Source organism: Diadema antillarum, unplaced genomic scaffold (assembly GCF_040938485.1).
Source record: "Diadema antillarum isolate AM-2024a unplaced genomic scaffold, OU_Dant_1.0 seq00000574_RagTag, whole genome shotgun sequence".
NCBI classification, from domain to species: Eukaryota; Metazoa; Echinodermata; class Echinoidea; order Diadematoida; family Diadematidae; genus Diadema; species Diadema antillarum.
The window spans coordinates 363,477-507,655 of NW_027271510.1; the positions used below are offsets into that span (position 1 = coordinate 363,477).

At 38.3% G+C, this 144,179-nt stretch overlaps 3 protein-coding genes across 3 annotated transcripts; all 3 read left to right on the forward strand.

The window, feature by feature from the left end:
• Positions 1 to 229: 229 nt before the first annotated feature.
• LOC139735389 (G-protein coupled receptor GRL101-like) lies at positions 230 to 8,351 on the forward strand. Its single transcript, XM_071646138.1, has 9 exons — positions 230 to 240; positions 882 to 953; positions 2,209 to 2,280; positions 2,822 to 2,893; positions 3,433 to 3,504; positions 4,164 to 4,235; positions 4,845 to 4,916; positions 5,341 to 5,412; positions 7,120 to 8,351. Exons 1-9 carry the CDS (start codon positions 230 to 232, stop codon positions 8,285 to 8,287), a joined length of 1,683 nt encoding a protein of 560 aa, XP_071502239.1. The 3' UTR covers positions 8,288 to 8,351.
• Positions 8,352 to 20,663: 12,312 nt separating this feature from the next.
• LOC139735385 (alanine--glyoxylate aminotransferase-like) lies at positions 20,664 to 37,117 on the forward strand. Its single transcript, XM_071646134.1, has 12 exons — positions 20,664 to 20,949; positions 21,991 to 22,183; positions 23,168 to 23,232; positions 24,447 to 24,547; positions 26,499 to 26,569; positions 28,183 to 28,267; positions 29,524 to 29,619; positions 31,363 to 31,432; positions 31,946 to 32,041; positions 33,580 to 33,662; positions 36,123 to 36,168; positions 36,586 to 37,117. The coding sequence occupies exons 1-12, from the start codon at positions 20,779 to 20,781 to the stop codon at positions 36,694 to 36,696; spliced, it is 1,188 nt and encodes a 395-aa protein (XP_071502235.1). The 5' UTR covers positions 20,664 to 20,778; the 3' UTR covers positions 36,697 to 37,117.
• A 10,927-nt stretch (positions 37,118 to 48,044) lies between these two features.
• On the forward strand, positions 48,045 to 115,607 carry LOC139735388 (uncharacterized). The gene is made up of 11 exons (XM_071646137.1): positions 48,045 to 48,329; positions 75,641 to 75,889; positions 76,381 to 76,533; positions 81,254 to 81,439; positions 87,756 to 87,847; positions 97,558 to 97,684; positions 98,201 to 98,347; positions 99,515 to 99,615; positions 101,758 to 101,952; positions 109,306 to 109,403; positions 112,974 to 115,607. Exons 1-11 carry the CDS (start codon positions 48,102 to 48,104, stop codon positions 115,406 to 115,408), a joined length of 4,011 nt encoding a protein of 1,336 aa, XP_071502238.1. The 5' UTR covers positions 48,045 to 48,101; the 3' UTR covers positions 115,409 to 115,607.
• The last annotated feature ends 28,572 nt before the right edge of the window (positions 115,608 to 144,179 follow it).

A 144,179-nucleotide genomic window follows, 5' to 3' on the forward strand; every position in this document is an offset into this window, starting at 1 on the left:
AATGTTTATATCATCATGAAATACAAAGGGTCAGGCATAAAATGAATATTGATCCATATGTAATTTAAATGAATTTTATCATTTTAGTTATGATAAACCATTTTCCTGCTTGTCGTTGTTCTTTTCCATCTCTCTCTCTCTCTCTCTCTCTCTCTCTTACTCTCTCAGGGATTTCACAGGAAATAATATACAACATTTACAAGCCGGTATTTTCCAAGGGCTTCGCAGTATGGAGTATATGTGAGTAGATTCAAAACATGTTTTATCAAAAAACTCAAAGAAGTTGTTGGTTAACATGATATCGGTATGTGTGTTTTATGTGTGTAAAAAATAAAGCAGAAGTTTTTTCAGTCTGATCATGTTCATCAAGGTGAAAGTTTGTAGTCATTTCATTGTGGAAGCAATTTTTAAATCAAACGGAATTCGATTACAAACATTAAAAAAAGGTGTGTGGTTGCGCCCTAATTTGCAAGCATATAGCTCTAACACCAATATTCAAGATAACACAAAAATTGTGCATTCCCAACTATGTGACATCATGAACAATACAACACATTTTTAATTCTTTTTTTAGAGTAACCTGTAACAACGAAATATGAACCTATGTGCCCATTGGTGTACATCCTTGCTTATTTGACAAATTTTCTGCATTAAGTATGCCAACATAATTGGTTTCAAATGAAATATGAATTTCAATGTCTTACAAAAGCAAAAAAAAAATGTCATGCATTTAAAGGTATATATAATTGCTTAAATATAGGCCCTGATTATGACATGAAATCGATTTTTTTCAATGTAATTTGTATGCATTTAAAATAATGATGTGTAAGATATGCATACGAGACTGATATCGTTTATTAATACGTTCATTCAATTTTAAGGTTCCTATACAAAAACAATATCGAAGTCATCGAACCTGGTGCTTTCCACGGTCTGGATGCCATCTATATGCTGTAAGTGCTCTCCCTCACTCTCTCTCTCTCTCTCTCTCTCTCTCTGTTTATATGATATGCTTTTAAAGCATTAATTATATATATATATATATATATATATATATATATATATATATATAAACTGAAAGAAATTGGACTGAGGCGGACGCTGCTCTCGATCTTGAGTCTCCTTTTTAATCAGTCGAGCTTCCGGCCTGTCTAGGCCTTCATCAGGATGCTACCCACAATGAGGCACCGCGTGCGCTTGGGAAGGGAATTATTTCTCGCAAATAAGTTTTAATTGTATACCATTTTTGGTCTATATATTTTGTACCCGTATATTTCAAGTTGAGAAAGTCTTGAAACTGTAATGATTGTTGTTTTTAATGTGGAGATAAATGAAATGAAAATTATATATATTACATATATCAGGGCTCCACACTAACTTTTTTGTTTGGTGTCCTGATGGGGCCAACGAATTCCTCAATTTCAAATTTTTGGTGGCCCGAGAGAAAAATTTGGTGGCCCGAAAAATAAAACAATAAAAAACATTAAAAGTCCTGTTTTTTAATGAGTCAAATATTTAAGTTTTATTATAGTAAGAATTGGAAGCTGGACATATCTACTAACAAATAAACCTCGACAAACTCGCAACACTCACTCTCAGGCACTCGTTCAGTCCTTTTCATCCATCCTTTAATCAAATTTACCTGCTAATTATCGGCGCAAAAAGCTGCGAATTGTTAATTGACATACTTTTCGAAAAATTTTGGTGGCCCGAGGCGGGCCACCAAATTTGCCCTTTTTTTAAATTTGGTGGCCTCGGGCCACCGGTCCACCGTTAGTGTCGAGCCCTGTACATACATAATACATATACATTGCATAAAATAAATGCATATATTCATCTCATACATATATACATAAAAAGTAACATATTATACAAGTTTTCTTTAGGAGCAGAAAGATTGTCTTAGCCTTTTTTGTTCTTAGAGTGCAGCCGTTTGGCGCAAAAATTATTCAGCTAGAGAACATAATGATAGATCAGTGCAATTTAAACTCGTTGGGCGCAAAGGTTCCAGGAAAAAGTCTAACAGCATCCTTTTGCAACTTAAGGGTTTTGAAAGTGTTTTTCCGAAATTATGCCAGTTCGTTACTATCACCATGTCTGAAGGAGAAAGCCCAAACTCACCCTACTATTGTGTAAGTCCTTTAATCCATTTTGTAGTTATCAGGTGTGTTTAGTTTTCTACGTGTGTTTTCTTCTTCACTGTTTTAGGCTTATGCAACATAATGCTCTTACCAGTCTGAGGAGAGGAGTGTTCGCTGGACTTCAAAGCCTAAAAACGATGTCAGTATCTTGGCTGCTGCAGTTATCTATATTACTTTTTTCACTCTTATTACTATCATTATTCCGATCCTACATTGCTTCCCTAACAATGTACGCGTATGATTATTAGCATACTAATTGCTTGATATTGAGTTAATTGCACAAAAGATGCCACTAAATGTCAGATATCCATTATCATCCTAATGAATACATTGCAATTCCGTGGTCATTTTCATAGCTTTTACTGTCTACAGTTTATTCTTTTTTGATATTTGCAACTTTACTGCCGTGGCGCAAGTCCACTTTCATTTTTTTTTTCCAAAGGGAGAGCGTTTATTGCAGCAGCAAATCAAGGATCTTAAAATGTTTGGTCACAGGTATGTATCAATATTTCCCCGTTTGTTATACGTTTTGTCAGTGTTTTTTTTTTCTGCTGAAATCTTAAGTAGAAAGAGTTAAATTAACATTATAGTCGGGCGCAGTGGCACAAAGATTTTTGTCATTTTCGCATTAATTTAGAAATGTGTTTCATTTGTTCTATCTTTTCAATTTTACTCACCAGAGGATTAGAGTCCAATCGGATCGATTCGATTGAAGTCGGAGCTTTCGAACACTTGGACAATTTGACATACTTGTAAGTAGTACGTTTTAAAAATGCGTATAAAAGTTCGGAACTCAAAGACAAGGCTCAAAACCGAGGTTTAGATATGAAATAGCTGTATGTACTTTTTATGAACAGAATTTTATTGATTTGCAGTTTGATTTTTAGTGGGGTTTTTTTATGTCATAGCAAGTGGTCCAATTGAATTATAGTAGGCCTAGCTCCCAGAGCATAGTCTAATAGGCAGATGAAAAGTTCCCATGCATGCATGGTTGTTTAAGGAGTAATTGTCGACTATGATTGACGACCCTTCAATCATCCCAAAATTGCAAATCTCCTCTTGTCAGAAACTTAAAAGAAATGAAACATATTCGACTTCTATCGATGAGCGATATTAATAATTGAACATTTCATCGAATGGATTATTGCTTTGACATCTCCGTAAAGATATGATATTATCTTGAGAAAACAAAACAAGAAGCTGAAAAGATTTCAAGCAAAGAGGGTCCAGTAGGCCTACTTTGTAAAAGTTTGTCATCATGACGATGTAATCAATGTTTCATTCTGGACAGGAACCTGGAATCGAACCTGATTTCTTCAGTGAGTCCCGGGATGTTTACAGCATTGCAGCGACTGGAATCTTTGTAAGTGTTTGGGTCAGAGTGCTTTATACAGTGGACTCCCGTTAAAACGAAGGCCTCGTGACCGGCACTTTTCTTTCGTTATATCGAAATTTCGTTATAACCGAACAAATAAACAACAAAAATTATAGGATGGATAATGTTGGGCTCTGAATTTTTACTTCGTTGTAACCGGAATTTCGTTATAACCATGTGTCGTTAAACCGGAGTGCACAATATTTGTTAATTTCATGGGGGGTGGGTGGGGGGAGGGTGTGTACCAACATACAAAATTGCCGTGTGTGTATAATTTATGCTATGTGCACTGTCTAACAACTTGCAAAATTATTGCAAAATATCCCCGGGTACATGCACACCCACTCACCATAAATAGTTGACAGTACAATGATTTAGTAAGCACTCATCCAGTATAAGTGAAAATTGTTCTGTGTCTTACCCTGCACTAAATACCTACGGGAGGATAATCACACCTGCCTTTGATAAGTTTTTTTTTTTTTGCACTTTTCTTTTTTAACATAAATTCGTCTCGCTATACATTAAAAAAAAAATCTGATTGTTATTATGGTATAAATTAGTGTGTTGTTTTAGTAAGTAATTATTATCACTCACTCTTTCATATTCATTTCTTTATTTTATACCTGTTGTATGTCTGTACTTTGCAGACATCTGGGATTGAATAAAATTGCATCTATTCGAAATTCAACATTCATACATCTGGAGAGCCTAAACTACCTGTGAGTAAACAAGTTTTCCTCTCTCTGTCGTCCTCTCTCTCTCTCTTTCACTATCACTTTCTCTCCGTTTCTCGTTCGATTCTCTTCTCTCTCCCTCTCTCTCGCTTTTTTTTCTCTCTCTCCCTTTCAATCCATTACACACACACATACACACACACACGCGCTCTCTCTCTCTCTTCCTCTTTCTCTCAGTCACGGTCTTCATGTTCTTCTCTGAACACTGCATCAATAGTTACGTTCAGAAGGTGATCCTTGACTTCGAGGATAAGCTAACTTTGAGAAGAAACTCTATGGGGCGCCGGGTGTTGCAAGGTCCATTTCATGACGAAATGACTGGTTTCGTCAGGAAATCGACTCGTGCGACACTTGGCGCCCAATATCTAGTGCTTATCCTCGAAGTTAGCTTTTCCTCGAGGTTAAGGATCACAGTCTGAACGTAGCTTTTATGAACTTGTCCTTATGTATAAGTTATAAACTGCGACCTGCAAAAATAAATGATTTCGACCAATTCAACCAATCGTCATAACCTAATAATATGAATTTGTCTTTCCTTGTAAACTGCAGAATCTAAACTATGTTGTTTTGCCACATATTTGGTTTTGTTTGAAGCGATCTCTACGGAAACCCATTGGTTCTCATAACTGACTACGCCTTTCTGGGACTGATGAATCTGGAAACCTTGTGAGTATACGCACATATTTGGAACGGAATATGTGTGTGTGTGTGTGTGTGTAAATACCACTCCATGTCCTGCATTGTCTTTAAAAACAGAGTGGGTAAGCAAAATGGTAAAGAGAATGGTAAAAAAATACCATACACACTGTAATAACATGATAGAATCACTACTTGTTTTCACATAACTGTATTATGACATGATGGAGAAATTTTGCACAACGGTATAATTCTCTTGTTCTACATTCGTAAAGGAATAATCTTGTCGAGACCAAAAGATTAAAAAAAAATCTACTGCACATCCAGCCCTGAATCTCTCTGGGCGGACAAAATGGTGTCAAGAAATGTATTGTGTAGTTGTGTTTTCATTTAAGTTTATGTTTGCCCCTTTTTGTCTGCTTCTTTTCCCTCCTTTCATCATTATTTTCTCAAGAATTATTTCTGAAGTGAAGCTGATGACAGTTGAAGAGAAGATGGCTGATGGTGTCCCAAACCTTCTTCAGTTGTAAGTGAAATATCAGTGCTTTGAAAAAACAATCTTTGTATCTTCCTCTATTCGGCATGATTATGGTGATCACTTTGGTCTGAATAAGAGGGTTTCATCATGATTTTATTATCCCCACCCTCTTTAAATCGGATTTGGATGGTGTAGCTCTTTGCTTTTCATCCCCCCCCCCCCCCCCCCCACACCCGCCGGCCTTGGAAGCGGCAAGTATATAGTTATCTCCGTGAGATGTGAAAACACATGATAATATGCACAACATATGTGACCCTGCTTCACAAAACAAACAGAAAGTCGCCAGACATGAAATTTTAGTTAAGGGCAGATTCTGAAAGAGCAGACTTTAAGCTTTAAACTGATGTATAACTCAAATCAAATGGACTCTCCTAACCTATCGTAATAGTGGAAAGACTGCACACACTCAGGAAAAGTGTGAACTGATAAAAGAGGCTCTGAAATACAGAGTCTATTCAAGGGCTTAATCTTTACCAAGCCGTGCTGGCTGTGCGATGAATGGGACAAAAAACAGGATGTAAACCACAGGAGTAACAACAATGAAGGGATTATCTGTTTAAACTGAAATTAAGCATGCCTTATTAACATATCTGGTCCATAATTCATGTCAACTTTCAAAGCAGTAGCGTCATGCTTTCAAAAGTTATTAGAGTTGAAAGTGAATAGTGTGTACAAGGTTTTTAAGAAATGAAAAGGGGACTCTAAAGACACACCTAATCACACTATTCTACCCAAAAATGTTAGAGATAAACTGCTAAAAAACACACATTCCTACCCGTTTTATGATCCCAAATTTTTGCTTAATGTAGAAAAAGACTTGCTCTTTCAGAAAATATGAAGAAGTCAAGATCAGCCAGGTTGACCCATTTCACCTATTTTCAGTCCTCACACAAAATCAGTGTGTGCGACTTTTTGTTCGTTTTGTGATGCACGGTCACATATAACTATACAAAGAACAATTCAATTGTTCAAACATTTTCATCCGTTTAGTGGGAACATTTTCTATTAGGATGAGAACATAATAGTATCCTCTTTGAAACTTAACCCAAATGGCATATTAAGTGAAGGAGCTATACGTTGACAGTTTGCTATATTACAACATTGTAGCATATAGTCAAAAAAATAATAGCATCATTTTGCAAACAATGTCTTCTGTCAACATCTTTCCCCCTTATTTTTTTTTCAAAAACCAACGAGGATTGTAAGCCTATTAGAACCTGTTGATTCATTTTGTAAATGGGGACCCTATAACTTCAACTGTTTCAGAGTGTTCAGAGTGTATTTCGTCATCTCATGCCATCCCCATCCCTTCCCGCGCGCGTGTTTTTTTTAGACGGCACAGATTGGGGAAACTAAAAATTTATCGGGGACCCTATCCCTAAACCTAACCCTAATCCTAATCCTAACCATAACCATCAAACCCTAACCCTAACCCTAACCCTAACCCCAACCCTAACCCTAACCCTAACCATAACCATAACCAAAAACCCTAACCCAACGTTTTTCCCATAGGTTTAAAACGCGCCATGCCCCAATCTGTGCCGTCTTTAAAAAAAACGCTTCCCGCGCCTACCAAAAACGCCAACATTCGATTGTTTAATGAAATGTAGGTTTTGACACAGTTTGGTGGTAAGGTTTTAATATAATGATGAAGCAGGTTCATGAAGACTGATGTTATGTTTTCTTCATTTACAGAACGGCCGACGAGCCATCACTCTGCTGTCTATTCAAACCGGCAGATACGTGCAACACGCCACCTAATCCCTTCGCGACTTGTGAAGGGATGCTTCGAAACACTCTCCTGCGCGTGTGCCTCTGGATTCTCGGTCTCGGCGCTTTGGTGGGAAATCTCTTGGTGCTGGCTTGGCGCATCTCCGAGAGAAATACCGACCGGAAACACAAGGCCCAAGTGATCTTAATCTCTCAGCTAGCTATCTCTGACCTGCTAATGGGTGTGTATATGATTTTCATCGGTGGTGCCGACTCGTACTACGGGAAAGATTATTTCTTGCATTCGTCTGAATGGCGTGAGAGTTTCGCCTGCAAACTCGCCGGCTTCGTTGCCATGACTTCAAGCGAGGCGTCCGTCTTTCTGCTCGTCCTGATCAGCCTGGATCGCTTTATCTGCATTGTGTTCCCGTTCGGCGCGTTCCATTTCCGCACTAAGTCGACGCGGGTCGCCGTCGCCGTTGCTTGGATAACAGCCGTGGCCCTCAGCATCGTTCCCATAATAGTCAGCCGCAGAGTTAGCGGTTTCTATGGCTACTCTGATGTCTGCATTGGGTTGCCACTGGTTACCCCGGCAACTGGTTACCAAGGAGTTTGGACCGTATCGGACGATGGGCTGACCGAGGTCCTGTCATTTGTTCCGACGGGGCGTTCTGGATGGGCGTACTCCACCGCCATATTCATCGTACTCAACATGATTTGTTTCCTGATCATCCTAGTCTGCTACGTGGCAATATTTGTGTCGGCGCGCAAGGCGTCGTCATCGTCCGGTCGCAAAACGGAGCGGCGAGACGAAATCAAAATGGCGGCAAAGATGGCCATCATTGTCGGCACCGACTTCTGCTGCTGGATGCCCATCATCATCATGGGCATCGTCTCCCAGACTGGCGCGGCCGTCGTCCCGGTCAAGATGTACGTCTGGACCATCATTTTCATCCTCCCCATCAACTCTTTCTTGAACCCCTACCTCTACACCATTTCCACCATCGTACAGCAGAGGTTAAAAGAGAGCACCAGCAGTCAAATCACTGGCACCCATCGCTTATCCAACACATCACGCGACGGCACCGCCTCTTCCGGTAGCGGCTATACGTCACTCACAAGGAAGTCACCAAAGTCATCCACTGATGCTTGAATGAGAACAGGCTTACTTTCAAAACTTGAGACAAAGGGTACAGTACCCTCCCGTTATAACGAACACGGTTATAACAAAATTCCGGTTACAACGAAATGAAAATTCAGGCTGCAACAATATCCGCTCTCTGTATTTTATTGTTTATTTGTTCGGTTACAAGGAAATTTCGATATAACGAAAGAAAACGGCCGGTTCCGAGAACTTCGTTATAACGGCAGTCCACTGTATGCATTTAAGTTACGCCAAATATTTGAGATACAGTGTTTTGCTTTAATCTTGAACTGGACATAGTTTCCTCCTCTAGGCTCCTTGACCTAGTCTTGTTGAGCATAATCAAACATTACGAGTATGTTACTTGTATTGAGTACTTTAGAGACTAACGATTCCGATAGTTACACCGCTGAACGTGAGCACTCGCTACGTTTATTATAAGGTTTTCAAAAGATCCATCAGTTGCCATTATTAGTAAAGTGATCCTCTGAACTTTGCCACACATGGTGCTATTTACACAGCTAAAATATAATGCCTTGTCATTAGTACATCGTACTCCAAGAATCTGAGATTACCCACATGCATTGACCTATAGACTACAATGAAATATCTGAAAAATCAACCGCAATTAGTTTAAACTTAAGTTACTTCAAAATAAGAGTTATTGACGTATTAGAACTGCTCTGTCTTCCTTGGAATCCAAGTTTTGAGCAGAAACTCTTTCCTCATTGAGAGTTATAATGTAAATCCAGATGTAATGACGTTGAACTGATGACTGAGTTAATTACGGATAGTTTTACACTTTCAAAGAACAAGTTACGCTCTAGTTTGCACTTTTTCCTCTTGTCAAGATAGTGAGAGTTTAGCAATGTTGTGTGGATTACATTTTTATTTTGTTCAAATGTACTGAGTGATGAGTTGTGTGTACCAAAGTGGTTTATGTACAGTGCAAGATTGGCACTGAATCTGAGGGTATTTACTTATATTTATGTATTTCTAGTTCCGTATTGACAGGCCTTCCACATGCAAATAATAATGATGCGATGATTTACAGAACACCATATCAAAAAGTCCATAAAAGACATTTAACGTTTTACATACAGATACTAACACGTCTTTTTGATGACTTCTTGGCTGATTGTGTAAACCTACCTCTCCGTACACTTTTTTGTTTTGTTTTAATATTGCGGAGAGTCATTAGCAGGTATTGTGTTAGCGTAAATCTGTCTTGTAAAAGCTGCTTTTCCAAACGTTTTGAATCTGCACTTATTGTTCAACCATGAACAAAGAGTAGGATAGCAGCTGTGAGTACATGTATTAATGTTTGACGTTATCTATGCCGTGACTTATAAACTACAAAAACATTTCATGTGTAATGAAACCGATACGTGATGCAGTACTGCTTGGTAATTTTACATTACATAGACTCTAATACTATTTAGCGAGCGAAACTGGAAAAAGATTTCTGATATCAGTAGCCTACCGGTATTTAAGTTTCGGGTCGTGTTTCTCCTACACTTCATGCATGGCCAGTGCACTGATTAGAAGTTGAAGGGACTTTAAGGATGACGACACAATATCAATCTCATCATTCAAAAATGATATCGTGAGGGGCGTATTTTTTTATGTGTATTCATTCATCTATTCTGTTTTCTTCAAAAGTAGGGTAGTTCCATTTAGAGCCAAAATGGTCTGCTTTACAAGGGCACCCTGCTAAAAAAAAAAATATTGCGATGTGCACTTCAAAGTACGCACAGCCAAACACAAAACGAGGCTGCATAAGATTAATTTAAACAGCCGATTTGAGGAAGCATAAAAGCAAACGAAAAAGAAACAAAAATAATTGTACTTAACTACTATAGTGCAGTGGGTGTAATGTTATACCATTTAATTTTTCTTGAATGTCTGCAATGAACAGCCTGATTGAATGAATGATATGGTTTACGCGTTTAATAATTCACTTTGCAGCATAGTGAGAATGAACATTATATTCAGTTCTTTATAGGTTGAGGTATGTATAATTAGTGAGAACAATAGAGAATAAAGGGGCCTTTTTTTCCGTCACGTGGGTGACTATGTATGGTGTAGCTAAATTGTGTAACAATTTGTACTCCCTGACACAGTCATGACAATGATAGTATTGTATTCTTTGTTCAGTTGACAGTCATTTGAAAACATGAGTAAGAGCTTGTGCTGACAGATCATAATTTCACACCATGCGAGTAAACTTGTTCGGGCATCTTTGCAATGTGGTTAAATTTGTCTTTGGTAAAGACCCCATACATGCTAACTCAATAAGACATAACTCCTTACTGCTCTCCTTCTCTTTTCTCTTCCAAACATTTACGATATCCAACCACGTCGTATTATTTGAAATGCACCGGTAGCCATTGGTATAGCAGAAGAAATTAAATAGTTGTACATGTATTTCAAAATCGTATAACAAGGATGGAATGCGCTGTTCCCTAAAAGTTTTACAAGCAAAATAATTTTCGAGCCATCTCTCTTCGCATTACTTCCTTGAATAGGTCCAATATCGTGAAGTGCAAAATAAAGTCATGGATGGAATGGACTAGGAAAGTAATTTTGTAAAAAGGTGTATTCAAACCCAGAGTGAGTACTTAAGTGCATAAATGTAAACAGACATTGAAATACAGTCGATATACAGATATAATATTGTATTGCATCCGTACCGTTCTACTTTATTGAACTTTCCCTAGCGATGCTTATTCATAATTGATTTGGTCAAACAGTAAAGTATTGTACTAATTTACCGTATTTATATAAAATCAAGGTACCATATGGATGAAACGGTTCACAAAATATGGTTTAGCAAACATTATTGTCTTAACTCAAATCTCTGAGCAACTTTAGTATACAGAAACTACAACAGAAATCTAAATGTAACATTTATATTGTATTGCGTAAAATGTATTGCAGTATTGATAAAGCACTGTAGATGTACATTGTATAGAAGCAGGGTATGAATAGCACTGTTGCACTTTAATTGTGATGTTGTGATCTTTCTAGGTTTTGTCATCGGCTGACGTAAACTTTGGTTTCTTCTGCTGATAACACTGTGGTGTAGGCCTATTTGTTATACTTATTCGTTTATAAATCAGTTGATATATGTCACGTATTCAGGAAAAAAAGTGTGTCAGTGTTAAACTGTTTGTTTCATCTTTATACACAATGATGATTAATCATTTCCTTGTGTGCAGCGCAGTATAACTGTGAAAATTTCTCGGCGGATTTTGATTCAATTCAATTCAATTCAATTCATGGTTTATTCAATCATCTTCGCAGCTGAGTAGCTGAATTGCGATAATTGTGTATACATAGTAAAATGACATAAAAATAACATAATTTCCTCAATTAAAACACATCATATAAAACATGCATTATAATTTTCAAATACTTTGTTTTGAATACAAAATCTAATGAATTCATAAAATTATTGCAAAATGTCATCATGCCTGTAATCTTAAATGATATGAGTGCGTCACGAAATTAAAACTGAATATGAGATCCTGACATGAAAACATAATAATGAACCAAACTTAAAACATGCTATTTGATAATGCAACATTAAGCATCATAAAATATTCCTCATACAGTGTATCCAATCACCTATCTAAAATGTTCAAAATATAATCTGCAGGGAATTACTGAAATAATTTGTCCACGTTTTGTACAGAGGGGCATCATCATCAGGAATTGACGGGAGTATCTATCATACAGTTTGGTTTACAGAATGATGTATATGCTTCGCCCGATGGTTATTTTATTATTTATTTATTTTTTTTTTGGGGGGGGGGGCAAAGACCACCACGATTGTGTGCTATGCCAACCCATATTTCTTGATGGATAAAAAGAAAGTAATGATAATCATCACAAAAAATAACTATCATGGGTCTGCATCACCGTGAAATTAAGACCTGTGTTGTTTTTTTGTAATATACTGCCCCCAGTGTTCTGCTTTTTATAGGTAATTTTGTTGAAATTTTGTACTTGGGAGGGTCATGGTGATCGAGTCTAGGTTAGCTCTTTTCATTTTTGTAATGTAAGCATGCATGAGTCAACCTGAACCTGAATTTATACATAAATAGCTCCAGCACACTTTGAAATATACGGCTACCAAGGAGTCGCAGACATTGTATGGATAACCCCGAGCGGCCGTGTGATAGTGTGTTGACTTCATTTCCGTTTCCCCTCAGGAACAGGCAGTTGTTTGTGTTAAAGCCCCGATGTCAGTGAATGTACAGGAAAGATATTCTGACACCAACTGTGTGGGCATATCTTGCTCTTGATTAACCCACTACCCAAGTGAAGATGTATTGATCAAAACCGATAACTTGGATGTGCAATGTCAAAAAAAAGATGTGTCTATTTTAATCATTATCTTTAAAAATAGCAATACAAGAACTTTAATATGTGTAAATTGTCCTTGTTCTAATTGGTTTGATCTTCGATTTAAAAGCAACGACATCATAGTTATTCGTTTTCACGTTATTTTACCATCTGTAAATTGATATCGGCTAATGACAATTATATATGATTTTGATTAGGGAGGAGTTTGAAACTGAAAAAAAAAATATTTGAACGTACTCTTTATTCGGAACGGTACTCGACTTGATATAGACTAAGTAAGACTTATGTATAGTTTTATTAAGTATATTATTCATTTATTCTTTATATCAGAGGCTTGCGTTAGGAAAATGCGAGAAATTGTAAACACACCCAAACATACACACACGCACACACTCATCCCATTTAATATCAGAGAGAGAGAGAGAGAGAGGGGGGGGGGGATCGCACGTTCCTGAAGGAGGAGAGGTGGGAGGGGGGGGGGGGGGGTGCGAGAACGGAAAGTTACATGGGTGGAGAGACACAGATTGACATAAATAGAGAGATTCCTTACCAAAGGCATGTAGGCCTCCCTGGGACAATCACAGGTAAACAATCAGGGATTTCGACCTCATGTGGGTGACGTAATTGATTGGTCTATAATTGACTACCGATATATCCATGCGTATTGTTGAATTGATCATTACGTAACAAACTGTATACTCCGCACGTTTTCCTTCACCCGTACGCATGCACACTAAAACGTAGTTCCACGCACCCTTTAATAATCCGGTAGCTCGATCTCTAACACTTCACGCAGGTAAGGCAGCTATACATGTGTAAAAAGAACACAATATCGTGACTCAAACGTACGGTGCAGCTCACATACAGCACGACCGTTAACTGCAGTATGTAAAGTTAACACGCTGCTTTACTTCCACAACACTCTGAACATAAAGTTTTGCAGAGACTATTATAAACCGCTTTATCGAGGACACCCCCGAAAAGCTCTTAGAACCTGCGATGTCTCGTGCAAGGTTCCTACTCCAGTCACTCACATACACACGGAAGGGTCCTGGAAGAAATCTTCTCGAGTGTAGACCAACGAACAAAGTCGTCGGATCAACATCCAGATTCATTCCATCCAAGTTCATTTCAACAGCAGTATCAAGAAGTAAGTGTGAATGATATTAATATAGCCATAATTATATTAATCCATGTACACTCCTCTTTACGACAACATTGCCTATTGTTGGCATTTACAGCATGGGTAATCCATTTTCAATGCTATGTTAAAGTAGGGATCACTTAAATTGTCAGGTCACTAAAAATGCAATAATGTGTAAATCGTTGGGAATGTCTTGTACAGCAGATTGTGATCTCTCACTAATGTTGTAGAAACCTTGGGGGCGTATAGCTGTTTATCCTTAAAGTTCAAAGAGGAGGCAATAAATCTTGACCTAACATTATATCTATATCGTTTGCGTGATCACCATCGACCGTTCATTGCATGCACCGTTTATTATCTTCGACCTACAAATGCATATATACGTGTCGTATATAGCAATATATCAGCAGGTATAAGATACAGACTTGCGTGCCACGAGAACATGATCATCGTGTTTCAATATACAAAAGGCGATATGATAATTTCGAGAGAACAATAATGTTACGGGTAATCATTGTTTAGTTTTAACACACACACAAACATATGTATATATATATATATATATATATATATGATACATATATATATATATATATATATATATATATATATATATATCATCATCATCATCATCAAGTTTATACATTTATACCAAAAGCAATTGAATAGGCATATTAATATATATGCTAGTAGGCCCTGCACATGTTATGATATAAGGCTAATTTCTTTATGATTTCTATGCATCATTGATTTTTACATCATTCTGAAAACATATAGTTATTATGATATGTCACGGGGCGCTGTTGCTGAACCACCCTACAGATCAATGGCTTCTTTGCTCATAGAATTTACAAAATAGGCTTTTTCAGTTCAATAATCACTTGACTTATTGCCCTGAATTTTGAAAAATATTTACAACACGTTAATAAAAATGGTTTATAACAATATTGACAGAGTCGTTGCAAATACAGTAGATACACTGATTAATGTAATCGCAACAGCTAGTTAATTGCTTGGACAATAAAACAATGGACTGTCAAAATCTCCGTCCCTGGGTCCTGGCTTCTTATACGTTAACCGCATGTACCCCGTTGGGCGAAGTCCACTCGATCTCTTTCTATAGACTCTGTATAATAGTCCGATTTGGTTGAGGTTAGTTACTATGAGGGGCATACACTCGTAACTCTATCTATACAATAAAATTGGTCACTGAAGTAAGCTGGTCTCCGGAATTTCATTAATTTCATTAAAAGAGAGAACAGAGCAAAAATGATCAAAATCGGATGAGAAATAAGAAAGTCATGACATTCTAAAATTTCAAATCTTATCATTTTTTTAGGAAAACACTTCTTGACCAGTCCGAAAATATTCAAATTAGCAGGTTGATGATGTCTTGCTTTCACAATAAGGCCCTATATAAGTGACAACAATCTTGTATTTCAGCTGTATGATATTGTATAACTTGCATTACACCAAAAAGAAAAAAGAATAAAATTAACTCTAATATCATCATGTTAGGGAATATGTTTTCACCTGCATTAGCTATAGAAATGATATTTCTAACGAAATTCATAATTATAGCATATAATTATGAAAAATTGTGAGGGCATGACATCATCAACTCGCTTATTTGAATATTCATAAGGACTGATCAAGATATACGCTAGGAAAAAAAATGTACAATTTCGAAATGTCATAAAATTCCTTATTTCTTACCCAATTTTGTCACTTTTTGAACGTTCTGTATAGAGAAATTAGTTTCTCGAGCTCTTTCTTTTAGAGTTTATTTCATTTTGGGGTAGCCCTCTCTAAGACTGACACGCCTATATCACATTTTGTGTGTGTTTGTGCGTTTTTTTAATGCAAAGATCAACATCTGCTTTTATTGTATACAGGAATAACAATAATGATGATAATAACAGTAATAATAACAATAATAACAACAATAACAATAATGTTAATGATAATGATGATAACCATAAGACTAATAATATGATGATAATGATAATAAAAATAATAATAATGATAGTAACAATGATGATGATAACAATAATAGTAATAATGATAACAGTAATAGTAATAATGATAATAAAATTAATGATAATAATAATAATAATAATCATAATCATCGTCATCATCATCATAATAATCATAATATTAATATCAATGATAATAATGATAATGATGACAATGATAACGGCAGCGACCATTCACCAATCCCCCTGGGTAATTACCCCTTGGATGACTACCCCCCCCCCCCCCCCGATAACTACCCCCAGATAACTACCACCCGGATAACTACCCCCTGGATAACTACCCCCCGGAGAACTACCCCCTGGGTAACTACCCCCAGGATAACTACCCCCAGGATAACTACCACCCGGATAACTACCCCCGGATAACTACCCCCCCCCCCCCCCCCCCCCCGATAACTACCCCCAGGATAACTACCACCCGGATTACCACCCCGAGATACCCCCCCCCCCCCGACAACCATACCCCGAACCGCCCCCTCCTGATACTTACCCACTGGACAACCCTCCCCCCCCCCCCGAAAGTTACCATACACCCGTTGTAATTTTTCCATAAGTTCATAACACAATATCAGAAGACTAAGCTCATGTAGGCCCTACATTAATTCACCTTTCTCTTACACTGTCATCATTTACTCTTTTGGCTTGTCATTTTCTACCATTGTAACACATTAGACGATAAACATAGGAAAAGGAGAGTTGATTTCACTGCAATTCATATTCCCTTAACATTAGCGAGGGACCCTTCGATATAAAGCCATAGTTTCTGATAGGATCCGGGCACGGTTTTATGAAAGTTATCAGTCCTGACAAGCTGTCAGTTCCACACAATTACCAATTGTTGTAGGTCGATCAAAGCAGGTCCATGGTAACAAGTCAGTGACTCGAGCTTATCAATCAAGCAGAACCCATGGTTTTATTGAAATTATTAGAGACTAACAAGATGTCAAAACTGGCAACTTTTATCAAACGGTGCCCTAATCTGTCATTTGAGTAAAATTACAGCTTATTTTACATACAAGTAGAATTGTGCTAGTTTTCAAATTAAATGTTGTCGACACTTTTAGGGGAAATCCAGTTCAAATATAAGCTAGTCTGATTAGAAAGAGTAAGATGTTACGAGTTTAACAGTATTTCTTTTTTTTTCTCTTTTTTTTATTTTTTATTTTTACAAAACACCCCTAGTTGTTAACGAAGTCTTTTGTCCTGCACCCTCTTTTTGAATAGATCTAGAGACTTGTAGTTGACAGAATCCTTTTTACATTAGGGCTGCTCTGTTTTATCCCGGCCATTTTAAGACTATTTTTTTCACAAAAACTTGAATCCTTCTTGGAATAACATGCTCTTTAATATTTCGTAAGGGGTTTCTAATTATCTCACCCAAAATATGTTCAAAACCTGAAGTTAGGTCTCGACCAAAACCAGACGATATGAAAAAATGGTGTTGTTTTTTCAATTCAAATAGCAAACGTTGTTCGAAAATGACAATGAGAGACGTAATTTTCTGGGGGGGGGGGGGAGTTATTGCAAGAGGGGTGATTGTTTGGAGCCTAATCTTAATAAGGAGTAATTATCAAGGGAGGTAATGCTCTGCGGTGATCATACCAAGGATGTGACAATCTCTTCCCGCATCCTTGATATACTAGTTGTTAATGCCCAATGATGCAGTAGGGCAATTCTGAAATGAGCGTTAACGGTATAATAGTAAAACAGTTACAAAATTGATGAAACAATGCAAAGAAAGCAAATTAAGACAGAGACGAAGTACACAAATAAAGATACAGTGTACTCCCGTTACAACGAACACGGTTATAACGAAATTTCGTTATAACGAAGCAAAACTTCTGGTCCCAAAATCATAATTAAAGTCTATGGTACAAAATTCGCTTATAACGAAGACGGTTATAACAAAATTTTCGTTACCACGAAGTCTTTTCTGAGCGCCACTGACAAAGAAAACCAAAAGAAATGTGCTCCGTTACAACGAAATGCGGATCGCATTCGAAAATGCGTAGCGGAACAAGCATTTTTATAGCGTCTCTGGATGCATGAGGGAACGCTTCACATCATTGTATGTTCACTCCGTGTATCACGCATGTGAAGTTTCCGAGGGGAACTTGCGTTATTGTAATACAATAATCTGAATTCAGATAAGGTTTGTTTCATTGTTCCGAAGTCCTTCAATACAAAACACACAGATTCTGATACAAGTAAATGGCCGTAATAGTTCAGAAATGAAATATTAAGCACATTTTGGCGTTATTCCAAAGGTTCGTTAATCCGATGATAAAATATGGTTCTTATTCTTAATCTTATACGGTTCGTTAGTCTGAAAATGATAGGAATTCAAAACGTTCGTTTATCGGAACATTACAAAAAGAATCGTTAATCCATGGTGGAAAAAGGTGAGTACACTAACAAAACTTAAGAATTGCAATCCTTATAATCGTCTTAAGATAAATAAATCTTCGAAATAACTAACCTTTCTCATTTTTTTTCATTAACGAACTTTCTTCGGAATAATGAACCTTACTTCATTTTCGGATGAAAGAAACAACGAACTTTCTGAATAGTGAACCTTTCTCATTTTTTTGATTTATAATTAACCTTCAGAATGACGAACCTCATTTCATTTTCAGATCAACGAACCTTCGGAAAATGAACAATATATTATTTTAATTTAAATTATGAACTTTCGGAATAATGATTCTTCGGAAATGTGAACCTTCAGATAAACAAACCATCGGAATCCCGGGAATGGCGAAACTTCGGAATAAGGAGCCTTCGGAGTAACGTAGTTAAGTAAGAAAAATTTTTGGAATAGCGAATTGTAACCAAATCCTACACCGTCATTTTCTACACATGTATGTATGACAACACAAACAACTTTATGCTCTTTTTAAAATGTAATATTTAAACGAAATTGAAAAGGTACTCTCCCATTTGACGTAGCTTTCCAGCGTATGATGAGGATTCAACAAACAGAAATTTATTTTTATGCGTGGTTTCCTTCTTTTCATTATACATTGCATATTATATTTGTTCGGTTATAACGAAATTTCGTTAAAACGAAAAAAACAAAACAAAAACTGCCGGTCCTGGGCATTTCGTCCTAACGGGAGTGCACTGCACATGAACACACACGAGATAAATCCCTTGTAATGAGAGAAAGAGGAAAGGTGAGTAATGAATGACAGGAATAGACTACCTTCACGGTACATGGACAGAGAAAAGCGAGAGGGAAGAGGAAGATGATGGGTCAAAACCAGGGCACGTGAGGCATGAGATATAAGCTCGATCCTCAAAATAAAGAAGTGTTACATGGAGTTGTGGTAAACGATAGACGATTGTGGTTAAAAAGAATATTGCAAAAAGTGAAGTGTAACATTTCTTCAAAATGTCTTTAGTTCAATGGTAAAGGCATTCAAACTTAAAACCTCTTTTATACTATTATCAAGAGAAATTCGAAATTTCGGAACAGTAAAAGAAAATACAGATTTAGCGAAAATAGTTTTGGTTAAAGGCATTAACATTTACTGGATTACCGAGTAGGATATGCAGGGACAGTTTCGTTTTTGATGAACATAGAGTCAAAATACAGAAGGGAGAAATTAAGCTTGTACATAAATCGTCCTAAATGCAAACGATACAAATCGTAAATCCTTAAAGATGTTGTTTCCATAGGATGAAGTATCAGTATGGCATCTCCGTGATTCCTGGCAAATGATACAAAGAACTTCGTTTCCTGTAGTAATAATATTCTTTTTATTAAAAGTAAGAGTTGGGGGGGGGGGGGGGCAATGACCCGGGAGGTAGTTATCCAGGGGGTAATTGACGTGGTGCACTGTCCTGGGGGTAATTTTCCTTTTGATAGTTATATAGGGGAGGGGGAGTTGTAGGCCTACCTATCCGGGGTAATCATCCATGGGAAGTTATCGGAGGGGGTAGCTATCGGGTGGAAGTTATCTGGGGTCTAGTTATCGGAGGAGGGGGTAGTTAACCTGGGGATAATTATACTGGTGGTAATTATCTGGGGAGTAGGTATCCGGAGGGTAATTATCCGGGGGGTAATTATCCGGGGGGTAGTTATCCGGGGGTAGTTACCCAGGGGGTAGTTCTCCGGGGGGTAGTTACCCAGGGGGTAGTACTCCGGGGGGTAGTTATCCAGAGGGTAGTTCTCCGGGGGGTAGTTACCCAGGGGGTAGTTCTCCGGGGGGTAGTTATCCAGGGGGTAGTTATCCTAGGGGGTAGTTATCCAGGGGTAGTTATCCGAAAGGTAGTTATCCAGGGGGTAGTTTTCCTAAGGGGGAATTGCCCTGGGGGTGATTGCCCTAGGAGGGTAGTTGTGGGGGTAGTTGTCCTAGGGGGTAATTACCCTGGAGGGTAATTGTCCTTGGAGGGTAGTTATCCGGGGGGTAGTTGCCCTAGGGGGTAATTTTCCTGGGGGGTAATTATCCGGGTGGTAGTTATCCGGAGGGTGGTTTTCCAGGGGGTAGTGTTCCTAGACCCCTAATCCCTCTATAGGCCTAGTTTTGGTATCTGAAGTAAAAGACGCCATCATGCACGATTTGTAGCTGTGCTCACCGATTGTCAACAGGTAGGGGAGGGCAGGGGCGAGTTGGCCTAGTAGCGGGGTGTGGCCGAGAAAGGCCGAACGCATCACGTACATTTGGATCAACGGAGGATGGATTGGATGAACGTGCATGGGCCGAATCGGATTGGTAGCTTCAGCTTGTTTACATGTGGGTGCAGTGGCGCAGCAAAACCAGCGTACGCAATAGAGATCTACAGACATGCCATCATCAGATCCCGATCGATATCTAACGATACGCACTGATGTCACGTCGTGAAACCGTGGCAGTTGTAATTTAATCGTTGATAACCGAGCATTAACAACTCTTTGTTAATATTTTGTAGGTTCTGTAGCTACTCCTCGATTCTTAGCCGTAAAAATGAACACCTTCAAGAGGAATTTAACCGTCAGTGCTCCAGATGAGCTCATTCTACCAATGAACGTCCCGGCGAAACTGTTGATGGGACCAGGGCCAGCCAACGTATCACCACGGGTTCTCGCCGCCGGAGCTCTCCCGGTACTGGGACACATGCATCCGGAGATGCTCAAGGTATGAACTGATTTACGGGGTGTCTACAGAGCTAGGAATGGAATTCCTAGAATAGAAATACGAATTATTTTTCATGTTATGGATGTAGACTATGTACATGTGTCTGTTAATGTAAATTACAACTGTTTGAATTTATATTGGACCCAACCAACATTAAACAAATCAATTTAAATTGATATGAATAGTACCAATAGTGAGGTGCCCGCACCTCGTCAGGGGCCCGAATACCGTCACCCCGCTTAAAATTGTTTTAAGCGCACTAAACAAAAATTTATGCCCGGGACTGTGTTCAGTACGCTTGAAACTTGGCAGGGCTACCACAACCAAGCAAATTTTGGTGAAAATCGAACAGTTTTTCGCGAAAATCTGAAATTTTAATCGGAATAGGACCCTACGTGCAAAGTATCACCACTGTCCCCGCACGCATCTTTTACGTGTATGTCTATGGGAGCATCACAGTCACCGCACACGTATTTTACGTGCTTTGTCTATGGAAGTGCGGGTGACGAGTTGCGGGCCCCTTCCTAAACGCGCAACTTTTTCGCATCGTTCGCGTTTGACGATAGCTGCAAATTTTCGATATCGATCAGTGAGCTTGTGATTCCATTGGAATTTTCAGCATTTTTCCTGTATGTGGGTTGGATTTCGAAGAATTTCAGTGGCGAAATGTGATTCAAATATGCGCAAACATTAACTATGACGAGGTGCGGGTCACCCAAGTATACTACATCTTGTCATTAAAGAGACATGGTTAACGTTTAATAGTTTCTATGCCAAATACGAAGATAAATACTAAATACTAACAGAGTGAAAACAAGAATTGTTGCCCCCCCCCCCCCCATGCAGACTTTGCATGCAATTTTGTAGGCCCCAATGTGCAATTCCCTTGAAATTTAACTTCTTTGTCCCCTTTTCCATTGTTCTATCTCTTCTACTTAACTCCATGTACAGTGTAATTCTTCATCTTCTTCCTCCTGGAGGAAAAGTGTATGTGAAGTTATTGAATGCATCTGAATTTGACAACATTCTTTCGTCCATCAGATCATGGATGACATCAAAGTGGGCCTCCAGTACGCCTTCCAGACCAAGAACAGCCTGACATTCGCCGTGAGCGGCACGGGGCACTGCGGGATGGAAGTAGCCATGATGAATGTCATTGACCCGGGGGATGTCATCCTGGTGGCATGCAATGGGATCTGGGGAGAGAGGCAGGCTGACCTGGGCAAGAGGATCGGTGAGGGGGCATTACTGTTTTGTCTTTCATTGTTTTCCATGTCTGCTAGTTTGGATTGTTGTTGTTGTTGTTCTCAACTAGATGACAGGGGTCAACTCAGCTGGTAAGAAACTGGAATTTGTAGTTCAAGATTTTCAAATTTGAACTAACCACCATTTGAAGGATTGAATGCGTTGAAGTAAAATGTGATTTGAATTTGTTTTTGTTTTTTTCATAATGTGATCTTCTGATTGTGCTTGATCTGCCATCGTGTATCAAGTCTGTGTTTGTGCTTTACTCTTCACTCTAGGTTAAATCATCCACACTCAACATTTTCTCACTGATTTGTGCTAGAGTTTTCACCATACAGAGATTCAAATCATTCTAGAATCATGAATCAGATTAAAGCTGTCACAAAGTGACCAACAGCGTACAGGAACTGGATGTGCTATTACATTGCAACAGTGGAAAATTGCAAAAATTACATGAAAAATAGCATCAATTACAATGGAAAATTGTGATGTCTTACATTCAAAGGGTTATACAATATGTACATTCATAGATCATGTCCATTTAAGACTCATCATCCATCATCATTCATCTTGTGATCCAGAAGTCGTAGAGGAGGTGTGAGAAGCTGTGGGGATCAGTCCGGGACTGATCTCCCGGACTGATCCAGTTGGTGGGGACCCCACCAACTGGATCTGTCCTCTGCAGTGTGGGGCTGTCCAGTTATGTCCATTCTTTACTAAAGTTTTAATATCCATCCAGCATTTCAGCTGTCTACCTCTGGCCTCTGCATCTGCCACCTTCCAAATGTTCCTTGCATGATTGTCTCAGACAGAGTGTTGTGACCAGGATAGTTTCCTTCTCTTAACAATTTTAGACTCCTCTTCAGCAAATATTGAGGATTACAATGATCAGTCAGTTAACATGAAAGCTCACCAGAAAAGATGTTACCTGGTAGATTAATCAAGTATCCAATCTTTTCAAATTCTTTCACAGGAGCTGAAGTCAGGATACTACAGAACCCAACAGGAGTTTCATTCTCCCTCAGCCAGATAGAAGAGGTAAGTAATCAAGTTGTCCCTCTGCAGCAGTCTTAAATATATTCTACCTTTATACACCAGTATACATTGTATTCTATTAAAGTCCAAGAACTCCCTTATGTCACTCTTTTGTTGATGAAAAGGCCCAAATCAGGTGCACGAGTACCCTCACTTTCCATAACTCCCGCTCTTGTTCTAAAGTGGGACTAGGCACACTTGATGCTGTTTTGCTGTTGTAACAACAAATGAAACAGCCCCTTGCTGCCACAAATACATTTGTAGGCACCCTGTTGCAAAGAGCCTACAGAAGAGGGATGATCACCAATTTTACTGTACTCTATATATGAGATAAAGGAAAAAAGCAGTAAAGAATGCAGTCATACGAGACACACTAGATTATAATATCTTATTGATGATATTTGTTGAAAGAACTGTTTCAGAATGATTCCTACAGTGCAGCTGCGATATAGATACATTTCTTCAAATCTAATTAAATGCTGGTGGAGTGGTATCCCAGAGACTCCAACTCTCCTGTTTTCGACGGGAGATCTCCCGCCGAAAGCCCATTTTTGCAAAATCTCCCGTTCTCCCGTTTGAGATTTGATTTCTCCCGCCCTGGCTCTGTGTCTCCCGGTGGATAGGATTTCTTACTTATTGCTATCGTATGTTGAAAAAATAAGCCTTAGATAGCACCAGAGAACATCTAGAACCCTAGGAACTTCGCGCTTCTCACACATCAACTTGGAGTCTCCCTATTGCTAGGGGTTTCGGGCGGGAGAATCTCCAGATCAGAAGGTGCTTGGGGTTGGAGTCTCTGGTATCCTATAAAGTAAATTTTATGAGAAACACAAATTTGTAATAAAAAGTAATAATATATCCTGCAGTACTGTGTACTGAACATTATACAAGTTTCAAAAGTGATGCTACGCAACAAAATCATGCAAAGTATGTAAAAGACAAAAACAAGCAGGCAAACAATGATTTTCAGCATTCAGCAGCATCCAACACCAATGCATATTTGTTTAAGACAGTAAGACCCTTTTTCTCTTTTTGCAATCATCCTGACTTTAGCACAGATAGTTACTTAGATGTATCAAAGTCCATGTTTAGCTAATGATTTTAAACATGGCACATGATTCCTTTGAGCATAGAGTGGATGTTCAATATTCAAACATTGAGCATTTTGACATGTGGTTTATGGTCTGTTTGTTTTGTTTCCTAATTCTTCCCACCAGAGTTTGAAGTCCCATCGCCCAAACGTGTTTATCATGACACAAGGCGAGTCGTCGTCCGGGGTTTTACAGCCAATGGAGGGCATAGGGCAACTATGCCGCAGGTATATCTCCTGCAGTTACTACTTGTCTGTAATTACTTGTTACTCTCAACCTGACCCCCATTCAATATTGATAAAGGTGATTATGGAAATAATAATGATACCTGTAATGAGTGGTCCATATTGGAGCGATTAGACACATACAGTGTAACTATACAACTCGTATGGTTCCAACATATGACATTTTCATTGGGTGGTGAGGTTGCTCAGTAGGTAGCATGTCTACCTTGTGCAAGCAGGCCTCCGAGGACCCCCCAAGGACCCCCCCCCTCGACGTTCCGTGCGATGTATCGCCATCGCGAAGAGATATCGCCGCGACGTTCCATGACTTTTTTCTTTCAAGTCTCCCGCATCTTTTGACACCAAATTTGTAATGCTTGGGCGCGGTTCCTATATATGCATAAATATGTAGTACATGCATGTCAGACCAAAAATTGCTCAAAAACGTGAATTCATGTACAATTTCAATGCAAACTGTGCTTACAGGCAAATTTCAAAAAGCATGATTATTTGGGGGTTTTATTGATTGAAATCAGTTGATAACATATTTTCATGTTCGGAACAGTGTCGCGGACAAATTTTAGCGAAAAAACAACGAAATACATAAGAAATTTTAAAAAACAGTGAAATACTTAAGAGTTTTTTTTATGGCACAATTTTTTTGCTCTTACATTTGCTAAGGACACTAAAAAGAATAATTATTTATACACTCAAAAAATGTGCCTGTTTTGAGCTTTAATTAGTGATTTATACCAAATAGTCTGATTTCATGTATTATTATGCATGAATTAGCATAATTTAGCATAAATGATAATTTTTTGCAAAATCAACTTCACGGTATTTTAGATTACATCACAGGCAATGTGTGTGCCAATTTTCGTCGCAATCGCGCGATCAACGGCCGAGATCTGCCCCCCCCCCCCCCCCCCCCCCCCCCAGCTCTATCATCAACCTAAATAGCCTGGCCTAGTTAGGGTTAAAAGATCCTGCTTCTCTCCATACAGAAAATCAGGGAGCAGGGTGGTACGCCCTACGTAGTCACACCAGAAAACGGGAGAATGATGCCGACTCCCTTATGGTCCACCCCATGTGACAACCCAGTAGCCATGTGAGATTGAAGGCTACCATCACATAGGAGAAAACAGCAGTTGTAACAGGACACACTTTTTAAGGCCAGCAGTAACAATGAATTTTCAACTCAATTGATACAGATAGTACTGCACTCCAATGCAATTGGGAGAATGAGTAACAGCAAATGTAATCTTTAGAAATTTCAGCAAATGTCATCACAGAAGTTTTACAGAATGTGCTACTTTCCACATGAATAAAAAGAACCAGCAACTGATATTCACATAATGTAACCTTTTTTTTTCCCACACAGTTCTACTGCCACAACTCATTTTGGACGATGACTATGCCTTACATATAATTAGATTAATGCCGTTAATATGCATTCCTCGATGTTCTTTCACTGCAAAGTGCCATCATGAAGATGCATGATTATGCATACACATTCTCTAGCTCCCCAACCCCCAACTTTTTTCATTGTGGTTTATGTATCCTATCACAAAGTGCTTGTCTGCTTCAGGCCCCCAAGCTCTTGCAGATGCGGCCGCAATGTCTTCCCAGAATCAAAATAAAAAAGATTTGCAGTCAATCTACACATGTAACTGGGCCAAAAAAAAAAATTTGTAGGAGCCAAAGTGGGCCTTCGGTGAAAAAAGATTGAGGTGCGCAGATCTAGGGTATACATAATGCAAGTATTTGTTTCCTCCAAATTCATTTGTGACCTATCTTCTGAAAATGAATTCATGTTTGATGCCGGGGCAAAGTTCAATTACCTTTTTTAAAGGTACCATATTATTTTAACATGGATTTGGGGTGGATGTGACCAAATTTGGGATTGTGTATGTTGATCTGTTTTTTCTTGCTCTATGTCATTTCTTGGTGGCAGATATAACTCACTACTTCTTGTGGACACTGTAGCATCGCTTGGAGGTGTGCCGATGTACACAGATGAATGGGGTGAGTTGTCAGTAGAATAATGTGGTTAGTCTGTCTGTTTCCAAAGTTATCCAGTACCTGTTCACATGTTCAATCATGATTCTTGTGTGGTTTTCTCCCGTCTGTGTACAGAATTAAATAAAATCCATATTTCAGCAGTCTCTATTTAGCCATTCTCTATTATTACCCGTTGAGGATGGTTTGATTTTGCTACAACATGCATTTCCCATAGACGCTTGCCTGAGTATAATCGGGACTCGTCCTCAACAGGTTAAGCCAAGGAATGGAACTTTGTGTGGTTATCCATCCATTATAAATCAGTCACTAGGTTTACTCTTTATTTGATGGCTTGGTTTTCACTTCAATTAATTGCCTTGTTTTCATTTTCTGACATATATTGTAATACACCAGTGTCATGTTAATCTCAGTGTTTTGCAATATCAAGAACGTACCCCAAACCTGCTTTACAAAATATGCAATGGAAATTGGTTGCTTGCATCTTCATGTCTTGTTGATGTCATCCTACTGTAGGCTGTGCTTTTAGTCGTCACTTTAATGCTCAAACAAAGTTCTGGTACGCCTGAAAAAGTTGTCAAATTTCGCTCCCAAATGTGAATGTATGCCTAGGAAATGTGCGGAATAATGCTGTAATAACAAGGTATTCGATGGGTAACAACGAAAATGCGAAATATTAACCAAAAAGATTCCGTCTCAGAACTTACCCGAACGGGGTCAGGCTAAACTCGGACTCGGGGATAACTCGGCCTCGCTTTGACGACGGCGGGATGAGTTGTATTGCCTTATTGGTTGTCCCTCTGGATTGTACAGTGTTGTACTATGGGAGCGGCCTGTATAAACTACATTGTAGCGCTTGGCGTTCTGGCTACTCGCAGTAATGGTCCTAGTTGTTACAACGCGCGCATCAAAAACCTCTTTGGTGCACGTGCAAAATTAGTGTGCGCCAATCAAGCACCTCTAAAAACATTCAAAGACGCTTGATGAACAACAACAGAAACTTCAAAGACCGCGGGTCTCAGCAACTCAGGTGATGTGCGTATAGGCTTGAGGACCGCGCGCTGTCTATTTGTTTTGTACAGGATCAGCATGCACTTTCCTGTCTGTTCAGTTAGGCCTCGTTTGGTATTCATATATATGCAGTAGGTTATGGCGATCACGAACTGCGTGTAAATTGTCTGAAATACTAGTAGGGTCAAGTTTTTCCTGAGACCGAATTAGTCTGGAGCCTTCTGGAATAAAAGTCGGTTTTCCGACTTTTATTATTTTTCTCAAAATACTCCAAAACGACTCATCATTCCGGCAAACCGCGTCAGCCAGGTATTAGAGTTTCTTTGTAGACTCTTTCGATATATTGCAAGCAAATATGAAATGGTGCCAGACGGGTTCTCAAGCCCTTACCAGAACTTTGTTTTAACTTTAAGCAATAGAGTACCAAAGTGATGACGTCACACTCTTTTGTTGTAGAATGGGTTGGAACCAGGTTCGCGCATAAACACTCGGACCAGGTGAGGTTGTTTATTTAGAACCAGTTTCCATGGTAATGAATGACTGACATTACACTATGGTACTCTACAACAAGTGAGACTGTTGGTGGTGTGTTACTGGTTCCCCTGCAGGTATTGATGTGATCTACAGTGGCAGTCAGAAGGTGTTGGGAGCACCCCCTGGGACCGCACCCATCTCATTCAACCAGAAGGCCTGGTAAGGCTTGGCTTACCTTATACCAGGTACCCTTGGTATATTTAGGCAAGGCTCAGCATAGTAGTGGCTCCGGGCAACTAAATATTGATGTCTGGCTACCAGATCTCTCAACTAAGATTCAAGCGACTAAGATTCAAAATGGATTGCTAGGTTTCTGTTTATTTCGGGCCACCAAAACTTCAAATTTGGAGATTTTAATCGCCCGAATCGGCCACCGGAGTAAAAATAGTTAACGCTTACAAAAAGAGACATACTGAATATTGAATTACAATCATATCTTTATTGGCACACTGCAAATTATACCTATCTTTGATGAGCTACAGTAAATATCAATCAAATCAAATTGATGATGTTCCATGAGGCAGTTAGTGTGGGAGGTCCATCATGAATGAAAAATATTTTCATTTGCAAGTAAATTGTGATCCCATAGAAAATAAATTCTGTTTCCATGTGTGCTTTCACAAAGACATGGAAAGGCATGTTTTAGGTAATTTTTTTTTTCTTCGACATATTTCAATCAATATTTAGAAATATTTCAAAAATCTAAATAGTTAAAATGGAGTTTCCAGACTGATGCATTGGTTATGGATTTGACAGAATGGTTTTCAGGATTAAAAGAGCTTCCTTCACTCTTCGAGATTAAAGGACAAGTTCACCTTCAAAGACATGTTGGTTGAGTGAATGCAGCAATATTAGTAGAACACTTTAGTGAGAGTTTGAGGAAAATCGGACAATTTGTCAATAGTTGTGAATTTTTTAAGTTTCTGCTCAGTCACGGCTGGATTAAAAGACTAAGTAAGCTTGTTATGTCACATGAGTACAACAATATAAAGAAAGAATAAAGAAAATTCAACATATTTCCATTTTTCTCGCATAACAAAAGAACACTCGACTTCTCTCTTTCAGACGGCAGGGGGAATAATATTACCCTTAACATACGTTAGTAGCAAGTCGAAGAAATGTGCACTTTATTCAAAAAGTAAAGTTTTGTGAAATTCTCTTTTTATTTTCCTTATATAGTTGCACGCATGTGACATCATACACAGTACTAGTCTTCTCATCCAGCAGTTACTGCGCAGATACTTAAAATATTCATAACTTTTGAACGGATCGTCCGATTTTCCTCAAACTTTCACTGATGTGTTCTACTAATGTTGCTGCATTCTCTCAATCCTTATGTATAAGAAGATGGACTTGTCCTTTAACTGCAAAAGCTGAAATACATTACAGTAATGTTTGTGTCTTTCATGAACTAGGGAGAAGTACAGTAGGAAGAAGACACGAGTGCCATCCTTTTATCTCGACCTTTCACACCTTGCCAACTACTGGGGCTGCGATGACTCACCAAGGAGGTAAAGATATGGCTTGTTTTACATCAGTTGTATCCCGTAAGGCTAGAATGCAATCTGTATTTAACCCTTCATGAAGCCATGCAGGCAATGATAAGCCTTGAATACGTGTGAGAAGAGTTTACATTGTCTCCATGTGAAATGGTCCTTCTCGGGATTATCACTTATTCACACTGCAAACTCTTTTCACACATGTATACACACCTGATTAATGCGTATGACCATGCAAACCTGCACATTCAAATCTTATCCAACTGATATTGATAGTATAATGATAAAATCATGCTGCAGTATTAGCTGATGAGTTTAGTGAGAAGAAGTCTATTGTGGCGTAAATGTTTGATGTTTTCATGCAAGGGGTATTTGTGCAGGGTTGGCCAGAAATCCACAATCTTAGCACTTACCTGAGTGTGGTTGTTACATAATTTTTCATAATCGATTGTCAACAAATTGGGCCACAGCAATATATTATTGATCTTCTGTGCTAGAATGAATCACATGCAACTTGTTGGAAAATACAATTGCAAGGACACAATACTGTAAACACGATATGTTTGCGGCATGAAAATTTCACGAATTGGAGCCGACGGCCTTTCTCGCAGCATGAAATTTTCGCGTATTGCCACTGGCATCCCATGCATATTGTGTCTGCAAGAACTTTCGCATGCATTTTAATCTCGCGAAGGTTGGCCCTCGCGAAATTCGCGAAATTAAAATGCAGGCAAACATTCCTTGTTTTACAGATATTGTTCATCATGTAATGTTCTACCTCCTCACAATGGTGCATGGGGAGGGCTCTTCAGGAATAAAAGTTGTGCACTACCTGATGATCATGCTCTTTATAAAAATCATCATGCAGTGAGTGTAAAATGGCAAAGATACACGTAGTACAGAAAGGAGAGCACACCGTAAAATAAAGACTGGCTGTAACTGTCCTTACAGACTATTCTTCCATCATGTACGGTATGTCCCCCAAAAAATTACAATCAGATTTTCGCATTGATAACATCCAAAATGATTAAACTGTCTAAATGCTACTTCAAGATCTTAGAATATAACATCTTGGCTCAATTTTGCAGAAAACCCCATTCAATTTGGTTAAGCGGTCACAGAGAAATGTGGATTGTTGTAAAGCATGTCATGAGTCTGACTCTTACAAGTTTAGCACTTGGATGCTCTTGTGTGTGAACACAATAGACAGAACTTGGAGGGAAGAGATTCCTGACATGCTCTACAAAATTCCTCATTTCTCTTTGACCACTGAAGCAAATCGAGTGGTTTTTTTTTTTAAGATGTGGGCAATGGGTTATAGTTTCGTACCCTGAAATTGTATTTGGATTGATTCACTATTTTTAAAGTTATCATTGTGGAGGGTCATGGTGTAATTTTGGGGGGGACATCAGTCATACGGTATTGTGTAAATCCTCAAGGGATCTTTACTGGAACACTTTATACTTGTAGGTTTTATGTCAAAGTTTTCAAGTATCAAATTTTCATTGTTGTGCAGGTATTACAAAGTGGTTTGTCTTCTTTCCTTAAATCAAGTTATTTCTGATCCAGAAATGTCATTTAATCCTTCATGAAATGATGATACGGATTACAATGCTTATTTTAGTTTTGTCTTCTTTTCTAAAATCAATTTATTTCTGATCCAGAATTGTCATTTAATAATCCTTCGTGAAATGATCATGGGTTACAATGCTTACTTCAAGAAATTATGTGTTGTTGTTTTTTTTCCCCCCATAGATATCATCACACATGTCCAGTCAACAGCCTGTATCAGCTCAGAGAAGGATTAGCTATTCTTGCAGAAGAGGTAATCGACTGCTGTCGTCTATGACAACCAGACCTGTATATAATTCATTATGCATCACAAATGCTATAAAAAGTTAACAGATGAGAATTTTCTGGTTGAGGTCTCATTTCAAAAGAGGAAATATTAAACGTTACAAAGACCTATGATCTCATAGGTATTGGGCTTGCTTAACTCATCAAAATAAGTGATGAAGAATATGAACATAATAGAGTGGTACCTTGTAGAGAGTTTTGGTTTTTCTTGTTGTTGTTGATGTTGTTGTTGGGGGTTTTTTTTATGTTGTTGTTTTTTACAAATGTTTGTATATTATATATATATATGGACAAGTAGACAGGAGAAGAGAGAGAAGAGAAATCGGTTGAAAATACAATGACCACAGACACAGGTTATGAGACATTCGAAAATACAGAGTAAATTGTCTCAATGTTGCATGTATTATGGAACACAATGTGCCTTACAGTTAGCCTATAAATATGTGTTTTCTTTTTTTCTTTCACTTATTTTGCAACATAGGGTATTGAGAGTTTCTGGGCTCGCCACCTTGCTGCGGCCAAGTCTCTGTACGCTGGTCTGAACAAGCTTGGACTAAAACTTTTTGTGGAGAATGAGGTAAGGTCCAAGATACTCGCTCACTATTGGCAAGCATTTATATTACCTACTACCATGTTCATGTGATACACAAAATTTGATTTACCATTATTGGACCTACAGAGTACTTTTCATGGAGGTTTTCCTGTAAAAGTTAGTTTGTTTGCATTATTTCATATTTATAATGTATGATAATGATACATGTAGTTGTTCCTCTCCTTTAGAATGCTTAGCCGCCACATTGTGATGCTCAAAGTACATCATGTGGAATCATACTCACACCCAGAGTATACATCCTCACAACACTCATTGGGGATCATTCCATCCAAACTGCCATCTCACAGCACGCACATGCTAGATTTGGCCACACTTTGTTGATACCATATACCCCTACTGAGGTAATATGGGGGGGGGGGGTGGGGTGTGGGTGGGTCTATGAGCACAATGGCAGGGCTTAAAGCCAAGAACTTTTGATTATAAGCACAGAGAACAATTCACCAAACCATTGCCATGTATCCATTTGCAGACTCGGGTGTTGATTTTTCGTGTTGAATGTTCATTTGTTTGGCCAACTGTTAAATTGTTTCTTTACATTTTTTTTTTTTTTTTTTTGTACAGATGCTTAGTTCAATTATCAAACATTTGATATGACACTAACATCTTGTAAGCTCTTGAGAGAGCATTTGTGACCCGCTACAACAAAAAGGTCCTAAAGTCGCGCACGGTCGAAACCGTGAAAATCGAATTTGAAGTCAGAGCATTAAAATTGGTCAAAACTTACGATTTTCTGATTTTGATATATTATTGGAGTCTAACATGTCTTCTATCATCTGTCGAAATTTTGAAGCAAAATGATCGAAGGAAAGACCAAAAAATAGCGTTTTTCTGAGCCATGTTTTTTGGCGTTTCAACGAAGCAGAAACTGGTTTGAAAATTTGGACTGAGTGCCACAGATAGGCTCCGCCCCTAACAACGACCAGAGTGATCTCATTGGTCAGTTTGCTGCTTGCTGCTAACCGAAGCGTGAAGCTCACACACTGCCCAGTCGACTGGTGCGTGCGGGCGGGGTGCGTTATGCTCAGCCGCTTCTCACATCCTGATCACTGATTGGTTGGTGAGGAGACCGCCGACGCTGATGTGCTTGAATGAACTCTTCGGGGGTTGCTAGGGCTTACCTTCTATTGTCCAGAGGTGAAAACTGACTTGCGTGTCCCTTGATCGCGATTGCGTCGAAAGGAAGACTTTTAGGGTGCTTTTCTCGAAACAGTGATTTTCCAGACGTCTCGACATGCTCTCTTTTAAACATCGATATCTCCGCTGCCGATTATTTTTATAAAATGTGTTGTATATCAATTTAAAGCAGAAAGATTAGGGGATTATATCATGCAATTTTCAAATAATCGACCTCGCCCGACTTTAGGATCATTTTGTTGTAGCGGGTCACATTTGTCAATGACAGTAAAACTTTAGGTAGTCATATATTTGCTTGGCTTCCTTTTGTTCATCTAAAGAGTGAGATGCTGCCATGATATCTTTCATTTTTTTCTTTTCCTTCACAGGCAAGCCGGCTGCCCACAGTGAGTGCTGTCATGGTCCCTCCTGGTGTCGACTGGAAGAAACTTGTCTCCTTTGTCATGCAGAAGTGAGTTTGCTCAAACAGGGATTGGTGCTTCAGGGTTCATCCCTGCTCAATCAGCCTACTTTAACCCATTAAGGACAGGCTGATATTGCTACAACATGCATTTCCCATAGACCCTGCCCGAGTATACTTTGGACTCGTCTTCAACGGGCTAAAAAAATAGCAACAATATTTGAAGAGTTGGACTGCAAAATTCGATAATAAAGTATCAGCTTTAGGTATTTGAGATTGAGTGGCTATAAAACATTGAAAATGGTTGGAATGTATGTGATAATTTCAGTGATATCTTCCAGAATATATCCAGCTATGTGATGGATGTGGTGTCATTGAAAAGATTGAGTATTTCTTACTTGATGATGACCTTATGAGGAAGAAAAAGTTTGAAATGGCATTTATCTTTTTTTGCATCCAAACTCTTTTTATGCCTCCGCCACGAAGTGGTGCCGGAGGCATTATGTTTTCGGGTTGTCCGTACGTCCGTACGTACGTCCGCTTTCATTACGCGATAACTTGAGTAATATTTACTGGAATTTGACCAAACTTGGTCCAAGTATGAAGTATGATGGGGCAATTATTTGACTAGATTTTGGGTGAAATCGGCTAAAGGTCAAAGGTCAAGGTCAAATCATGAAATTGTATCCGTTTACACGATAGTTCAAGACTGGATGGAGCAAATTTCACCAAACTGTGTTGGAGGATGATGTATGATGGGACAATGACTTGATTAGTTTTTCAGTGAAATCGGACAGAGGTCAAAGGTCAAAGATCAAGGTCAAATCCTAAAATTTATCTGTTTACGTGATAACTCAAAACTGGATGAAGCAGCTTTCACCAAACTTGGTCCAAGGATGATGTATGATGGGACAATTAGTTGAGTAGATTTTAGTGGCATTGACTAGAGGTCAAAGGTCAAAAGGTCAAAGTCAAATGCTACAAATGTTGCAATTTCCCCCATATATATGCAACGCCCAAAGGTATTTTCTTGAAACTTGGTGTGGACATGTACACTACTGCGTAAAGATTCTCGAGAGAGAGTTTCATGTCATAAGGTCAAAGGTCAAAAGGTCAAAGGTTAGGTGAAAATGTTGCAATATCACTTTTCTCGCCAATGGTTCAATGTATCTTCGTAGAACTTGGTACATACGCATGTACTGACTGGCAGGGATTATCTAGGGAATTTAGGGGTCATGGGTCCATAGTCAGGGGTCAAAGGTCAAGGTCAACTCCTCAAAATTTTACTATTTCCCTCATATACTAGTATATGCAATACTTGCATTATTAGTTTCAAAACTTAATACATGCATTACCTAATGGATATTCTGTGGGAAATTTCCAGCCAGAAGGTCAAAGGCCAAAGGTTAAGGGTCAAAGGCCAGGTTTCAATGCCCCCCCCCCCCCAAAAAAAAAAAAAAAAAAAAAATCTATTTTGTACCGTCATTACACTCTTTCTTCATACCTTGGAAATTACTCAATGCATAAACTTAGAAAAAGGTCTGTCAGAATTCAAGTAAAAATTCTCAATTCCCCAAATATGTGTACCTGCACTCTTAGAAAATTATAGCAAACCCAGTTCAAGACATTTCGGACAAACTTGTCATTTCAATATTTTGCCAGTTATGTGAAACTGTCATGGATCACTCATTGTGAAGACATTGTACTATACGCCTATTGGGAGAATCATGCATTATGGCGGAGGTATCAGTCGCCATAGCGACATTTCTAGTTTTTTTTTTTTTGCTTCCTTTTTTTCTTCTTAATGTAAATGATGCTGTGTTTTTGTAATTTTGCAGGGTAATTTTTTGGATTTGGTACATGGTATGCTCTGTGTCGTTTGTTTTGGTGTTCATTCAATCTGTTTGTTTGTTTGTTTGTTTGTTCATTTCCATCTGAGAAGATGGCTGGATAGCCCATATTCAGCTACGTTAAGCTGGTCTTCCACAGGGTCCAGTTGGATGTGAGGTGGGACCACTTCACCGGGTTAAACACCCTGCTCTTTACAATGAACGAATGAAGCGGGATCTTTTACATGCATGAGTTGTTACTCTCTTATACACGGGACCTCCATTTTAAGTCCTATCCGAGGGACAGAGTGTTTTGCCTCTTGCTAGAGGGGACGGTATGTTTACACACAACATTGCTCAGTCCAGACTCGGGTTCAAACCCGGGCCCGTAGGATCGTGAGGCAGATGCCCTACCAACTGAGCCAACTCACCGCCCTCTGTATAGAACTAATTCTATACATCTTACTCGATGATGACCTTGACAGCCATCTATATGTTGATTAAATTTTCATCTTGCCACTGAACTTCTCTACAGGGATACGTAAAATTTTCATTTTCTTCATCTTCAATTAAGAGAGGAAAGGAGTTTGAAATAGATCGGAATTTGATTTCTTCCGTATTCAATTTCAATTGATCAAATCACTGTTTGTTTCTTTGTTGTTGTTGTTTTTTATTGCCATAGATACAAGATAGAAATATCAGGTGGTCTTGGTCCTAGTGCTGGAAAGGTAAGATCCTTTGACGAATGTAATATCAGACCTACTAGAAGGAAAGTTTTTATCTTGAGAATTAGTTCTATGCATCAAATATTTATGCAGTAAAAAATGTGAACAGGATATCGTGTTCTCTTGTCTTAGATCAAATTCCTCTGCATTTTGAGACCTACATTTTTGAGGTATAAAGTTACTGTCAGGAAGATGAAATTCAGACAAGAGTTATTGCAGATTGACATAGCATGTTGTAATTGTGGAAATAATGATGAAAAGAGTGATGGTACAATTGTACAAGTATTAATCATAAATATTGTTCTTCTAATGAGACGTATTGCCATATCTGGCGTGATCATTGTTATCAACACTCATACCATTGTATTATCCAGTTCTCAAAGACTTGTAAATAAGGGAAATTGTTCTGATTTTCACCAGGTTTGGCGGATTGGGCTGATGGGCTACAATGCTAACCAGGAGAATGTGAAGAGAGTCCTCCGGGCGCTAGAAGATGGCTTGAACCACTGCAGGACCACATCCCGGCTCTAGACTGGTAGCTGTAGTCGTCATGGCAACTGACAATGCAGCATGGTTCTTGAGCAATAATGTTTTTGCTTTCCAGTTATGTTTGTATGTTGCTGTTCTTTTTTTTTATTAGCAAGACTTCATTTCTTTATTTACCATGACATGCTTACAGCATGCTGTCTTGAGTCAGAATAGTTATTATTTGTTCAGTCAGTACTTGACTTGGTGTATCCCCCATCATGATTCCTTTCAAAAAGGCTCAAAATTTGATATGAAATTTCCACAAAGTGCTACTAAACTCCTGATTTGTTTATCTCAGATTAGTTTGTAACAAACAAAACATGGAAGCATACTTTTTATTTCAGTTTACTTTCAGTTTTTTCAGTGACATTAGCCACAAAGAATGTATATTTGTGCTTTTGGTTTTCAGACAAGCAAACTGTTCTTATTTGATGAGAACAGTCCTATTTTTCATTGAGTAGAATTTGTGTATTGCTAAATGTGGGAGATTGATGAATATCCTTATTTTTCACATCTCTCTACCATTTGTATATACTTGTTGAGATTCAGAGTTGGCACATTTAGCATTTGTTGGTGTACACCAGGAAAACCCACCCTCAAAATTCCCTTCATGCACTCTTTAGGCCCGTGTCTTTCTCAACAACAATTATCTCAAGCGGCTCATCATTAGCAGTAGTGTACAAAGGACTCATTCTGGTTTAGTTCAGTCCTGGGCTGACACTAAACAAGCTCATGATCATATTGTCAACCTTTGTTTGTTGTACATGTATTACATAATGTCTTCCACAAACCATTTGTTGAGATATGAAATGAAACTCAACAACTCTCCCTGAGGTTTCCCCAAAACTTCTCGCTGGCTGGATGCAAGCATCATGTATGAAGAGATCCAAAGTGAAGATAGACGTAAGCCATGTCTTGTTCAAGTTAGAGAGCTCTGTTGTTATGATGAACATGGTTACAGTGGAATTCTTGTTACAACAAAGTGAAAAATTATATCCCAAAGTGATCATTTATATATCTTTGTATACTTTACTGTTCGGTTATAAGGAAATTTCAATATAATGGAAGAAAACTGCCAGTCCCTGGGACTTCTTTATGAGATAATAGGAGTCGCCTCAACTTCAGTTTAAAAAAAAAATGAACTGCGAGCAGTGCACATGATTCCTTCTGTGTAATATCTCTCCAACAATGATGATTTTATTTTTCATGCAGTAAACTATTTGAGCTTTTTCAAATGCTAGATACTTACCATTAATCAGAGACTACAGCTGTGATTATACTGACTTGTATAATGTAATGTATGTAACAATCGTATTGCATATCCTCAAGTTAGTGGTTTGTGTTTCTACTGACATATAATATCTCTAGGGAAGGGGAATCAAGAGCGATGGTACATGGATTTTAAGCAATCTAAGTTGATTTTATACTCCATCTAGATTTGTACTCTAGATAAGGAGCTTACGGAAAATTCCAGGAAAATAGATATAAGTATAATACACATAGAAAAGAAATGTACCACAGGAGAGCTGTAGCTGAACAGTGAGATTGTACAAACGTGTACATCTCATGGGATTTTCTGACAACATTAAGTAAACTATTCTCTTGACAGGCAAAGATGTTTGAAGTTTGTGTGCAATTCACCCTCTAAACAGCTCAGCTTTAGTCTCTATTCTGCAGTAATATTGCCTTCTTTGCACTTAAAGGGGAAGGCTAGTAACTAATCAGTTGGAATCAGTGCGAATGCTGGGGGATGATTGTTCCAATTCTTGTGGGTTTCATTTAAGAGTACATTATATATCTATTGTTGTGTGAAAATCTTTTGCTTCAGAACGGTCTCATATTCAAGTAATGTGCAGCTCAATGCCTCGTCACTGACCGGGCATGCTAACCTTCAAACATTAAACTGCACATTACTTGAATATGAGACCATTCTGAAGCAAATAATTTTCACACAACAATAGATATATAATGAACTCTTGAATGAATCCCATAAGGATTGGAACAATCATTTCCCAGCACTTCCACTGATTCCCACTGATCAGTTACTAGCCTTCCCCTTTGACACCTACCTGTTCTCAATATGCAGTATACATGTACTTTCTGTTGTTTCAGAGGGGCATTGTGAATTTCACGGAATGATTGCTTTAGGAACTTTCTTTGTATAGCTCATGCATAATCTAAAAACTGGACCATACTGGACTGAGACATTGTAATTAGAAAAAGAAAAAATATGATCAACTGTTCCTCCGTTATAGGAATGAGTATCCTTGTCATTGATCATGATATGATTCTGGAAATTCTCCACTTTGAATCCGTATCTTCTGTTATGTGGATAGCTGAACATAGCACCGCTAATAGGAAATATGTACAACTGTACTTTTTTTAAAAATCCATTGATATTTTTCATTTTTGCTGATACCCTGACCAGTATGAGTTGATTATTTGATGAGGTAAATCTTGAGTGTGTCTTCAAACCTGTTAGACCCATCCTCTTCAGATGTCAATAAAATTATATGGGCCTACTGAGATCTTATCTATGGCTATAATGAAGTATTATTGCTTTACATTTCTTTCTTTTAGTTTTTATATGTTCCTATGTTCTGCTACGATAATGGAAAAGAATATATGTGATGTTATCCCATTTCATAACTTACTCCAGCTCTTGTCTGTCATGTTTTTTTATTCATTTTTTTCTTTGTTTTTTTAGTTTAGTTTTGTTTTTCTTTTGAGGGGAAGGGGTTCTGCCGATTATTTCACTTTGTTTTGAAATCTTTGAAGGCTTCCATGGCGGTAGAACATTGGGTGGTAGAAGGCTCATTGGTGCACCACGTATTCTTTCTAGGGCCAAACAAATACCCTAGAAAGAATACGTGGTGCACCGTCAAGCCTTCTACCACCTAACTTACTTTGTTTTATTGGCCTTTAATCACAGATTGCAAAGCATTACATATGATTGTGTTCCAAGATTAATATCATACAAAAAGAAACCTCAAGAGTATTCATAATGGAAATATATGTACGTCTTATTATACTGTATAGCATAAAGGAACATGGAATAATGGAATAGATATGTACTATGTTTCTGTTGTGTACAATAATTACAAGCTAATTCCATGACTGTGGTGATATACTGTATATGAACATCTTTTATATCTTTATAACGTGATTTGCTGTTGTGTCAAAGAGTTCAATTCAGGTATCGTGTCTAATCTCAAATTTTATAATTTTGTTGTCGTAGGAATCTAATTCGTGATAAAGCCTCACTTGTTTTTATGGAATCTGATTTTAAAAATGATAATGGCACTCTATGTAAATACAGATGCAAACTTCAATTTGCAAGAGAGTTTTCATAGAATTTGTTGTGCTCATGGTTTTGATGAGATATATGATTCAGTACACTTTTTGGGTGTGGCATATCATAAGTACAGGTATATTTTTGTCATATGAAAGATATGATTATGGTGCATATAAATGATTAATGTGTCATTTGTGTCCAGTGTTTGTGTCTATTTCTTTCTACTCTTTTTTTCAAATTCCATCACAAACTGTAGCATACATGTATGATTTCAAATTCCATATTTCAAATTCCATCACAAACTGTAGCATACATGTATGATATACATCAAACCTGCAATCAAAAAGAAATATGTTTCAATCAAATGATCGAACCAGAGGAAAGTAATGGAATCTTTCTTTTAATGCTTTATTTTACAATCATGGCTCTGTTAGCAGTACAGGTTAAACTTCAAGAAATATCTACAGCAAACAGCTACAAAAATACAGTTGCAATACACTATACTCTGTACAGTGCACTCCCGTTATAACAAACATGGTTATAATGAAATTGTCATTACAACACAACGAAATGATAATTTAGATCCCAAAATCATAATCTATATACATGTATCTTTCTACATAGGCCTTCTGTTCATGGATAATGAAATTTTGATTCACTGGACTCCCGTTAAAGGAAACCAAAACCCCAAGAGCAATGTGGATTGAGTGAAAGCAGCAACATTAGTAGAACACATCAGTGAAAGTTTGAGGAAAATCGGACAATCCGTTAAAAAGTTATGAATTTTTGAAGTTTCTGCTCAGTCACGGCTGGATGAAAAGACTACTATAGCTTATGATGTCACATGAGTACAACGATATAAAGAGAGAATAAAGAAAATTCAACATATTTCCATTTTTCTCGCATAACAAAAGAATACTCAACTTCTCTCTTTCAGAAGGCAGGGGGAATGATATTAGCCTTAACATACGTCTGTAGCAAGTCGAAGAAATGTGCACTTTATTAAAAAAGTAAAGTTTTGTGAAATTCTCTTTTTATTTTCCTTATATAGTTGTACGCATGTGACATCATTCACTGTAGTAGTCTTCTCTTCCAGCAGTGACTGCGCAGATACTTAAAATATTCGTAACTTTTGAACGTATAGTCCAATTTTCCTCAAACTTTCACTGATGTGTTCTACTAATACACTTTTGTATTGCTGCATTCTCTCAATCCTTATGTATATGAAGGTGGACTTGTCCTTTAACGAAGTCCTTGGGACTGGCAGTTTTCTTCCGTTATATCGAAATTTCATTATAACTGAATAAATAAACTGTCAATAAAAATACAGAGAGTGGATAATGTTACGGCCTGAATTTTTACTTCATTGTAACCGGAATTTTGCTAAAACCAATTGTCCTGATAATTTCTATAATGGGAGTGCACTGTAAAATGTCATAATGTGAATTATTCATGGAGGTCATATTATACTTGTGTCTAAATCAGACGGAAGAGAGAGAGAGAAAAGAGAGAGAGAGAGGGAGAATAGAAGATAGAGAACGATCGTAGGGAAGATAAAAAACATCTACAGTGTTAAACCTCGGAGCAGGTGAATACATCGATTTCCCTATAGCAAACTTCCTTCAAGATGGCGCCATTCTATATTGTAAGAGCAATCGGTCCTCACAGACAGAATCCTCGAGGGAAAACGGACAAAAAGCAGACTCTGACACCCACACACAAACGCATGCACACATCAACATGCACCGTACAGTACATGATCGATGTTGATAAAGGTTTTTATTGATCCACAATTTGTACCCATTCTGTCCTCCCCGCCCATGAAAAAGGGAAAACAAAGAAAAAAGAAAAAAAGTGCCTTGTTTGACTTCTAAAAATGCACAGTGAATGTACCTGGTACCGGTACTGAATTATTCCATGTCTTTGATATCATTTAAAGGAAATTCCCCAGACTGTCATGAAAAAGAGAACAGAAAGAAATTAAAGAGACTGTAGCAGGTACTTGCAGTTCTGGTCGAGGTGAGAATTTAGCTTTTAACGTTTTGCGAGATATTCAGAAACCACGTACTCGATGAGATGTAGAGCATGCAATTCTAAGGGGAATCAACAGCTTATTTGACGAAAATCGGTTTTGAAATGGCTGAGATATCAAAAGGAAACAAAGAGATCCTAATAAAGGGCGTGGCCTGTCGCCTTTTATTATTACTACGTTTTGTTTTGTTTTTGTTTGTTTGTTTTTTTTGGATATATCTCAGCCATGCATGGAACCAATTTTCATCAAATAAATGTTGAATCCTTTTTAAATTTACATGTTTATCTTTCATATTTCATAAGAGGTTTCTCATTATCTCACTTAGGAATGTTATAAACCTGAATCCTCACCTCAACCAGTACTGTACAGTCCCTTTAAAACACACTGAAATTTAAAACGCATCTTTATTGATCAACAAGAGTGATTGACACCTGTCATAAAAGCTATTTTCTTATGGACTCAATAAAGCTACCATACTTGGCTTGTATCATACTGTTGTTTGGCGAGAATGTGAACACGTATACCATAGAACTCTAGATTGTTTTCACCCGTTGGGTTGTTCACCGCGACTGGTTTTCCCCCCGTTTTCCCCCCCGCACTTCTCGGGCTCCTCTCGCGGATCGCGGTTGACATGTATCTGCAACTTGTTCTGAAATTGGGCTGGACGTGATGGGTCGACTGGAGGTATATTGTGCGCAAGGGTGAATGGCTTCCCGGAAATACATCGAAGGATTTGTCGTTGATTTTGGCTTGTATATTTCGTATGTCGGCGGATGCAGGCATAATAAGGGAATCGAGGATCACCCAGTGTCAAGTACCGGAAAAGTGTGTGAAAAGTTGGAATCATAATAATTCTTCATCCTATACTATAATACTCGAAGTTGTTGTTGTTGTCGCGGCCTTATGTATTTCCTGTTTTATTTCGGCGTTGCTGGTTTCTCTATCTCCTCCCGAGCCGTCGGCTCCGGGCAGTTGCGACCGGTGCCGTCGGCCGCAGGAGAGTATCCTACATCGAATGGCGCGGGTTTCGTCCCCTCTCCGCCTCCGTGTCGACGTCGAGGACGAAAAAGAAAAATTAATTAGCTACATGCATAATGCATTTTTGTGCGTGACGAAAGAGCCGAGCGTTTCAATATTCACCGAACCTGCGCTGGCCTCTTGCTTTCTCGATCTTCCATCTTTTAGCTTGCAGAGACACTGGGGGATACTAAAGATGATGGTGCAGCGAAATCTCTGACATCTTCCGGCGGACGCGCACGCACACACACAATGTACCTCGCAGAACTCTATACACACTCTACACTGTGTGTATAGTTCTGTGATGTACCTTTGCCTCCGCCTGTTACGTGTACTGAATGTATTGACGATGGTTACACGAATCTGTGTGTGCGTGATATGGACTACAAGGGCATTTACGTACAGTTCGCCATTATTGGCGTCCCCAAATGAAAACAACGAACGTTGTTATGTAATTGTATTTTGCACAACTGCAGAATACTATATGCAGCTCAGGTACGTCATTTAGTTTGCTCGCCGTTTGCTCTCAAGTCCGGTGTCATTGTACGCAGACTGTTTAGGACGCGGCTAAATATATTTGCCGATCGTACCCTTACATATCAGATTACACGCGCAGCTGTGTCCATTCGTTTACTGCAGAGCTGCTGTAATCATACATATTCATAAGATGAGCGGACGTAGAGGAAAACCTCGCTTTGCCGACCGCCTATTTTTAAAATTGCAAGTGGAAATAGAATGTGTGGTTCTATGGTCTATCAAACCAAGTTTTGGTGACAAAAAAAGAGGGAGCAAATGAAGACGAATGCAGTGATGTATATATTCTTCTTTCTTCCATAACATGGGAAAAATATTAAAGAAAAAAAAAATACGAGGTCGAGAGAACCTACTCCCACGGGTGCCTATTAAACCTGATGACTATGATCTCCCCCTCCCCAAATACTAACAATGATAATAATAATAATAATAATAATAATAATAATAATAATAATAATAATGATAAGGATAATGATAATAATAATGATATAATAATAACAATAATAGGAGCAATAATTGTAGGCCTAATATTAATTATGATAATGTACAATCTGAAGCAGATGTAGTTCTATATTAATATGATATATCAAGCCAAGTTTTGGTGATTAAAAACAAAAAGGAGGGAGCAAAATTATGAAGACGAAAATATCTTATTTTTCTCTCATAACGTGGGGAAAAGAAACATGAAAAAAAAAAACACAAAACAAACCGAGGCCTTGAGACCAGCCGTGGATTCCCGCGGGTGCCCGCGTGGATGCAAGAGCAGGGGGTAATCAAAGTCATAGTGTTAATATCTTCCCGTTTCGACGGGAACACCGTGTGGGCAGAACTTTCGGGGAATCTCATTTGCGTTTTTGGTAATTTTTCCCTGAATGTTTTTGTTTTTTGCCCTGCGGAGGTGGAAATGTGTGTGTGCGTGAGGGGGGGGGGGAGGGGTGAGGGGCAACAAGACAACTGTTGGACTTCAACGGGTGCAAATAACCCCTCGAAACTCAAGTTCTATAATAAAAGCAAGTAGTGGCGGGAATGATCCCTACCAATGGACCGGATCGCCTGGCATATACTACAAAAATGTATTATAAAATTTCTGGGAAGGGTGGTCATTTAGAAAACAGCACTATTACCGAAAGAATGAGAAGACTTTTCTTTTTATTTCTTCAATAAAAATGTGCAAAATCGTATTATGAGAAAAAAAAAAATAAAACCCCTCAGACCCGTGGATTTCCACGGGTGCTGCTAGTTTGCAATATAATCGTGAATTGGTTGCGGTGCGGTGACGATCACTGACGATCGTGACGTGACGATCACTCATCCAATATTGTCTGTTGAGTCTTTAGTTACAGTGAAGAATTCAATGGCAAAGTTCTACACAGCATAAGGGGCCTACTTCTGCGCAGTCTACACTAAAAACGTTACAGTCTTCCAACACAGCCAGCACAGCGCGCCGCGTAGCCGTAGACTTTCTAGCACGTAGGAGAATTTCGAGAACCTTTTGATGTTTCGGTCTCGCACAAATCTAATGGAGCTACCGGGAAGAACTGGCTGATCTTTAGTGAATGACCAAGTAAAAAACTGAAAGTAAGTTTACGCAGTATGATTGAATTCTATGGAATGTTGATCGCAGAATGGTATTCAACCAATGTCAGATTTACAGTAAATTACACTGTAGATTCTCTCACTCCAGCATGTAATTTAAAGGGATAGGGGTACAGCTACAGTATTGGTGGAGATGAGAATTGGGCTTTCAACTTGTTGTGAGATACCAAGAAAACACTTATGATATAGTACAGAGCATACCGTTTCAAGAGGAATTCAAAGTTTATTTGATAAAAATCGGGTTTGTAATGACTGAAACATCCAAAAACAAAGTAAAACAAAGCGATCGTAATAAAGTGTGGTTCCCACACTTTATTAGAATCGCTCTTTTTTGGATATCTCGGCCATTTCAAAACCAATTTTCATCAAATAAATGTTGAATTCCTCATAGAATTACATGCTCTTTTATATTTCATAAGAGGTTTCTCATATCTCCAAAAAATGTTAGGAATCTCAAATTAGGTCTCAACCAAAACTGTACGATCCCTTTAAAGTGTTAGAAATAGAACTGAGAACGGTAAACACACACAATCTGCAAGAATCTTCAGCTGTTACTGCGTTATACTGTTAGTGTTAGAAGTAGGTAGATTGTTCTCAGATTTCTACTCTTGGTAGGCCTACCTTGGTAATGTTAGGGTCTAACTTGCGAATGCCGAATGGTTTCCATTGTTGAAAGTGCAGCCAGTACTATGAAAAGTCTCTTCTTATGATTAGTATGAAAAGTGAACATGCATGTCAACAAGGCAATCATTTTGCAAACTTGTGAGTTGTGACTATGATTAATGAACCAGAACTGCAGAAGAAGAAAAAGAAGAGAAAAGGCAATTCCTTGATAAAGAGGACATGACCATCAAATATTTTAATTGGTCAAATCTCGGTCATTTGGGTATTCGATCTAATTCAATTGTAATTCTGATTATTTTAAGGACTGAATTTTTCATATCCTGACCATCTTGTTAGAAGATTACACACATCATTTAATTAACTGTGCTCAATCTGTGCATGCTCATTTAATTAAATTTTAGATAAATAGAGTTAAATGGATGTAGCATGAGAAAATGAAAATGGAGGTGAAACTTTGCATTTGTTTTCAGTTTTCAGGTTGAATACATGTACACTGTATACAGTTGTATGTCAGTTCGGGAAACCCACTCACAAGGGGGGCCCCTCCTTATAAGTAACCCGTCCCCCTTATAAGTAACCCCGTCCCCCTTATAAGGAGTCTCCACGCTTTTTTGCAATGCAACGCGAAAATGAAAGGACTGCGGCAATTCGCTTGATTATGTCCATAAAGCTTCACAAGTTTCCTAGTTACTCACGAAATTTGAGCAAAATCGGTTCGAGGCATCATATCTAAAATCATGGATTTAAATGCGATGTCAAACGACCCATGCGAATGCTGAAATGCGAGCGATTACTGGCGTGAGTGTCGCCAGGCGCGGCGGCGCGGCAATGCTTGAGTGCAGACGTGGCGACTGAGTACGGAGACTTTCGTTCATTCAGGTGGCTTTAAATGAAGGAAAAATAACAAAAGTAACGAAATAGTCAACCACCTACCTTTGCAATTGGTATGCATATATATACAAAAGGATACGTTCCCATAGGGTTGTCCCGTTGAAGTCGTCCCTAAACAAAAATTTTAAGTTGAAACTTGCAAGTTTCGCCAATGAAGCTTGAAATTTCCAACAGCTCCCGCATTCAGCAAGTTGTTCAGCGCAGCTCGTGAGCATTTTATCAGCTGTAGGACTTAACTCAACGAACACGCCAAGAGTGGGGCTAGGCTGGCTTGGGAACAGCAACCATCCTCAAGAGGGGGAATCCCCCAAAACAAGGTTGTGAACAGGTTTCCAGGGGGGTGTTTCATCAACATTTGTCAGCGCTGACAAGTTGTCATCGCTGACAATTTCAGCAAAATCCTTGGTTTTGATTGGCTGAGATGCTATGGTCACTGACTGTTACTATGGTGATTGTCAGCAATGACAACTTGTCAATGCTGACAAACGTTGATGAAACCCCCCCCCCCCCCCAACCTGGACTGATTTGTTTATGAATATTTAAAATAGACACAATGAATATAATCATAATGTATACATTATATATGAATACATGCAGAACTGCCAACAGTGACTAAGAGTTTGGAGTGAGATACTGTGCATGGGATGATATGGAAGGGGATTCCCTCACCCCCCCCCCCCCCCCTCCCAGCAGTGTAGAGAGCTTTGACAATTCAGTAATCAAGATGTTGAGTGCAATCCGATCAATGTACAATGTAGTGTATACTTGATATTTACAGTCAGGATTTCAGAGTGGGTGCGCATGAGGGAAAATCTCGAAAACTGGGCTTGGCAGTATCAAATGTTCAGATATCAAGGATCTTGGAGACATTCTTTTTTCTTGACTTTTCTTCTTTGGGGTTCAGCATGAGAATTAATTTCTCAGAGTGAAACAGGGTGAATTGTGCAATAATGGCATGAGTCTCATACTGATTGTGTGAGAGTCTGTTGCCCTTCAAACAGTTCCCCTCCCCCCCCCCCCCAAAAAAAAAAAAAAAAAGAATCGGGAGGGGGTACCCATGTTTACCTCTTTTCAGATTGCCCTGGGATATCTTTAGTAGTACTGAGCCTCGTTTTATCAAGAGATGAAATCAATTTTAAATTTGCTTACCACACAGGCTGCCATAGACTTACAGTTGAAATCAACTACATATGATAAATTTTAACTCTTCATAAAACAGGGCCCTGTACATCTTTTTTCTTTCAGTGATGCTTCATTGTGTGTGATTTTCCACTACGAGGTTGTAATATTTTGTCAACTTTAATCTAGTTTCTTCTGCAGGGCGTGATACCGTACATGCTGTGACAGATAGTCAAAGAGTTAAAACAAAGCTGGACCAGGAGAGTTAGTGCAGGACCCCAGGAGGGCGCCCTTTCAACCATGGTGGAAGAGGAGGGAGTCCAGTGGCTTGAGGAGCTCCTCGAGGAGACCCAGCTCCAGAAGTTCCTCACCCGTATCCACGACGACCTCCAGGTCTCCCGGCTGGAACACTTTCACTATGTGAAGACGGAGGATTTGGAGGAGATCGGGATGGGTCGGCCCGCGGCCAGGAGGCTCCTGGAAGCGGTGAAGAGGAGAAAACGACGGTCACAGGGTCTTCTTGGTAGGGTAAGTAAAGACTATCTACTTTGATCAATAAGATCTAGACACAATTTGTCACATGTTTTTTGACACTATTTTTACACTGTATGTATCTTATTTTGTGGTAAGAGTAAAATATCAATAAGTATGATCTTTCCACTCAAGTTAAAATGTATCGATCCTATGTGATCATAATACAAATCAATGAATGGGCCTATGAATCAAACTTGTTGAGTGTGTGGTGTGTGTAACATGTCCCATTCTTAAATTTTAGACTTCTCTGGTACAGTGAACTTTTGAAAAATGCTGAATACGGTATTTATATATAACAAACTCTTCTTGTAGCAAAGTTAAGTATTATTTTCACTTTGAAGTTCAAACTGTACAAATGTATTTTTAAAATTGTTTTTCAAACCCTGAATGAAATTTTGGTAGAAAGTAATTTCAGTGGTCCAAAGGAGTAAAAATGAGAGCACACTACTGTAAAAGTGGATATTTTGTGCGACTAATTTTTCACGCTTGGGCGGGTGAGAAGAGTTTCGCATGTTTTTAATTCCGCGGAATCAAGACATCAACTACTGGATCATATGGCATGCAAAAATATTCGCGTGCTTTTATTTTCGTGCTAGGTTCTGGTTGTGCGAAATGCGTGAAAATTTCAACACCGCGAAAATTTCCACTTTTACAGTATACAGGAATGTGTATCATCACCCTGTATTTTGTAAGAGCCACTGGTTGAATATTAAGGTTGTCAACCGTATGACTACTGTAAAGCAAAAACAAATGTTTGTGGCATGAAATTTTTGTGAAATGGAGCAGACAGCCTCTTTTCGCAGTATGAAATTTTCATGAATTGCCAACTAGCTGGCATTCAATGTAGCAGGTACCGTATAGACTAGAACTTTTGCCTACTAAAGATCGTAGAACACATCAGTGAAAGTTTGAGGAAAATCGGACAATCTGTTCAAAAGTAACAAATATTTTAAGTACAAATGTATCTGCCTGCGCAGTCACTGCTGGAAGAGAAGACTACTACAGTGTATGATGTCACATTCATACAACTATTAAAGGAAAATAAAACGAGAATTTCACAAGACTTTACTTTTTGAATAAAGTGCACATTTCTTCGACTTGCTACTGATGTAGCGTATGTTAAAGGTAATATTATTCCCCTTGACTTCTGAAAGAGAGAAGTCGAGTGTTCTTTTATTAATCATATTATGTGAGAAAAGTGAGAATATCTTGAATTTTCTGTATACTTTCTTTTAATAGTTGTACTCATATGACATCACAAGCTATAGTAGTCTTCTCATCCAGCCGTGACTGAGCAGAAACTTCAAAAATTCATAACTTTTGAACGGATTGTCCTCAAACTCTCATTGATGTGTTCTACTAATATTGCTGCATTCACTCAACCCACATGTCTATGAAGGTGAACTTGTCCTTTAATGTTGCAAATTTTGGCTCTTGGGAAATTTTGAAATTAAAATACACACAAACATACATGTAATTTTACAGAATAACTCTGGCTTTTTTCCCCGTAGAGTCGGGGTAAAGTGAGCATGTTCGCACGAGTGCTGAGTGCAATCTACAGGAGCAATCTTGTATGTGAAGAAATGTCGAAATGCAATGAAGATGTGGTGTACTGGGTTCACTTTGCGTGTCACAAGGGCTTTGCAATGGTTCATTGAACACTTTGAATACATGCTATTCCCCTTCTGTATTAAACGGTGCCAAATGGGTGCACCGCATTAATCTTGAGGCTGTCCGCATTATCCTAAATGGTGAACGCCATGACATTAGAACTATAATTGTGTACGTACCATTTGACACAATCCGACATGCTGGCATCTTTTCTGTATAGAGCTCATAGACCGTAGAATTCCTAGACACTGTGGTTTCATTCTTGATTCTACATTGTATAAAAGAGACTGCAATTTTATGGGTTGTCACTGTGATGTTCTCATGTTATAGTCCACTATATGAGATCAGGGAGATGGGAACCACCTCCCTGATGAGATACACAAATTGTTTATGATTGTATGGAAAAGCCATTCGATGCAGGTTTTGGAAAAGCCATTCAATGCAGGTTTTGGAAAAGCCATTCAATGCAGGTTTTGGTGATTTATGCAACATCTACAGCTGTAAAAAAAGTAATATGCTACACATATAATGATGTTTTCATAGTGCATAGAGTGCGATATCAGTAGTACAGTATGTGGTACACGTATCATCATATTGCTGCAAAATACAGTGTGAACCCTAAACCCGTTGAAAACTAGTCCTGAGTTATGTGGGTAATTCCATGAAGTTGGGGCAGTGTCCATGTAGCATCGTGATATTTGAAAAATACATTTCAGCATAACTCAATATTAATTATGCTATACATTTATTGTTTTAAGGCTTTATACATTTGCATTGAGGCCACACATTTTCCTGGAAATTTTGTGCCATTCAGACTCAATTTTGATGAAGGGATTAAACAATATGTAACGGCGTCCTGTAGCATCGTGACGTGTCCATGTAGCATCGTGAAATTTTAACATTTGGTCCTAAGAGACAAATTATGGCAATTAGCTTGACCAAAATTTGATGCAATATATGCATATTTACTAGATTAGTCAGATAGCTAAATATCTCAAATTTCCTGTACACAGTTTTAATCAAAAGAAAATTACAAAATGTATCACAATGCTACGCAGTGTCCTTTTTTGTTACGTTTGGTGGACACCGTGTAGCATAGTGACACATTGTGTAATTTTCTTGTAAAAGTAAAACTGTGGAAAATAGAGTTAAGATATTTAGCTATCTTATGCATATTACAACATATCAAATTTTGGTCAAGCTAATTGCATTAATTTGTCTTTTAGGACCAGATTTTAACTATCACGATGCTACATGGACACGTCACGATGCTACAGGACACCGTTACATTTTTTATGCCTCCGCCACGTAGTGGTGCCGGAGGCATTATGTTTTCGGGTTGTCCGTCCGTCCGTCCGTACGTCCGTACGTCCGTACGTCCGTACGTACGTCCGTACGTCCGTACGTACGTCCGTACGTACGTCCGTCCGCTTTCGTTTACGCGATAACTTGAGTAATATTTACTGGAATTTCACCAAACTTGGTCCAAGTATGAAGTATGATGGGGCAATGATTTGATTAGATTTTAGGTGAAATCGGCTAAAGGTCAAAGGTCAAGGTCAAATCATGAAATTTATCCGTTTACGCGATAACTCAAGACTGTATGGAGCAAATTTCACCAAACTTTGTTGGAGGATGATGTATGATGGGACAATTACTTGATTAGTTTTTCAGTGAAATCGGACAGAGGTCAAAGGTCAAAGATCAAGGTCAAATCCTAAAATTTATCTGTTTACGTGATAACTCAAAACTGGATGAAGCAGCTTTCACCAAACTTGGTCCAAGGATGATGTATGATGGGACAATTAGTTGAGTAGATTTTAGTGACATTGACAAGAGGTCAAAGGTCAAAAGGTCAAGGTCAAATGCTAAAAATGTTGCTATTTCCCCCATATCTATGCAATGCCTGCAGTTATTTTCTTGAAACTTAGTGTAGACATGTACTACTGCATAAAGATTCTCCAGAGAGAGTTTCATGTCATAAGGTCAAAGGTCAAAAGGTCAAAGGTTAGGTGAAAATGTTGCAATATCACTTTTCTCACAAATGGTTCAATGTATCTTCATTGAACTTGGTACATATGCATGTACTGACTGGCAGGGATTATCTAGGGAATTTAGGGGTCATGGGTCAATAGTCAGGGGTCAAAGGTCAAGGTCAACTTCTCAAAATGTTACTATTTCCCTCATATACGCCTGTACTAGTATATGCAATGATTGCATTATTAGTTTTAAAATTTAATATATGTACATGATGTATTACTTAATGGAGATTCTCTTGGAAATTTCCAGCCAGAAGGTCAAAGGTCAAAGGTTAGGTTTAAATGAAAAAAATATATATATTTTGTACTGGTAATTACACTCTTTCTTCATATTTTGAAAATTATACTCAATGCATAAACTTATAATAAGGTCGGTCAGAAGTCAAGTAAAAATGTCCAATTCCCCAAATATGTACCTGCACTCTTTAATAGACAATAATAGCAAACCCAGTTCGTGGAAAGTGAACATTCAAGATATTTCTGATAAACCTGTTATTTCGATATTTTGCCAGTTATGTGAAACTGTCATCACACATTGTGAAGACATTGTACTATACACCTATTGGGAGAATCATGCATTATGGCGGAGGCATCAGTCGCCGTAGCGACATTTCTAGTTAAAAATAACTTCATCAAAATTGAGTCTGAATGGCACAAAATTTCCAGGAAAATGTATGGTCTCAATACAAATGTAAAGCCTTTAAAGAATATGTGTAATATATAGCATAATTAGTATTGAGTTATGCTAAAATGTAACACTTTGTGCCCCAACTTCACGGAATTACCCATGTACTTGGGTATGTGTCTATTTAACAGAAATGCTTACTGGGATAGCAAAATCAGCTTGTCCTCAACGGGTTTATAGTTTGATATTAATGATAAATCAGTGCACTGTTTGTTTATGAACACATGGATGTCCCAAAGCTCACTGTCAGTATCTACAGGGATCACAAAATCCTACAATGTACAAGATAATCCCTCCTGTATCACATCACAATGCACCCGAGACTGTCCTAGTGCTACATGTTGTACATGTGTACTGTACATCTTGTAATTGGACTATTCCATGCTTTATGCTACAAGGTGTACATGTATCAGATGTATACAGTGCATGATCATGCAGTGGGGGTGGGGGGGGGGGGAGGGGGGAAGGAAGGGGTATAATCATGCCGTAAAAATAGCTCAGCAAGTTGTTCATACATGTACTTACATGTGGCCAAGAGCATGGGCACTGCCAGGGTAATACCATCTGGTGTAAAACTCTTTTCAATAGTCTTATTGTATGAGTGCATACATGTACATGAGATGTAAATGAAATGTGGTAATTATTTGAAATGCTTCAAAAATAGTTCAGCAAGACATCTGCCATTTTGAAGGTACAATTGTACAGTACATGTATCTTGGCTACTTATGTGTGTCTGTCAGTCAGGGAATAAAAAAGGACTGCACACATGCACAGAATCATTACAGTGACATACCGGTACTTACAAAGTGAATTGATATACAATGTACAGTTGGTATGCAACGTGTAATTACATGTAATATCTGATCTATGGAGCCATGGGTATTATGATAAACAGCTGAAATAATTGAAAATTGAATGATGCATGCAGCAGAGCTGGCAAACATTATGAAAAAATGTGAAAGATTGGCAGCGTTGGCACTAGGCATGGTATGCATTATACAGTTGTAATTTCAAACCATATCATCGTGACCTCCATGATTTGTACTTTTTAAAACTGCTATCAGAAGTGCCATATTGGGAAAGTTGAATTGGCTGGCATTGAGAGGAATACTATTTTTTTTTAAATTGAAGTGTAAATGTTTAGTCCCTAATGAAAGAACATTTATATACACTGTATGTGGATGCTATGCAATGTGCAATGTACAGTGTACATTGGGAACAACTGTGATAGAATCCTAGGAAGGGAACTACTTTCCAAGACCTCGATTGTCATTGCAGTCAAAAAAAAAAAAAAAAAAAAAAAAATGAAGGACTAAACAATTCTGACTATGATATTGATGAGAACTGAAACCTTAAACTTGATGGAAGGTAAAAATGGTGTGGAATTTTTTTATTCAAGTGAAGTACATGGATGTAGAGAGTCTGTAAAATGAAGAATCATTGATAAACACTTGTACGTACATGTACATTCATACGGTGTACTTTGGAAGCATCATGTTGATAAATGTCAATGATGCGTAGCAGTACATGATACATTACACAGTGTACTTTCCCACATTTTTCTATCTCTAGCGATCCGCATTCAGATGTTCATGTTACATGTACAATGTACCTCCTCCCCTCCCTCTCACTTCCCCCCCCCCCCCCCCCCCCATGCTGGTTTGTTGATTTGTGCGGAACATAGCAAAACACCATGTTTTGCATGAATTGCACAAGGGGCTGATCCTGTGATAGAAAATGCATGGTGCCTTCTGCTTTGATTTGTTTTTTGTTTTTGTATTTCATACTTTAGTATCTCTCTCTCTCTCTCTCTCTCTCTCTCTCTCTTCCTCGCTATCTCTATCTCAATCTCTCCCTCTCTGTCTCCCTTTGTGGTGAGGTCATCTCAATGTACTGAGCCATGGCAAAGCCAGCTGTGAATTCATTTCCTGTAGGGGGAAACGCATCAGAAATCTCCATTTGTCGTACCGCCGGCTTTTATCTTCTTTGCCAAATGCACAACATGTCCAATTTTACACTGTGCGGTGTCAGTTTCTCTGCATCCTACAGTATGCAGTGCAGTGACCCGTACACAATGCATTATGAAATATATTATGCATGTCATGCATCCACAGATGGTTAACTGCAGTTATTTGCATTTTTTTTTTAATGTGATACATGTGGTTTATAGGAAATTAATGAAGCCATTGTAATTTTTATGTAGAAATTGTTGAAAGTAAAAAATATTGTGTTGATTTTTTTTTGTTTTTTGTTTTTCATTTATTACGAGAAGACACAAACAATTGATATGCTTTTTTTTGGGAGTGACAGAACTGGGTAAAGCATTTTTCTTTTTTATTTAACCCGTTGAAGACGAGTCCCGAGTATGTACTCGCGCAGGTGTCTATGGAAAATGCATGTTCTTGCAAAATCAGCCCATCCTCAACGGGTTAATGACCCAGTAGCGTGAGGATTTCATGGGTGGCGCGATTCATTCACTGCCCACTTGGATACATTCGAAAACCACAAAAAGCACTGGTCAGCGAATTCCTATGTGCATCAAAGCATACACTCATCAGTAATGGTCGACTTCAGTCAAAATTCTTCGGCTGTGTGTACCACTGTACTTAATCAGAGATCAGTGCTACAGTTACAGAGACTCCAACTCTCCCGTTTTCGACGGGAGATCTCCCGCCGAAAACTCATTTTTGCAAAATCTCCCGTTCTCCCGCTTGAGATTTAATTTCTCCCGCCCTGGCTCTTTGTCTGCCGTTGGAAAGGATTTCTTACTTATTTCTATCGTGTTGAAAAAATAAGCCTTATAGATACATTGTAGCGTGAGAGAGCATCTAGAACCCTAGGAACTTGGCGCTTCGCACCCATTAACTTGGAGTCTCCCGTTTGCTAGGGGTTTCAGGCGGGAGAATCTCCAGATCAGAAGGTGCTTGCGGTTGGAGTCTCTGAAGTTACGCTACAGAGTCTTTAATGTGATACTGGATATGCCATTGTGTCACACTTTGAGAGCTCCACTGTACTTTAAAGAGGCTACTTTATCTTGTAATGTCAACCTTGGAGTGACAACTTGAAGGAAGTTTCATTATCTCCCCCTGACAAAACCACTGTACCAGACAGCAACTGCCTAGAGCTTAAAAAGCAACATGTATGAGTGACATGCCCTTTTAACTGCCTCTCAAATGTTCTGTGACATGAAATTCCTCCATATAATTATCCCGTTGAGGACGAGTCCCCGAGTACATATACTCAGGCAAGTGATCATGGGAAATGCTTGTTGTATTGTAGCAAAATCAGCCCGTCATCAACGGGTTAAGATGTGGATGGAACTATAATTCTGAATTGAAACATTGTAGACATCTAATTTATGTACAATTGTTTTGTGCTTTGTAATGAAGGTTTTGTCCTGTGGTCTGGACAGATGAACATTTAAAAACATCTGCAGGCTTGTGACAAATGTATTAAAGCTTTAAAGTTCTTGAGGAAAGGGATATTTGCTGTCAGAACAAAAGTATTTTATACCCCTTTCATAGATCTACATAGCATCTTTTTTTATCCTTTTTTCTACACACCCATCCATGGTCTTTTGTCTTTGTACTTTACAATACTGTACATCAATGCAACCCATTTGTACATTGTTTTAAATAATTACATGTACGTGTATAGATATCAAAATTGGAAAGTTATATGCTTTGTCCTGTGATTTATTTAATATTACAAAGTTGTTTAATTTGTTTAATAGTAGTGTGTAAGACACAGCGTACAAGGAAGTGATCTTCCTGCAAGACAGTAGAATTGAAAGTTTCCAACAGAGAGTAGTGTCCTGTATCAAAGCGTTAGTCTTGGATGTGCTCACATTTCCAAGGTTTATTGAAGAGATGAACTTAAAAGTGCAATTTTTCAAGTAAAAGTCATGTTTCAGTGAAAAGTTGATAAAATTAAAGTGAACACGTATAGAAAGCAAATAGTAGAACAAATTGCATGTAAATGTGGTCATGTTATGAATACTGGTACTGTAGCATTATTAGCCAATCTTTCATGGCGCCCCTGCGTGACAATGTTGTCTATTGAATAGCTTTCACTCAATTAATTTTGAGACATGATACTCAAAAACCTTCAGCTTCCAAAACATTTTAATGCATCAGTCATTACCCTTGACCTACAGTAGGATACAGTGTAATGGTCCGGAAGCATGTCTCAATATCCTTGGTGATTATACCTTGTACACAACATGTACGTTGTACATATCGTCGCTGGGGTGACAAGACCTTGTATACAAATGTTCAGGAAAGCCAAAAAACATGGTGGCCAAAGCACTGTGGCGAATGGGATGGCCTTTCCTTTGACATGCCGTGGTGGCTTCATTTTTGGAGTAAGACAGTTGGGATTTGGACAGGACATCACTTAACCCATTATTTGACCATTAATCCAAAAAAGTCATTCTTACCAAAATTGCAGATACATTGTACATGTACATGGTCTTGTAACCCCAGCGACGATATGATACGTTAAAGGGGCTGTACAGTACTGGTTGAGGTGGGGATTCATGTTTTTTACATTCCTAAGTGAGATAATGAAGAACCTCTTATGTATAAATGAAATATGAAAGAGCATGTAATTTTAAGAAGGATTCAACGTTTATTTCATGAAAATTGGTTTTCAAATAGCTGAGATATCAAAAACGTGATAATAATAAAAGGCTACAGGCCACGCCTTTTATTAGGATCTCTTTGTTATACCTTGTTTTTGGATATCTCAGCCATTTCAAAACCGATTTTCATCAAATAAACTTTTGATACCCCTTGTAATAGAATTGCATGCTCTTTGACATCTCATAGAGTGATTTCTGAATATCTCGCAAAACTTTAAAAGCTAAATCCTCACCTCAACCAGAACTGTACTACACACCCTTTAATAGTGAAGAGAAGAATATTACTGTAGAATATTACAATTTATTTTTGCAGAGACGAGAGAAGTGAGAAGAGCTTTTTCATTGACGTCTAGCATTAATTGTTTAATTTATTGTCATGTTTGCTGCCTTGATTCCATCAAGAAAGACAAGCCTCTTTGGTGCTGCATTTTATACATTTGTACAGAGACCTTATGTCACATGCGGTAAAGTCAGATAAAAAGAAACAAAAACATATCTCTCTCTTTTAAAGTTTGTGTGTCCCTTTTACAACCCTGAAAATCAAAGATTCCTTTCATATTCAGCCGATTTTATATTTTAGAGACTGAAGTAATTCAGACCTTTCCTCAGCATGATAAAACTTGAAACTTCTTCATGATGGACAGGGAATATTTAATACTGTAGATTTCTAGTGAATTTAATATTCGGACCCCCAAACAATTCCAGCCATTGCTCCTGATGCAAAAGGGGACGTCCAGTACATGCAGGGACCTATTCCCAGGTGAATGTAGGATTTAGTTTTTCATTCCTCGCCAGAAACTCTGAAGTGTATTTAATACTGTATTAAAGATTCCATACAAGATGTGTGGAGGCATTTTTCTTCAACTATGCAAAATTTTGTGACTTTGCAAAACAGTTACCTTTAAAAGCTGCACAGCACTCTCAATCTCAGGGGACACAAACTGCCAATTTCCTAGTAATCTGCCCTACATTTGCAATGTTGGGCCTAATATCTGTGTGTACAGTCTTTAACAGTTTGATAGCCATGTGACTCTCTTTTGGCATTTTGTGGTTTTTGAGAGGATATGGACTATTTTGAAATGTGAAACGCAGATGTCATGCGTCACTGTGTGTATCCGATAGCTACACACACCCTCAAAGAAACCCATTGAGACAAGTGACAATCTATTGATATTCTTGTTAAAGGGGGCGTGTTCCTATTTTTTTCCCCATTTTTTTTTTCTATGACCCTGACTACGCAGTACTTGGTTAGAATGGTGTCTGACTGCAGATGAACACAGAAATGCCTGTAGGGCTCATAGGGATAAATAATTCCCCATAGAGACATGTGTTAAAATTCACGATTCAAAAAATTCTCTAAAATAGCTGGGAGAAATGAGGTGTTTCATCTTCACTAACCTGGATTTTACAAGTGAGATACCCTTTCATCCATCAAATTCCCAAGGCGGGTTCTTCAGCTTTTTCAGAATTTAAGTCTGAAATTTTGATGGTCAGAAAGTGTGACAGTATGTAATGGTCAGAAATAAAAGCATACATGTATAAATAACAATCCAATTTGAATTTCATTTGCCTGATTGGGCTACCAAGAGATAAATTTGGTAGCCTGACACCGATTTTTAGTGGTCCCACACCACTGGGTCACTGCTATTATTGTATGTCTGCCAACATCTTGTACAGTGTGCATTGGTGTGCATGGCTCTGATCAAGGGACCCAAGTGTTACATACATTTGAGCTAAAAATTGTCTACCTTGTAGTGTACAGACTTTGGTATGAAAAACATCATTTGCACAATACATACAGATTACAGTGAGGTGCAAGGGCTTGAAACACATACAAACTGTACTTTATACAAACAAATTTATACATTCGGCAATGGCCAGCCAAGATCAGTGTGTCCTATAGTGTAATGTATTACAACTTGGTGTCCTGCCTTGTACATTGTATCTAGTGTTTGTTTGTTTGTTTTTTTGTTTATATTTCTTATCACACATTGCACATTATATCCATTTGTACGCACTTTTTGTACTACAATATGTGTACAATTTAGCCACCTTACTTGTGCACACACTATGCATTTCGACTTTTGTAATGACTAATGTGGAATGCCGGCATTAGTCCAGTCAAAATATGAAATGACCCACAACTAATTGCAACAGAAACGATTCCACTTGCATTTGACCCGGAAGAGCTATCAAAATAACATATTAAAAGTTCCCTAAAATTCGGGTGGTGGATCAGTGTCTAATTTGCATAAATTCAAAATGGCCGCCATACAACATATTTATGCCTATATCTGGGGATATATAACCCACAGAAAGTAAATTCCGGTGTCTAATCCTATGTTTTTTAGGTCAAGGAATACAATTATGTTATGTATAGCAACTTTCAAACATCCTTTTATATAGTTTTTGCATATATATATTTGCATATAATTACATGCAAAATGGCCGCCTTATTGCCTGCGCAAGCCCGTATCTTCGTATATCATTAATGTAGTACACTCAGGAGTAAGTCGTTATATATCTGGACATAAAACCCGCAGAAAATAGATTCTGGTGTCTAAACCTATAGATGTTTTTTAGGTCAGGGAATACAATTATGATATAAGCAGTAACTTTCAAACTTCCCTTTATACATTTTTTTGCATATATTTGCATTCAATTAAATGCAAAATGACCGCCGTAGTGCCACTACAGGCTTATATTTCTATCTGTAAAAGGTACCTAGTGATGGTGTCTGTGGTCTTAATTTTACTGCTGAGAATCACTGATGTAGAATACGTTCCACTCAGGAATAGTTACCTATATTTCACTAAAAATTTGCTATATTTATACATAAATCTATTCAAATTACTACCGTGAATATGATTTCAGATATACGAATACAAGCTGCAGAACGTTAATTGTACTGTAATGTCTCATCCAAGATAACAAGGGAAAAATTGTTATAATACCATTTAAAACCTTGATGATTCTCCTACACCTAGTGTGTATATTCTTGCATTTATTAAAAGTATTGTATTACATCGTACTCACATTTTCTTGAGATACAGCCTCAAAACAGAAAACTGTAAGTAGCATCGAATAGAACATATCTTTATTTAACTGTAAATTCAACTTATCTTCCAAAGTGTGCTCAATAGGTACACAAATATTAAAGCCTAAAATTATGTAGTAGGAATCGTTAAAATAGTTCATGATTGCATGATATTATGTTTTGTAATTTGCCCTCATGTTTACTGCGTATTACTTGTGTCTATGTTGCAATTCTTTATTTCTTCTCTCTTTTTTTTGCCAAAGGGGGGGGGGGGGGCATGTCATCAAGTTCATGATTATCCATAAGCTACTCTACAAAAGTTTCATGAGTTTGGACATAATCTCATATAGCTTTCAAAGTGTGCTTACGGTACACAAAAATTGGTCTTAAATCATTCAGCAGGGTTTTTTTTTTCAAACATCTTTTTTCTTACCTGCGATGATTTACATCCATGTTTAGTTGATACTTGTGTCCTTTGTTGCAAAACTTTTGGTAAAGGCATGTTTATCAATGAGCAACATATGACCGTGATAATTTGTATGGAAGTGGATTTTGTCATATTTTTGCACGGTTTCACCCAGTGACTCACTGAAAATGTAAAACATTGTGATTCACAGCCAGATACAAAGAAAAAGGGAAAAAAAAGGAAATGCCTTAACATTTCTATTACTAGTACTCTGGATTCATCAGTCGATCAATACAAACAGCATCCTTCTCATTGGCTTCAAGCTCATACAACACATTATATAAATTCTTATAAGTCTTACTTTTTCCATTTTTCGTGTTGTATCTGCAGCTTTATTAAAAGAAATGTTTCCTATTGCATTGAGGCTTCGCGCTAATAACATTTTCACCAACACACAGTTGTTGTTTTTTAGAAATGCGAGTAGCATGAAGGCTGAATTCAATTTTGCTGGCGAAAAAGCAGTCTTAAGTCAGATAAAAAGCAAAATACATAACATCATTTTCTGTTCCTAACCCTTCCAAAAGGTCCCTTCCTTCCACCTCGTTAGCAGCTTTTCTTCAAGTTAAACAGTGGAAGGGAAATGACATACAATCATTGGAATTGGGACGATTTGAGGAAGATGTTTAATCAAAAATATGTTCTGATCACTACAGACAAAGCTGCAGCTATTAAGGAACTCCTGAAGAAAGTCTGATGCAACTGCAAGACAGGATGTTAGCAACTGGCAGTGTATAGTTGCAGGGCAAGCAGATTTGACTGCACACAACCCATACCAGTGTCAGATGCGGGCCATCAGACACTTGTAATGTTGTATTTCTAAAATATGTGAGGAGTGAGATTATGCTGTTCTAATTGGTGACTAGGAATAAGAAGCATTCTCGAAAGACATCGACACAGTTTACAACAAACGTGAGACTTACCACGCTTCAGTATGAAATGGAGCCGAGATCCTGTTTGCTTTGAATTATTAATCGACTGCAATTTCACACCATCCTAGTCCAGAATTTGTGGTAAACACATAAAATACTGTGAGTGTAAGCTATAGTTTTGTATACTCGTTTTTCACTTTTATCATTGATCTCTATTTTGAGAGATCACATTACATACCTTAGTATCTGTATTATCACAAGCTAGAAAATGAAAATGATGTACAGGAAACGAAAGAAAGTTTTCTTGAAATCAAGTGACTTTGATCCATTAGATTTTAAACTTATCTTAGCCAAAGGTTCAAGACAGCAAAAAAGGTTCAAGCTAATATTGCAAATAGCCATCATTTATAAACCATTTCTATAGGTTCTCTTTAAAAAACCCATGTAATGACAGATTTTCAACAAACTAGGCAAGTAGCATCCCAAGGATGATAGACTTTCAAGGTGTTCAAATAGACACCATGTCCAAAAGTCCCAGAACCCCGAAATTAAGGAATCTATTATAAAAAAACTCCCCTCACACATACACACCCTCACACACACACACACACACACACACACACACACACACACACAAGTAGAACCAAGTGTAACAGAGCTAGGTATAATGTACAAAGTTGAATATCTTGGAGATTGCATATAGATTTAAGTTTACTTTCGCAGTTTAACTTGTTTTCGAAATATTACACATTATATATATATATATATATATATATATATATATATATATGATACTTGTAATCCATGTGTTGGTACCAGTACAGAAAAGATGACGAATTAGGGTGGTAATGCATTTCAGTCCAACAGTGCTATTTAGTAAGACCAAATTTTCGACGAAAACATTCGTCTTTCCTCACAATTGTCATTGTCGATCCTGAGGAAGACGAATGTATCCGTCGAAAATTTGGTCTGAATAAATAGCACTGTTGAACTGAAATGCATTACCACCATACTTCATCATCTATATATATATATATATATATATATATATATATATATATATATATATACATACATATATATATATATATATATATATATATATATATATATATATATATATATATATATATTACAGGTACCATCTACCCCAACCCCCCCCCCCCCCTCCACCCCAGGCCACAGGATGCCCAAAGGCACCTTAAATATTACCTATAGGTGCGGACGCCTTGGGGCTGGGACCAAATTATTGGGGGCCACTTTTGATTTTTGATCCTCTTTTTGAAAACATAATCGTCAAATTTTCAACAAACTTAGTACTGTAGGTGCATTTATTGCTATAGTGTCATGAATATATGAACATCATGCCTCCCTGGGCCATGGAGGTCCCTAAAGGCTTGTAGATATGGCCCTAGAGGTTCCCAAAGTCTTCCAATTTCCTCTCTCCCAAGTAATAGTCTGTAAGAATGCATGGAAGGTAAACTTGAGATACTCGAGTGAGGGCTGGACCCCTGGGTCTTTTATTCAGAAAGTGAGTGAGTGACATGGTATCCTGATATGACAAGACCATTCTCTAAACAAATGTCCAAACTCATGAAACTTTTGTAGAGTAGCTTATGGATATAAGCTACTCTTAATTTGAATAGATTTATGTATAAATATATGCAATTTTTAGTGAAATATAGGTAATTATTCCTGATTGGAACGTTTTCTACAACAGTGACTTTCAGCAGTAAAATTAAGATCATAGACACCACCACTGGGTACCTTTTACAGATAGAGATATAAGCCTGTAGAGGAATTATGGCGGCCATTTTGCATTTATTAAATGCAAATATATGCAAAAAATGTATAAAGGGAAGCTTGAAAGTTACTGCTAATATCATAATTATATTCCCTGACCTAAAAAAACATAGGTTTAGACACCAGAATATATTTTTTGTGGGTTTTATGTCCAGATATATAGCGACTTATTCCTGAGTGTATACATTAATGGTATACGAAGATACGGGCTTGCACAGGCAATATGGCGGCCATTTTGCATGTAATTATATGCAAATATATGCAAAAACTATATAAAGGGATGCTTGAAAGTTGCTACAGATAACATAATTGTATTCCTTGACCTAAAAAACATAGGTTTAGACACCGGAATTTACTTTCTATTATACGTATCCCGAGATATAGGCATAAACAGGTTGTATGGCGGCCATTTTGAATTTATGCAAATTAGACACTGATCCACCACTCGAATTTTAGGGAACTTTTAATACGTTATTTTAATAGCTCTTCCGGGTCAAATGCAAGTGGAATCGTTTCTGTTGCAATTAGTTGTGGGTTAACCCACTTTTTGTCGTATTTTGACTGGACTACATGTAGATTGTAGCATAGGGCTTATACACGCAATGTGTAGAAGAAAAAAAAATTGAGCATAGTTTTTGCATTACAGAGGCAAATGGGTGGCAGACCATTGTAACAGCTTGCACTGTATTCTCATTGCGTGAGCAGAGGCTTCACTGCCAACTGGAACACTGCCATAGAGCTTTACCTTTACAGGGTGTATACATATCAAATAGCAGTTTGTTCCCTACATACTGTAATTCCATACCATGTACAGTGTACATTATTCGTTCAGGAGTTTGCATCAAAAGTCAAGTCTACGTTGTACGTATAATTAAAAAAAAGAAGCTCTTTTAAAATCACTGTATTTTGTCAAGTCTGTATGCATTTTTTTTTTTCAAAAATGGAAACCTACACATTTTAAAAGCAACACACTTTATAAAATGCATACTACATACATGTAGGCCTATACATGTATATGATTAATTATGAAGTCATTCCCATGTTTGGCAGTGTTTGCATTAGTTTGTATTGTAATCTACCATATCATGTCAGTATCTGAAATAGCATTTACCCACTTTATTTTGGAGGGCGCAGGTTAGAAGCTGAAAATAACACCAATCTTTATAATAATGAGTGTACAGTTTACATAAAAACAGCAATTAATGGAAGTGACATTGTATTGCTGGTCATTGAAGAGCTGGTGCAATTCTCACATCTTTTGTTACTCCCTGAGAGTTTTCATTTAGATCATTATTTGGTCACACATGAGCCGAGCAAGTGTGAAGACTACAGTACATTTATGTGCACATACAATGTACAAGGCGTGTACTGTACATCTTTCCATAGCCTTTAATATCAATAATGACATTGCAACTTGAATGGATAGTGTAATGTTTCATTTTCCTGGTTTCTGTTGATCAATCAACACTATCCAATGGCAAAATACTGAGTCAGTGGTCACATACAACTGTAAGAGACATGTAGGTTAAAAGCAGAATTCTCACCTTTATATTGTAGTTTAAGAATGTTGTATTGATGTTTTAAACTTTAACCTTAAACTTCAAACTTTCTGTCCTTTCTTTAATATTAGATTTGATCTTTCAATTTTGCAGAAGCCTTGTAAATTTGATTGTCAAGAAGTGAAATGTGATTTCATTTTTATGGATGTTGAATCTAAAGTTGTTTTTTATGCCTCCGCCACGAAGTGGTGCCGGAGGCATTATGTTTTCGGGTTGTCCGTCCGTCCGTCCGTCCTTCCGTCCGTCCGTCCGTCCGTCCGTCCGTCCGTCCTTCCGTCCGTCCTTCCGTCCGTCCTTCCGTCCGTCCGTAATGAATTTTGTGGACAGGGTAACTACCAAAACCTTTTGAGGTATCCTAATGAAACTTGGCATGTATGTGTATTAGGGGGTGAAGTTGTGCCTATCAACTTTTGGGTGCACATGCTCAAGGTCAAAGGTCAAAAGGTCAAGGTCAAATGCTTAAAATTTTACTATTTCCCCCATATCTATGCAATGCCTGAAGATATTTTCTTGAAACTTAGTGTATACATGTACTACCCAATTAAGATTCTCTGGTGAAAGTTTGGGGTCATGAGGTCAAAAGGTCAAAGGTCAAAAGGTCAAGTAAAATGTTAAAATTTCACTTTTTTTCTCTGTATCTTGGAACTTGTTCAAGGTATCTTCATGGAACATAGTGTATATGCATCTACTGACTGGCAGTGGTTATCTAGGGAATTTAGGGTTCATGGGGTCAAAGGTCAGGGGTCAAAGGTCAAGGGCAATACTTCAAAATCTTACTATTTTCCTTATATTTATGCAATGCCAGCAGGATATATTTTTTTTAAAACTTGATGTATGCATGTCTAACCCAATAGAGATTCGCTGGGATTTTTTTTTTTGCCAAGAAGGTCAAAGGTCAAAAGGTCAAAGATCAAGTGAAAGTGCTGAACTTACTTTTTTCTCCATATCTCGGAAGTGGCTCAAGTTATCTTGAAACTTAGTACATGCTGAATTTATGTATGTTCTGCCTGACAGTGCTTCTCTTATAAATCAAAGGCCTGATGAAAATGATAACAATTTACTGTTCAATACAGAAATTGCGCTTTTTCTCCATACCTTGAAAATTACTCAGTGCATAAACTTATGAAATGGTCAAAGTCAAGTTAAAGTTCTTAAATCCCCAAATACATGCTCTCCTATTCATCCAATTAAACATAGGTCAAGGAAGGTAAACATTCAATACATTTGTGACAAACATGTCATTTTAATAATTTGCCAATTTTGTGAAAATGTAATCACACATTGTCCACATGTACTACTGAGTATAGACCTATTAGGAGAATCATGCATTATGGCGGAGGCATACCAGTCGCCATAGCGACATTTCTAGTTTTTTCATGTCTACTGTACACCCTGAAAGGCTTTTAAAATTATTTTGCCACCATTTAAACATCGTCGCTTGAACAAATCACTTTCCATACAAGCCAAACACTTACAAATCTCCAAGTTTTGCACGCCTAAACAATGTCAAGAGCATGAGTCGGTCATCCATTTCCAGGCCTCATGTGGATGTATTTTTGAACCATAGGGTGGAAACAGTTTATCTTTGTTTTCGCATGCCATGCACGTACACTGTAAGGGGCAAAACATCGCAAGGGGTTGGAGAAGGAAAAAAAAGAAAAGAAAAGAAAAACCAATTTTTGTATGATACTTGATAGTGAGCTGTTTTTGTTTGTTTCTGAAATTTATTTTTGTGTGTGTGTCCTCCACACCCAAGAATTGCTGTACCATGGTATTAATCTTTGAAGTGCATCATGAATATTGCAGTATAGTTTTTTTTTTTTTAAAGCTATTGATTTTGGATGTTTTTGCTCAGGCTTGTTCTTATGTGTAGTATTTGCTGGGTAGTATCCGATACCTTGACCGTCTAACAATAGATTCAACAGGTGGCATAGATGCATATTTTCTTTTTATACCCCCCCCCCCCCCCCCACACACACACATAGTGTGAAGGGGGTATTATAGGAATCACCATGATGTTGGTCGGGCGGGCGGTCGGTCTGTTGCAAAATCTTCCGTCGCGAACTCTTCCTACAGTTTTGAAGCAATTTAAATGAAACTTAGAGCAAATGATGATATTGAGGTATAGATGTGCAAGACATGTTTTTTTGTGTTTGTCGGACAATGCGTTGCCATGGTAACCATAATTTTACCAAAACCTTGTGGATTGAATAACTTCCATAGTATTTAAGCAATCAATTTCAAAATGGTATCTTTGATGATCTATAGGTGTAGTTATGCAAGACACTCTTTGTGTTTGTACTTGACAAAGCGTTGCCATGGTAACCACATGTTTTCTTCAAAATCTTGTGGAGTGGACAACTTCCACAGTTTTGAAGCAATTGAAATCAAATTTGGTAGGCATTATGGCCGTGAGGCATAGATGTAAAACACATAATTTTTGTGTTTGTCCGACAAAGCGTTGCCATTGTTGTCGGACAATGTGTTGCCATGGTAACCATAATTTTACCAAAATGGATCAAATAACTTCCATAGTACTTAAGCAATCAATTTCAAAATTGGTATCTATGATGATCTATAGGTGTAGTTATACAAGACACTCTTTGTGTTTGTACTTGACAAAGCGTTGCCATGGTAACCGCATGTTTTCTTTGAAATCTTGTGGAGTGAACAACTTCCACAGTTTTGAAGCAGTTGAAATCAAATTTGGTAGGCATTATGGCCTTGAGGCATAGATGTGGAACAAATAATTTTTGTGTTTGTCGGACAAAGCGTTGTTATGGTAACTATGATTTAATACCAAAACCTTGTGGATTGAATAACTTCCACATTATTCAAGCAATTAAGGTCAAATTTAGTATGTATGATGATCGGGAGGTGTAGTTTTGCAAGGCACCAATGTGTTAATATAAGAAAAATATGTTGCCATGGTAACCACTCATTTTTGTATCAAATTGAACCATTTAATCTATGAAGGTGAAATTTGGTGTGTATGATGCTCTTTATGTGTAAGTGTAGTTTTGCAAAATGTCCTTTGTATTTGTATCGGACAATGCATTGCCATGGTAACCGCATGTTGTTTTTTTTTAATCCTATGGAGTGAACTTCTTCAACAGTTTTCAAGCAATTGAAACCAAATTTGGTAGGCATTATGGCCCTGAGGTATAGATGTGGAACACATAATTTTTGTGTTTGTCACACAAACCATTGCCATGTTAACCACAATTTTACCAAAACCTTGAGATCAAATAACTTTTCCATCGTTCAAGCAATTAAAGTCAAATTTAATGTATCATGATCTAGAAGTGTAGTTTTGCACAACACCAATGTGTTTGTTTAAGGAAAATGTGTTGCCATGGTAACCACTCATTTTTGTGTCAAAATAAACCATTCAAGCTATGAAGGTCAAATTTGGTGTGTATGATGGTCTTTAAGTGTAGTGATGTTGGGGGAAAGCATGTTTCCATTTGCTGTAAGTTTTATACTCCGTGTCAACTCTGTAATTGTACAGTAAACTAAAATCTGTTTCCAATTCGACAAGTGCACAAACTTGGTATTAGCGTCATTGCCGTCATGACATCACATACTATTAAGCAACACTAGGGGCGGGGGTATTAACACCTTCAGTGATAATTCTACATGTAGTTTAATTTTTAGTGAGGAAAGGGGCTCACTGAGGAATGGAATAGGGCCCCTCTGCCCCTCTCAAAAATATGAGCTGAGGAAGGGGTACCACATCGTAGGGCCTCTCAGTTTGTTTGTTTGTTTGTTTTTTAACTACATATTATTTTTCATTAAATGTAATGATAATGATATTTTGATGTTCCATGATTCAGTGGTTTGCCAGACCATTAATTTACAAGTAATTACCTGTCATGCAAGTTAAAGGGATTGTTTAGTTTTGGTTGAGACCTAACTTCAGGTTTCTAACATTTTTTCATGAGATAATGAGAAACCTCATGAAATGTGAAAGAGCACATAATTCCTAGAGGAATTCAAAGTTTATTTGATGAAAAATGGTTTTGAAATGGCTGAGATAATGTATTATCCAAAACAGATTGATTCTAATCAGAGGTAGGACCCACCTTTTATTGTATTAGATCGCTATGTTTTACTTTATCTTTGGTTGTCTCGGCCATTCCAAAGCTGATTTTCATTGGATTAACTTTGAATTCCTCTTAGAATTGTATACTCTGTACTATGTCATAAGTGGTTCCTTGGTATCTCGCAAAGAGTTAAAAGCCCAGTCCTCATCTCCACCGATACTATCATCCCTTTAACCCGTTGAGGACGAGTCCCGAGTATGTACTCGGGCAGGTGTCTATGGGAAATGCGTGTTGTAGCAAAATCAGTCCATCCTCAACGGGTTAAAGATACAATTGTACCATATTGCAAAGCACCAGTTTGTGAGTTTGGAGCCCTCATTTTGTGTCTTTGTTCTTGTTATTTGTGCTGAAATCATCTCTTGTGAATTGATAGTATCAGAGGTAAAACTATTTGTACAAAGAAAATACATTGTATGTTTCAGGGGGTAAATTATGTGTGTACACAGTTGGTCCTGTGATATTCCATGCTGAATAGCTGAGCTTCATGTACATACAGATACTACCAAATAGATTTTCTCCCAGCTGTCATTCAAGCGTTATATACAGTGTGTCAAGGGAAATCTCCCCAAAGAAATGAGAGCTCTGTACCCCCAGGTGCCCTCATTTGTTGGGTATAATGACTTCACTCCCCATGCGGTATAAAGCCATTGGCAGATCCATGTTTTTGGCTATAACAAAAATGTTTCTCAAGTTACAATCAAAGGAGGATTGTGGGAATTCAACTTATTGTGTTCTTATGTTACATTGATATCAGAAGGGGTCGATGGTAAAAACATAGGCCTACCTAATGTTTTAATAGGAACATCCTTTTTTTTTGGGGGGGGGGAGAAGGAGTACCAATTAATGCTACACACTAGTATTCAAATGTAGTTAAAGAACTCCACAGTGTAATAAACTGTCAAGTGGTTCTGAACAATTTGAGAGATTGCAGACTTTCTTTTCTTCTGCAGTTAATCCTGTGTAGGAAAGCTACTGTAACATTTTCTGAAAAATACACCGTTATGAACCATTCCATACAGGTCTACAAAGAGCTTGATGATATTGTAAAACAAGCTTCGTGAGCTCTGTGCCATATGGGATACAATATCTATTGTAAAGTAGTGCTTTCGAGGTACACTTGTGTACGTGTACAAATATATGTATTATCTCCTTCCAATTTTCTTCAGGAAAACCCTTTTGCCTTTGTTAATTTATATCCATTTGAGGGCCTGGAGGATAAAAATGGTATTTTTAATTGACTTAATTATAAATATGACAGCATATGAATTGGGATTTTTTTTTTTTTTTATAATACCCTATATCAAAGCCTAATCATACCCGGAAATAAGACTTCAATGTGCAATGGCAGTGAAATTTTGAGACTGTGGTTCTCCAAGGTCTAAAATGTGGTCAAATAACTTGTGAGAGCGTGGAGTGTGTCCTGAATAAAGACCTGAGGCAGAATTCCTCACACCTGTCAACAATCACTAAATGGGAAAGGGTGAAAGGGCATTCTCTTCAAGGTCACACTATGACCTCTAACCTCCTTCTCCTCCCCCCCCCCCCCCCCCCCCATATCCGTGCATACTCCTCTGCAATAAAGAGAACATTGAGGGAATATTTTTTACACCTTTGCTGCCAAACAGGAGTGAAGGGAACATTGAGCAAACTTCTGTGTGTATTGATATGTGTGCCATACAGAGAAGGAAGATGGAAATTAAAGATTTTCTTTTTTCGTTGGTATTAAGTAATTGTTGTTTTTTAACTCACAACAGAAATCCAACACCTTGCAAAGTAGAAAATGGTTTATGTGCAAGCCTATAAAGTGCACTTGGTAAAGTGTTTTTGTACAGCCACAGTACAGTGTATGTATGCAAACAATCAAATTACATACAGCTGTAGGGCCTGTAGTGCCAGTGTTACATTTTATTCAGTTGAGGATGGTAGGCCTAACTGTTACACAATTTTTGTCCATCATCGCACTCATTGCCAATGAAATCTTGTCATGGAATTTTAGTTTGGTGGTTTTGAAAGGGTTAAGATGGTTAATGTCACTACCAGCACATGCAAAACATGCAAGGTGGTGTTTTATCACCCCTCAGAAAGATTGTAGACTGTGAAATACATTATGTATGTAAGCTAATACTGGTGATTATCATGTCAAGGATGATTTGTCGGTTGAAATCATATTCAAATAAAAATAGTCATAAAGGAAACAAAATGGGAAGGGGGGATATCTAGTAATAGATTCGAAAGTGACTCCCCCCCCCCCCCCCCCACCTCCATGGGACGGTGCTTTTCTATTATGTGATACTGAAGTACAATGGGCAGTTTGCCAGTTCAATATGACGTGTTACTGTTAACAGGCAAGCACATATTACTGTAGGCAGCCATGCATCGAGAGCATCGCTCATTCTCAAGTGAATACGACAGTCTAGACGTGTCTTTCCTGAGGCATTCGGGATGAATGCAGCACTGTGGAGAAGGAGGCTTACAGCCTGGCACATTCTCTCCCGCAAATGACTCCCTGAATTATGCACAGAATGTATTTCGCATTACGCACAACCTGAAGTAGGGTGCACTATACAGTTATGTGTTCCTGGCCATGTTAATAATACACATTCCAACCCCCATGTAAATTTTGAAAATCGCTGGAGAAAATGAATCATAAAATTCTGTTTGTATTCACACTGCATAATTAGGGAGAAGACACCAGCAACACGGTATAATGAGAATTTTAAGGATTTCAGCATTTTTTATTTGGCCTGTAGAGGTTTGATGAAGACATTACAAATTTGTAGGAGCGCATAATGATTATGATCATGATGGATGATGTTTTTGTTTTCGGGCAGTACCGAGTGGTTGCTGTCCACCCATCTTGTCCACTTAATAATTCACACGCATTTGGACATTCAGGTTGCAAATGTTCACATCATGGAGCCATGGTTCCTACCCTGCCCAGACCAGCTACCCTCCCCTCCCCCCCCCCCCCCCCCCCATCAGAAATTCCTATCTTGTCCATCTTGAAACCCGAAAATAACGCCCATCCTATTAATCACGAGAGAAGCTTGGAATCGAAGAGGACGTGAAATCCAATATACTCGGGATTGTAGGCATCAGTTTGTTTATTTCCTCATGTACCACTACCAGTGCAGTATGGCATTTGATGATGGGCGTACAAGTGTATGTTTGAATATTTCAACCTGTTGAAGACGAGTCCCAAGTATCCATGGGCTTGGGAAAATGGGAAATGCTTGTCAATTTAAGAACATCAGTCCGTCTACAGGTTAAAAGACCCTAGCTGACAGTGCACTACAACCAAAAGATAATGGCTTGCAACTAACTTGGTGTTGGGATGGTAAAAAAAAAAATGAGGACACTTGCATGATAAGTCGTACATGTACATTGTAAAAACTCCTCCTATCCCAAGTTCCTACCTTGGACAAGTATGAGAAAGATGTACATTGTACACTGTTTACATAACATTTGTAATACAACCCTGCCTAATTATCAAAACTGTTAATAAAGCCAACTGTAGAGCTGTTATGTGTCTTGATTTTTTATTTATATATTTTTGTAGGCACTTTTAAATACACATTGGAAAAGATGCACGAAGCTTTAAAATGCCCAAAACATAGCAAACAAACTGACCTCCCCTCCTCTAGTTCTTTCTCTCTAGATACACTATTTTTCACACACCTGTTGGTTCTGGAAATTGCCATTAAACTTTTGCAAAGCTTCCAGCAAAATGTAGACGATACAAAATCATTATGACTTTTACAAGTCAAACCAACTCAACTCTAATCTTATTTAAAGTATAATTCAACTTTTGAAATCAATACCATGACTATCAAATACACTATCCTACAATCACCTGGCCTTAAACCCGTTGAGGACGGACTGATTTTGCTACAACACGCATTTCCCATAGACACCTGCCCAAGTTTACTAGGGACTCGTCCTCAACGGGTTAATATCAAGGGCTGCTGTGACAGATTTGCCATTGTATTACCAACTTGTATACATTGAATGAACAGATTGTATACGTATTATAATGTCAGCAAAATCAATGAGCTATACTGATTTCATTCATTCACTTTTTTTTTAATTTTTGTTGTGGTTTATTGGAAAGGGAGGAAGGAAGAGAAAGAATGCACCCACTCTTGGAGCTTGTGGTTGTGTACATGTTGGCGGTAGTGGTGGTATTGATGTGGGCAGTGGAAGGTATGCTGTGTAGCATACTGTGGTTTCCTCATCACATTTTTTTGATTTATTTTTTTCTTAACCCATTGAGGACAGACTGATTTTGCTACAACACACATATCCCATAGACACCTGCCCGAGTATACTCGGGACTTGTCCTCGACGGGTTAAAATTGCATTCGTATTCAAATGAATGAAATCCACTGTAGGGCGTTAAAATGTATTCCCTTTATGATTCTCTGACTTCATTTGTCAAATGAAGACAGGTCACCATTGGAAGAAGGCTTCCACTGCAGAAAATACGAATAGCGATGAGAAATACACGCACTGCAATTTTCTCTCTTACTTGTATGTATGTCTCAGCTGATGTCCAGTCAGTAAGGTTGAAAGTATCATAGAGTGGAGCGCTTGCACCCCATCTTGAGTCGAAAATCAAACAGTCACTTTTCCATCTTGCCCCAGCCCTCGACATACATATGGAGGTGTGCAGTGAGATGTCGGGGCACTTTTGTGTGCGTTCGATGTTGTAGGACCAGATGTTAGGGCGTCATCTACCTGGATACAGTCCATGAAACCTTGGAGTTCATCACCAAAAAGAGAATTGTGCGAATATTAATACGAGGAGCTTGACTGGATCGTAATGTGATAATTAGCAACCTCTGGTGTCTTAAAAGTCTTTGTACAGCAAATTGTGTAAGTGTCACTACAGTATACAGCATGGAATATTCTGATTCAAGTTTTTTTGGTGTTTTTTTTTCCCCTTATATTCTTTGCAGCATCTTATCAGATACCATGGTGTATCCAGGGATATTGAAATCTAACTGTATCTAGTGTTTAGATGCATCAATTGGCATCTTATTTGCTGCAAGTGTCGGCAACCGCTTTTACTGGTGGAGGTTTTTTCCACCATCTAGGAAGTATCATCATTATGCATTCAGTTTTTGAGAATGTGAAACTATCTCCTAGATGTCTTGTGGACATGATGAGAATGAGGCACATCTGCTAATAATGCAATCTATTGATTGAATGTGCTCTGTGGTATCCCATGTACACATAGTCCAAAGTCTGCTTTGTAAAGATCAGTCAGTGAACTTTCAACAATGGCCTACTGAGTTCTGTTTATGTATTCTAGTTTGGCCCGTGTTTTGGTTTTGGTTTCGTTTTTAAAATGAAATGTATAAAGGTACCGTAACTATGGTGTGATACAATTTACTTTGTAGTTACCAGGTTGACGCTCGAATGTTCAGAGATCCTAATGATGATTGGTAAATTTTTATAGATTTAGAATGCAGGATGTACAAAATGTATGTCATGATGTTATTGTACATTTGATGCATATAACAGGACCCTGTTTTATGAAGACTTAAAATTGATTATAAAGTTGATTTCAACTGTAAGTCCATGGCAGACTGTGTGGTAAGGAAATCTAAAATCGATTTTATCTTTTGATAAAACGGGGCCCAGATCTTGTAGTTCATAACATGCATTATACATTTGCACTCACTGTACTCAGTAAGGGGTATGGATAAAGTGCATTATTTTCCCTCTCAACATCTTTTGAGTGTGTGTGTGTGTGTGTGTGTGTGTGTGTGTGTGTGTGATTGTACTCCCTATATTCCCAAAATCTATTTTGTAGCCTCTCAGTATAGTTATGCACCCTCAAATGGAACAAATGAATATGTTCAGTCAACAGGTTATACTGGTAAATGGTTTCCCATTTTCCCCAAATTATTCTGTTGATGCTGTTTTATCTTTAGCAATGCAAGGAGGTATGAATCATGTCATACAAGTTCATTTGCATCAACTTGACAAAGCAGTGTGTTATTTGTACTGTAAGTTTTCAAAGATCCAGAAAAATCATCCAACCTGTTTTCATGAATACTGACAGACCTTGATGTAATTGATTCAGTCAATATGAGTAGTGGTACATTATTCATGAATGCAAGTTTAATAGTGTTCCTGTGAAAATTGCTTTGTGCCATATTGGCATCATTCATTGGTAGCTATTCCTAGCTGATGGTAGAGCTGTGAAAGAAATGATACTTGTATTCCAGGAAGACATAATCTTTTTTTGTGGAAACAGGTGTATGTGATTACAAGTGCTGTATTACATATGATGTGTTTCCCTCCACCCCTCCCCCCCCCCCCCCCACATTACCAAACTTTGTAAAAGTGTATAAATTTATGACTAGGAAGAAGTTCAATCAATGTGGAACTTGCATTCATGTGTAAACAATATGCTACACAAATTATACAATTGATGCTCATGAGATCTTTTCTTTTTCCACTTTCATCTTCTGATGCAGGTTCTTAACCGTGGGAAGGCAGATGGAACGCTGAATCGTGGCAGGAGCATGAATTCAGTGGCGTCCCAGGGTGAGCTGGGGGGCACGGCCAGCAGCGGCAGTGGTGTCGTTGCCAAGGGGACAAAGCAGACTGTGCAGTCACTAACATGTCTGATCAGTGAGGCGGAACTCACACTCCACGAGAAGCTCGGCGACGGCTCGTTTGGCGTCGTCAGGAAAGGCGATTGGAAAACGCCGCGCGGCACGAAGGTAAGATTTCCTAGTCGCCCATTCTGCAAATTTCATCAAGTGTCAATACAGCCGCGGAATCATGAGTCACAAGTCTTCTTCTGAACCATGTAGAAAAACAGTAGAAGATGGCGGTGAAATTTTGTCATTACCTGTCTATATTTCGGTTACATGCATTTTCTTCTACTTCAGCATAAAAGAGAAAGATTTTGAAACCTTTGTCTGTATTCTATAATCAGGAATGAAAAGGAGCCAGAGCCAGATTTCTATTTCACCTTTAATATTTGTTAACATTTTTCGTTTCTATTTAAATATGACTTTGTCTTCTTTGAGACAATATGTCAAGTATTTTTTCATACTCGCAGCATTTTACTGTTTGCCTGAATACTATACATTGATTATACCTTGCTGTCTCTTGGCTCAAGCATGTTTATCAAATGAAATGGGAATTGTAAAACATCTGCATCATGGTATCTCCTTTCTCCCCCTTGTCTGTTCATTGCCAACCACAGGTGGAGGTCGCTGTAAAATGCCTGCGCAGCGACATGGTGAACCAGCCGGGGTTCTTTGAGGACTTTGTCAACGAGGTGAACGCCATGCACCTCCTGGACCACCCTCACCTTGTCCGCCTCTTTGGGGTGGTCCTCTCCACCCCTCTCATGATGGTGAGTCTCTGCTTATAACCATTACTCACCTGTTCAAAATAAGTACCAGTGGCAGATCGGTGAGGGGGGCACACCTGTATTTTGTTGAATATGAAAGAAAGGAAAAGAAATGAAAGAGAGCACCTGGCCAAAGTGGCACTAGAAATGTTTTTACAAACATAATTTCCACCCACAAACATCAGAACCCTAGCCCTAATAATAATTCGCACATCAAACTACTGAAAACCTGAAAACCTAACACAACCCTAACCCTACAAGCAAGTCCGTGGAGATAATATTAAAGACTGGAGCAATTATCGCATTGGCAAATGTTGTGTATCTGCTGTCTAAATGGTCTACATTAATGCTGGTCTGTGATTGGTCATAATGCAGTCACGTGAATAATGCAGTAAGGCTCGAAGTTGTGGTATTGCAATCAGTGATGTCACATCAGGTAGTATATCACTGTTAAATGAGGAATGTTTGCATGCATTTTGATTTTGTGAATTTCGCGAGAGCAAAGATTGGCACGCGAGTTAAAATGCACAGGAAAATTTTTGTCGACACTATTTGCATCAGTGTTTGATGTCTGGAATTATGACATTTTTAAATCAAGTTTCTCTTTAAAAACAAATAAACAAATGAAAATATAGAACATATAAATGCTATGTAATTCAGCAAACATGCACTTCATTCATAATAGTTTATTGACCTGAACCAGCGAGTGCAGTTTTTAAGTAGTATCAATCAAATGCAAATCAAGCATGTCTTGGAAATGGTTTGAATATAATGCACATTTGTTTCAGTGTTCAGTTTCCCGCCCACATGGCATTTCCACTTTCACAGACACACACGGATCACATTTGTCACTGTCGTTTCCTCTTTCCGTGTTATTTCTATCAAAACAGACTTCTGCTGCTTCAATAGATACTCCTCTCTTATATTTAAAGACACTCTACAAATGACATTTAGGTGCAATTGTTATCAATATTTACAATGTAAAGAGGATCGTGTGATTGTGCAAACAGGCCAAAACCGCAACAAGACAGAAAGCATTATAATCTATGTTAAGTAATTACTGCGATGATCCATCCGGCTACTGTCGATGAATCATTTGCCTGGTTTATGGAGTAAAAGATAAGATAGGCAAGGAGTGCATGGCGTTTGATGTGCTGGCACGCATTCACAATGCCAACAATCCCCCTGTTCAGACGCAAGCCAGTTTATACCAAAACTTGATAAAGAAATGACGTATAATGAATCATCGTATGGCCGACAGACCGTTCAGACGCTAATCTCGACTGATCTGGAAAACGTTAATGTGCAGTTTCCCAATGCGCATGCTGTTATGGTCATGAGTGACAGCTATGGGGTCATCTTTCGCCCAGTTATACCATTCTACGGTCGCCATACTTTCATACGCACAATGGGCACGATGGAATACTGATTCCGTTATTGAGTTCTAGTTTGAAACGATGCTCTGACCATTGTTTCGTTATATGTCATTTCGTTATACAATATGTACATCGTTTCGTTAGTCATCGTTCAGACGTATTCATTGTATAGCTATGCCGTTCTGGTATAGCTATACCATTCTAGTATAAATTTTTTGCGTCTGAACACCCTGTATGAAACAGAATATTGTCAAGGGCTTGAGTCGGTGCGGGGGATAGGGCAGGAGTAGGTACGGGGATAGGGCTGGAGTCAGTGCGGGGGATAAGACTGGGTATTGGAAACTAGTTGTAGGAAGTTTGTGGTTTCCTCCCTGTCCACTTGACTGTTGGATCCGGCAGAAGGAAGGAGTCTGTTTCACCTCAGGAAGTCATATAGAGTCAATGCTTTTATCTTTGCCTTAAAGGGATCGTATAGTTTTGGTTGAGATCTAACTTCAGGTTTCTGTCATTTTGGGTTTTTTTGTGAGATGATGAGAAACCCCTTGTAAAAGATGAAAGAGCATGTAATTTCAAGAGGAATTAAACGTTTATTTGATGAAAATCATTTTTGAAATGGCTAAGCTATCCAAAAAAGGGCATTCGAAATAAAGTGTGGGACCCACCTTTTATTATGATTGCTTTGTTTTACTTTGTTTTTTGATGTTTCAGCTATTTCAAACCCGATTTTCATCAAATAAACTTTGAATTCCTCTTAAAATGGTATGCTCTGTATTATTTCATAATTGTTTTCTTGGTATCTCAAAAAACAGTTAAAGCCCAATTTTCATCTTCACCAATACTGTACCATCCCTTTAAAGTGGAAATTTCCCCAAATGTATTCAACATGTGGATTGAGTGAATGCAGCAATATTTAGAAGAGCACATTCGAGAAGTGTGGAGATATTTGGATTAAACATTTAAAAGTTTCGAATTTTGAAAGTTTTGGTGCCAGCATTGCTGAATGAGAAGACTGCAACGGTTTGTCACGTCACTGCTGAACAACGATCTTGAAAAAGACAATTTCCAGAGATCTAATTTTCTAATGAAAAAAACACAAACAAAACAGATTCATTTGACTTGTTTCTGACATAGAGTGTATGTCAGGGATAATTTATCCCGCTTTCTGCAAGAGCTACAATAGGTCAATTGCTCATTCATTATGCTAGAAAAATGAAATGTTGCAAACTTCTAGTATTTTCTTTAATATTGTTGTTCTTCTGTGCTATCTCTTGTGTTCTGTTTGTGACTATGTATTATATCTGATTCATGAAAAACATGGAAAGCTGTATTTCAGTTTCCATTTACTGTATATGCCATACAAGTTATATACATTAGCAAGTCTAAATTTTCGCGAATTAGGACCTCTCAACGATTTTGCGAGTGGTTGAATTCGCGATCATAGAGTACAATACTGAATGGAGAAATGTGTTCTTGCACGTCATGTTTGTGTCTGGGATCAGAGTCAATGTTTTTGTGTGTCTTAAAATTTGCAAATAGCACCTGACTCCCAAAATTTGCAAAAATGAAAACCTCACAAAATATTCAGCATATATACAGTGTATACAGTATTAAGAATTTTTTCTTTTAAAGTCTGATTTTGATGAAACCTTTACCAGTCTGTTTGACTGATTCTTTTGTATTCATTACGGTCAATTCTCTTGTTCGTGTAGGCGGTGTAGCATAGAATAGTGCTCTGTGTTAAAAAGGGAAAGAAAGTGTGTCTGAGTGAATCAGGACACTGAGAATTTGGGTCATTATCCCCTCTTCCTGATGCACTGTGTAATGTCATACAAGGTGCCTGCAAATGTGTATTATGTTCATATGATCAATCACAAATTATCAACAAGCCAGCATATCCAGAACAAATTTTCAGATATTTATTTTTGCTCACATCATAATTAGTCTTCCTTGGTTGTGTGTCTTTCATGATTAATATTTCTTAAAAGAGAAAAATTTCATGAGATTGTCCTAGGTATTATTTTTCCTCATTACATCTCCGGTACAGTTATATCTTCTCGTTAAATTCTGTTCATATGTTTTTCAAGGGAAATCTTCCTAGGGTATTGAAAGTATTTCCAAGCCAAGAGAAGGCACAGAAAAATTTCCAGCCTGTAATCCTTTTTCTTTTTCACCCTCGGTCAAATACAGTGTGTTAAAGTTCAGCTTTATCAGACACAATAGGACAATGGCAAGAGTTCACAGGAATGAATAATGGAGTGACAAAAAGGAACCAAATCTAAATCAGGATCAAGAGATATGTATCCTCTAATATACACAAAATGAGACAAGAAAAGAAAGATATCACTATACAGAGAACGTCATGCACCACATCAATAGGTCTCATTGCATTACTGCTGCGGCCTTTCTGGATCAGCACCCACAAAGTATAGCTGTCGTGGGTCAAGGTATTAGAACACTGATCCTTGATATTCAATACATTTGTAGGATGGGCTGTGAACCGTGTCAGCTGTTGAAGTATGCATCATAAATCATGAATTAAAGTATTAGTAGAATGCAAGTCTTTCTGAAAAGCCTTGCGCAGCTTTGTGTGGCTACTATGTCATGTACAGTTTGCGTGTTTAAAAAAAATCATTTTCACAGGCAATTTTGGGATGAGCTCTTATTACATTAAACATTTTTTTGTAAGGTTTTGAATGAATACACTTTGATTTGAACAATTTAAACCTGTTGAAGACAGTCCCAAGTATACACGGGCAGGTCTATGTGGGAATGCGTGTTGTAGCAAAATCAGCTCCTTCTCAATGGGCTGTTTAAAGTTGTGATGTGCTGAATTCAAAATTCATTTATGCAGAAATATTTTTATCATACTAGACTTTTATCTTTCTTGCCACTTATAAACTCTTTCATTCTGCTATCCCACTATAAATAACCTGACTATGGACAGTTGGAATAGAAAAATGAAATAAGAATGAGGAGGGGGGGGGGGGAAGAACCTAGGCATCATGTACGTATGCAGAGTGCTAGTGTTTTTTTCCTTTGGGCTATGAATTGCAGAAAATTCTAGATTTGTGTATCTTGGTCACTTACAAGTACTCTGATTTGTTTTTTTTAAAGTGATCACTAGCATCATAAGAACATAGAAAAACTGCTTTCTGTGTTGTAGTGTTGTGACTTAGAACTGTTTACCTACAGGTGTGCAGGTCCCGTAGTGATGTGGCCATGTCCAGTATAAAAAGGATTGTTACAAAAAAATACTATCTACTGTAGCTACTTTATCAATGCTCTTTTGTGCAAGTTGGTATCATGCAATGGAGTATATTATATTCTGTTGCCATGTCTTTCCCCAGGTGACAGAGCTAGCCCCACTGGGAGCCGTCGTGGACAGGTTACGGGAGGACGCCAGCAAGTTCCTCGTCGCAACTCTCAGCGACTACGCCCTTCAAATTGCGGCGGGCATGAGCTACCTGGAGTACAAGCGTTTCATCCACCGCGACCTGGCCGCGAGGAACATTCTTCTGGCTTCTATGCAAAAGGTACCAAAGCACAATCGTACTGTACTGTAGAGAATGTTCGCTGGTACAGCCTGTAGAATATTGTTGGTTGGGAATATCCAGGGTTTTGTGTTTTTGTGTGTGTATTAAACTAAGACCTAATTGTACAGAATGTTGCTTTTTCTCCCTAAAGGTAGGCATGAACCTACTACATAATATGGACTATGAACGGAGGTCTTTCTTTGATCCCATCATCACCACCGCCACCTGATTATGAGCACACTCAAGTGCTTGGATAATGGCGATTGTGCAATCGTGCATCGTCATTAAAGGACAAGTTCACCTTCATAAACATAAGGATTGAGAGAATGTAGCAATATTAGTAGAACACATCATTGAAAGTTTGAGGAAAATCAGACAATCCGTTCAAAAGTTATGAATTTTTGAAGTCTTTGTGCAGTACCCGCTGGATGAGAAGACTACTGCAGTGTATGAATAACTTAGATGTCACATGCGTACAACAATATAAGGAAAATATAAAGAGAATTTCACAAAATTCCATCTTTTGAAAAAAGTGCACATTCCCCTGACTTGTTACCGACAAATGTTATGGGTAATATCATTCCCCCTGCCTTTAGAAAGAGGCAAGTCAAGTGCTCTTTTATTATGCGAAAAAAGTGAAAATATGTTGAATTTTCTTTTACATTTTCTTTATACTGTTGTACGCATATGACTCACAAGCTGTAGTAGTCTCCTCATCCAGCGGTTCCAACACAAAAATCTAAAAAATTCATAACTTCTGCATCGATTGTCCAATTTTCCTCAAACTTTCACTGATGTGTTCTACTAATATTGTTGCATTTTCTCAATCCTTCTGAAAATGAAGGTGAACTTGTCCTTTAACAAAAGAACCATTTCCCTCATTGCGGTGTGTCGCTGATGTGCCTTTTTCAGACGGAAATTGTCTTTGAATAGATACAGATGATGAGGAGCAGCAAAACCTGAGAACATGGCAAATTTTGTGTCAAAAGATGGATAATTGCTGATTCGCACATTTTCGCACACGCATAAGACCTTACCTAGTGGCAAGATACCTGTTCTCTACCATTACAGTCCCTTGTTTCTCTGGAATAAGCTGGAGAAAAGTGAAATATTGAGATCACAAATGACAATCATTCTGCCAAAATGTTAGCTTTCTTTTAAAAACTGCCTGCTTCTCCCAAGCGAAATTGTTTGAGGCATGATTTGCTATTTAAACATCCACAGCTGCACATTCACTTTACTTGATTTTTGTGAGTTATTTTCTTCTGCGCATATAGTTTTAGAATATAGTTTTAGATTTCTCCAATCTCCGTCTCGTTCTTCTCCCGGCTTGATTGCAGTGACAATCATAGGGATCAAAGCAGTGAAGCATGCTAAAAATGTCTTTGTGGCGCTTTTGAGATGTATAGGTGCATGGATTAATTAACCATAACGATGAATGTCTGTGTGTAGTAGGTCCATGAGGTAGGTAACTGCCCCTATTTGCATAATGAGGACCACGCTGTATAGAATGCTGCTTTTTCTCCTTAAATAATGGTACAGTACATTGCAGGTTACAAGGAGCATGTTACTACATGTATCCCTATTTACATACTTCCTCTGCAATAAAAGAATGCTGCTTTTTCTCCCTATAAAATGTTCATAGGTTACTGCCATAATTTGCATAATATTCGCAGCAGTTTCAAAGAGAGTCAGTGGTCTGTTTTGCCAGGATTTTTGTTGTTGATTTTTTTCCCCTTTTTTGATATCCCATTTCAATAGTTATATGATATTCCCCTCTAACTTTCTCATGTAGCACAAGGTTACTTTGTAACCTTCGTTGCTGGGCATTACCTGCCAATCAGCACATTTGCTCCTGTGGCTTTCTTGGCACGTACAATGAAGTCCTGGACTATCAAACTGTATTTAAGTGAATGTGGACACAGTGTACATGACCTGCCTAATCTCAATCATATGACATCAAAATGGCCTTCCTGTATTTTAAATAGTGAGGGGTTTGAGTGAGGGAGTACATGCATGAAAAGTCACAGTACGTTGTAGATCTGCCATCTACAACAAGAAAAGTATAGGTCAACCAGTATTCGCAAGGAAACTGCACCATGATTTCCAAAAATTGTGATCCAAACACACCTCCAGACCTTCATTTGAATTTGAATTATAGATACTGTGAGTTGATTTGCCATTGGGGTTTACATGGAAAAATATGAAAATTGAGAAATATAAAAGTGAATTGAAATGGTACTGAAAAAAAAAAAAACCCTGTGTTTGGATTTTTTTTTGTGAAATAATAAATGTTGCTTTTAGATAGTATCAGGTTTCAGCCCTCATTATGAAGGCACTAAGTCATGCACAATATGTTTGTAATGACTGTGACCCTATGGTGTGTCAATAAGTGCAACACATACACATACAATGTGTACAATAAATTGTAAACCTTGAATTTGACCATTGTGATGTGTTTTAATAATGATAAGACACAGTGTGTCCAATTTGATGAATGTCAGCTGTGTGGTCCAGAATCCTTATAGTCCAGAATCCGTATTAGTTACAATGTACTTATGCACTATGAAGCTGTGTAAAAATGTGAAGATCTGTGATTTGCCATAGTCGAGATATGTTTTCCAGTAGTGTCAGAATGTAAAATCATTACATTCGACGATTCAGTAGTATGGCAGTACGTCTTCATATACGAGTAGTTTCTCTTGATAATCATGTAGATTTGAGAAGTTCTGTCATTTTTAGTGCAATGGACCATCATCACTCAGCTCAGTCAGCAAAGTTTTGACATTTTCTTGAATTAAGCCTTCTGGCCAGCACAAAGTGAAACAGTGTTCTGAAATGGAAGTTTGAAATTCACTGCAGTCTACATGTACATTTTTTGTATTTTTCAAAGATGAATGTCCACTACACCCCTCCCTCAATACACATGACTTTATAGATCATTACGAAAAGTGAGACTGTTGTAAAAATGAAAAAGACAATAGAAAAGAAATGCAGGAAAGAAGGGAAAAAGAACGAAGGAAAGAAAGAAAAGGCAGCAGTGATTACATGTATACGTTGTGTATGGCGACTGAAGTATGGCTATACGTAGCATTGAAAGGTAAACATGAAAATAGCTCAAGTGGCAGGGGGCAGTTCACACTTGTATACATTCATTGTAGTGTCGGGTGCAATGAATGATGGGATTGACACTTAGTATTGACACCAGTCAACAGGTGGGTATACTCATGGGGGAATGGGGAAACCCCAATCCATTGTCAGACTGATGTATTACAAAGTGTCAGATGCAGTTCAGTCCTTTTAGGCCGACATCTCAAAAGTACAACTCATTGTAGGTCTTGTCAGCCAGATTTGGGAATATCATCTCTGGCGTAAGACTCGTTAACCTCAATGCTGACCCCATCTTTTCCCATTCTGCAGTGTCATTGGCAGTGCTTTTTTTTTGCTTGGGGGGGAGGGGGGTATAATGCCAGCACATGACGTGTGGTGGTCGTGGTATGACGCAATACGCACACGTGACAAAAAAAAAAACGGATGTTGCGTTACACTCATTAGGCCTGTTACAAGTCTTCCTGTTTCTGGGTAAGATTTTGTGTGAGGATAACACGTAGTAGCAGAGCTCATAAAGTTTCCTCATTTCGTAAGCTCAAATTACTTTTAAAAACAAACGCCTCCCAAGTGTAATGAGATGACTGAGTCACAGGTCATATGACTTCGCTAATCATGTTATTTTTGCTACATCCCATGTATTTCTAGTGGAAATGTACACACTGAACAGTAAGATTTCATTGAGTTCTCATTCTTAGAAAGAAAAGAGGAAGTCTTATGTACCAACAGAAAGTTATGAATCGAAACTTAACATTTCTGTCTTTTATATTTTCTCATACAATGTACAATTGAGATCAGTCACAGGAATTGTGCAAATTTAATAGTGGAAGGAATAAATTCAGCGTCTCACAGTGCTTCCGTGTGTGGTACACGTATGTTGTAACTGATATCAGTTTTTCTTGAAGCATGTGAAACTTTGAAGTTGCAATAATCTGGGTAGTTTGATTTTGATTTTCAAGTTACATAATATTTTTTTTTGTTTTTTGTTTTTAATTCAGGCTTTTACAATGTCTTCTGTTTGGTAGCTTGTTTGTTCCCCCCCCCCCCCCATTCAAGTTATTAGCTTGATGGATAGAATAAAGAGTCCTTTAAGGGTATGTTGCACCTAGATAGATTACCCCAGGTGCATTACAGCAAATTTAGACTAATTGATGCATGCTGAATTCCATTAGATGTTGAATAATTGTTTGATGTCAGGAAATTGTACAACTTGGCATCACACAAATGCCTCAAAATAACCATGTCAGTCATACTTCTGGCTCAGCATTGAAGTGTGGGTATAGAATATGGTTTGCGGCTGCAGTATCAAAATGCAGATACCTCCAAATTCTGATAACTAACGACTGAACTATGGAATATGTCATCACTTTTATTTATAGAATGATATTTGGAATAGCCATTCCCTTGGTATCCACAGCTTTGCAAGATAACATTTGCAGGTTTCTGTGTGTGGAAAAAAAAAATGTATGAAACTAATTGTGATTGCTCTCTCTGGGTGCAAGATAATAAGAAACAACTGTACAAGGTAGGTCAAAGTGATTTTTGAAAACTCAGTGAAACTTTGTGATGATAGTTGGAATCAAGCTCATGTTTATTGCCTTTTATTTTGACTTGTATCATCAAATTTCAATGTCTGAACAAATTTTTCAAAATGGGTCATCTCTACTTCATCTTTAATATCCTGACAGTGATTCAGTGATTCAGTGATTCAGTGATTCAAGGTTTAAATACCAATATATACATTATATGTGACCCTGCACCACAAAACAAACAAAAAGTTGCCAGACATGGTTTTTTAGTTAAGAGCATATTCTGAAAGAGCAGGCTTCAAGCTTTAAAATGATGTATAACTCAAATCAAATGGATTTCCTAACCTATCTTACTATTGGAAAGAAAGCACACACTCCAGAAAAGTGTGAACTGAGAAAAGAGGCTCTGAAGCACAGGGTCTATTCAAGCGTTTAATCTCCACCAAGCCTACTACATTACCTGTGCAATGAATGGGACAAAAAATAGGATGAAAACCACCGTTTTAACCACAATGAAGGGATTATCAGATTAAGCTGACATTGAGCATGTTCTATCAACACATTCTGTCCATGATAGATGCCAACTTTCAAAGCAGTAGCATCATCCTTTCTAGAGTTACTATAGAGTTGAAAGTGAAGAGTGTGTACAAGGTTTTTCAAGAAATGAAAGGGGGACTCTAAAGACACTTCTAATCACATGATTCTAAAAAAAAGTGTTCAAGATACACTGCTAAAAACACACTTTCCTGTTCATTTTATGATACTAAATTTTAGCATAATGTAGTAAAGAAGACTTGCTCTTTCAGAAAATATAAAAAAGTCAAGATTGATCAAATTGACCCTTTTCACCTATTTTCAGTCCTCACACAAAATCAGTGGGTGCGACTTTTTGTTCGTTTTGTGATGCACGGTCACATATGGGCATGATATACAGCAAGAGATGGTTAAGTGTGTAATGGAACAAATAGCTTAAACTATAAAGCACAAATTTATTCAGGCATGCACTGTTGTAGAAGCCTTGAATAAGGGGGGGGGGGGGGGGGGGCGGACATTCAAGTGGCAGATGACAGTATGTTTGCATTTCTTTTCAGTGCTGTTAAAGATAATATAATATTATAAAGTTTTGGTACCTCAAAAGTTTCCCTGAGTTTCCTTGTCTTAGTTTGTGTTTCAGGTTGTACCTTTCATATAACTAACACTGTGAGACTTACTCGCCCCAAAGTGCTCTCATGTCTTAGTAATCATGCAATAATTGTTTCGTACAATACGTACTCTCGCAGTACCGCGTCGAGTCAAACTGACGGCTCGTTCGAATTTATCAGAGCCCGCTCTGCTCTGGTACGAAACCATTATTGCATGATTTATGAATACTAAGACATGAGAGCACTTTGGGGCAAGTAAGTCTCACAGTGTTAGTTATATGAAAGGTACTTTAACCTGAAACACAAACTAAGACAAGGAAATTCAGGGAAACTTTTGAGGTACCAAAACTTTCTATTATCTTTAAGTGTTACATGTCCAATGCTATTTATATCGAAGGGGCTGATTCTATTTAGCAGTCTTATACTGTAACATTATCCCTCATTACTGTGGCTGAAATTCCTGCATTCGTATAGCGAAGTCTGCTTTCTTTTGTTCTCAAATGTTAACAAAATTCCATCTTTCCCCCAACCAAATAGGTCAAGATTGGAGATTTTGGATTAATGAGAGCACTTCCATCGTCGGCTAGCTACTACATCATGACCGAGCACAACCAAGTTCCCTATGCATGGTATGTCGATTTGTCAAATTCTTCATAGTCATTCCATCTTTCAAAAAGCCCTAGCAACCACTCCCTTGCTTTATCTCTCCTTCCCCTCTCCCCCATCCCTCCCTCTCCCCCTCTCCTTCTCCCTCCCCCTCCCCTCCACCTCCCCTCACCCTCCCCTCCACCTCCCCTCCCCCCTCCCCTCTCTCTCCCTCTCCCTCTTTCCTTCTCTTTCAGTGAGCAAGTGTACACAATTTGATATGCATTCAAACTTTAATGATGTTGTTTCTCTAATCAGAAAGGCTCATCAGTTTTGATGGACTACTTGATAAATTTGTTTTTCTCACAATTACAGCATTTCATCTTTTTCCACTCGTATCAAAGCGTGTACAACCATTGAATATTTCAAGATAAGACTCTACTTTAAGTGTATCGTCAATGAATTGTGAAAAAAATACAATAACATGATAACAAATGATGATAAAAAAAGATGTTTTGCTTTGATGGAAAAAAGGACACTTTTTTTTTTTTAATTTGGTGTATAGAACATGTGAAGACATCTTGTAGACGTTTGTACTATCTACATACAAAATATACACCTTGGTACAACAATGCAAGTACATTGTATGTGTAATGTATGCATAAAATCAACATGGATGCTACACTATTACAGGCCAACATTTACTAGAAAAAAAAAACACAATTGCAATGCATGCAATATCAAAAGCAAGGACAAGGATATCATAATTCCAAATTTTTGTCATTCTCAACTTCTTCATCTCATTATAAAGCTGTCTTTTCTGTCAGAAGACTGATCTGTGTAAACAGAGAAAGATCTACCAGTTTTCATAATATTAAAACTGGTGATCAGGATGTAGTATAAAGTAGCACACAATTATTAATGCGTGCCAAAGTGCAGAGTGTTTCATGTTTAGTGATAACAGCAAAACTTGCACCCGATATGGCTGCATAGTGTTGTCAATGCATGCTATGGGTTTATCACATCATACAGTGTAGATGGTGTATTAAAGGGAAGCAGTCCTGAGATTTTCACTGTACTGATTATGAAGAAGATTAAAAAATATAACCTTTCACCAGTTTATACGCGTGGACATCAAAAATTGTCTCCGTACGCGATTTTAAAAAAATAATTCCTGCAAGCAATTGTGTAAGAGCCTGCCAAAAGGTGCAACGTCATAAATGCCCTACTCTCAAGTTGACAGCCGTGCCTCAGAAAACCAATTTAAGTGTTCAAAATGATCATATCTGATTTTTCCATAAAATGTGACAATATGTGGTTTTATTATTTCAAACAAAATATTTCAAGCTTATTTATATATACAATTAATATAAAAATAAATAGTAAACATGTATTTATAAATAACTAGAGATGACGAGCAGAACATCGCTGGAAAGAGTTGTGCATCGATGACGTATGACTCTCTGTCAAGACTTGCTCATTTGCAGAGTCACACTTTTTTAACCGAAATGTACGAGCTTACGTATTTGGTGATTTGCAAGTTTGTTTTTGATGAAAGTAGTTCATTGGAGGTACCAACAACAACATATTTTTTTTAATTTCGTGAGGACTGCGTCCCTTTAAACATGTACACTTGTACTTGTGTACACTTTTGTTGCATGGCTTCTTATGGGGGGGGGGGTATGTTCAGTGTGGATTGTCTTACTTTTTCTGAAGGAGGTAAGACCCAGACTCTGGAAGAAAGAAAAGAAAATTGGGCGCACAGCTGGTTTGTCATAAAATGTGATGCTTCATGACTTTTTGCCATTATCTCTGTTTAAAATCAGAATGTCATTGTATCATGCCTCTTGAGGTTTCCATGCTTTTACAACAAATCAGCAAAGATCAGTTTGATTTTGTGATAACGGGCAGCACGTGTCAGAGCAGATCAAACAATGAGGAATTCAACTGGGGTGCGCAGTCAACTGGAAAGAGCATTAACATTGTGTGGAAACACTTGATTTCACTCCATTATCATAATTTGTTTGCAAACACAGTGTTGCATTAATATTTGTCATTTCCTTTGATTGCATTTCTTTGTACATTTGAAAGAGATGGTAGTGAACACAAACATTTATTTAATGTCATTCTATAATTGCTGCTCTACTCAACACTCAGGAGATGGCATTAACATTCTGTTTAGCATCATTATTAAGAATAGAAACATCATTCTAAAGTGCCACTCTCCTCAGCGCTCAAGGTGGCATTGACCCGTTGAAGACGAGTCCCGAGTATACTCGTTCAGGTGTCTATAGGAAATGCATGTTGTACACGTAGCAAAATCAGTCCGTCCTCAACTGGTTAACATATTATTTAACATCATTATTAAGAAAAGAAACATCATTCTAAAGTGCCACTCTGCTCAATGCTCAAGATGGCATTAACTTATTATTCAACATCATTATTGAGAAAAGAAACATTATTCTAAAGTGCCGCTCTACTCAATGCTAAGGGTGGTGATTAACATATTTAAGGATATTACATCCATGAACAAATTGTTAGAAATTCAAAATCAGACCCAGCTTTAATAATTAAGGAAGTTTTTATGGAAGTCCTGATTACATTTATACATTATGAAATGATGCTTGAAATCAGGTTCCAATTGTATGATTGCTTGAGAGCGTACACGTGACCAGGCATTAATTTTGCCTTACACATACTTGTATAGTTTTAACTATGGCTGGTCATTACCAAAGAATAATGATCAGTCATTAGCACTTTCATGTTGCAAAGGTGACCAGACAAAATTTCATCAATTTATTTTGACTTGCGATGTGGGTGATTTATCAAACCATGTCTGATGTGATGAATGTTCTTCCATTTTATTTATCAGGTGTTTAATCTGCTTGCTATGTACACCATATTTCATGTCAATTTCAACATATTAAAGGAATTACTGTACAAACACAAATGTTTGTGCTGCATTAAATTCCACGCATTTCGCTCGTGGGCAAGTCCAAGCTATTTGATCACACAAGACTGAAAATTCAAAATGGGTCAATCTACATAAACTTGGTATCATTTTAAAGCTAAGAAGTTAAAATACATAAATTTCAAAAAGAAAAAGTAAAAATCCTTCTGCATAACCAGCAATAAGTTAATTAATCTGCATAAATCAAAATTTAGAGTAACGCGTGGGACATTAAAAAATTCTGCATTTTAAAATATATCTTTTAATTTTTAACAGTTTTTATGAAAATAAGTATGGTGACCTTAAGTCTGACTAACAAGTTATCATGACTGTGATTTTCAGTTTCTCAACTGATTAAATATGCAAATGAGGGATGGGCCAAAATTAGCATGTCCCACGCGTTACTTTTTTAGGTCATTATTTCTCATTTGCATAAAAGTTAATGATTTAATTGACCTGAAACTTTCAAAAGACCAAATTCACAATGGACCTAATCATATCCAAGTGATAAAAAGTTAGTCCGATAAATCTCATACTTGCAATTTTCAATTAAATCTAGTAACGCGTGGGACATTTTTGTAATGCGTGGGACGATTTGTGTACAAGTCAATGGAAGTGTACTAAATCTTAGTCTTTTATGGGAAATGTGTACATTATTGAGGGATTTTTTGTAATTTTCTGAATTCTGACTTGAAATTTGGTGAAAAGTTCCACTTTGGATAATTCACAAAAGATCATTACATGCTATTTTCAAGGTCACATTTAAAGTCAAATGTCAAAAAATAAAGGATAACACAGGCATTTCATATTTTTTATTATATCTATTGTTCTGGTGGGTATAAATCATTTGAATTTGCAAGAATTTATTAGAAATACATCTATTTAGATAATTAGTACCCCATATTAAAGTTTCTCTGAGCAAATGTGCAATTCACATCACAATATTCATAGTGACAAAAATGTCCCACGCGTTACTTGTCCCACGCGTTACTATACCTATCTTTCTATAATTGACCTTGAGAGAAAACAGTTTCATGATTTTTTCTGAAATGTTTTGTTTCAGGTACAGTTATTGTTGTAGAAATAGATGTTTGTAATGATTTTATAGTATACCAAGTATTTTCACAATAATTGAGATAAAAGTAAAAGAAGAAAAAAAGGACAATTTTTGTGGTCCCACGCGTTACTGGAGAATAAATCTGCATAAATTAAATACTGAACATGTGATTCTCATTATTTCTATTGTTTTGAATGAAGATACCTACTAGCTATCAAAAGCAGCCCAACATATGAAGTTTCAATCTTAACAGTGCAATATAGGGCTAAATCTTCTTGTGATGTCCCACGCGTTACTGGTGCAAAATAGCTTGGACTTGCCCTCTACTTTTGGCTAGCGTGAATTCTAAAACCCGCAAAAATATCTTCACAATTTTCTCTACACATTTTAAAGGCCAGGTTGATAATCATGCAGCACGAATTCAAGAATCAGTGAATAGGTTTTTGAGCCGCTCAGTGCGAAAAATTGATCGTGCGAAAATATGGACGCTATGTCGATAAAAGAAAACTTGAATACGGAAATGCAGAGAAAGTGTACTATGTGACTCTACTCTAATAAAAGCACTGCCAGCATGCTTTAGATCAGTGTTTCACAACCTTTTCTAAAACCCAAGGCCCACTTTGGCTCTGACTGCAAATTTTTTTTGAGACCCAGTTTTAGGTGGAATGTGACTCTTTTTTAGTTCATTTGTGGCCAATATCGTAGCCCACCTGAGATAGCTTCGCAGCCCACTGGTCGAGAAGCACTACTTTAAATCATTACAATGTACACAAACTTTACAGTGTACATCCAATTTGTCATTAAGCACACATTATGCATCGAGTGCTCAATGCTGTCATTTACATGTATGTACATGCTTTATTACTTGATGAAATCAACATGAGCCATATTCTGCTATAAAATGCTGTACTAATGATAATCTCATCTTTGTTTGAAATCTATACACGCTCAAAGTTTAATAGCGGCATATAGAGCAGGAAGTGTGCTAAGCCTCCATTATGTGTTACGAGGGGTCATCCGCATTATGCGTAGACTGCGCTCCTCAGCCGGATCTACTGATGGTTTCCACAGATGTCTTCCATGTGGCCAGCCACCCGTGTCCCTTTCTTGCCTTCAATATTAGGCATGCTACATGTACATTGTATGCATATTGTGTGGCCTGAGCACCACCTGGCTTCGCCCCCCCCCCCCCAAATAAAAATGACTACTGCAACAAAATGATGGTGGAAAAAGAATCAAAACTTTGACATTTTATAAAATTGTGTTAATTTCTAAACCACAGCATACTTCTGCTATTATGCCAGTGGATGTCATACTTAACCTGTTGAGGTTGAGTCCCGAGTATACTCAGTCAAGTGTCTATGGGAAATGCTTGTTGTAGCGTGTTCAGCGTGTCCTTTAATGGGTTCAGATTAAAATAATGAACGCACAGTATACTATGGTAGCTCAGAATAATGAAATATTTGTGTTCCATTTGTACGTTGTATGTGTGTGGTGGCTCACAGCACCTAAACTTGGCATAGAAGAACAGACTATTCATTTGCCTGATTTTTAGTAGCAAATAGTTCAGTAGACCTATTTTATCCTATCTACATGTGATTCGTCAGGCCGTACACCGGGGTACCGCTCGTAACCCAGGGTACGGCGATGTGCAGCGCCATCTCATCTCCATTATCATACAGTTGTACAATGTTGTCATGGCGACTACTTTCTTATCATCAGCTCCGGCATAAATCGGTGTGGCGATAATGATTGCAATGCTGATTTTCCTTCCATGTCAACTTTTAAACAGCGAAGAGTACAACAGAGCATGTAAATGAGAAAAAGTTATCATTTGCATGCATTAATTGTTGCATAATCACAAACAAGAAAACATTTTTGTGCATAATAATACTAAGAATTATTTTTATACATTTTTGGTAACCCAGGGTACAGCGCTGAAAAAAAAAAATTAATAATTCAACAAAATGGTGAATTTTCATTTGGTACCCCAGGGTACCAAATATCGCATCATGTATTATGTACAAAATGTTGAATGTTTAATAGACTTCCTGAAGATCCCATCCACCAGTATATTGTACTGTTAATGCTATCGTGCATTTGCTCAGAGATCAGCGTACAGGCTTGTGTGTTGGGCTGATTTTGCTACAGCACGCATTTCCAATAGACACCTGCCCAAGTATACTCAGAACTAGTCTTCAACGGATGAATGCAGGGTCGATAGCCACTGACACCATTCAAAATCACTTGCAAAATTTAGCAGCTATCTGGTAAGAGGAATGGCCCCCTTGTAATTATCTGAAAGTTAAAAAAGAAGAAGAAGAAGAAGGAAAAAAAAAAAACAATGACCGGCCAGGGCTTTGTGTGTCCTGCAAGTGGAGTCAATTAGCAAGCTTTAGATCTATGACGCGAACGCTATTTAAAACACGAAGCAGCCTCCCTGGTTGGACTATGGAAACAGTTGTCTCACGCATCTGCAGAACACCATTTTGGCCTAATTCTTTTGTACTGTTTGCATGGCAGATCTAAGACTCACTAATATCAATGATCAAAGATATCTTTGATTTTATCAGCTCATGCTTGAGAAAGGTACACCGTAGGATGTATACAACAAAGTAGCTGAGAAGTCTTTGATTTGTATACAATTTAATGGGACCGTTGTTCAGGGGTAGAGTTGAACACACAGAGAATTTTAAACCAATCTTAAGCCATATTCACCCACAGAAGTTATTGGTTTTAGCACTGCAATATTGAAATCTACGTGTATCTTATTTGCCGCCATTAACATGTGGCAAAAAAAGAGAAAAAAGTAATCACTTGCCTGCATAATGACAAATGAAGCGCAATGAATCTCCAGACTGCGCATACCTATTTAAACAATGTCCGGACCATGACCCCGGGCACCCGAGTGTGCGAACCTACATTTTGTAGTGTGGTAAGTTGCATTATTATGGAATTTCAGAAAAAAAAAAATGATCATGAGTGTCTTCATTTGCCGTTCACTTAAACACCACCACAACCAAATTATCATGAGAGTTCCAGAAAATATCAAGCTGGACCAATTTTTACATCATGATGTGTATCCCAAAAGTCAGTCATTGTGTGTGTGTGTGTGTGTGTGTGTGTGTGTGTGTGTGTGTGTGTGTGTGTGTGTGTGTGTGTGTGTGTTTGTGTGTGTGTCTGTGTCTGTGTCTGTGTATGTGTTTGTGTGTTCACACACAAGAATTAAAATCATGCTTTCTGCATTGCTTCGCAAAAATGGATTGTGAAAAACTTTCGTTTCATTGGTGTGTGTGTGTGACTAACGGGTGTTTATATGAACAGGACTGTAGACTCTAGTTACCTTCACCCTAGGGGGAGGCGATGCTGTGACTTAATCAACCACACAGTCAAGCTTCAATTCACAGGTGACACTCTTCTTTAAAAGCGGCAATACTAGATTGAGTGTCTTGTGGAATTGCTTGCTAATTGTAGATGATGTCTCGTGTGAAAGATTTCTGCAAAACTCAGTGAAATTTTCAGGCAAGGAATAATGCGTCTTTGGCCCTTTCAGATTTCATATTCAACTTGTCTTGGCCAGGAATAGTCCCAGGGTTCTGTATCATTTAATAGTACTGTTTATGATTTAACAGGGCTTGCATGTGAGACATCCTAATTTTAGAACTTTCCTATTGTAGAGCCTGTTTTTAAGAAACACCTCCACTCTGATAGTTCAGTAATTTTCTAGTCATTAAATGTGGCTGGAACTTGATGTTGAATTGCAAGATAAATGTCAGTGACATCGCTCCACGACATAGTTGTAGTGCATTCATATTATTTTGCATACATCGTAGGTTCCAGATGATAAGGGCCTACTTCCTTCCCTGTCAAACTTGATCGCCGTTTCTGAGAAAATATATCTTAGACATTAAACATGATCAATACACATTGCACATATATTCCATGAAGCTCTTTAATACTTTCTGGTTTGACAAGTACATCAGTGTAACATTAACCAGATGCATGAGCACAGATTCTGGGAAATCCCATTTCAGAAATCATGTTACATCCCTTGAAGTTCTTGATAGCACTTTTGTGGTGGAGTATAAACACCGATAAACCATGATCACTATTTCTGAGAATGTCTGTTTTAGACATTATGTTGAGACAATCCGTTGAAATATGTACCAGTGTGTATCTCTATTCACAGGTCATATGTGACCCTGCACCTCAAAACAAACAAAAAGTCGCCAGACGTGAATTTTTTGTTAAGACCATATTCTGAAAGAGCAGACTTTAAGCTTTAAAATGATGTATAACTCAAATCAAATGGACTCTCCTAACCTATCTAAATATTGGAAAGAAAGCACAAACTCGGGAAAAGTGTGAACTGAGAAAAGAGGCTCTGAAGTACAGTGTCTATTCAAGTGCTTAATCTTTACCAACCGTGCTGGCTGTGCAATGAATGGGACAAAAAACAAGAAGTAAACCACCAGAGTAACAACAATAAAGAGATTATCAGATTAAACTGAAATTAAACATGCCTCATTAACACATTCTGTCCATAATTAATGCCAACTTTCAAAGCAGTAGCACAATCCTTTCAAAAGTTATTAGAGTTGAAAGTGAAGAGTGTGGACAAGGTTTCTCAGAAATGAAAAAGGGATTCTAAAGACACGCCTAATCACACTATTCTACCAAAATAGTTCGAGATAAACTGCTAAAAAAACACACTTTCCTGCCCGTTTTATGATACCAAATTTTAGCACAATGTAAAAGAAGACCCGCCCTTTCAGAAAATATGAAAAAGTCAAGTTTGGCTAGGTTGACCCATTTCACTTATTTTCAATCCTCACGCAAAATCAGTGTGTGCGACTTTATGTTCGTTTTGAGGTGCACGGTCACATATGAAACATCAAATTCAGTGTGGTGTAATGCAATTCAAGATGATGTGAGAAATGTATTTTAAAACAGGAATTCACCTCATCCCATCACATCACATCACATCACACCACACCACATCACACCACACCACACCACACCACACCACACCACACCACACCACACCACATCACATCACATTATAAAGTGTTGAAAACAAAAACAACTGTTTTCAGGTACGAATTGTAGTTGTTTGTTATACGAACTGTGTTGTTACCACTGTGTGCACGTGGGATTGAGTGCATACATTTGGTTGATGCAAACTTTCATATGAGTCAATGGAGAAAGTGCAAATCAAAAAGGCCCCGAATGCTACGTTGTATTTGGTAAATTTTCAAGAGAAAACTGATTTTCAAGGAGAGCAAATGTTTAAGTCTTACAGATACTACAAAGTACTTGTGGTGGTTTGATGTTAAAATTCTTATTCTCTCATGGGTATTGATTAAACGTGATGCCAAATATTCTTGCTGCAGTCTACAGTCATGTACGATGTATCTTGAACCCTACTTGCACTTTTTAATATGAAATTTACCAAAATGTATACAGTTTTACGATACAGTGGACTCCTGTTATAATGAAAGCCTCGGGACCGGCAATTTTCTTTCGTTATATCGAAATTTCATTATAACCGAAGAAATAAACAATAAAGAACGAAGAGCGGATAATTTTGCTGCCTGAATTTTTGCTTCATTGTAACCGGAATTTTGTTATAACCGTGTTCGTTATGACGGGAGTGCTCTGTACTGTATAGTTCGTCTATAAATTCAACATTCAGGAATAATATTACGACTTTTGTGCATGCTACTTTTTCCCATCGTCCGTGACAGGTGTGCTCCCGAGAGCCTGAAGACCAAACAGTTCTCCCATGCCAGTGACGTCTGGATGTTTGGAGTCACCCTCTGGGAGCTCTTCAGCTATGGGGAGGAGCCCTGGCTGGGCTACAACGGAGCACAGGTGGGCTTAACAGTGTCTCTTTTAACCTGTTGTAGGTTGAGGACGGACTGATTTTGCTACAACATGCATTTCTCATCTAAGGACACCTGCCCGAGTATACTCGGGACTCGTCCTCAAGGGGTTGATAGATAGCCACTATGTGTCACCATTTATGAGTTACATTTTGGTTCAAAACAACCTCACCTCCCCAGCTGGCCCTGGTGTTTTTGCGCACACCTGGTTCCAACCCAAACTATTGCAAAAGGCTGTGACATCATCACTTTGGCACTCTGTTGTCATGAATACATGTACCGTAGTACGCTCTGTGTTTCTGTGTTGTTGTTTCTTTAATAATTCCCAGTAAATATATGAAGTATTGATGCAATAAGGGAGATACTCATAAATGCTTTATTGGGACAAATTCCTGCTGAAAGCGATGACCAGTGTACGTGTACTACAGTTAATGCTCATTTTGAAGTTCCATTATGTATGTTTTCTTGACAGTATTGCTGTGAATGCTTTAATGTCTGTTGTCAGATCCTGCAAAAGATTGACAAGGAAGGCGAGAGACTACAGCGTCCAGACCACTGCCCACCAGGCATCTACCAGATCATGGAGTCTTGTTGGCAGGCGTCGGCTGAGGAACGGCCAACGTTTGAGGTCGTTAGGGAGCAGCTCACCAGGGTAAGTCTTTCTACCCAACCCAAACATTTCAATAAACCAAGGTCAGAGGTTAAAGGGTGTGTACAGTTCTGGTCGAGGTGAGGATTTAGCTTTTAACGTTTTGCGAGATATTCAGAAACCACTCTATGAGATGTCAAAGAGCATGCAATTCTAAAGGGTATCGAAAGTTTATTTGATGAAAATCAGTTTTGAAATGGCTGAGACATCCAAAAATAAGGTGAAACAAAGAGATCCTAATAAAGTTGTGGCCTGTTGCCTTTTATTATTATCACTTTTTTGGATATCTCAGCCATTTCAAAACCAATTTTCATCAAATAAACGTTGAATCCTTCTTAAAATTACATGCTCTTTCAAATTTCATTAGAGGTTTCTCATTATCTCACTTAGAAATGTTAAAAACATGAATCCCTTACCTCAACCAGTACTGTACAGTCCCTTTAAGCGTGATGCACAGCATAAGAAATGCAAATTGAGTTTGGTCTCTTTAAATTGTTAAAGGCATGAAGGGATACCCTAAAAATTAGTTTGTGTTAATAACAGCAGATGAAAATTGAGGAACAGGACACTAAAAGTTTTGAGCAAATCCTGATTAAAATGAAGGAATAAACGATTTTGTGAAGTTGTGATTTCTCACACACAAATTGGCAATTTTGTGATGTAGCACATAGCTCTACTTCTATTTGTGCTTTCCTATTAAAAAAAATAATAATAATGATGATAAAATTCATTTTCCCACTTAGTAAATTTCCAGTTGTGCATGCACAGTGAATATGGTCATTGCAAATTATGTCATTCTATACTTTCCTTGCATGCAAAAGAATATCATCTGTCGTCAGTAATGAAGGGAGAGTGAATTTTATGGAATTTAATGCACACTGCCAGTGAAACGTGAGCTCATGTGCTATGTAATGGAGTTGTCCATTTTTGTCTGATTGGTCACACCTTAAAATTCAAATGAATTTTACTTCCTTACGTGTATTATTAATCGGAATTTGGTCGAACTTTCATATCCTGTTCTTCTGATTTTTCTGGTTCTAGTTAACAATCTAATTTTTAGGGTGCAGGAATACAGTGGTTCCTGTGCAAACTCTTTGGAGATTTTGTGATATAGTAGGGAAAGGGTTAATCAATTCTCCTGTCTCCTTGGAACATTTTCTGATTTGGCAGATGAAGCCAGTAGAGATGAGAGCCATTCAGAGCCTTCACCTTGATGAGCCGGACAAGCTGGACTTTGACGAGGGCAACATCATTACTGTCATCAACGGGAAGTAAGTGATATTAACCCATTGAACACTAGTCCCAAGGATACTTGGGCAGGTGGCCTTGGGAAATGTGTGTTACAGCAAAATCAGCGTGTCCTGAATGGGTTAACGGGATGATTTATATCTCATGTGTGGAGCCCACTAAATTGATTAAGCAGTTGATTCAGCGGCTTTTCTTGCTACAAATTGAAATCTTTGAAGGCTTCCGTGGTAGTAGAACATTGGGTGGTAGAAGGCTTCACGGTGCACCACGTATTCTTTCTGGAGTATGTGAGTGGTCCTGAAAAGGGCCTACCCAATCCCGATGTTTCGGCAAGCATGTTCTCGCCGTTCTCAAGGGAATGCCCTTGAAGGGAATGCTCATTCCCTTGAGAACGGCGAGAACATGCTTGCCGAAACGTCGGGATTGGGTAGGCCCTTTTCAGGGCCACTCACATACTCCAGAAAGAATACGTGGTGCACTGTGAAGCCTTCTACCACCCAACATTGCTACAAATTGATCAAATTAGTGATCGCAGGTACCCCCAAAAAAGCTTGTTGAAAATGAATTTCCACCCCAATATAAGTATTGAACTATTTCTTAAACTAGAATAGGCGTTTATCAAGCAGAAAAAGTAAGATTGCATACCTTCAAAAGAAAGAAAGGTGTAGAACGATTGGCCCTTACTGTACCAGGAAATTCCCTGGATACTGTGTACAACACTGTGTACACAGTTGGTAATAACTTGGTTAATCTGTTGAGGACAAGTCCCAAGTATACTTGGGCAGGTTTCCATGGGAAATGCATGTTGTAGCAAAATCAGCCCATTCTCAACAGGTTAACTTCCCCTTTAACCATGGAGTGAAGCTTCAAGCTGAACCATCTCTCTGAATACCAGTAGATCTGCCTGACTATTACATGTAATTACCTCTAAATGTCCATGCAGAGGTCCTATAGAACCTTTTTACCACAAAAAAAAAGAACAAAAAATGTTGTCACAGGAAACAGATAAATCATGAAGGGATGATCAAATATTTTGACGTTATATTGCCTGCTTCCTGCAGCTCCGTGCCAAAGGTCACAGTTTCTTGGTGGTTTTTATCATCAGCAACAATGGCCTTCATTCGGGGAGATAGCGTGACATGATTTGGAACATTTCAAGAGCTCACAAAACCCAACAGCAGACATTTAATCGGCCAACAACATAAAGCCTGTTGCATTTGATGCAGTACTGTTGAGAGCTTGATCAGCAGAGAAGATGAATGCTGCCAAGTCTGTCACGTTTGTTGCTCTGAGTGGAATAAAGAAAATATATACAGACAGAATTTGAAATCGCCGGCTAAGAACCAGAAGGGCGCTATCACAATTTTTGGGATTAGTGAGTTATTGGTATCATGTTGTAAAACTTGATCTCCTTTTATATATTGTGGTGTCAATTTTACAGAATTTTCATTTTCATTAAAATGTTACAAATCAGAACCATAAGAGCACGATTTGACCAGATGTTTGGAAGAATGCTTATAAATCTACCCACTTTTGATTAAAGACACTATTTACCATATGCAGATGAAACAAAAACCCAGCATTATTGCTTCAAAATAGTTCTAAAATGTGAGTTAGGGATAGAAACAACCACTGTAAAAATTTGAATCCGTATAATCGTTAAATATTCTTAAATACACAAAATATGAACAATAGTTATAATAAAAATGTTTCCAGACTAAACTGTCTACAGTTATGGTTTATTGAGAAAAATACTTATATCTTTTTATATTTCAAGCTTTATTGCAAAAATTTTATATGGTTAGATGTTTTGTGATACGACAGACCTACACATATGCATGAAATGTGATATCTTGAACATTTTTTAAATCACTGCCCCCAACGGTTAATAGGACCTTTAAGTTAGGTGGAAATGGTCTATGGCAGGGACAGTGGGTGACGGGCTCGTTTGATTAATGTCTCGGCATCCTGCTGAAGGAAAGGAATGCAACTTGCCCACTCCTTCCTGAAATGTCATATCTCAAACTCGTACGATCAAGGAAGAGAGTGTTTATACAACATGCCATAATGACCAACTAACATTTTGACGTCGTGTGATGCGCGTTAAGCCAATGAAAATCGAGAAACTTGGAAGCAATTTGTGTGACGTCTCGTTGTCATTGCAGCCCGGAGGATAATTGGTGGTTGGGACAGAACATCCACACCCACAAGATCGGTCACTTTCCGCGAAAGCTGCTGATGCCGCTGTCCGGCGGACTGACTTGCGAAGACATCAGCAAGCCCCTCAAGCACAGCTTCATCCACACCGGGCACGGCGACGTCGGCGGGAACTCGTGGGGCCGACCCGACATGATTGACGAGTGAGTATGATCTGGCAGCCCTCTGTTGGTTGTGATCAGATACAGTCAGGGAGAATAGATTAACGTGTACACTATAAGGTTAGACCGATGACCATATAGACTAATTCGGTTTGGGTACTGGTTTTTATGGTAATTTCTAACTGGGGGGCTTCAAGCATGCCTATTAACAAAAGATAATTTTGGCACTGACATAGCAACGCACCTGGCTCATTGCATAACCCTTTGAAAATGCTTCTGATCTTCTTTGGAAGCCCCCCAGTTATGGTCGTCACTAGTTACAGTGCTCTGAAGTCGGATTCGTCTGTAGCCATTGCTTTGGAAAGTCAACGTTGACATACATGAATGTTGTAGGAATTTTGCCATGTATCAGAGGTATTGGCTTAAAGATGATGTAAAGTTTTGGTACCTCAAAAGTTTCCCTGAGTTTCCTTGTCTTAGTTTGTGTTTCAGGTTAAAGTACCTTTCATATAACTAACACTGTGAAACTTACTCGCCCCAAAGTGCTCTCATGTCTTAGTAATCATGCAATAATGGTTTCGTACAATACGTGTATATTGATTGTCGCGGTACCGCGTCGAGTCAAACTAATGGCTCGTTCGAAGTTTTCAGAGCCCGCTCTGCTCTGGTACGAAAGGAAGGAAAACTTTTAGGGCGGTTTTCTCAAAACGCTGATTTCCTAAACCACTCGACATGTGGTAATAAAATCATCAATATCTCCGCAACCGAGTACTTTTATGTGTCGTGTTATATATGAAATTAGAGTGTAAAAGTAAGGGAATGATGTCATGTCATTTTCAGAAAATTGTCCTCCCCGGACTTTTGGATCCTTTTGTTGTAGCGAGTCACATAATTCTAAGCAAGTCCTACACAGCATTGGTTTCCTGCATTTTCTGAAATTCCAGGTGAATAGATTTTGTCAGCTGTAAGCATTTAAAGAAACACTTTGAAAAGAACGTAGGAATTATATCAACAGGTGACTACAACGTAGGAGATCTCTGCAGTATTGACTTTCTTTTTTCATCTTTTGGTGTATTTTTACAAGTGTTACCTTTATAGTTACAGATAACCCAAACATGCACAAGTGAAACTTGTGTCAAATATTTTGACGGGACACCAAATTGTGATTGAGCAGTTGCCATTTACCACATACTCTTGTCATCATTTTATGACTCTCAACTGATCAACATCAGTTTTGTTTCCTATTTGTTAAAAAATAAATAAATAGATAAATATAGTACAGGGGAAACTCGGTATAACGAACACTGCTATAACGAGATATCGGTTATTACGAGGAAATTTTTCCGGTCCCAAATTTCCTTCCACACAAGTCTATGTGAAATGCTACTCTTATAGCGAGATCGGCTATAACGAAATAACTGCTATAACGAGATAATTTTTGTGATTTCCAAACAAAGAAAAACATAGCAAATCAAACCTGATATAGCGAGGTAAAGCAAAATGTCTTCAGGTAAAGCTTAACCTGTGCTATCATGTTCCGAGATTGTAAAGCTCGATGCGCCAAAGACTGTCTTGTACACACATATTTTCTTCAGTTCACTCTACAGCTAGCACCGCATGTTGTACGTGTATATGAAATGTGTGTGTGTGATACATGCAGAAAATGTGGTGGGACGGCCGTATGCATGACATCATCATGACGGTTAGCAAGTGTGAGGCAATCTGATGCTGTGATTGGCTTTCTACGTAGGGAATTCCCCATCTTCACACACACGCAGTCATAATGTACATACAGAATGTGTCACACACACAGACACACAGCATTGTGCAGACTATATTCAAGCTTTCCACACACAACACACCCATACCATAACCACACACCAATCCACAGGCGATCTTCACACAATCGCAAGCTATAAATTACAAATTCAAACATCTACAATTAATAAGAAAAACATTCTTGATATCGGATTTCATTGGCGAAAAAACATCTTCTTACCCATAAAGGTGAGTAATTACCTCACACTCATTATCAAGTTATCAGTATTGATTGAAAGATGATCGGTAGTCCCACATGTGCAAATTAATGTCTTTATGTTATGCTTTCTTTTATGCCTACTGATATAACGAGATATCGGCTATAACGAGGAAAACGACTCGGTCCCGACCATCTCGTTATATTGAGTTTCCACTGTATATGCAATTGTTTCCTTGTTGATGGAAACCTTTAAAACAGAGAGTATATACCAGGAAGTCATTGCAGTTTTGACTGTCTTTTTTCATCTATTGGTGTATTTTAACAAGTGTAATCTTAGTTCCAGATAAACCCAAACATGCACAAGTGAAATTTGTGTCAAATATTTTGACAGGACACCAAATTGTGATTGAGCAGTTGCCATTTACCACATACTCTTGTCATTGTTTTATGACTCTCAACTGATCAACATCAGTTTTGTTTCCTATTTGTTAAAAAATAAATAAATAGATAAATATAGTATATGCAATTGTTTCCTTGTTGATGGAAACCTTTAAAACAGAGAGTGTATACCAGGAAGTCATTGCAGTTTTGACTGTCTTTTTTCATCTATTGGTGTATTTTAACAAGTGTAATCTTTAATAGTTCCAGATAAACCCAGCCCTGCACAAGTGAAATTTGTGTCAAATATTTTGACAGGACACCAAATTGTGATTGAGCAGTTGCCATTTTACCACATCCTCATATGTCATTGTTTTATGACTCTCAACTGATCAACATCAGTTTTGTTTCCTATTTATTTAAAAAAAAAATGCAATTGCTTCCGCGTTGGTGGAAACTTCTGAACCAGAGAGCATAATACAAAGCTTACCAGGAAGTTATTGGGTTATTTGACACGCAGAATGCAAACCATTGTCTTGCATCTGTGGTAATGAGGATAGAAATCTTGTACTGCACTGAATCCTGTATTGATATGATCCTTTGGCTCGCTAACACTGCCATATGATTGGCCACTTTGTCCATTACTATCATTTGTTATTTGCTGATCTGAATTGAGGGATTATGAAAATGTCAAATGCAATGAATATAGTTATATATTTTACAAAATTCTTCAAGTTGAACGGACATTGCTCTCTCAGAGAGGTGAAAAATGTGCAGTACTGTATGGAAAGTGGACCTTACTTTGTATTAGATGGAAATTACCTCTAGCAGAGAAAACGGTCAAATGATGCTGACTCCTGGTGGTTCACCCCAGGTGACTAACAATAGTCAGCAAACGGTATCAACCAGGTACATTTTGCCATATCCTTGAATGAATCCCAAACATCCTATATAGTGTGTGGATTCAGTAAAACAGAAAAAGTAGAATAACACACATCACTGAAGTTCAAGGAAACCACTCAGGAATTCTGTCCAAAAGTAATGAATTTTCAAAGTTTTCAATATCAAAGTCCATGTGCTGTTATCACTGGATAAAAGAAGGCTCTCACAGCAACGAAATGTCACAATACATGGAACAATATAAAGGAAGTAAAAGCAGCTATACAACATTTTATTGCAATGAAAAGTACACACTCCCTCACATACAATGTACATTGTATTATATGTAAGGTAATATCATACCCCCTGCCTTCTGAAGGAGGTGAGTCAAGTACACGCTCATAATGCTAGACAAATGAAAACAATGGTGGAAATGTCCATGTTTTGTTTATATCGTTTCACTACTAGGATATCATAAACTGTTCTTTAACCTCCTTATCTAGTAACTGCTGCACCTAAACTGTACACATTTGTTAATTATGAACAGATTGCCTGATTTTCCTCAGACGTAACTGAATGTGTTCTACTGAACATGAGAACATGGTAACTACACTTTATCAGGGGTAAAGTTCCATTAACCATAAAACAGCCGGTGGATTGGATCAACCCCCTTCAACATTTTCCACGACTATTCTGCCGCGCAAAATTTTTTCACCACACCGCTCACTAACTTTTTACTTTCAAGTCTCGCACATCTTATGACACCATTATCGTGAAAATCAGGCATACTGTTATGATGCTGCATGACCTTTTATACGTGCTTTTCAGAACAAATATAGTGGCTCAAAAACATGATTTTGTGAACAAAGTCTATTGTTAGGAATGCTACAAAGAATACTATCACCAAAAATTCGGATTCTATATTAGGAGCTGTATTTCTGATTTAGAGCAAAATATGTGATTGCATGCATAATATACAAATATTAGCATTATTAATTGATATAAGATATAATTTGAAAATGAAAATGAAAATTTCCACAAGTAATGTATATGTGGACTGCCAATTTTCATGGCAATTGCGCGATCGACAGCCGAGATCTTGGGGGGAGGGGGGTTGATTCTACCCTGCCCCAGCCACAGAACAGCCAAAAAAGCCCGGCCTGATTAGGGTCAATTTGGTTAGTCTCAACCTCAGGCCAGCAAAATAGTGAAGCTTCAAGTTGCAGCCATATGAAATTAGACAATGGAAATTTCTCTTGACACAGACAGTGATGATATTTGAATAATGCTTAAGCAATCATGACCACTTACAGTGGACAAAAAAAAACGAAAAAAAAAACAGACTTGCTCATAAATAAATGATATGGAAAGTTGCAGTTGACTTCCTTCTTACCACATGTACTTGTCCACTTGTCAGACAGAGCCAATGTATCAATACTCTGCTGTCCATTGATATGCCACCTACAGGCTAGAGTAATGCCAGAGAAAGCCCTCATAGATACTTGAGGAATACTTGAGCTGTTTTGACTGAATAGTACATCATTTAGGGTAACAAAACTTGGATATCTGTATGTAAAGTATCGCTCAAACACAGGCAAGAAGTTTGCTATGTTTTAACAGACTGTATGTTAGTCGCAGTATGCAAAATAAACAATGAAATGCCCAAGATTTATTTATTTATAAACTAGACAGGACAGCCATTGTCCTTTTTTGGGCTTCCAAAGTTTTGTGCCAAAGCCAGATGGTAGAGCTCCAGGTTTCCTAAAAATAGCAGTTGTCTAAAGTTTTTTATATCGGGGTTGCATTAGTAATAGTGCAAATACTATGTCCCAAAATGCTTTTGCTACAATGTATGTGTGCATCAAAATTCCTTTTTTTTACTTTTTCTCGTCTTTTTAGGGGGGGTTGGGATTTCTACAGTGATATACTATTTTTATTATTTTCGTTATCATACTGATGATGATTATTATTATAATTGTAATTGTTATGGTTCACTTTTATTATTATCAACATTATATTACACTTAATTGGTGTGCCATATTTTTTTTTTTTTTTTTTTGGGGGGGGGGTGAGTGGCAGGGCAGAGGATTATTAAAGAGAAAATAAAGGAAATTTTCCAAAGTGGAGTGAAATCAAATGGTTCCATGATATACAATGTACTCACAACCTAATAGATTAATCCCTTGTCAGCATTTATTTTCATACCTTTATCATCATTAACCTGTTGAGGACGAGTCCCGAGTATACTCGGGCAAGTGTATATATGGGAATTGTGTGTTGTAGTAAAATCAGCCCGTCCCCAACAGGTAAATAGGAAAGGGAATAGAGAGTTTGAGCTCTTTCAGACGATGGAAACATCTTTTGTATATCCTCTGTATGAATCATGATTTCAATTTTGATTTGAGTTTCCAACAGAACGTTCACATGCTCAGTGAATATCTGTCTTATAATCCTCTGTATTTATCATGATTTTAATCTTGATTTGAGTATATACAGAATATTCACATGCTCAGTGTAAAAACTAAAAAAGCTCTTTGAGACATTGCAAAAATCTCTCTTGTAATCATGTTATAAATAGGAATTGTAATCTTGATTTGCGCTTTGGAGGCACAAGCTTCCGGATCTGTCAATCAAACTCGCAAAGCACATCTTATTCTAGCTCGTGCAGTGCAGGCAGGTTGCATTAAATACATTTTGCACAGTCTGTGGGTCGAAGTAAATGTAGGGTCGAGCCCGTTCGAGCTATAAGGTCCTGCTCAATCATGTTTTGGAGGGCAGGCCTTTGAGACGGGAAGTGTACACCACTGATGAAGTAAAACAAGATTTGACAACACCTCCGTACCTTGATTGGCAAACCACGCTTCTAGAATTGGGATTACAATAATTTGCTTTCAGACGCAAGAGACATCTGGATTACAATCACAATTTTCTATGAATAGAAATTACAATCATGATTACAAGAGAGATTTTTCTCCCGTCTGAAATGGGGGTATATCTTTTCTGCTGAAGTAAAGAAAGGGCAAACCTTTTCCATGCTGCTTGAATTCCTCAATTCTGTGTGACTTTGATATCTGTGTATTCAAAGTGAAGATGCAGCACCCTTTTCCCATCTTTGCCTCTCAGAGTTCTCCTGATTGGGGAGTCAACTCACAATGTACAAATTCTGCAATTCAACCATCTCCATGGCTGCAAATGAATTTTCCTAATAAACCATTACCATTACCATCTACCCTCCCACTTTCCCATTAAAGTCTTTGATAATGGAAACCGTGCTTGTGAGGAAACAAAGTGTGTCGAGACTTTCTTAACTCTTTTGCATGTTTCAACAGTACATTTATTCTTTCAATAGTTCAGTGCTTCATTATGGAATACCCTGATATGTTGAATATGTCAATTAAGATATTCATCAAAGTGTCCATCATTATTTAAGAAAATTTGAAAAGGAAGTCACAATATCAAGTGTAGTGACCAGGAAGGGAACACAAACAGCAGTTATCATAGCATTTAAAGGGTGTGTGGAGTTCTGGGGGTGTTTCATCAAGTTTGTCAGCGCTAACAAGGTGTCAGTCTCTGGCAATTTCAGTAAAATCCTTGGTTTTGATTGGCTGAGAAGCTCTGGTTACTGACTGTTACTATGGTGATTGTCAGAGACTAACAACTTGTCAGCGCTAACAACTTTCATGAAATGGTACCCTGGTTTGAGGTGAGGATTATAGCTTTTAACATTTTGCGAGATAATTATTCAGAAACCACTCTATAGTATGAGATGTCAAAGAGCATGCAATTCTAAGGGGTAACAAAAGTTTATTTGATGAAAATCGGTTTTGAAATGGCTGAGATATCCAAAAACAAGGTGAAACAAAGAGATCCTAATAAAAGGCGTGGCCCGTCGCCTTTTATTATTATCACTTTTTTGGATATCTCGGCCATTTGAAAACCAATTTTTATCAAATAAATGTTGAATCCTTCTTAGCATTACATGCTCTTTCATATTTCATAAGAGGTTTCTCATTATCTCACTTTAGGAATTTTATAAACCTGAATCCCCACCTCAACCAGTACCGGTACTGTACAGTCCCTTTAATTTCAAGTGATATGGATAAAAAGATTTAGAAAAAAAAAATGCTGTACCTTCTTTCTCCTCTCTCCTCAATGCTTAGGACTTACTTAATTCCGATGAAGCCTCAGGATGCTTGGACCAACGAAGATGACATCATAAGCTCAAAGCCGTCGCTAATTCTTTCGAGCCGAATGAAGCGTGAGTTGGATGTCACACATCACCTTCCCTCACTCTGTCTGAGATTGCAAAACATATCGTCGCTGGGCGACAAGACCTCGTATCTACAAAACATCAACAGAGAGCAAAAACAAAACAAAACATGGCAGCCGAAGCACTGCATCAAATGGGAGAGCCTTTCCTTTGACATGCTGTGGTGTCTCTATTTTTGGGATAAGACAGCTAGGATTTGGACAGGACATCATTAAACTTATATCTGACCATTCCAAAAAGTCATTTTCACCAAAATTTCAGATACGAGGTCTTGTCGCCCCAGCGACGATATATCTATCAGGAGCATATCAGCTTTGTAGGTCCTCACATCAAATGTAGAATACATTTAATTACTAGACTGCCATCTTTTATAGCTGAGAGAAACACAAGATAACAGTGTACATGTATACACAGATTAAAAGGACTTGTGCAGCAAGTACTACAACTCTGTTGGTGAATTGATTAATCATTGCAGAGGAAAAAGTATTTCAATCCTTGACATAAAGTCTTTTCTTTTTATTGCAGTACACCATCATTTAAGTTTCATGTTACAGTGTAGCAGGTATTTTACTCGTCAGACATGTATGTTCTGTATTGTGATGGATTATTGTCATGACAGTGTCAGTAGAGATCAGTATGAGATTGGTACTACGTGTAGCATTAACCCCTCACTGATAAATACCGTATACTGCAAATACTTTGCAAGGTTTTTATGCCTCCGCCACGAAGTGGTGCCGGAGGCATTATGTTTTCGGGTTGTCCGTCCGTCCGTCCGTCCGTACGTCCGTACGTACGTCCGTCCGCTTTCGTTTACGCGATAACTTGAGTAATATTTACTGGAATTTTACCAAACTTGATTCAAGTATGAAGTATGATGAGGCAATGATTTGATTAGATTTTGGGTGAAATCGGCTGAAGGTCAAAGGTCAAAGGTCAAGGTCAAATCATGAAATTGTATCCGTTTACGCGATAACTCAAGACTGGATGGAGCAAATTTCACCAAACTTTGTTGGAGGATGATGTATGATGGGACAATTACTTGATTAGTTTTTCAGTGAAATCGGACAGAAGTCAAAGGTCAAAGGTCAAGGTCAAATCCTAAAATTCATCTGTTTACGTGATAACTCAAAACTGGATGAAGCAGCTTTCACCAAACTTGGTCCAAGGATGATGTATAATGGGACAATTAGTTGAGTAGATTTTAGTGACATTGGCAAGAGGTCAAAGGTCAAAAGGTCAAGGTCAAATGCTAAAAATATTGCTATTTCCCCCATATGTATGCAATGTCCGCATTTATTTTCTTGAAACTTAGTGTAGACATGTACTACTGTGTAGAGATTCTCCAGAGAGAGTTTCATGTCATAAGGTCAAAGGTCAAAAGGTCAAAGGTTAGGTGAAAATGTTGCAATATCACTTTTCTCGCAAATGGTTCAATGTATCTTCATGGAACTTGGTACATATGCATGTACTGACTGGCAGGGATTATCTAGGGAATGTAGGGGTCATGGGTCAATAGTCAGGGGGTCAAAGGTCAAGGTCAACTCCTCAAAATGTTACTATTTCCCTCATATACTAGTTTATGCGATGATTGCATTATTAGTTTTAAAATTGAATATATATGTACATGTATTACTTAATGGAGATTCTCTTGGAAATTTCCAGGCAGAAGGTCAAAGGTCAAAGGTTAAGGGTCAAAGGTCAGGTTTAAATGAAAAAAAGATAATTTTTGTTGTTGTTGTTGTTGTTGTTGTACTGTAATTACTCTCTTTCTTCATACCTTGAAAATTATACTTAATGCATAAACTTATAATAAGGTCAGTCAGAAGTCAAGTAAAAATTTTCAATTCCCCAAATTTGTGTACCTGCACTCTTTAATAGACAATTATAGCAAACCCAGTTCATAGAAAGTAAACATTCAAGATATTTCTGACAAACCTGTCATTTCGATATTTTGCCAGTTATGTGAAACTGTCATCACACATTGTGAAGACATTGTACTATACACCTACTGGGAGAATCATGCATTATGGCGGAGGCATCAGTCGCCATAGCGACATTTCTAGTTATTTTTGCGATGTTTGGGAGTCAGGTGCTATTCATGAATTTAAAAGCACGCAAAAATGTCAACTACAATGTATGTTCCTGACATGAATGTGGCATGCAAGCATACAACACATTTCTCTGTTCAGTACTGTACATCACAATTGCAAATTTAACCACTCATAAAATTATCAGGAAGTCCCAATTTGCGAAAAATTAGTCTCGCTGAATATATGGCGTACGTATACAGTACATTCCAATAACTTTTTCACCATGCGGACACAAATTAATTTCAAATTAATTAATTAATTTTTAATAGATTAATTAATTAATTAATTTCAAAATTGTAGGTATTGAGTGTTTGGCTCTTAAAATCTGAAAGGTTGAGGTGCCATGCTGATGTTGAGAAATCATTTCCAGCCACATACAGTGAGACCTGCCATGTGATATGTGTATTCTGGCCATCCATATGGATACCTTGATTTGGTTGCTCAAGAAGCTTCAGATATGTTTTATGAAGGAGAGCTACTCTACTAAATCATCTATACATTGTAGCTCAGGGTTTTCTGTTTTTGTGGCTTTTTTTTGGGGGGGGGGGGCTTAATGGTAAAGTGGTGACATTCTAAGCTTTGTCAAGTCTTATTGTGTAAAATGTCCTTAAGCCGTATTGTCTTGTTGCAGAGTGCAGTTTTCATGGAAATCTAGACAAAAAAAATAATTGTATCTGGCTCTGTACAGAGAGAAAAGTTGCCAATGATTTGAGCAAATTTGTCCAAAAGACATTAAAAAAGATTGTGTACTTATGCAGGACAGTATGAAGTTATGCAAATTACTGTAAAACTGAAAGGTATTTATGCTTCAAAAGTGGGGGTGTACTGTATACGCCATAATTTTCGCGTACATAAATTTTCGCGAATTGTCGCTGTCACACATTTTAGCGAGTGGTTAAATTCGCGATTGGGGGACCAGAGAAAATATGAAGTGGCAAAGAAAGTGTGAATTTTCAACTTACTAGCAAATAAGAATGATACTAGTTATACACTGCATGAAAAAGACTTGCCAAACTCTGCGAACTAGTAAGTTAGAATTCAACATTTTTGAAGTGGTTAAGTCCATCGCGCTAGATTTCTGACGAGTGGTCCCCTTGCGATAATGGATTGGCTCTCTACAGTATTTGTAAGTAGACGTGGACGTGCGTAAACAAGCTTAGCCAGTATGGTCTGTTCGGTAAGCCGTTACATGGTATACTAGTACTGAAATGTTCGTATCATCAAGGCAAGGGATTCATTTTGGAAGGTAATATTTTCGCGTGTTGTTAATTTCGCGAATAGCTCCCGACTCGCGAAATTCGCGAAAATAAAACCCCCGCGAAATATATAGCGTATACAGTACTTATGCAGGACAGTATGAAGTTATGCAAATTACTGTAAAAATGAAAGGTATTTATGCTTCAAAAGAGGAAGGCAAAGTCACGTTACTGTTGAACTTTACATTTTACATGTTTTTCCCCATGTACAGGGAGCAGCAAGGATTCTCAGAGCAGGAAAGAGAGCAGCGAAAGCTCCTCACGCAACTCATCTCTGAAGAGGCAGCTGCGTGCGAAGGCGGCGCAGCAAGGTTCGGCTGTCGCAGAAGAGGAAACGGAAAACTTCTCCATCAGGACTGGAGAATCTGTGTTTTACGTTCAGGGAGCCTCGTCGACGAAGTCGGAAGACTCCGGCTCGCAAACGGGCGTCCTGATTGACCTCTCTGATGATTTCCTGGACAGCACAGACAGTAGCTTTGACTCGGACTCAGTCGAAACCTCCTCTCTGCTCGACAAACCGATCACGGCAAACCATGTTCAGCTGAATGCAGCAGCTCCAGAACTCAGTCGCTATGATGACGTTCCTTACGAGGATCTGAAGGTGCAGCCTAAAGCCAAAGTGGGACAATTTGATGATCAGCCCCAGCCACCTGCCAAGTCGTTTTATTCTAACCAACAAGCTATCCTGGATGGCTATCAAAGAAATCAGCAAATGATGCATTCAGCTTTAGAGACTTCAGATCTGTATGCATCGGTCAATAAGGTGAAAGCATCAGGAGCCAGCGCATCAATGTCGAGGACAAGGGCAAACCCCTTCGCCTCATCCAGTAGGCCCGCAAATGATCCCGCATCTCAAAACCCACAACCACCAAAGAATTTCTATGATGCTGTGCCAAATGAACTAGAGCCTCCCGAGGATGACGCTACGGCAGCAGGACTCGTGAAGGGAAAATGGGTCAATTTCCATGACGATTCTCCAGTCAAGAGAGAAATGCCCATGACTAAAGCCAAAACTTCAGCAATTGAAACTCTTCCAAGCAGGTTTTATGATGAGGTTCCAAACGAGCAGGAGCAGCCGCCTGCCGCTATCGCTTCTTCTGGGGTCGCGACCAGACCTGTGCACCCAGTCAGCTCTGCACCATCTCACGCAACTCCCGCTGGCCCCTTACCGAGTGCAATCTCTGGAATGTACTTAAGACCCATGCCAAACTACCCTACTGCTAAACCTATGGAGCCAGTCAAAGTTCCCCTTTCGTCATCGCCGAGTCTTGATTGCTTTGACCCCTTGAAACAAAAACCGGCGCCCGTACAAGAGCCCCCTAAAGCAACAGAGAAGGCAAAACCCACCAGCCCGCCTTCTGGTGCCCACGGGACCATTACTATTCCTCCTCCAAAGTCAAAGAAACCCACAAGAACTGCAAGCTCTGTGAACAGACCTTATGCAGCAAACGGACTGCATGGTAGCAAAAATGTTGCCATGGAAATTGCGCAGAAAGTGGAAGGGAGCAGCAGGGACAAGTACGCTGCGATACAGACCGTGTCATCGGTCAATCAAAGTCAATATTCGGAGTGGGACACCGCCAGACTTCTGGAAGGCCAGCGGCGGAACCTGCAGCGTCAGGGTTCTCAGGAGTCCAACGCCAGTCAAGAGGACAACTTCCTCATGATGTGCTTTCCACGTAAGGACAAGGCAGGGAATAGCAGCAGCAATAATATGAGCAGTTTACAGGGTGGGGCAGGAAGAAAGACCTCGCCCTTTTCCGATGGAAGTAAGAGGGATGGAGTGCCCCCTCTCCCACCTAGGAAAGCCCTCGGCGAAGATGTGCTTCCCCCAGACTCGCAGTCATCAGACTCGAAACTCTCTATGCATCAATCGACGGGGCGATCAGTCATACTGCCAATAATGAAGGATGGCGTCCAAGTAAGTCACACGCACTACTTCCTTCTCCCAGCCAAGCCAGCAACGCAGCCCCTCCATCCTTCCCCCGACCTGCTCGCCAATGCCTCCGTGTCTGCTAGTAAGACCGCTCCGTTAAATCACACATCCCACTCAAAGCCATTCGCGAGGAATCCCACGCAAGTCACCAATCCGGACTATTTCATGACCGGGCCGGGCGGCAGCAGTCGGGGCATGGAGGGCAACTACTTCAGCAAGAGTGGTCCCAAAGCGGGTACCAGCAACGGCGATCTCATGCAGACGTTTGACTTGTCCAACCTGAAGCCCATCTTACCAGAGAGTTCCTCCTCCCCAAGGCCCAGTGCCATGACACCGGCACCGACACACTCATCTGGGGTGCCATCATCTGCATCCTCCTCGCCCCACCGCCCCACTCCCAAGTCCGGTCCCTGCAAGTCCTGCAGCAGGAAGGGGTCCGACCTGGACCTGATGGCCTCGGAGACGCCGGCCACCGCCGCGGAGAAGGTCCGGCTGGTGCAAAAGGAGGTGCACGGTGTCACATCGGAGGAGTGCCGTAACGCTCTCATCGGCAACCAGTGGGACGTCACCAAGGCGGTGAGGGACCTCAAGACGGAACAAATGTTCCAGCTGGGCAGTGCCTCCAGGGAACACTGTGAGAACCTCCTTAGATCGCTGGACTGGAATCTTGAGTTGGCGAGCTCTATATTGTTAGAGCAGTCAGCACGGTAGCTCTAAAGCAAGTGATAATTTCAGAGGGGTAGTACAGACCAGTAAAAAGTTAGTCTGAAAAGAAAGAGTAATCATAATGGTGAAATTTCGATCTTAAAAATTATACAGTTTCGCTGATTTTCACAAAACAGTTCTTAAACTGTCAGTATGAATATACAGATGAGTGAGTTGATGATGTCAGCATCTCACACTTTGCATACTGTAAACACAGAGACTCCAACCCCAAGCACCTTCTGATCTGGAGTTTCTCCCATCTGAAACCCGTAGCAAACGGGAGACCCAAGTTTATGTGTGTGAAGCGCGAAGTTCCTAGGGTTATAGATGCTCTCTGGTGCTATCTAAGGCTTATTTTTGCAACATACGATAGCAATAAGTAAGAAATCCTTTCCAACGGGAGACATTGAGCCAGGGCGGGAGAAATTAAATCTCAAACGGGAGAACGGGAGATTTTGCAAAAATGGGTTTTCGGCGGGAGATCTCCCGTCGAAAACGGGAGAGTTGGAGTCTCTGTAAACATGGAAATTTTCGCGGTGTTGAAATTTTCGCGCATTTCGCGCAACCAGAAGCTAGCGCGAAAATAAAAGCTTGCGAATATTTTTGCTTGTCATACGTGCCTGTGCGTGATGTCTTGATTCCGCGGAATTCAAAACACGCGAAACTCTTCCGACCCGGCCAAGCGCGAAAAATTAGTCACACGAAAATATCCACTTTTACAGTATATACAAGTGTAGTGTGCCCACAAACTCTTGTGATTTTCAGTTCTACTTTTTTTTTTCCAAACACAATTATGTCCCAGTCTCAATTGTGTGTCTGACTTATTATATAGTAGTCAATCAGCCAGGAATAACATTATGCTTCACATTTTTATGGCAGAAATAATCTATTTTTTGTTAGATCAGTGGAAAATTGTGAAGTGGTGACATCCTCAGCTCATTATACTTATACCAATAGTTTCAGAACTGTTTTGCAAAAGTTAGCCAAGCTTCACAATATAAACATTTCACTATCAGATTCTTTATTTGATTTTGATTAAATTTTCACTGTATCGCTTATGAAATTATACTCTTTCTTTTCAGACAAGCGTTTAAACTGTTGTGGAATTCTCCTTTAAGGAACTTATGCTTACACATATTTTTATTGTTTTTAACATTTCTATGGAAGTGGAAATGGAATAACATACGTATGCACTTTTCCTGTTTTAAATTATTGGTATATTTATCTGGCATTTGTATAAGATGGTGCTGTATGCATGACAATACTTACACTGTACATAGATTAATGTTAAGTGTAAAATGGACTGTGAATGAAACAGCTATGTTCAATATTTCAGAATGGTCTTCAAGAGAAGGAAATACAGTGTATGTGAACTGAGGATTGGTCATTATAATAAATGTCACCATGCCACAACAATGTTCTGTGTATACAAATACATGTGCATATTTTGCTGATGATCAAAGATTTTATCCACATTCTGTAATAGGCATATTTTAGTGCCAGACATGCAAACAAGAAAGAAGTAATAGAACTTATTTTTACAATGTACAAATCAACTCTGTCTGATAGGGGGAGCAAAGGTCAAAGGTCAAAGTTGCTGGTCAGGACACTGTACAGTCATACAGTAGATCAATGCACATGTGGTATAGATTTGTTGCTCTAAAAACCTTTACCCAACAAAACCTTTCCTCTTTCTCCATCTATCAATCCATCGTTCTATCAGTCTTACAGTCTATCTACCTGTCTTTCTGAAAACTTTCTATTTGTATATCTATCTTTCTGTCTATACATCTATATGTACTTATTAATCCTCTTTTTTTCTGGTGTGTATTGATAGAATTTTACTTGCCCTTACACAGGTATCTGCATGACAGGGTCACCTAGAATGAGCAAAAGATTTTATTTGTCAGTGTCTGTTTGTTTGTTTGTTTGCTTGTTTGTTTTTTTGTTTTAATGCTGATAGAGGGGGAATTTTTTTTTTTTAATTCATGTTTTTGATATACCCATAACATGGGTGTAATATCATGCTTCAGAATTGCATACCTCCCCTCCCCCTTTCTAGTGTATCAATGTTTTTATTGTAAGCTTGTGTTTCTGGAAGTTGGCATGCTTGAGTTTTTCGATGCAAAGAGCAGTATTTCATCAGTTCGTGTAATAGGCCATATTTGTTATCATTATTTATGATGGGAAATTATGGACATTGTGTTTCTAGAATTACTGATATACAGTATTCATTTGAGAAAATGCCGGGGGGGGGGGGGGGGGGGGGGGATAAAATCTGTCTGTACTGAAATCATATTGTAATAGCGCCCTCTAGATGGAGAGCGTCCTTTGTGCAGTCATGGTGGACCATTGTTAGTTTGGCAATCCCATTTGTACACCACAATATTATGCAGAGGCCATAAACTACAGTGTATGTAGACATGTGTACATCACTCCTTGCAACTTTGTATACCTCTCACTCTTCAATAATGCAAAGCTCAACACAGGAAATATAAAAGACTTCTCTATTGCATAACCAAGTTCTGAAAAACACAAATCTTCTTATTATGATTTCTGCTAATCATTATATGTAATGTCTTCAGCTCCTAGGTGATTCATATCTAATGATTTTATCAGTTGTAGAATTTTCAAAGGCTTCATAATTGGTAAATTTAATTGATTCTTAGGTTAGCAACATATTTTAGAAAATCCTTTTTATCTCGTAAATCAGAGGATTTTTTTTTTGTTCTAGATATCTGTTATTTTGTGCAGACAGAAAGAATTTCCCCAGGTCCAGCTGAATTTCCTCCCTTAACCCAAGACATGCCAGTACAGTGATGATAAGAGGGTAATTGATTCTCTGTAGCAAGATTACCCCGGACAATGATGGGCTAGGCAACTCTTTATCCCTTTTGACAAGTCTAATGGCCGAAAGTCTCTTGCTAGTCTGTGTTGTGCTGTTTGCATGCTGTTCATATACATGATTGCATTTTCCTTGCAGTTCCAGTCGTTGTGTGTGTGATCCACAATTTTGACTATCAGTTTCTGATGACCACGAAGAGCTGCCGAAAGGTTGCCATTTGGGTAGCCACGGGCTGCATTAGATGAGAAATAGTGGTGGATCTAACCGAATAATCATGCAATTGCAATGTCATATTACATTTTGATGGCATAATCACATTATTGTGAACTTTTTGCTCAAGCTCAAGCTTGATAGTGCAAGTAGGCTACTGGCATCACTTTTGTGCAATTCTGAAATCAAGCTTTGCAAAGAGTTTGCTTTTGCGCAATCCAGTTGTTTGTTTTTTATGTCACTTTTGCATGATAGAAAATTTACAGCTTTTTTCAGCAAAATCTCAGATGTTTCATTTTATGTATCCAGAGTTTTCAAAGTAATCCCTAAGTGTATGACTTTGGCAGAATGAATTAATTTTTTAGCGTGGTGATCATTTTTGCACCTTATTGTAATGATAAAAATTTTAAAAAATTCTTTGCAGAATTTTATGTAACCATATTGGGTCCTGCTGTCTTCAATAGCTTTCGCTGTGTACTACATTATTGTAGTTTATGTTTCTGTTATACCTCAGAGTGTGTGCATTTCTATATTCGTTTGAATATCAATGATCCAGATACACAATGATTATTTTCTTACATGAATATGCAGTGAAATTGCTTTTAGCAGTTTCAAAGAGTGAACCTGAAGGGGGTAAAGAAATGGATGAAGATTACATGTACCTCTTTTTTTTTCCAATTGAATAAAGTATTCTAATTGTACACTGTACCTGTGCTCTAGATATGGTCACGCAAGGTATCCTGTTGTTTGGAAATCCTCTCAATAGTAGGATTTCTGCAAAGATTCTGCAGATAAAAAATGAAGGAATTTGTGGGGGAATCAATTATTTCTTGTATTTTCTGCCTGTTTTTCATTCACCTTTGAGCTCCATAGTATTACAGTTCTGGCGATAAAAATAACAAATGTAATTTATGATGTGATACATCATAATTATGACACACCATGTGATACATTTATGATAGCTACATGTATGTTCATGCAAGATATCCCGGAAGCAATTTGTCTGGTTTTCCTGTGTACATGCAAATCAGGAGTCAAGCAACTAGATACTACGAATCATTCACGCAGCTGCAGTAGATGCAAATTGATGACTTATGTCACTTCTGCAAGAGAAATGTGTAGTCAAGAATTTAGAATATGGAGGGATGGCATGCACCAACATGCCACACCCTCAGCTCTCTTTGAATATGGTGGATATGTTGGGTGGAAACCGAGTGTGCATATCTTTTTAGATATCAGGTATTGTATTATAGTGGTAGCCATGAAAACTTGAAGAGGAAGAATTTGCTCCATTGGAATCAAAGCAAAGAATTTGCCAGGTCATAGTATACAAATAATGACTGCTATGAGGGGCACAGTTAAAATTATGGGCCCAAGGTGATGTGAAAACCATAACTATGCCCGAAGCAAAGCTGAGGGTATATGGTTATGGTTTTCACATCACTGAGGGCCTACATGATTTTAACTGTGCCCCGAATATCAAGCTGTCATTATTTGTTTTATGTACCGAAAATATAGATTCCGAAATATAGATACCGAAAGTATAGATTCTAGTCTCTTTTACAGCACTCGTAATCAACGCTGATCGACAGCGCGGCGGTCATATCATTGGTGCGTACATATGAGTGATCTGTGTGTACGGGGTTGCGACTGTCTCCAAACCTATTTACAGGGCACAGTTGATTCTATGCCCCGGGCACAGTAAATCATGACATCATTTTGATAAAAAATGGGGCACAGCTATTTTTATGACTCCACTTTTAACCAGTCAGATGAGAGGAATCTATATATGAGGTATATAATTATGTTTATTGCCTCCATTCTGAAGGGCTGGGAGCAATAGTGCTATCATGGCAATCCTTCTTGCATTGAACAGGAGGTTGTCAAGGATGTGGAAATGCTATGAATATCAACTGCTATGCAATCTTTTCACTTATCATGTGAAATGTATTCCCTTTCCTTTGTTACATTTTCTGTCACCAGAATATTCTTTTTTTCTTTCTTTTTTTGAACTATATACATTGTTAGAGCAAATCAAAGTGTGGAAAGATTGTTCGAGGATAAACTCGCAGTGCCATGGTAATTGATGGTATGAGAAAGAAGACACAAGTCATTCACTCGTGCAATGTACAAGTAAAAAATGTGATGGCAAAAGGAGTTAACTCCGCTCTTGTTAATTTGAGGTATTTGCAATGAGAGGTGCAAAAAGCAAGCAGACAAACCAAGAAGAACCTGAGAAAATGTGGGATATTTTTTGTCATAACTTCAAGAATATTCCATGCTTTGTAACAAGTGAGTTATCACTGGAAATGTTTTATTTTCCTCTATCTGACAATGGACTTAAAGGGAATAGCTAGTAAACTGATCAGTGGGAATCAGTGGGAATGCTGGGGGATGATTGTTCCAATCCTTGTGGGATTCATAAAGAGTACATTATATATCTATTACGTGAATATGAGACCATTCTGAAGCAAATAATTTTCACACAACAATACGTATATAATGTACTCTTTATGAATCCCACAAGGATTGGGACAATCATCCCTCAGCATTCCCACTGATCTCCACTGATCAGTTACTAGCCATCCTCTTTAATACTTAAGTATGTTCGAATGGCTCTTTCCTTGTCTTACAATTAATCTCAAGTATGAACAGTACATGTGTTTATTGATGCGAGTCCAGCTGAAAAAAAAAAAGGGCATACAGTAGGTCTGCTTAATACCTACTGAATCTGTGAACAAAGCCAGAGTGCAATTGAGTCTTCCCAACCTTACTACAAGCTGTTACTGGTACACAGTGTGTAACTTTGGTCCATTTTCCAGACCGTCGCACTTATCACATCGCCAAAGAGGACAAGTGTTTAGACTAAAGACTTGTTTTCTCCACAAACACTTAATCCAAGCCAGCGAAGAGAAGAGAATCTGGAAATTAGAGTTGGAGTTGGAGATGAAGTTTGATGCTTTACAATAGAGCAACTACAGTATGCAGGTTTACATGATTGTATAGGTACATCTGCTGTGTCACTGCATTGGTGCGCAATAAATGTAACATCGCTTAATGCCAGTGAAAGAGTTTAGCAGGTAATTGTTGAGTATATTTCGAGTCACGGAATTGAACACACACACAAAAAAATGTTACTTAGAGGGAAGGGTTTTTATGTGTTTGTTTGTTTGTTTTTTGCTTCTTTTTTGTTTTTAAACTTAGCAGTCACAAACTCTTGTTGCTGTTTTCTTACTAGGGATTTTAGTGGCTCATGATGTACATGATTGTATGTTGGCTTGCCAAAAATTTATAAAGACAGAAGCTGGTAGTATATGCCACACACTTTTAAGCCCAACTGTGTATAACTTGAAATAAATGGTACATTAGCATCATTATCTTGCAAAATATATCTTTTTTTTTTCAGATTATAGAATTGTTGCAAGACGAACAGGGTGGAAAAAGTTGCGTTTTCATTCAAGATGGGAGTAAAAAAAATCAGGAATGTTAAAGACTACCATATTTTGCTTTCTAAAGATGTTTGCAATCGCAAATGAATGTCAAATGTTTTTAAGACAAGGCTCGCGTGTGTATACGTGTTTACATTATGGAAGGGTATTTCGAGATAATGATGGCGAGAAAAGGGAGAAACTTTTCATATCTGCTTTGACATCGTCAAATTCGACACTTTTATTATGACGTCATGCACACCCTTGTCTCTGGCATTGCACTACACATTATTGCAGTGTACATGTTGTTAGCAGCAGGAATGCAGATGAAAGAATTGTTGTTTGTATGGGGTTGTTTTCGCAAAGCAGCCAGAGTTAATTTTGTGCAGAAAGAATTTTTAATAGTTGTGTATTTATACGTTTGTAATATCTTTCATAAAGTTCATCTCCGACCTTATTTTTTATACTTCAAGAGCATAAAGATTTATTGTAAATATGCCTTTATTCTATGGTGTATCATTCTAGATTCGTTCGCATTTGCCATTCCATGTGAGTGTGAGCCAGAATTTGGTGGAAAGATAAACGAGTAATATTCCTTCAATGTACATTTGGAAGTTGTCTTGTTCAAGATGAACGAACACGGAAATCATTGTGAATATAATTATACTGTATTGATGCAGCATGCAATGGCGAGTGTAAGGTACAATGCATGTGGCTATAACTCTGCATGCATTGGCCGTATACCACTTGCTGAATATATCTATGTATCTCCAATCTTTCACCCTAGAAATGATTAAAGAATTGAAAATGACCTAATGCTTTCAAACACGGCAATCTGCTGTCAAGTGTGTCTTTGCTTTCCCCCTCCCTGTTTATTTTGCCATGAACAAGACTTCTTGAGTGCAGTAGCGTTGTGTAGAAGGGTACACAAGCGTGCGAGAGTTTGCAAGCTGTGGAGGATGTCAACAAACACACCAAGAAACTACAATGCGTCCCCGTTACGACGAACACGGTTATAACGAAATTTCGTCACACCAAAATTATTTAAGCCTGAATTTGTGCTTCGTTGTAAGCGGAATTTCGGTGTAAGTGTGTTTGTTTTGACTGGAGTGCACTGTTGAGACTTTCGATAAAAATATGCAATTATCATGGTTTGCTCTTTTCGTTTTCATGTTTTCATTTTTTAGTCTTTTTTAGATAAATTATTATTCTCCGTCAATACAAAGGTTGTACCAACATTTATAAAAGAATAACAATCAAGATTGTAATAATGAAGGAAAGCTTCATCGTGAGATTGCGTTGCTTTGTATGAAATGGGGAAAATCAGAGAAGTGTAAGATCAGTTAAAAATGTGCAAACAGTAGGACGCATAAAAACTTGTATTTAAAAATGTAAAGTAGATATTTTATTTTCTTGTATGTTATTTTATCAGCAAAGCCATATTACTCTTCACATGTCGATACCACTTTCATCAGTTCATTACTGAAATTAATCACTTTTGTTAACATATTATTACACTTGTTTTTCGTGTGATACCAATCCAACTAGATAAAACATGATGAAGCATTGAGTATTGTCAACGTAACAGAAATACCCCGACCAAAAAAAAAAACAAACAAAAAACTGCTGTATAGGGGCCACAGAAATACTGCTAGATGTTTGATGATGGAGTTGGTGATAGGTATGTTTAATACTTTAAAGATCGTTTATTACTATTTCTCTGTTTTTTTAACTTAAACAGCAGGATTAGTGTCGCTTTTATCTAGATACATCTTGCCAACTAAAAGTCACTAGTGCCACACTGTGATTATCTCAAATGGCAAAAGGGTGTATCTGCAGATAAACCATGGAAATCCCTTCTCTTGCCAGCTCTCCCATTATGGCAAAAGGGTGTATCTAAAGAGATTCCCCATTGCCACTGATTGGCAAGGTGCCCTACATCGACGTAATAAACGTAATAATTTGAATAAGAGGTACAAGCTTACCCCATCTTGCCATAAAATTCACCCCAAAATGTGAAAATGGCTTGAGATAAGTCTTAATATAATCCCCTTGTCGGCTGTGAATGATAAGCTAGAGCGTTAAGTCACCACTAAAGCCATTGTGACCGAGGCACTCGCCCTTATATCATTCTCAAACGACGCGTAGTAAGAAACGAAAACTCTGGCATAGTGTGAAAGTTGGCTGAACTGCTAAATGGAAATTTCAGACCTAAAAAAAAAAAAACAACAACAACAACAAACAGAAAAGTTTACAAAGCCCACATTTAACCTAGATACACACCCTTTTACCATAGTGGATTTTTAGCGGCCGCTGAGAATATAGATGCAATCAATTTTTGTGATAATGTACCTCAACCATAAGATTTACACGCTATGTAGTCAACACTCTGATGATTATTTTAATTTAATCAAAGGGTGTTTGTTCAACAAACAGTCGATATAACAATACAAATTTCCTTCCACACAAGTAACTTGTTTTGATGTTATATTGTTTACCATACCCTGATGAAAAAAGACCAAAAACATTTCCATGCAATAGAGTGATTGCACTTGTAAGGGGTGTACTACGAGTCGTGTATTGTACAATGTATTACTAAAAAGAAAAAAAAAATCGTAACATCATTCCTTATATCTCTTTATATGTTAATTTTCATGAATGCACGATATTGTGTAGGCAGGTATTAGAAGGACTTTTATGGCAGAGGCGGTTGTCAATTATAGTGCGAACACCAGTTTTGCATCAAATGGCGGTGGCTAGAGGTTTACGCTTCTCTGTCATGTCTGTCCGAAAATGTGGTGCCTACCCGACAGCTTTCCTCTCTATCATTGTCATTGGTCGCTGACTGGTCGCAGTCCGGTTTAAGACTAGATTTCAGAGATTCCCCACCTTTGACTCAATGAAGTTTCTTAATCGGCAACTAGTCCAAGAGTATTAGTTTTAACCTGGACATTTTTGGTAACAAGCTGATTTTTTCAGGATAAGTCCAGAAAAATGTCTAGAATAACATACTAAAAGTCCTCATAAATCCTCCTTGAGCGTTTTCCGCAATCCAAGATGGCGTCCAAAATGGCCGCCATTTCCAGAAATTCTTGTAACTTTTCAACCAGAGAACCCAAATACAAAATTTAAATGTCTAAATATATGTTTTAAAGCATGAAGAACTCAATAAAGTACATATCAAGAGATGTTGATGCACGCAAGTACCGAAATCCAAGATGGCGTCCAAAATGGCTGCCATTTTCTGAAATTCTTATAACTTTTCAGCCAGGTAGCCTAAATACAAAATTTAAATGTCTACATATATGTTTTGAAGGATGAAGAACTCAATAAAGTACATATTAAGAGTTGTTGAAGCTCACAAGTACCGTAATCCAAGATAGCGTCCAAAATGGCCACCATTTCCTGATTTTTTTTTTCATAATTTTGCAAGTAGATTTCAACTGTACACACTTGGAATGTCGAAATATACGTTTTGAGTCTCAAGGAACCAAATATAATACTTATTCAGAGATTTTGAAACACAAATAAAGCACTTGAGCACTTTCAGAAATCCAAACTGGTGTCCAAAATGGCTGCCATTTCCTGTTTTTCTCATAACCCTCCAACTACGTAATCGCGATACGCATTTAAATGTATAAATATATATTTTAAGACATAAGAAACCCAACGAAATACTTATTTAGAGATCATGAAGCACATAAGTACAAATAAAACCACGTGAGTTCTTCCCGAAAACCAAATGTTGCCCAAAATGGCTGCCGTTTGTTTATCAAAAATTGCTGTTTTTAGCCAGTTTCAAGAGACAAAGAAATTCAACATAATCTTCGAGATTCAACAACTCAGAAGGTCCAGTGGAAAACGGGTATAGTTTGGGTTGGATGCATCCCCCCCCCCCCCCTCTTCCTTGGGGAAGGTGGTGGCCTGTACAATCATTATTTTCCAAATATTCAACCTTAAGTATTTGCACTTTGTCATTCAGTTGCAATCATAAAAATGCAAAACGTCCCTCGCTCGGCCCCTTTCCATAGACTTTGTACACTTTTGAGATTAACAAATTTCCGAATCTGTCATCAAAAAGTGTGCACTAGATCTTTCACTTACAAAATGCAAAAGTTAGTTCCCTCATATTGAAGGGTAATTTGCCCTAACTCTTCAACCGCTCACTTCCCCCAATATATATATATAATTCCCCTTTTGATTAACAATTCCCAAATATTCCATCAAATGTGTGTAAATGATATAATTATTTCATTTCTATTCAAGTGTAAAAGCTCCCTCGTTTCGGTGGGGGATGGGGATATTGAGACTATTATTATCTACTCTTCGAGGATGGATAATTTTCTCTATATAACACCATGGGTGCATTAGGCCGTTTAATGACGATCATCGAAATGCAAAACTCCCTCCAATCGAAAGTGACCCCCCCCCCCATCATCTACTAGCTCATTGCCTCGAATATAGTAGTCTTTATTCTACTTACACTTTTTAATAGAAAAAAAATGTAGTATTTCATCAACAGAGCGCACCATAAAACTCGTAATCTGAAAAAAAAAATATCCATTTTGTGGGAAGGTACATCACCTCATACACCTCCTCCGCATATTTCCATAAGTACATATGAAGAGTTTGTTTGCAAAAACCGATAAGTCCATTTTTGAAGATTTTGAAGTACGGTCTCTGTAATAAAGTACAAAATAATACCTTTTAAATGATATATTGGTGACTACATATAAAGGTACATTTTTTAAGTTATGGTAAAAAGAAGCAAAAATTTTCTCATTATTCTCTTTATTTTTCTTGACCTTTAATCACAAATATCTCCATTTGGCAAATATAGACTTATCGGTTTTTGCGAACAAACTCTTCATATTTTCTTACTTTTAGGACAAAAACAAATCTCAGATATTTCACCAAAGAGTGCGCTAAATCTCTGAATTTCAAATTGGAAAATCCAAAAATTTCCGAGGTAAGGGAAGGAGTATTCTCCTCTCACACTTCTCCCTCCCCGACACTTTCCTGAATATATATTCTTCCTAACGTTTTCATATAGAAAACAAATACCGGGTATTTCACCAAATGGATGCAACAGCTCTTTGAATTTCTAATCCGAAAATACGAAATTTTCCCTCATGTGGGAGCAGGCAACCCTATAACCGTGCACTTCCATGATTGTATATCTTTGTGTTCCTTTTTTGATGGAAACAAAAATCTAATATTTCACCAATAGGGTGCATCAGATGTCTGAATATCAGGTCTGAAAATACAAAATCTCATTCATGTGGGGGGGGGGGAGGGGACCCCCCCTCCCCCCTCCACACCCTTCCATTATTGCCCATTTCCCTGAATACTACTTTATATCCAATTTCCTACTCTTTGATGCAAATAATTCAATATCTTACCAAACGTTTGCACTATGTATTTCACTTTCGAGTAAAAATAAGAAAGAAAAAAGGTCCCTCGTGTGGTAGAGGAGTATCCCTTCTCCATGTACCAATAACTTTACTTTTCAAAGAATTGTTTTTACTTCTCAAGTGATAAATGACAGTTTCAACTGGAACTCACCTCATGGTAGACATCAAATGCATTGGTAATAAAAAGGGGCTAGCACTAAATTTTCATCTCATGTGCTTAAGGTGACGAAAATAGACCATGTGGTAAACAGATATTGCCTTCTAGTAGGCTTTCTGTTTAGCAACAAATCTGTTGGTGAAATATTTCTCTCGTAACAAGGGCACACTCCTTGAGGTTAGCATGCAAATGCTTTTATTTGTATACTTCACAATAAGAACTATATTTTGAAGTTTCTTATAAAATATATTGACATTTATTTACATAATTGTGAGATAAAATTGTGACATTTTGCACCCCATTTTCCATATTAGGAAGAGCTCGAGCGTTAAAATCAGTTCATGCGTGCGTCTAAATCTCTTAATATGTATTTTATTGAGTTATTCATGTTTCGAAACTTGTAAAGACACTTAAATTGTGTATTGGGTTCTCTAGTTGAAAGGTTATAAAAATTTCAGGAAATGGCGGCCATTTTGGTTGCCATTTTGGATTAAGGTACTTGTGTGCGTCAACATCTCTTAATATGTATTTTATTGAGTTCTTCATCCTTCAAAACATATATCTAGACACTTAAATTTTGTATTTAGGTTACCTGGCTGAAAAGCTATAACAATTTCAGAAAATGGCGGCCATTTTGGACGCCATCTTGGATTTCGGTACTTGCGTGCATCAACATCTCTTAATATGTATTTTATTGAGTTCTTCATCCTTCAAAACATATATCTAGACACTTAAATTTTGTATTTAGGTTACCTGGCTGAAAAGCTATAACAATTTCAGAAAATGGCGGCCATTTTGGACGCCATCTTGGATTTCGGTATTTGCGTGCATCAAAATCTCTTGATATGTGTTTCAATGAGTTCTTCATGCTTCAAAACATATATTTAGACATTTAAATTTCGTATTTGGGTTAGCTGTCTGAAAAGCTATAAGAATTTCAGAAAATGGCGGCCATTTTGGACGCCATCTTGGATTTCGGTACTTGCGTGCATCAACATCTCTTGATATGTGTTTTATTGAGTTCTTCATGCTTCAAAACATATATTTAGACATTTAGATTGTGTATTTGGGTTCTCTGGTTGAAAAGTTATAAGAATTTCTGGAAATGGCGGCCATTTTGGACGCCATCTTGGATTGCGGAAAACGCTCAAGGAGGATTCATGAGGACTTTTAGTATGTTATTCTAGACATTTTTCTGGACCTATCCTGAAAAAATCAGCTTGTTACCAAAAATGTCCAGGTTTAGGCCTTTTTTGACCTAATGCTCTTGGACTAAACTATACTGTAGGCTGTTCATGCTTATAGGTACCTGGAACCTGCAGCTTTACATGTTCTTCTTTTGTGGTCCCTTCCTGTTTCATATCTTCTTAAGATTTGGCCTTTAAAGGTACTGTTTACTATTGGGAGCAGTGATTTAAAATGCTCGAGATATCTCATACGATGCATAATGTGTAGATCAGTTGTATCACAAAACATCCATGTAAAAAAAAAAATCGCAGTAAAGCCTGAAATACAAGGATATATCACTGTTTTTGTTTTTTCTGAATAAACCATAACTGCTGGGTTTTTGTTTCATCTGCAAATGGTAAATTATGGCCTTAACATATTAATAGACCTCTTACGGAGGCACATCTTTTAATCTTCATATATTATTTTTCTCTTTTCTTAGACTTGCTGGTTTTATATTGCATAATTTCAAAGTGAAGTGAAATAAATTATGTTCATAATCAATCCCATTACTGGATCTTTCTACCGAAAACCAATGTGACATTACAAGAGTTTCAGTGATCAGTTCAATTTGGTGCAGCGACGTACATTACGCAAAGGATCGTCAGTGGTTCTATTTTTTTTTTTTTATTGTGAAAATAATAATCATTGCCGAGTCTTGTCTCCACTTAAAGGGTGTGTACAGTTCTGGTCGAGGTGAGGATTTAGCTTTTAACATTTTGTGAGATATTCAGAAACCACTCTACGAGATGTCAAAGGGTATGCAATTCTAAGGGGCATCAAAAGTTTATTTGATGAAAATCGGTTTTGAAGTGGCTGAGAATTCCAAAAACAAAGTGAAACAAAGAGATCCTAATAAAGTTGTGGCATGTCGCCTTTTATTATTATCACTTTTTTGGATATCTCGGCTATTTGAAAACCAATTTTCAGGAAATAAACGTTGAATCCTTCTTAAAATTACATGCTCTTTCGTATTTCATAAGAGATTTCTCATTATCTCACTTAGGAATGTAAAAAAAAAAACATGAATCTCCACCTCAACCATTACTGTACACCCCCTTTAACTTTAATCCGCGCTAAAACAAGCCTAAGTGTATCGTGAAGTAGTTTACAAGAGATGAAAACACAGTATGGAGAGATAAGGGAGGAGAGTTAGTAGTGGACTTACATGCAGATATACCCCACTATAGTTTATCTTTCCAAGAATCGTTCCCGTTCTGAATCTTCACGAAAATTTCATGGTCCTTTATTTTGCAAATAGCAAATATGGAACTTGCAAAGTTGCAAATTTGTGCCGTCTAAACCTATTGTCTTTAAATGCGCGTTTGTCCATTCATCTACCGCTACGTATTCTCGTATAGAGGTCTTACATAAAGAGTTACATCTGCAGTCTCCACTATTCCACCATCTGATACAAAGAAATAAAGAGAGCGAATGACACACAAAGATTAAGGAAATAAATCGCCTTGTAAGCTTTTCGGCATGGTTGCGATTATTCTTTTTAAACCACTGGAGGAGTAAGAGGGTGAGGGTGGTGGTAGACAATAGCCTCCCATTTATATTCTCTAAAAGTTCGGCAACGTTCCGGAGAGAATCGCTCTTCTTCATAGGGATAAACACTTTCTCGAGAAGACGTAGTCGGAGTCAGGTGCCCATGTGTCTTTAACGTCCACAGCCTGAATGAAGAGCCTGGGAAACATATTAGCTCGTAGTAAGGTAACTTATAAGTGAATGTTTTTTTTACATGTATTTGTGAACGTCCTTTTGGTTCCTTGTAATCTTTGTGTTGTTGTTGTTGTTGTTGTTAGTAGTAGTAGTAGTATACATAATAGTATGAGAAGTAGTAGTAGTAGTAGTAGTAGTAGTAGTAGCAGTAGTCGTCGTTGTTGTTGTTGTTTTTTTGTTGTTGTTGTTTATGGACTGTCTTATTTCCACTCAAATCAACGTTGGTTTTAGATAGAGCATAACGGGATCGTATCATAAGCTACTCGTGAGTATATATGCTAATGTAGATGCACAATGCTGAGCTCGTATGCTGCTAAGCTAATAATCACATGTTATGTACACAGTCTAGATTTGTCATTTCTTGATAGATGTGTTATGGTGAAATGGCTTATTTCTGGTAGCCCGAGCCACGAGGCCACCGCTAACGTCTATACATAGCCTAGTAAAAAATATCATAGCATGTGTGACAGCGACTGTGTATTTTTGTGTGTTTGGGACTAAGGAAAATAAACAACGACACTTTTAGGATACTATACATCCCATTCATTAAATCTGTTGTTAAGGTTTCATTTCAAAATGGGACATTCAGTTGAAATTTGTCCAAGCCAGTTGGGAACTTGATAAAAATGAATACTGAATTTCTCCAGATCTGGCTACTACTAAAATACTGACCAATTTAGTGTTTATTTAACGGCGATGTAGGGTAATTTGTCATTCAGTTGCAATCAAAACATCTCGATGGAAGATATTTCATGAACTTGAAGAAAAACGCTGATCCGTGAAAGAAAAGAATCATTCACCTCATGTCGGATAATAGGCCTATGAGAGGCTTCCGAGTTCAATAGCTATAATGATGGTCATGTTCCTGGACCATAAACAGATACTTCTGTTCGGAGAGGAGATCGAGATCTGATCCGCCTCAGTATCGACAATCTGGGTCTAGCTGTTTTAACGATACCCCCAATGTTCCCACTTATAGCCTGTATGTTTGTAAAATTCGGCAGCTATCGGTAAGAGTGGTATGTGTTCTGTGAAGACATCCTCGATGAGTCAAATAGGGTGACTAAGTCTTCACGTGGTAAATAAGACCGTGCTATTTACATGTAGAGTAGAATGAGACGGATCGGGGCTTTCCTTTGTAAATGAAACAATTTATTCCAACCTCTGGATAAGTATAAAGAGTATGTTCGTAGGTATGTCGCAAGATAATGAGTATGGTGGTAGCAGCACATTGCATAACAATCACTTATCGCTACATAATATAAAATGCTGAGATTCAGAATGTGTGGAAACTGTTCTCTGATAATACGGTTACCGAGGATCGTGCATTAGCTAGCGTGGCGTTATATTACTAAAGAGAATTGTGGACGTATCAAAGCGCTACTCGCATATTATTCAGAGGATGATAATTGATTAAAGATTGATTGCTTAAAGAATGACTGATTAAAACTAATGTTTATGTAGCGCGCTTCAGATAATCATGTTCAGAATTACAATGCTCTCTACACACTATACTTCTTGTTAGACATAGTTAGGAAGGTCCGATTTCAAGATCTTACATTCTTCATTAAAGATTGAAAGATGCTGATAACTCATTTTGTACTTGTATTTTAATCAACTCTGTTGCTGGAGCCAATCTGCATGTTGGCATGCAGCTATTCTGCCATCGAAAGTTAACTCCTCCGCCCTTCCCCGCACCCTATTTTACGAATCAGATAATTGTGTTCGGTATTCATGCAATCTTCATTCCACCTGCCATTCGAAATCTGGTTAACTGTGGATCAATCATGTCAATGACGTATGAAAGAAGGGGAACATAAGAACTATCTGGTATGTGTGGGTGGTTCTAGTCAACTTTTTGTGCTTAAAGGTCGGAGTCTTCTACACATTATACTGTGCGACCATGGATAATTCCACTAAACATCCAGGCCTCGTAGATTATGAGCTTAGGACACAGTAATCCTAGCAGGTATTAGGAAAAGACTCTTAGAAAGTAAAAGAGAGGTACGTATGTCTACGTGATTGTGGATGGGTAGTATTTACCAGAGAGTATCAAAGAGGAAAGATGGGGAGGGCGTGGGCGAGGTATACGTTCTGGATTTATTAATCAACGAAACCAACGACTTATCTTTTTTAATTGTAACTTTTTTTTCATGACAAATGAACAAGTACATGCTGTAATGGTACGCAGAAGATATGAATTGGAAACTTAAACAACTTTATAAAGCGTACAGTATTCTGGCAGTTCCTATAGGCTTGATTAATAACTAAAGAGAATCTGTTTCATATTTCACTGTGTTGTATGTGGTCGATGGCAACGTAGCTGTTCTGATTTGCAGGACAAAAGAAAGACATTGTACTTCATATTTCATCCTCATTTAAGAAAAAAGGTATACAGAAGTGTAAGGTTTCTTCACATTTCTCAGAAAGTAGAGTTGCTATAGAAATGTTGAACAATGAGTATTTCATAAAACATACAGAGTTTAGTATAGAGTCAACACGAGCAGAAAATATCAACAGGTATATAAGGTTGCAGAAAACTGAGCGATTGTGTAAGCACCAAATTCAATTCTGCTTTTAAAGAAATAGTTATGTGAAGTTGCGCCATCCTACTCTCTAAAAAAAAATCGAGTGAAAATATTCACTCTTAAAAGAGTGAATATAAAAAAAGAGTGAATTTCGAGTGAAATTGGAGTGAATTTTGAGTGAAAATGTTCATTTTCACTCATTTTGGAGTGACCTCAGGGATCACTCCAAAATCTTCGAGTGATCCCTGACGTCACTCCAAAATGAGTGAAAATGAGCATTTTCACTCAAAATTCACTCTAATTTCACTCGAAATTCAATCTTTTTTGTATTCACTCTTTTTAGAGTGAAAATTTTCACTCGATTTTTTTTAGAGAGTAGGTAATCGCATTTATACACCCTAGCGTGTCATCAGTGGTGGCTTTTCTTTCTATAGTGGATGAATCACTCAGTATAATGCAGTTCGAAACCTGGTCTTATAACTGGTCAAACGATGGCGATACGGATTACGGATCGTTAATGTAAATCACCGATAGATTGTACTTCTTCCCTCGAATTAAGGAGGTACCACGCTTAGTACTGCCTTACTCTATTAACGCGACCGAGTATAAAGAGATCTTAAGATTGATTGTAACATCTTTTCCATGTCTGTCTACTCAAGACGACTTGAGCAAAATCAGAATTCTGTTATTCATCCTCTTCTAATTCAAGGCACGAGGTAGTGTGGATAATGCGCCTCAAGGGAAAACTTCGCTGGATCCTCCTGCTGTCATTCCTGGTTACCATAGCAACGCAACTCCATCGGGCAGGTTTCAGAGTTATACGGGTCCACCACCCACGAACCGCCTACTCCATCCCATGGTCGGTCGACACGGAGGACAGCTACGTGGCGGATATAACCTACGTGACACGTGATCCACGACTGGACCGGAATGCATCTCCCGTTTTCCGACGGCGTCTTCCGAAAGCGATCATTATCGGCGCAAAGAGGTGCGGCGGGGGCGCCCTGCTCTCTCTTCTGGACACCCACCCGTCGGTCTCCGCGGTGCTGACCAAGGAAATTCACTACTGGAGTAGCCACCAGCACTTGGGTATCGAGTGGTACAGGAACGAGATGCCGATGTCGCTGGAGCAGCAAGTTACTATAGAGAGGTCCAACTCGTACTTCGAGGCCCGCCACGTCCCGGGGGCCATCGCTAATGGTCTTGCTAATGACACAAAATTTCTGCTAGTCCTCAGGGATCCCGTGAAACGCGCCATTTCAGATTACACACACGTCGTCACGCTTTATCCCGAGAGTGTTAGGGTGAACGCTTCGATCATCAATGAACCTTTGTTTCACAAACATGGAACGGACATTAATAACGTTACTCAGGAAAACCCTAGCTATTTTATAAACCAAAATTTTGAAGAGAGCATCATAAGACCAGACGGCACTGTTCTAACAAAAAACTTACTGATTTCCAGAGGCATGTACGTCGAAGCCTTGCGTAAATGGCTAGAACACATCTCAATGAGGAGGATCTGCGTGATCAACGGGGACGAGTTCTTCACAAACCCTCTCCCACACCTCCAACGAATCGAATCATTTTTAGGGCTTCCGGAGTATTTCAACGAGGAAATCATTTATTTTGATAAGAAAAAGGGTTCCCATTGTACCTCCAGGCCTGCGACATGGTGTTTGAACGACAGACCAGGAACAACACACCCTCACATACATAAAGATGTACTTCGCAAATTGTATGAATTTTATCAGCCATACAATCTTGAACTCGAGCAACTGCTGGGAAGAAACCTCACATGGAACATGCTATAGTTTGTTCAGTTCAGGGGGGCATTTCATGAAGCAATTTGTCAGATATCTCGTCTGACAAACTGTTAAAAGCTACTGAAATCCTTGCTTCTGATTGGCTGAGAGCAAATTTTGTCCAAGTTGTCGGACAAAATGCTTCATGAAATGCCCCCCAGATAAGCAATGGTTACTGCAGGAATCTGCCCAGATATACATCAGGGGAAAAATATGTACAATCGGCAGCCAAAAGGCTGGGTGAATGTTTATGAATATTGTCAACAATGTTTTACACAAAATTATGTGTAGTGCACAGATTTGTTATCATTGGTTGTTGTTGCTGTTGTTGTTGTTGTTTTAAGAATGAGATGAAACCTTAGAGGATTATGAACGACGGGGGCATGATGCATTTTACATTCAGCACATTAATGCAGCCAAGACAACTCAGTAAAAGTAGCGGTGAAAAGGCGGTGATTTGGCTCTGTCGGTAGCGCGTCTGCATCCAGATCCAAATGACCCAGGGCAATAATGCAGGGGGTGTTTCATAAAGCTGTTCTTAAAGTTACGAACGACTTGTGATCAGTTCTCGTGCTGAACTTTTGAAATTCTGATAAGTATAGCACATCAGAACTGATCACCAGACGTTCCTAAGTCGTTCGGAACTTTAAGAACAGCTTTATGAAAATGCATCCCCAGGTTCGATATCAAAGACTACGTGAGTGATGTTGTGTGTGCAATCATCCCGTCCGTTCTTGTGAAGAGGCAAAACACTCTGTCCCTCGGATAGGACATAAAATGGAGGTCCCGTGCGATGTAAGAGAGTCACAACTCATGCACGTAAAAGATCCCGCTTCATTCATTCATCGCAAAGAGCAGGGTGTTTAACCCGGTGAAGTGGTCCCACCTCACATCCAACTGGACTGAAGGGAAGACCAGCTATATCACGTGTATATAGCGCAGTTGAATATGGTCTACCCAGCCATCTTCTCAAATGGAAAATGAAACAAACAAACAAACAAACAAAGCAAGAGCTAAAAAAGATCAAGCAAGATTGAGCAGTGTCGTTGTTAAAGCAAACAGGCACGACGAGTGGACATTTCTCCAGACTCAATAAAAGGTTTAGAATATTGAAAAGGGATTTATCACTAAATATGTCCATGAAAGTCAAAGTAGATTAAAGGGTGATTTTTTTCTAATTTCCGAGACTGTACCATTTTCCGTGATGCTTTTAAATCTTCATGTCCAAAGTAGGCTACTTCAGCATAAACGGTTTAAACAAGCCGCCCAAAAGCCCAACACAGTCGTTGAAATAATATAATATCGGCTTTTAAGTTTAGATGCCGTCAAATGTGCTGGGGATTGTGTATTTAAGCGTAATGGGTCAATTATTACCAAATACCATGACAAAATTAATGCAAAATGTGATATATCTGTGCAACTCTAAGGGTATAGTACTTATTCTACCGCTACAAGAGATTATCTTCAAAGTTGTCTGACAAGATCATTGTGGAGAAAAATACATATAGGATGAAACCAGTCGAAAGAGGCATGGGGAAACTTTGTTTGAGGTCGCCCGAATTTTGAAAATTTGTTTGTTTGTTTGTTTATTCATTTTCCATCTGAGAAGATGGCTGAATAGCCCACATTCAGCTACGTTAAGCCGGGGGTGTTTCAGCAACGTTTGTCAGCTCTGACAATTTCAGCAAAATCCTTGGTTTTGATTGGCTGAGATGCTCTGATCACTGACTGTTACTATGGTGATTCAAGTTGTCAGCGCTGACAAACGTCGATGAAACACCCCCTGGTCTTCCATGGGGTCATAATTATTGGATGTGAGGTTGGACCACTTCACCGGGTTAAACACCCTGCTCTTTACGATGAATTAGTGGAGCGGGACCTTTTACGTGCATGAATTGTTACTCTCTCATACACGGGACCTCCATTTTATGTCCTATCCGAGGGACAGAGTGTTTTGCCTCTTGCTAGAGGGGACGGTATGCTTACACACAACATTGCTCAGTCCAGACTCGGGTTCGAACCCGGGCCGCGTAATCGTGAGGCAGACGCGCTACCGACTGAGCCAACTCACCGCTGGAACCATTGATGCAACTAACTCATGTACCAAAGCATCGAATAGTAGTATGCGACTACACCAAGTCGTTTCCAGGGGAATTACACTATTCCCTTGTGCTCTCTACCTGCATAAAACCATAATCATGATAATAACATAACGAAATTGCTTTTGTTAACATTCAGAGTCCATCAGAAGAGAGATAGAAATTGTTGTCGTTGGGAACAAAGTGCCTTACCGAATTTCAATTATCATTAATGATAACTATGCTACACGGAGAAATAAAAGAGAATTTCTTGTTAACAAAAATATTGGCATATCCCGTGAGTATGTATAAGATCCTTTCGAATATTTCGTTTCGCATATTTCATCGTTTGCAGCCGTTTATGTGTATTTCTAAAATCAGAATAACCATGATAACTATTCATGAAAGAAGGTGTGTTTCTATTAGCTTACAGTATATTATGAGATTTTTTTTTAACGCTGACAATTGCTTTTCTAGGTGCAATACATAACACTTGGCTTCCCCTTGACCTATAATTTTCCAGAAGATATGATAAATTATTGTCTGGAAGGGACTATAATAACTCCGAGGGACTGTCAAATATTGATTCAACGATAGGCCCAAGGCAATATTATACGAATAATTTATGAGTTGTGAGTGCATAGGGCACGAATATCGCACGAGGCGCGAGATGAGCCACTGGTCTATTCAACAAGGCGCGTAGCGCCGCGTTGAATAGACCAGTGGCGAATCTCGCGCCGAGTGCGGTATTACGTGCCCCAATGCACGAACAAAATCATAAATTATTCGTTTTATACAACACCTTGTCCACAATCACAATACAAAATTAGTGACCGCCCACTCAGGAAGGCCCAAAAATAAATGTAACAATTAGGCAGAGAATTGTAAACCACCCTGTGTACTGCTTTCAAACACTCGTCATGATTCGACCACACAGTCACAGGAATCACGAACTCCGCAGGGTCTATACCCATTCTACGCTAACGTTAGATCGAGTTAGGCCTGGCTGTTAGGTCGATCTGAGATGTCGGTAGATCTAGTAGTAGGTCTAGACTTTGTCTATTTCCGAAAATGATTTTGTATAAAAACACAGAAAAATAATCAAATTACGGTTTCTCAACTTGAAATGAAGTCTTGATGTTGGGATCACTGTGGTCCACGTAGCAGATCAGAGTCAAAAGTAAAAACACAGCAGTACCGCTAGGTGTATACAGGCCGCGATACATGCAACTAGCTAGGTCTGTGAGACTTACCGGCAGCGCAGCGCAGCCGGCCAGCACGTACAATGTAGTTTGCTGGCGCTTTGCTACGGGTGTGAGCCACAGAACTCTGTGAGCGGCCATGCATTAGTAGCCCCCCGCGAAGCCGTGCTATAGTACCTTCGAGCCGTGCTATATAGTCCGGGAGCCAGCGGGGGTCAGCCTAGCTGAAAAGGTTACCAATTTTTATGTGTATAGCAATTTAGTACGTATGCCCCTGAGTATGGAAATGCACGTCTGGCTGGTCATCGGTGGTGGGTGTGGCCAGGAGAGCCACAGAAAGGACCCCCCAAAATTAGGCTAGCCTAGCTGGAAAAGTAACCCCATGAAAACAACTGGAACTTGTTCGTTACACTTACAGGATAAATGAATGACCATTGCCAGACGTTTTAAGTGGTGGGGGGTAGCCGCCAGACGCTCTTAAAGGCCCAACTCCAGCTAGGCTAGCCTAGCTGAAAAAGTAACCTCATGAAAGCCACTGGAACTTGTTCGTTACACTTACAGGATAAATGAATGACCATTGCCAGACGTTTTAAGTGGTGGGGGGTAGCCGCCAGACGCCCTTAAAGACCCAAATTTTTCCAGCTAGGCTAGCCTAGCTGAAAAAGTAACCTCATGAAACCCACTGGAACTTGTTCGTTACACTTACAGGATAAATGAATGACCATTGCCAGACGTTTTAAGTGGTGGGGGGTAGCCGCCAGACGCCCTTAAAGACCCAAATTTTTCCAGCTAGGCTAGCCTAGCTGAAAAAGTAACCTAATGTAACCCACTGGAACTTGTTCGTTACACTTACAGGATAAATGAATGACCATTGCCAGACGTTTTAAGTGGTGGGGGGTAGCCGCCAGACGCCCTTAAAGACCCAACTATTTCCAGCTAGGCTTGCCTAGCTGAACAAGTAACCTTGTGAAACCCACTGGAACTTGTTCTTTACACTTACAGAATATATGCATGACCGTTGCCAGACGTTTTAAATGGTGGTGGTGGGGGGGGGGGGAGGGGGGGGGGGGTAGCCGCCAGATGCCCTCAAAGACCCAATTTTACCAGCTAGACCAGCCTATAGCTGGAAAAATAACCTCCTGAAACCCACTGGAACTTGTTCTTGTGATACACTCAAAGGATAATTGAATGATTGTTGCCAGACAATAGCCGGCAGACGCCCCAAAGACCAAACTCTTACCAGCTAGGCTAGCCTAGCTGAAAATTAGGAAAGTAACCCCATGAAACCCACTGGAACTTGTTCTTACACTTACAGAATAAATGCATGACCGTTGCCAGACGCTTAAGTGGTGGGGCGTAGCCCCCAGACGCTCTCAAAGACCCAATTTTACCAGCTATAACGTTCACATATTTCAGAAATGATAGCAGTGTAATTCCATAACAATACCGCTTGCTTGCGAGTTCACCTGTCTATAATCTATGCATGCCTTATTCTTTTGTTCTGCTTCCTTGAGCCCCAACTCATGCATTCTTATGGTGACTCTCCCATGTCATCATCCTTGTTCATTGCAATTTGTTCTATTTTTTGAAAATATTCTTATTCTTCATCCCAATTATCACAAATTCTGAAACTCTGTCCTCAGTATAACTAATTCATAGTTGTACAAATGTAAAAATCTGAGAATCACCCGGAGGTCTCCTTTAATGGGGGAGTTTCTTGAGCGCACAGGGAAACATGCTTTGAAATATCAATAGGGCAAGTGTTGAGACGAAATACTGTAGAAATATGAGAATATACAGTGCTGTGGTTTTGGTAGAAGAAATAGGGTATCTGTATTTGTCCTCTGTGATAACCAAAAAACTTATTTGGAAAGAATAATAGACATCAAAAAAGAATTGCCCAATCAAACATGTCGGGATTTTTCTCAAACATCAGTGTTCTCATTTTCTTTGCAGTGTAAAACAAAAATAAAAAACGAAAAACAAAAAACAGGGCTGGGTACAGTATCCGGATAGAAATTGGTGGGATGGGCGTAAACCCGCGGGTATTATAACATACTGACGTGAAAAAAAAAAACAAGACCAGAAACTACTTTCTTTCTGTGCCCTGGGGAGAAATATTCATCAATTGCATTTTGGAAATGTTGAAAATCACAACTTTTGATGAAATTGCGTCCTACAGTATCTCTTCTTATATGAAGGCTTTTTTTCTAATTAAGTTTCTTTCCTCTATGACCATGATAAAACAAACACCTGATGATTAAAACAAAAGACAATCAAAACTTGGCAAATGAACTCTTCGGACATTAGCAAAAGGGAATAAATTAACAGTTTTTGCAAACACTTTATACAATTGTCTAATACTCCATCAAGCTCATAAAAAATACAATTCTACTGCAACAAGAAATCCATTCAGTAAGACTCGTCCTCGGTGTACAAAGCTTAAAATGCCAACTTTTTAAAAATAATGCCCCAGCTCTTAAATTTACTTTAAAAAGGGGAAGTAAAGCTCAACACCTTTGGCCTATGACTTTTTAGGTACCGTATCACCTTACGGTTGAGGAGATGGGTAAAGAAAAATTATTAACGAAATAAAACTTATAGGAACATGCTTCACATGACCTCACCGTTTTCTTCTCTTGAGAAAGAAACGAAATCTGAAAATTGTTCAAGAGTGTTTTTGAACATAGTACATTGCAAAAGCAGAAAAAATCAGTGTTTTTAAGAAACATAACTCACAACAACAAGGAATTCCTGTCATGTCTAGTATTGCACGTTTTTGGTTTGGAGGGTTTTGGATGCTAACATTTCAAGACAAGTTTATGCTCCGGCACTTCAATGAACTTAAATGTAAAGTAATGATCAACCTCTCTTGCCAATAAACTCAACATTTGCTGTTCTTCAGTAAAGCATATGACAGAAACATATGAGAAACATGTCTAAAATTCATATGAATAAGCTCACAGCAACAACAAAAATATCATGTTATCTATAAACTAATACTGCATGTACTTAGTTTCGAGGGATTAAGATGCAAAATGTTATGACAAAAACCCCTACGTGGCTACCAGCAATTAAACATCCTTCAACTTCTTAAGCAAATGAGCTCATGTGTATCATCTTCTTGTTGAGAAGACGAAGATGAGTAATGATAAAATAACCAAACTATCAACTTTCCTTTACATGTTTTACATGACATCATTATTGCTTTCTCGTAACGAAATTGAAAAAACCAGAACATCTGAAATTGTTCAAAATCGCTTCTTGATAACGATGAAAGCAAAGGAAACTTAGTGTTTGTAACCACTATGACACGTGTCTACAGATCTGTCATGCTCATAAGAAACGTAACTCACAGGATCATAATTTTATACAGTAAGTACTTGGTTTGGAGGACATTTAGATGCCAACTTTTCAAGAACAATACACCAGCACTGACATTAACTGATGAAAAAAAAAAGGAATGCTCAGCTTCTTTATCCAATTAGCTCATAGGTAATTCCTTGTAGTTGAAAAAAAAACCGAGTACACATAAAAATATAGACTTCCCGTAACATGTATCACAGGTCATGATCTCCACATTTGCTCCTCTTAACTTAAAAGAAATAAATATATATTTAAATTTGTTTTAAATGACCTTTAAACAATATGAAGAAAAAAAATTCTGTGTCTGCAAAGGCTTGACACGTGTCTAATACTGGGTCACGCTCATATTAAACGTAGCTCACAGGAACAAGGAATTCACGTGTGTATAAAATAATACTGCAGAGAGGGTGCAAAGTTGAACCCTTTATTGAGGGTGCGAAAATGTTCCCTTGGGTACATCTTTCCACCCACACTAAGTGGTGCTAGATTGCACCTCTTCTTGAGGGTGCATCTTTCCACCCACACTAAGTGGTGTTAAGTTGCACCTTTCTTGAGGGTGCGATCTTGCACCCTTTACCTTTCGGCGCACCTTTGCACCCCGTGTTTATAGCCTTTACATCTTGGTGCAACTTTACATCCTTTCGTGAGGGTGCAAAGAAACACCCAAAGTTCCAAGATTGTGCCTTGTTTTGAGGGTGCAATCTTGGAACTTTGGGTGCTACTTTGTACCCGCAAGAAAGGGTGAAAGTTACACCCTCGGGAGCAACTTTGCCCCCTTGAAAAAGGCGCCACCTCGTACCTTTAGGTGCAACTTTATGCCCGAAGGATGCAAGAATGTACCCTCTCTTGAGGATGCAATCTTGTGCCTTATTGGTATGATGTTGCACCTATGTGGTGCTTATTTGCTCCATGACTACTGCAAAATTGCTCCTTTAAAGGAGCAAGTCAGTGTCACTGCCTGCTCCTTTATAGGGGCAATATTGCCCATCATCTCAAGGTGCAACTTAGCATCACATAATCGGGTACGATTTATTTCCTTAACTACTCTAAACCTTGAATAGTGCGAACTGATGTAAGCCTATTTGCTCAGTATATAACTTATGTTGTTGTTGCACTCTGCAAAGTAAATAGGATTAGTGTAACTTGGATCTTGTGAATCATGAAATGTGTGTGCGTGTGGAATTTGTGAGTTGTGAAAATGTTAATGTAAAAGTTTACTTAGTTGTGTTTGAATAATATACTGAAACCAAAAATTTACCCAATTACCTTTTCAATAAGGTGAGCACTATATCTATCAAACAGTTAACCTTCTCGGCAAGAGTATACATCTGCATGAAGGAAGAGGTGAAAATATGATATATGCAGTTGTCTGGATACGTTTTATTCAAAACGTTCTTGAATGCGTACTTATTCACATAATCTATAAGAATAACATATGCTTCTTACCAGTACTCAAAGCCTCTAAAACAAGAGCATGCTTCTGTACACTTCTAAAGTATACACCATTTCTTAAAAACAAAATGTAAGAGGATTTAAGAAGCTGTTTGTATGCATTCAAACGAATCCATATTTCTATCTAAAATCTAAAACGTGTCTTGTAAAAGGGGAATTCGTTTTATAATGACGATGCCAATTGTCTTAAAGTCCTTATCACGACATGTCTTGGAGTTCACGCTTATTGAAAACATGAGATTCTTGGCACGTAGATTACAACTATGGTTTAAAGAGTTAACTGAGATACGCATACCGTATACGGGCATTTCGATGAAAACATTTAAATACAAGGTACTGTAAATAATGTGAAAATCAAACTTGATACCAGCCCTTATCGGCAACCAATAGAGACTATGGAGGACTGCAGTTATAATTGTGTTCAGATATTGTTTTGGGTGATACACGCATGCCGACTGATTTGGGATCATTTCGAGTCCCTCGAGCTGAGATTCCGGAACTGCAATGAGCAAACCATCATTATGCATAACAAAGTGACTGAGAATAATGCATGCACCAGTTTCTGTTTCGTTGTTCTATACACAGAAAGTTGTTTCGTTTTCCAATCCTGTGCAGGCATACAGAGATTTACAGAATTCAATCATCTTTGGCTATAACGCCATGGTCGCGTGCAAAATGAATGCAGCTTATCTAACTTAACCTGTAGTTACTGAATAGGGGACTACTGTATATTCAATTTATACATTATTAATCGGGTGATAGAACCTGTCAAAGAGTAGACTGCGGATATCATATACCACTGTCAAATTCACTTTCTGTTCTATACATAGTATCAATGGAATGTTATGAACCACTTCAGCATTACCAATCATTATCATAATTTCCCTGAAACGGCTGCATTTGTATGAGCGGGAAGAGTTTGGCATCATACATAGCAAGAGTCGTGACTACAAAACTAAATACATGTATTATACAAGGTTTTAGGACACTTTGAATCATGCCCCCCCCCCCCCAAAAAAAAGTGAAATGTTGTACAATGTATGCCCTACTTCCATTAACCTATGATCTTTGACCTTTGAATACATGGCCCGCATTTTTTCAACGAATAGGCATTTGGATGCAACGTAGGTATTGTATAAAAGAAAAAATGTTTTAGGAAAATACATTTAACCACTTCAGAAATGATTATGGAACAAATACCAAAATATTGACACTTTCACTTCTTCCGTAATGACATGACAGAAAACTTTCCTCACCGAATCGTTCTGCCGTAATTCATGAGCAAGTCATGGATATATACTTAGTTCGATTAAAAGTATACATTGAGTCATTGCAAAAGC

Excerpts from the sequence above, each read along its gene's own strand:
- LOC139735389 (XM_071646138.1), top strand. Across the intron at positions 954-2,208 it reads CTGGATGCCATCTATATGCT|GCTTATGCAACATAATGCTC; the intron begins GTAAGTGCTCTC and ends TCACTGTTTTAG. Across the intron at positions 2,894-3,432 it reads TTGGACAATTTGACATACTT|GAACCTGGAATCGAACCTGA; the intron begins GTAAGTAGTACG and ends CATTCTGGACAG.
- LOC139735385 (XM_071646134.1), top strand. The coding sequence starts at position 20,779 with ATGAACACCTTCAAGAGGAATTTAACCGTCAGTGCTCCAGATGAGCTC. Across the intron at positions 29,620-31,362 it reads TGCGATGACTCACCAAGGAG|ATATCATCACACATGTCCAG; the intron begins GTAAAGATATGG and ends TTCCCCCCATAG. Across the intron at positions 32,042-33,579 it reads AACTTTTTGTGGAGAATGAG|GCAAGCCGGCTGCCCACAGT; the intron begins GTAAGGTCCAAG and ends TTTCCTTCACAG.
- LOC139735388 (XM_071646137.1), top strand. The coding sequence starts at position 48,102 with ATGGTGGAAGAGGAGGGAGTCCAGTGGCTTGAGGAGCTCCTCGAGGAG. Across the intron at positions 48,330-75,640 it reads CACAGGGTCTTCTTGGTAGG|GTTCTTAACCGTGGGAAGGC; the intron begins GTAAGTAAAGAC and ends CTTCTGATGCAG. Across the intron at positions 98,348-99,514 it reads TTAGGGAGCAGCTCACCAGG|ATGAAGCCAGTAGAGATGAG; the intron begins GTAAGTCTTTCT and ends CTGATTTGGCAG.